We start from the raw sequence: 138557 nt of genomic DNA on the forward strand, positions 1-138557 counted from the left end.
AATGAAGTTATGCAATATCATTGTTTTTTCGTACAATGGTTTCCCTATGGAGACGGTAATGACAGTGTAGGCATACATCAAGAAATACTGCACAAAATTTCATGAATTTTTTCTTAGATGACAATCTCAGAACATAATGATGATACTGTGAGTGCCATGTAAATTATCTGCTCATTTGCATATTTAACGAACTTTTGTTATTAGTGACATAATTCTGAAATTCCTGCACCAAACTTGATGATACGTGCGATAAATACTGATCTGATATACATCTAATTATACTAAGAAGCATTGGGCTGTGTCAAGTTGTTAAATAGCTTATTTCCATATTTTATGAAGTAATATAATTAGTCATACAACTCTGATATAACTGCACCAAATTTGATGAATTCTGCTGCAGATACTGATCTGACTGATATCTAACTGTGGTGTCAAGTTAATTAAGAAGAGTGTTCTAAAAAGAGTCAGTCCAACTACAACCATAGAAGCAACACGTAGAGTGCGGGAACACACCAGGATCATGGCATAGATAAATTAATAAAGAAGGCAGTTCAACCAGTACTCCTTGTCTTCTAATCATCTTTATTTCAAAATACCGACGTTTCGGCAACACACAAGTGTAACGCCCCTCCCTGTAGAGATTTTATCTCGAAGCGTCCCTCACGTGGCCAAGGCGTGTGAAGGTCATTGACTCAGATCGTACGAGAAGCAGATAAGAGATAGTGTGATAGTTTAATTAATTATAATTAAACTATCACACTATCTCTTATCTGCTTCTCGTACGATCTGAGTCAACGACCTTCACACGCCTTGGCCACGTGAGGGACGCTTCGAGATAAAATCTCTACAGGGAGGGGCGTTACACAAGTTGCCTTCTTCAGGGCAAAAGCTGACAAATAAAAATGAGCACAAACAGAAGTAAATATCGGGCTGGTAAAAAGTAAACAGAGTAAAAACGAAATAAAATGAGATTTACAATACTTATGAAAACTGGAATTACAGTGAGTGAAAAAACCACAACTACAGTTGTAAGGAACGAAATTAAAAACCAGTAGTGATAAAAAACAGTGAAAAGCGCTATGACTAAAAATTAAAGATCAATAAGCCTTTTGAAACAAGAAGGGTGGTAGAAACAAAGGTGCAATGGAATGAAACTGACCTGGGTGCGGAGAGTGGAACTGTACCAGCTGAAGTGGAGGGTCGGAATGAGCAAGTTCATGGTGATGGGACTCCTAAGACGGAAAAAAAAGTCTGAACTAAGGGGTCCCCTAAGTGGTTGGAAAAGGGGAAGAGTTGAAACGCGGGAAAGTAGCTTTATCCTTGTCTTTGGTTAATGCCCTTGGGTGTAAGTGTGTCAATTTCTACAATGTATTTTTGTTCACGTAGTCTTCTTTTTCGGGTATTTGTGGTGTGTACTTTGTGTAAACCAGTAGCTTGGAAGTGTGATGGACTGTGGTCGAGTTGATTGAAATGTTCTGAGACTGGAGAGTTATACCTGGCTGGTGCGTTCGTTGTTGACTTTGTCAAAGTTAATCCGGTGATAATCTGGTGACAGCGTCCACAGATTAGTAATTTACCTTTGCTTGCTTTGGCGCATAGGCAATCAAACGCATCAGATAATAGACGCAGCACAGTGACAAAACTTCGCGTAAGATTGTCAAAGGACAAATACGTGACACAGCGAACGCGGACGGAGAAAAAAAACGTTACAAAACCAGTGCTAACATAAGACCAAGGCACCAAATGTTGGCAGTTTAAATGTTTATTGGCATTACATATCATAATCAAACGTATTAAAATAAATCAACTAGGCCTATATCAAGAAGAAACCTGTGCTGAGACCAAGACACCCCTAGGCCTAACCCTGCCCCTAACCCTGGGGACGGACATTTCTGCAACCCCCTATGCTGAGTCTGTAGAACGCATCGCGTCCTTTTTATTCCGGAGTAGAACCATTAACATAATATTATATAGGGCTCAGCCGTTGGTGTCGCGCCAGGGGTTAAGATTGGCAATGTTATTTGTATTGATTCATGATAAGCTGTAATTGTTACTTCATAAACGTTTATATGACAACTATGCCCAGTTTCCCTCTGATGAAAGCAGTTCACGTACTTACACGACGTCAAACCCTGCAGCAGGGTAGCTCTGCATGGCAGGGCTGTGTGTTACCGGCGTTACACGGCCTGTGGTGGGAGGCCGTGTAACGCCGGTAACACACAGCCCTGCCATGCAGAGCTAGCAGCAGGGCAGGTATAGATTTTCTGTAGCGTGTAAAATTTTGGACAAAAATTGGCAATTTTTACAATGATAACAGCCTATGGCGTTAAACAAGGGACGTATTATGCAATAATTATCATTGCAATGGTAACCGCACTGCCCACCTTCCACTTGCAAGCTGAAAACTATAGCGTTCCGTCTAAAAACTTGCAATTTTTGAATCTAATTATTGACACAGGGGGCGCTCTTCTATTATTCAATCCCAGCATTCTTTGCGTATGCCCCGGTTCATATGCACGACAGTTTTCTCCGTTTATCTATATCAACGATACTTTGTATCAGCGACAAGGTGTGTAATAACATTTACTGGCTAATAAAAGAGGTATATTTTATAAAAGGCATGTTATATCATAGTAATTTGTTTCGTATTTGTTTATTTACGAGTACTAAAAAAAAAACCATGGCGGCGCCCAGGAAAGAAGGGTACACTTCCGGTTACTCGCATCGCTTCAGAACGAGTGGGCATGCGCGAGCTTACATTCACAGCGAACATTTCGCGGGAAAAGTCATGCCTTCTTCGCTTTTTGTCTCCAAAATCTTTAGTTCTGCCTTAAAATAAATACATGGAAATATTCTAGAAAGTGTTTACATCACATGACGGGACGTTCCTATCTAAATAACAGTGCACTTTCAAGGCATATTCACCCCGGCAAATGGGCTTTTCAACGGGTATGGAGCTTCTAATTAAAGTTATTTGCCATCTCGTAAGCTGTTTGCAAAATGTGATTAGAGATAGCGATTAAAGCCAGTGTGCGGGGAAGAGATTTTGCCTTACACACTTCACTCATACAGATAATCGTTCGCCTTGAACTTCTTTGAACATTGTACCCTAATTTTCACAGATTAGGACCTATAAATATACTACAAGCCATATGTTAGTTCAAATTAATAAAAGTAGGAACAAATTCCGATGTCCTGAAATGATAATACTGTTGTCAAGGTTTACATGAGATTGAGTTTGTGCCGCTTCACTGTACAATACCTTGGCATAAAGTAGTACCGGCCAAGCTATTGGTATCTGAAGTTGTTGACTAAGTGTTATGTAATGTCTGATTATATCTGATATAACTACGTTAGATTGCATATTATCAGTGCAGAAAGAGCCCCAAAAAGTGTACTGTTTTTTAGATGCGAGCATCCCGTCATGAATATTAACACATGGTCCGTAGTTACTTGACCACACTGAAAATGCCACGCTTGGGTACACTACATTACGTCATTTGATCAATAAACATGACTGCCCTGAACTATAAATTTGCATATGAATGCTGAAAACGATGACCTTTCGTTACCCCCTACTGCAATTTTGTTCCGCTGAATGTTAGATAATAATATTTTGCCATTTTTGCCCGTTTTTAATGTATTTTGACATACTTTTTATGACAAAATATCCACACTTGTGACGGTTGTGAAAAGCGCTCTCAAACTGATAATTTTTCTCACTTTCGACAACTTTCTTTGCCCGCGAAATCAGTCGGCGACACAGTAGAGATCTGCTGGTAATTTCAAGATCTGCATAACAATAAAGAGGTTTCCCTGGGAATTCCTGCTTTGAGTACGTGCATCCAAGATTAACATTGAGGTCAACATCCTCGGAAAGACGCCTAATAAACTATATATGATAATCTGGTGTTTTTTAAAATGATCTGAACAAATTTGCATCCCATCGAAGTCTAGTCAGAAATTATGACGTCATTGTCAATACTTTGTTGTCTGCTCGCAGCACAACCGGCAACCTTGCATCACATCAACATGTCAACTCCCGTGTGTGCCCAAGCACCGCGAACAAGGTCTGTTTATGGCAACACCTGCAGTGGTAAATTGCTCAAAATCTCAAATGTTGTTATTGCAAGGAATGCACATTGCAAGTTTGGCGAATATCTATGTAAGAGGCATTACACTAGTTCCTCACGACGTCGCAATTGCTCAAACTTAAAATCAGGGCTTCACTCGTCGTCATTCGTTGAACTTCCACGTAAATATTACAGTGTTTTTGATAAAATTGGTGAAAACATTCCAAACTATAAACCCAGCTCATATATCTGTGCAAAGTGTTACAGAAGAATCAAGGAAATTACAGAAGATGAAAGTAATGACGAGAATCAGACCAAGGTGAGTGCAATCATTTTGGGAGTCCATTCATCTGACCCGGGCATCTGACATATGAATTAGTCAGCATATCAACCAATATGTTAATTTTCATGATAGTGGTAATTCTTTGTATTATTATTGATCTGAATTTTAGCCTCCAATTTTCTCTTTATTGCTAAAATGTGATATTCCTCCTTAAGGTAAATATATCAGCTGGTGAAAATAGTAGTTACATTGGTCAAAGTCTGGAAAGTAACTGTTGGAGCCATGTTACTTGCATCCCATGTTTTATTTACACTGGAGACTGATGTGGTTGAAGTCTCAACACCTTTGAAAATTATATACACTATGACGTCAAGTTGCATGTGTCAGTCAGAAAGTAGTGAGCAAGAATGAATCAAGATACTGCACTATTATATTGTCAATATTAGATTAAATTTATTGCACCAGTAAAGTGTGGTTGACAAGTTCATATCTTACAACAAACATACTATTATTCTGACCAGAATACTACAAAGTATGCCTTTATCTAATGAATTATACTGACTGGATGCCAGGAATTTAAAATGATAACATTATTTAAGTAAAGCGTAAAATTGTAAATGGAGAAAATATAACTGTTAATTGTCACTATTCCCATATACCGGTAAATTTTGTATGCCTATACATGTAAGTCAAAGTACATATTATGTAGTTGAACATTTCAAATTTTGCATCTGTTTCTCATGTGCTCGCAAAATAATCAAAGCTATTGTAGGCCATATCAGCAAAGATCTTGAAAAAATTGAAGTACACCAAGTGATGACAATTCACCTTCTAAAAAATATCACTAAATCAGTGGACAGGTCTCCTGTAACACATCTCTCTTAGCCTTAGATTCAAGTATCTCAGTCTTTGTTCAGAACCACAGTGAGAAATTAGTTTTGAATCTTTTATGAAAAAAATTGTTTCTTCATTGTAGATCCCTTTTGATCATGGAAACCTGCAGATATGAAAAAAAGGCAATCAATGTTACCTGTAAATTTGTTTGGCAGCATATATGTGAAACACAGTACATGTACCTGTAATATGAATATTTTGTCTCTATCTTACATTTTGTTTCTTATCTCTATACGCCAATTTCTTTAATATACATTTCAGGTACAAAGTGACAAAGATGATACGATAACTCATGTAAAATTACTTCATGACAAGGTTGAGGTATCTTTAGAATTTTGGGACAAAATCCAAAGTGTGATAAGGTGTTGTGCTGAAAAAGGTGAGTGTGTGTAACTTTTGTAACAGTTTCAAACAACTTAAGCAGGCAATTCCATCTACCAACACCTACCAGGGGATGTCAGTGGTCAAATATCTTCTCACCCACATAGCAATTACCACTTGTATGCAAGGTACTGATTGATTGATTGATTATTAAACTCTAAATTTGATAATATGAATTTGAGGGTATGCATGTCTTGAAGAAAATTTGCTCTAATCTCCCATGCAATTGTTTCTTGTCTGCATTTTGGAATTAGTATTGACAAACATTGACCATTTTCTTTTCAGAACTCCTGCCAACTTTCCCGGAACTCATGGCCAAATTTCAAGTTGAGCTTTACCGACACCAACAGATAAATACTAACATATGCTCACGTGTTTTACAACAGGTTCATTAATAGTATTATTATACATCTACCATCGAGAACAATAGAATTTAGCGTGCGCTAAAAAAGCCGTACGGAACTCGCGCCCGTTCCGTACGGCACGGTTTCAAGGCGCCCCATTCCCTGCGACTGTATCTGCGCGTTCACTGTAGAACGGTTTCAAGGGACCCCTTGGACGAGTGCCAGAACAAGCTCGCGCGCGCTCTGTACGTACGTATGTGTGTAGTGCACACACTCCCAAACTTGCAGAAGCGCGTCCGAGGTAGCGTTCCACACTGGCGCGATAAAATCGGAAGAAAAATTGTTGACCTTGCACGAAAACTGTCACTACTCCGACATTTTGATACCCCGATCAGTAATGTAAGATGTATAATAATAAGGTTATTACGAAAATACCGCAAAGGATGCACTCGGACATTGGCGCCGCGCATCGCCCTCCGCTTCGCGTCGGGCGATACGCTGCGCCAATGTCCTCGTGCATCCTTTGCGGTATTTTCGTAATAACCTCATATTACAAAGTTCATTAAATATGCAAATAAACCCTACATTAACTTGAAACTGTTCAACGATTCATAGCACAATTAAATATTTATCAAGTCAATATCTGTAGCACGTTTCACCAAATTTTAGTGCCGAAATTTCAGAGTTATAGACCTAATTACAAAGTTTATTAAATATGCAAATGAACCCTTTATTAAAGCCCCAGTATTTGTAACTTTTAACAATTTTTTTCATATTTTTGATTAATATGACATCCTCAGTATGTGAAAGTAGACCATAATTAATACTGAATCGCATGGTTTGCATGCCCAGCCCGCCTCACGATTAACAGTAAAAGGAGTGAAAAATGACTTCTTGTCCGGACCAGAAGTCAGCTTTGTCGACACACGAAACGAAACGTAATCACACCACTGCGCATGCTCAACCACATGTACGCAAGTTTTACTGTGGCGTCCGTAGAAACCATACGCTCTTCGAAAAGGTCTGGTCCATCGAAACTGGAGAATCAGCTAAAAACGCGCCACAGTTGGGTGAAATACCGGAAAGATATAAATATGTAAGTGTTTACAGATCGTTCCGACTATAATGAGCCGTGCAAACAAACTTCTTGAACAGCTAACGACGGAGGCAGTCGATTGTAAGCTGCATGCAAGGCACTGCACGTTGTGACCGATGGTACGGAGATCAAGCTTGCTGAATGAATTGAGAGAGAAAAACATATATGAATAAAAATTCAACACTTCACCATTGTAATCATTGAACTATTCGTTTCTTCCATTATGGAGTATAATGAAAATTTCGTTGAAAATAAATGACGGGACTATCATGATTCTGCTCCGTCTACTCAAACGAAGTTTTGTGTACGGCCAGGCTACGCTGCAGGCAACACAGTCTATCAACTTCGCATATCGTTGCCATACGGCGTAATTGAAAACGCTCAGAAAGGAAAAAATATATCTTGAATGCAGTACAAAAGTCATACTTATTAAACTTAAAAGTATTTCAAAATAATATCGAACGTAACGGGTATCTAATCCTCACAAGGACTACAGTAGTACAACAAGTATCGGCTAGCTGCGATGCGATGGAAGTCCAGAGAGATCCCGGCCTCACTGCAAAGTCGTCCCCTGCGCACCCGGCCCGACAGCAAACTAACCTCTTGGTTTGATTCTGTTGTTTATATTTTTGTATAAAATTCATGATACATATCTGACTTTCACAACTGTACAATTTGCTCAGGCTGTATCTACAGACGATCGGAGGGAGCTAAGGCTGGCCCCAAATTTGCATGGACAATGCCCGGGACAATTATAGACACAGCTCGATGAGAAAGTCATTCCTTTAACCTAAATGAAGTGATCAATACAAAACTTTTAAACATCACTGGTTCTGAAAATTTATGATCAACGGTACTGACCTACGGAATTTACACTACGACGTTGTTTTTTGTGTGTTTGGCCAGCTACTAGACCTGTAAGGCTGTACTACATGGAGGTAGTAGACTGTACAAGTGCAGCGGGGCCGGGCCGAGATTGGTGTGGGGCCTGCAGCAAGGTAAAATTGACAGCGTCCATTGCAGAATGAATGCCCGCGTGTTATCCTTTCTCGTTTGGGAGGAAATTTACCGCTGTATTATAAAAGCTCAGTAACTGATGCATCAAGAGCCAAGAGTTTGTAAATTTCTTAGCAGTAGCTCCATTGTTTTTTTCTCAATTTTCGCTGAGACACAGCAGTGCGTATACTGGTCCCGATCGTTCTGACTCAGGCGTTCACAGCTGTTTAGGGAGCCGTCATTATTTACGATCTGGGGGTTGGAGGAGTTCTTGACCGTGGACATCCGGGAACTTGCGGATTTTTACGTCATTTTTGCGTCACGCTGCAGTGAGAACAAAATATGAAGTGTGGATTTTTCAACATTTACAACAATATTCAAAGTTTCAACATTATGTCAATGATAAACACTAAGTTCTGTACTTTGTCACATAATTTCTGCATTGTTCACTGTCCTGTATAGTCAAATCCCATTTCACCTCACTCGCGTGCGTGAGGTGAAAGTGACGTCACTCCGCGGTCAAGAATTACATTAGAAACTCCGAAATTTTGAGTCGCACCCCAGCCAACCACGATGACTTTGAGTAACCCCCTCTCTAACAGAAAGTTTGGCTTACCTGAGCCCATGTAATAATATGTAGATATAAAAGCTCATCTAAAAAGCAGTCTCCGACCATATAGTATTGTTAAATTTGGATGGGTAGCATGTCATTATGGTATAGTTAAATGTCCAAATGGTTGTTGAACTCAAGTCAAATAAAATATACATTTTTATGATAATATAAAGGGTGAATTCAAAACAGTTCAGTTTTGTCCTAGATCCTGTGCACTTATAGTGATATCTGTCGAGAACATTTCTCCATGACCCAGCCTCTCCTTCCAACCCTGGTAACGACTGCAGAAAACTACTGTGTGACATCATCATCACCACTGTTGATCCTCATCTTTATTGTCGCTGGTGCCATTGCGTACATGAACAACGATATCATTCTCATCGTCACTATCTTCTCTTTCATAATAAGTATTGCTAGTAGTAGCACCTACTTGTAGTTTTTTGCCTTGCGTCATCTAGTTGATATTTATTTGTACTGTTAGAGTATTTATTTTCTTTTCATTTGATATGTATCAGAATAAAATATATATAATCAACTAATCATTATGTCATTGAGGACAGAGTAAGACAAAGAAAAAACATTTTGAGCACCCCCTTATAACTTTCAATTTTTGAATGACCCCAAGGTCGTAAATACTGACGGTTCCCTTACTTGCTGCCAAAGGCCATTACTTAGTCTCGCATGCCAGACCTCGAACCTGCATGCGACGCGAGCGGCGAAGCCGCGAGCAGCGAGTAACCGCAGGTTACGAGGTCTGGCAAGAACCAACTACTCAGGAATGTGATGACGTCAAAAGTGGGCTGTCTTAAGCTTTCCTATGCTAATAAGTATAACTTTGGACCACTGCGTACAGACGGCTGACTCGCAGCGTGCCATAAACGCATTTCACTGTACTTGTCCACCACGTTTCACATATCTGCGCAGAAAAAACACTCAAGCAAAAATCTACGGCGAGAATTTATTTGTAAGGCCATTTACCACCAGCTCATCGGCAGTTGAATGGGGCCAAAATCTGAGCTTCGTTTGAACGCAGAAAAATGAAAAAGCAAACTCCATAGATGATGTCGACGATCAACAAAATGCATTCGCAAGCATTGAAGCAAGGCCGGAGCAATCTTGTCGGCAAATTCACGGAAACGTCGTCTCCTTCCAGATAATCTGTCATGGCTACCTCCTGCTTCGGTTTCAGGCTGTCCATCACCACTTTCTTCAACGGCATAGATCATTTTGCAGATTGTTTTCATCATGGTTACTGGGGATAGCGTAACCGTGATTTCATGAAGTGAAGGCCGTACTGTTTGAGGTCACTTCGAATGAAACATTTCTGGATGAATGACACAATCATTCAGTCAAATTCAAAAGGCTATTTTTAGACGCTCCACCTACATCATGAATAAACAACAGATGTACTCTTTCATCCAGCCGATTTTCGAAGCATTCTATTGGACAGTATATATAGCACGTCGGTTCTAGCCAGACCTCGTAACCTGCGGTTACTCGCTGCTCGCGGCTTCGCCGCTCGCGCCGCACGCAGGTTTCGAGGTCTGGCATGCGAGACTAGCCATTACTGTATCTACATGTATTGCTGGCTACACGCTCATGACGCGCACGAGCGTTGCCAGTGACGCTCTAATACACTCCACATTCATCTGTGAAGTGGTTCTCACTTTTCGCAGGATAGCTTCACTGGTAGGGTTGATGATTAATATTTTGTTATAAAATAATCTGGAAAAATTATTTTTAGATTGCTATGGCACAACACTGGGCGATAAGTGTGCATAAGTAAGTCGGTAAGTATAAAAAAACATAGTACGGCGGAAGAATATTTCGAAATGTTGACGTTACATGTTTCGACCGGATGTTGGTATCAGACGACATTTGCGATGCTCGTTCGAGTCCTTGAGGAACGATATATGTTTTTGCTTTCATAATTCATGCAACAAATCTCAACGGTTCATCGGTAAGTTGCTGGTTAATACTGGTTTTATGTGCTTTTGTATAGATGTAATAATTTTTTTCAAATGCCCGTCACAACTTTTGATCTGTAGTTGGGATAATGTTGATCGCGCGCTCGTGCAGTTTGGTACATTGCTTGTCGGAGAGTTGTCCCGGGATGTCGTCTGGCACTGGCAGGAATATTGGAACATTCCTCTGACGTTGACCACGTCAAACTGAGTGTCGCTCGAAGCCAAATCCGTAACTCGTAGTTATTAATGTTGTCCCAAATTCGACGCTGAGTCATTGACCAAACCACGTTTGCCGGTGTTCGCAAGCTGGTTTCACTAAAGTATGAATAGTAACTGTTCAGCTGATGTGAATAGCAGACGACATGTATACACTACAGCTGTCACAGACCATGGCCTATACTCTAGACAGTAAAGCATACTGATATTTAGCAAGTGTCACTCACATGTATCCACTTAGGCTTTCGGTGAACAACAAGCAACCTTGTCGATTGCGTATCACCTCTTTCATGAAAACAGGGTTGTGGATGAAAGTAAGGGGCAGGGAAAGGGCGACGCACGCGCTGATCATACTTATGAGTAAAAGGGTGAGAGGAAAGCCAAGCTAAGATTTTCTATCCTGAAGCAGCATGCCTATCCGTAAACATGTACAGAACAAAGTATATTTATGATGTTCAGTATTTTACTTGTGTTTCACTGTCGCATCGTAATTATTGACATTTTGCCGACTATCAGACTGTTTTCAAAAAATTTAGACAGATGTTTGCATAGTTCTTGAGTGCAGGATGTGTTTTCAAATTTTCTCATTAGACTATTACTGTCAGCAATGTATCATATTTAGTGCTAGGTCAGAAAAGAAATCACCATGTCGGCAGGTGAGTTGCCAAACGACTCGGTGAAAGATGTGGTAAAGGCGAGGAGGGGCAGTGCTGTACATCCATCTGTACGAAGGCAGAAGAGGAGTGTTGTTGGCGTTCTCCAAGCTGAAACACTGAAGGAGAGACAGGTAATGTCACACCCACGACATCGTGCTTCATTTTGGCCAAAATAAATTACTTGTGACTGTGTACCTCTTAGGTCATTGTTTTTGGAAGTTTGTAGTTAGCTAGTTTTTTTTGTGTGTATGGCTTTTGAGGCTCAAGAAATGTTCAAAACTTGGCAAAATTTTCCTTATTTTGCAGAGACATAGGAATGTTCTGTTTTAATAGCTTGTGCAAGGTAAATTTGTCCTGGGCAATTGCATAGCAGCAGTTTATACCAGGAACATAAGATTTTGGCACTTTGAGTAAGCATACCCCTCACAATGCTGACAAACTTTTTTTTGGGGGGGGGTTGTAAAATAAGAAAATAAGTTTTTGTATATTTTGTTTTATCTGAACTGTTCAAATTTGTCTAAGTAATCAACAACTACACAGAGTCACTGATGAATTTTTTTCACAAAAGCGTTTTTTTAAGATTGCCAATATCGGTACCCACACCTAATTATTTTGTCAATGTGTTTGTCTCTGCTGTAAACTTGTATCCAGGCAAGGCTGAAAGAAGCCCGTGAACACAGAAGAATAAGACTTGGCAATGAACATAAATACATACTGAATATTGTTGCCGAACACATCCAAATGGATCCTTCAACCTTGGAAGAGTTCATACTCGATACACCTCAGGTAAAAACTACTATTGATTAAATGATAACATTTCAGTCTTGACCACCATGTCATCAAATTCTTTATATGTTTTGGGTGTCTTTGTATAATGCATGTTGTGCTTTGGACAAAGAGATCATTTAGGATCAACAAATAATGCACAGAAAGGCTCCTTTTCAAGAAAAATATATCATCTTATCTAAAATGTATTCCATTCACACACACCTGCAGTGTTTGATATGAAAAGTATTATCTGTTCCTGTTGATTAGTATCGATCATACTTTTTCCAAATAGCACTGATAGCAATTTCAGGTTTATATATAGCTGCATGTGCATGACATCAGACACTACTACTTGAAATTCAGAAAAGCTGTACTGTTGTTGCATACACCGCTGTTGTTTCAGCATGTAGTCTGAACCCTAAATCGGTGTGACTTCAGTTACCATTGTAACACTGGCAGGTTTTATTTTCACCATTCATGTGGAAATGCAGAAAAATATCTATTTTTGCATCTTAATTAGAAGACAAATGACGTTATTTGTGATCAGCATTATTGGTACAGCCTTCCAAGTTTGTTGCAGCAAATATAGAGGGAAACTGAGCATTCAGTGTATATTTTATTGAGAGGATTGAAGTCATTCTTATTTGCACTCACTCTTCCAGCAAATTGAATTATTTGACCAGTTCCTTGCCAAAGATTGTTCCAGAAAACTCATGTTCTTTGTTCAAGAAGGTGATCCACCGAGTCATGGTATGTGTAATGATTACTTTTATCAAGGTCAAAATATAAAAGGTCAATTTCCTTTTGAATTCATGTTTACAACAATCCTGACAAATTGACAGTTGTGTTAAGGGCGTTTGCCATGTCACTGAATGCTGGAATGATAAGAAGTACATCTAAAATGTTACATACTTAGATTTAGTTGTATTCAAATTCATCAAATGGTGGTTGGATTATATTCCATTAAGGTAATGTCTAAATATCGTATGATGCATTTTACTTTTTCCATTCGCTGAGCATTTATTATTTCCTGTAAATCTCACATGGATCTTGGCTGTCAAGATCTCTCTTATGATCATATACTCAGTGCACTGCCAGTTGGGTGAGGAGATGGTAGTAGTTTCAAATTCATAAAAACTATTATGCAAATATTAGACAGGAAGATCTCATGCTTGTAAGAGTCCTTTCCACTCATACCTCTTACTGGTGGTCAGCTATTAATTAGCTGTGGAGAGATCAAAGAACTGAAATTACACAGTTGTTGACAGTTGAAGAATACAATATTGGTTTAATAGTTAAATAAAGTCCCCATCCAGTATCTGCATAGCAAGTTTGGCAGTCCTGATGTTGTTATCAGTAACTGGCCCATGCAAGTCTCTTCTTGGTTGGCAACCAAATGTATAACATGCAAAACAGTGATATTCAAACTTAACCTTCATTGAGACATTTTTTTCTTACAGAAACTGGGCGCATAGTGAATATGGCAAAGGGGACCAAGATACAGACTGTATTTATTACCAACGGCTTGGAAGAAGGTCTCACTGGCAAATGTGTGTACTTCTTAAGACACAAAACCAGTGTGCAGTTGGTCATGAGAAATTTGCATGAGGTAATTCTATTTTACATAATTTGTCATAGGCCTTTCTTCAGATTTTCATTTTCAGGTGATTAACCCTCCTATTTAAGTTTTAAGCACCGCTTTTCCGCTTTTTTTGCATCAAAGCTCATCTTGCAGATGACGGAATTGGTGATCGTGAGAGTTGAGAATGTCACTGCTTTGCATGGTGTAAACTCAACCTTTTGTGGATTTTATGGTTGTTAAGAAAGAGAAAGGATAATTTATAAGGCTTGTCTATGAAAACGAACGTCATGATAAAGCTATGTTACATCCATTGTGTGGAAAGTCAACTAATATAATAAAATCTTTGCATATATATGAATTTGTGGTTGGTTAATTCATCCCGTCTAATGTACCGTATCTTGCACATAATAGTAAATTTCAGAGGCACACCTTCATAAAAGAAATGAGTATATTCTTTTCAAAAACTTTATGGTACAGTATATTGTCAGGTGACAGTAAGATTAATTTTTTATCCAGGAAATAACGTTTGGAATGATGGAAGTGTCTGCCAGAGGTAATGGTGGTGTGTTAGATGCTGTCCAACAGCTGCTGACCAGAGTCTACAAACCAGCTATTCACAAATGGAATGAATGGGGTGAACTTAAACATACTCCTCAAGGCAAGAAAATGCAGCTTTCTTTCTTAGACTCTTTTGATGGATTTCTTCAGTTCCTTGATGGTAAGTGAAAAGAAAAGGCTGTCTACTGTATGAAAGATGTTGATTGCAGTATGTGTACAATATTAAAGAGGCACTCCCACTTGGTAACATTTTTAAAACACATTTTTTTAATGCCAACGGTCGATATTTGACATGAAGACTGCGCGCGGATCGCGAGATATCGATAAAAACATGTCCTCAAAAAGTTAAAGTTTGAATTCCGGTGGCCCACCTAAATTCAGCTTCCGAACATCAAACGTTCGGCACTGGGGCCATTGTCAATTAAGTTATGGAGTACTAGTCTACGCTGACGCTGCTGTACGCCACAGCAGTACCACTCGCGTCGGTGAGCGGTCATGTCCCATGGGAGAAAGCCGAGTCCTACTGACTCGGCAAAAAAACGAAAAACAAAGTTTGCTGATTCCACCAGAATTCGCATAGGTGACTAGCACAGATAGGTGCGGTTGATACATAGTATGCATAGTGGCGGCCGCGGCGGCCGCTATGTATTGAACCACGCGTAACTGTGTAGCAGACGACAAAATGTAGTCATCAGAGGCAACTAATATTTTACACGTAAAAACTGATATCTATGTTGTATTGTTTAAAAATTTAATACAACTGATTGAGAATAATGAAAACGACAAAAACTAAGGACAAGTTTTAAAAAAAGAATTACCAGAGGTAAAGACATTGATAATGATGTATATAAAGTCATCGCAGAAGGAGGTAAATTAATTGTGTCATTCTAACGTTGTTGGACTCCTTAGAATATCGCCAATCAGCACAACAACACACTTTCGGGGGATTTCGGGTCATAACCAGAAACGATCGTAAAACTTCGGGATGTGAAAAATACGCTCGGGAAATGACATGTTTTTATCGATATCTCGCGATCCGCGTGGAGTCGCCACGTCAAATATCGACCGTTGGCATTAAAAAAATGTGTTTTAAAAATGTTACCAAGTGGGAGTGCCTCTTTAAGAATAAGTCCTATTTTATTTGAGGACACAAGTCTTGGAGTGTTTTTTGCTACAACTGGACAAATATGAGGTCACACACATTTTTCCTATCATTGGAAAGGTAATTACTGCAGCTGTGTAAAAGAAATACTTATGAGTAAAAACAAAGTTGTATGTGTCATTTGAACCTGTTTTTACCCACAGTTCCCTGAAAACAAGGTCACAATCACCACTGATTTAATTGATGGATTTGGTCCAAACCATTGTGGTGAAAGGGTTGAGAACATAATAATTTTACTGCCTGATGGAAACAATTTGCATGAAGTTTAAACGACAAGTTGCATGAACACTCAACAAGTAGAAAATACACCTCAGGGATAGATATTTAGACTCTCGATTATCACTTTAGTTTACCAATATACAGTGTACTTCTTTTTAAAGCTTGCGGAGTAAATGAGGTTTTCTTTGTTGTTTTTGTGGAAAATAAAACTATTTCCCACAGAGTTAACACTTGGATAGTGGTCATTTTGAAAATCAGATACTAGTAAAATTGGGGTAATCTCTCTCTCTAACCTTAAAATTCACATTGTGACACTTGAATCTTGTTCTTGATGGTAAGAAAAATTTTTTAAGTTTCCTTGAGCAGTGTATTGATCAAAAGTTTGAAACTGTTCAGTAATAGAGATACCTAGATCATTGTATTCGTCATATTTCTTAGGCAGTATATAGCTCAATTTTAATTGAATAATAATTCTCATTTTTATAGGATGCAAAATCCAATGCAAAGGTAAATTACTGCAATGGTCGTCATTTCTTGTTTCTCTCATCTCATCTGAACAGGTGCATTGGTAGGAGTGTCTGCTGTTGTCAAGCTGCCAGACACTGAGGGAGTAAATCTGGACCTTTACTCGAGTGCCTCTGAGTGCATCTCTGCAGCCAACAACCCAGAAACACTGACAGCTGTGGAAGAGTTGGTGCTCCTCTGGTGCAAACAGATTGAACAGGTATGTATGCTATTTACAATTTCAAATCTCTACTGAAGTGCGCTGTGTTTTGTGGCACCAAACAAAGATCAACAATTCAATTACATTGGAAAGGAAAATGATAGACAGAAAGTGGAAAGAATACTATAATCTAAGATGAAAGCAACAACAGTGTCAGCAAAAGCTATGGGATAAACTGGATAAATTAGTTCCAGAACTAGTAACATAGACTAGATAAATTAGTTTCAGAACTATTAATGACAAAGTGATGGAAGTTACAATAGTGTAAAGATGCGATCTGTATTATCAAAAGGGACATAATCTCTTTCTATAATCTTTTAAAGATGTTGTTTTAGTACCAGTTAGTGGTTGATTTGACCTCGAACTTGCGTGTGGATCTCACCAATTGATAAAAAAGTACTTTTCAGGGAAGTTTTAACTTTTGAACATTGAAGTTTTATCAGCGGTACTTGTGCAATCTGTGCTGTGGAGTGCAGGCACAATCTGAACAAAGTGAACATAGGACACAATTCAGCTGCAGTGTGCATGCCTTGCTTATGTTGACCCCCTAGAATAGTATCAATCAGTTTATTAAGACAGTACATTTTTAGAATGCATCTGTTGAAATTAGAAATGGTTGTGTGACGTCATTGTCGTAGGGTTATGCCGGGAATTATCCTTTCCTTAAGTTTTCCCAATTTAGCCATAACGTCATGGTCAAATATTGACTGTTGGCACAGGAAAAAGATGTGTAAAACTTGTCAGAAAAACAAAAAGACAATGCTACCTCAAAGTGTCAGGGGCTGTTAGAACTGACTATCTTATTTGATGAAGTGTTTTCATGTGATCAACATATACCATGGAGGCTGCAAAATTTTGCCAGTGTTTAAATGAATTGCACTAAACTTCAAATTAGGGATATTTTCCTTAGCATAAAAAGGAGTGTATATACACCATCATCAAAAGTTAAATATTCAGACTTTTTAGATAATATATATTATTTATGTTCTGTTTGCTACATTCAGGTGTTGGCAGAAAGTGACCAAATGCGTAAAGAAGCTGATGACACAGGGCCTCTGGCTGAATTGGAACATTGGCGATTCCTCAATGCCAAGTTTAACTCAATATTACAGCAAATCAAGGGCAAAAAATGCAAGACAGCCATCAGCATCTTACATGCAGCAAAGTCAAAAGTGTTGAAGGTGAGTTATGAACATGTTGTAATTGTCACATTTAAATCCTTAGCTTTTGTGTATCTTAAGTTATACTTGATGATAAGAAACAAACATGTATTTGGCTGCACTTACACATGTTTTTGATGGTTCTACTCTGGAACAAAAAGAATGCATGGTGTTCTAAAGACTCTGTCCAACATGTCACATGACTGCGGTACAAACAAACCCATGTGTACAAGCACTTATGCTAATACATGCATTTCTCTGTGTATATTTGCACGTACATGTAGGTTTGTACTGTGGTCCATTCGAATATCGGGTTTAACGTATTGATAAAAAAACAGTGTGATCCAAGATCAAGTCATTGTGTGAATGTAGAGTCCATATATTGCTTTTCAAAGAATATGAACTCAAGGTTTTAATGAAGATCACTTGTTAGGGAGAAGAATATAAATGCATACATATGATGCATATCTGATCAGCTGATCTTGTCTCCAGTGTAAACTCTCTCCTCCCTCTTCCTCATCAGTATTTAAACACATATTAGGAAAGTAGCTTATCATCAGCATGGTGTGTGAATCAAATAATTGCACAGTTGCCTTACTGTGTGATTTACCTCTTATCTCTTTTCAGATTTGGAAGGATCTTGATAGCCGCATCACTGATGCAGCAAATGAGGCCAGAGACAATGTTAAATATCTGTACACCCTAGAGAAGTTCTGTGAACCTCTGTATCATTATGATCTGGTAATTGTATTACCTTTAGTTATCTTTAAGGCAGCATACACCTCAAAAATGAAAGACAGACACTTTTGTTCAAACGTTCCTCTATAAACTTTCAATCATCCTCTTGCAAAATAAAAGAATAAGAATTAAGGGTCACTGCACAAAGTTTGGAATTAGAGAAACAAATTACCTAACATTTACTGACATTTGTAACACAAAATAGCTGCCATCACTCTATTGGGAAAAATGAAATTTTTGATTTGAAAAAAATACGATGATGAAAATTTTCTTCAAGAACTTTAAAATGAGCTCCATCAAGCATTATGCCATAAAAGTATTCAAAAAAATTTAAGATTCCTAATCTCTGTCCCTGAGATGCAGTTTACCTGAAGTGCCATTAGCTCTAACTTTTGATGTTGTTTTCATTAATTTCTGTTTGTAGACAATGTGATTTTTACTCTATTTTACCAAGTTGTTACAGTTCATACATTTGCTGTAAAGTGGAGATTAGGACATTTTACTGAGTGAACACACTCAGTGTGGTATTATGAATTCAGTATGATCTGAAATGTTAGTCAAAAGAATTGCTGGCTTTGTGGCAAACAATAATACATATGAATACATTGTGTCTGATACATTTTTGGACAAAAATATTCACCATTGAACAAATTAATATGATATCCATGCTTCTTTTGACATGTACCTGTAGGTTGCCATGAAAGACAGCATTCCCAGTCTGATCAATGCCATCAGGATGATTCACAGCATATCAAGATACTACAACACATCAGAGAGAATGACATCACTCTTTATCAAGGTCAGAAATAGAAATGAAATAACTTGCCTACTTAAGAAATGGCACAGCAATGCTACGGTAGTATTTAATTCAGAAATAAATGTATTTCCAAAGTTTGTTTGTTAAATGAAGCCAGGAGAATTATAATGAGATTTAGAGGTAGTGATGTTACTTTTTCACTTTTTCTTGTTCCTTGCCCTTCTCGTCAGCTGCTAGCCACCTCACTACATATGATCCACCACCATATAGGAGATTGTGTTCAAATCTCTTGCATTGACCAGAACAGCTGACCTATAGGACAGAGGTTTACAACAGCCTGTTGTAATGGATTGCAGCGTTGTATTGAAAAACACAACCTTATTGGCTCCTGAAAAGCAAAATATTTGAATGCAATCTTCTCTGTTAATGGGTCAGATGTAGTATGGTGACTAGCAGCTGACAAAAACAGCAAAGAACTAGTAGGAAGAAACACCATCTGTACATCTGATTTTAATCCGATTAGGTAACCTTGATCAGTGAGTAAAATTAAAGAAGTCTATTTACATGCATAAATACCTGCAATAAGTGAGAATAAACCGAACATATGATTATGCTCTTACTGTTCACTTGTCTTGTGTTGTAATTTGCATATAAATGTATTTTCACAGGTAACAAATCAAATGGTGACAGCCTGCAAAGCCTTCATCACTGATGATGGCATGTGTCGCATCTGGGACCAGCAGTGCCAGCCCTTGATTGAGAAATTGCGGGTGTGCATCAGTCTGAATGCAGACTATCAGGACAGCTTTCACAAAACCAAGAAGAAGATAGAGGAGATGCCTGGAGAGAGACCATTCGAATTCTCTGAAATGTACATCTTTGGCAAGTTTGATGCCTTCTGTAAGAGACTAGAAAAGGTGGGTTCAAGTGTACTCTAAGTCAACCACTTGTTTTAATGTACAGGAATATATTCATTTGGTTTAAAACACATTTCACTATGGACCTTTTCCCCGTTATCCCACAATTCATTGTTGCAGCCATTTAAGATTCTGTTATGTACATGAAAAAAATTTTATTTTGTAGTATACACAACATATTTGGTCCAATAACATGGTTCGCTGAGTTTGGTGCTTTACGTTTCGATCAGTTACAAACTTTTCAGGCAGGATGACATCAGTCATAAAGGCCATAAATTACTCACCCTGGCACAAAAAGCAGGCACAGCTGCTATATTTATTGTGCAATCAAGTTTACCCGTTTTGTGAAATTTTATTCGTTTGATGAATGTACTATGTTGAACTGAAGTCATTCATAGAATATAAGCTGATGCAATGTTGTAGCACAGAATTTATCAGGCTTGTTGTGTAAGCAGAGAGAAAGTCACCATATGGACAAGTTACAAATCATAATTTATTGGTATTGGAAATTAATCATTCATGCATTCATCTTGAAAAAAGAAATACACATTTTCCATTCATGTCATTTTTCACATATAGATCATAGCAATGCTAACTACCATCGAGACATTTACTGTGTTGAATGAGTCTCGCATAGAAGGTATTGACACCATGGCAACCAAGTTTCAGAATATCTATTCTGGAGTCAAGAAGAAGCCATACGATATTCTGGACCATCGCAAGACTGACTTTGACAATGACTATGAAGATTTCAAGAGACAGATCAGCGACCTTGAAGTGAGTCACTGTCAACATTTTCAGAATTTGTCATTCATTTAGAAATAGAAGTAAGGGACATCTTAGTAACCATACTTCTTTTATTACATTACTGTAATGATATATCAAAGGTCAGTAGCTTGTTACTTTTGATGAGTTTTTGTTATTTTTGTTTTGTAGGTCAATTGCACAATATGATGGTATACTAATTATTAAGCTTAATTGTCAACACTGCGTCCATATGTGTAAAACGAACTGTTATTTATTTGATTGTGTCCATTTATCTTCTAGTCTGCACCAGGAAATCACCTGTTGACAATAACAATGCTATCTTAAAATGTACTTCAGATTTGCCAAGATCTATAAATTATAATGCATTGTATCTTATTGTGGTATGCGTCTGCAAAGTTAAATATCTAAACTTCTTCATTGAAACTTTCGAAACTTTCAACCATTCTCTTGGTAAATCAAGAATAAAATCAGGTGTCACCTTGCAAAGTTTAGTACCGGAGAAATAAATTACTCAAGTGATTATATTTAAAATTCAAAATGGTTGCCACCTCTGTGTTAACTCCGTGAAGAAAAAATTAAAGTTTTGATTTTAGAGAAACTGAGTTGGTGAAAATTTCTCACTCAAAGAGCTTTAAAATGAACTTCACAAGTGGTAGACAAGAGAAGTATTGAACTAATTTAAGAATCTGAATAACTGTCTCTGAGCTAGGTGTTCTCTACCCAAGTTAACATGATTTTGGTGTAGAACAAGAAATATGGCTGACTTTAAAGAATAAATATTGTAAAAAAATCATCAAAAGTTACAGCTTCTGTCCCCATAAAGCTGTCTTCAGAAAATTGTGTGAGTGGTCAAGTACTTTCTCTTTACTAAATATTTATTAAGAAGTCGAGGACTATAGCTTCAGAAGATGACAGAAGGAACAAGAATGTTTGAATTTGGTGCATAGCCATGTTGGTGAACATCGTTTCTTATCAGTTTTTTTTTGTCAAAACAAAATATGGCCTTTGATGGATGCATGTATCTGGGAGAGCAATAATTGCCTCAGAGTAGTGTATGTTTATATGTAAGGTTTCCACTGAGACAAATTTTCTTGGAAACATCCTGTAATGTATGCGATAATGTCTTCATATGATTTTTTTCAGTACCACCTTCAGTGTTTCATGGACAATTGCTTTGAAAAGACCACATCTACTACCTTGGCCCTTGGTCTTCTAGCAAGGTGAGATATTCAATACAAGCTTATGTACTCATAACTCTTAGCGTGGCACAGTATAGTGTACTATATATGCAATTTTCTTGAAGGGACACCCCGCTAATAACATTTGTCAAAGGGATATTGTACATAATTTGACCTGTGAAGCAAACAGAATGCATGGATGGAAAGTAATGGTTCCACTCTGAAACAAATAGGAGGCAGTGTGTTCTAAAGACTCAAATGAGATCATGTGATTGCAGTACAAACAAACCCATGAGAGCAAAGGCAGAAGGAAATACACATTTCTGTGTGCATTTGTGCTTGTAGATTTGATTGTACCACGGTGGATTCAAATTCTGAGTTCAATCTATTAACTAATAATGTAAGTGGGCCTAATCCCAAAGATAGAAAATATGGTGTTTTTTGTATCAGACATGATAGCTTTTCTCTTCCAAAATATTAACCTGGATTTATGTTGACAAAAACTAAAATGCAGAAAAACATGTACTGTAGATGCTGTACTAGATCTGGCACTATTTGCATATCCATGAGAATGCCAGTATTTGTGTGCATTGTCATCTGCTGCTGCCTGATGTACATGTACATGCAAATTCATATGCATGTATGAGGGAAAGTAGTACTATAAAAGTGACAGCTGCTAGTGTGTGCTTTGTTGGACGTTCATTTACAAATACTTTCTAACTCTATGTCAATGTGGTCTGTTTGTATTATCTTTAGATTTGAGAGATTGGATATTCCTTCTTTGAATATTGATGGAAAGTATGCCATGATCCTCCAAAACTTTAATAATGAGTTAGAAATCATAAGGAGGGTAAGTACGATTCAGGTTAATTGTAGATGAATAACTTAGCAGAAAATTCTAGTCATAAACAAAGGCTGCTATCAAAAATTTAAGTTACTGTAGCATTTGAAACATTTCGATATCCTGTGTTAATAGGTTTACAAAATGTAACCATTCGTACATGTTGATACAGTTTAATGGAAATCAATCATTTTGAGTTGAAACTATTGAAGCTGGTTTCTTGCAGGCTATTACTTCCTTTGCAAATTCAGCAAAAAGCATAGCTATAGTTTAAATTTCAGTGTTACTAACACTTCTTATTCAAAGTTGATATCAGACCCAACGTCAGATAACAGCCTTTGATGAGGAAGTGCTGTTCAGTTTTCTACTCATGGCACTTACCCAAATGTGCATTACTGTTTCCTCTACAGCACATTTGCTCTGTATTCTTTGAAAGACTACCATGAAACTGTATTTGTGCATGGTACTCTTGAATTCTCTTGCCTCAAAGGTGTTGAAATAGTATATAGCCTTGTCATAGTATAGCATATTGAATGAATACTGGTAAATGATAAAATTTTATGTGATACTGCCTACAGCTTTATCAGAAAAACAAAGATGAACCACCAGTGCCGCGAGACATGCCACCTGTTGCAGGCAAGATATCATGGGCCAGACAACTCTACAGGAGAATACAGGAACCAATGGGGATTTTTTCTGTGAGTAATACCAAATTAAATAGATAAATTCAAAAAAATTATACTGTTTCCAATATTTGTACTTTTTAAAGTGTTCTGTAAAGGGCCAGTAAGTTCAACTTTTGATGGTATTTTTTAAAAATTAATGTGTGAACCGTAATTTATTGTTCAAATCCCCACAGCATGATGAGATAAACAGTATTTAGCTTTTCAACTCAGCCTGTCCATATGTATGCTTCATTATTGTTGACAAGTGAATTCTAGTCAACTTTAAGATTCAAATGTCAACAGTAACGAAGCATTTTACACATGTACACCCTATGTTATCAAACTTCTCTGTAGGCCCATAAAAATGTGCTGGCATCTCAAGAGGCGAGGAAAGTCATTCGGAATTACAACAAGATGGCAACGGTTCTGCTTGAGTTTGAGATGCTATACCACAGAGCCTGGGTCAAGCAAGTTAATGTAGTAAAAGCTGGTGAGTGCATACAATCAATATATATTAGCATTACTACAGTGGCTAACTTTCAAAATCTACTCAACTATTATTTTTCCATCGATAAAGCAATTGAGAGAAAGCTGCTGACTGAATTGTACCAAGTATGCAAGTGTTGAAAAGAAAGCATCATGCTGTGGATCTAAATTACAACTGGCCCAGTTTTATGCACTGTGTATTATATCAATAAGTAACTACATGCACCTCTCTTTGGTGAAAGAAGCAACAATTGAACTTCCGACCAAAATCTCTCTATTAATGTCTGCTTTAAGGTAGAGTGAACAGATATTTGGACTTTCAAATTTTCAGTTCTTTTTTCATGTAACCCTTGAGGGGAATCTTTTTTGCTCACGTGTTCACACACGTGAGCATATGGTTTAGCATTCTCGGTTTAGCCATGTCTGTCTGTGTGTGTGTCTGTGTGTGTGTGTGTGTGTCCGTGTGTCTGTATCCCCATTAGCTCAAAAACGGCTGAACGTATTTCAGTCAAATTTTGTAGACATCTTCAGAATTCAAATGGCTAGAACTGAAAAGATTTTGGTGGGCGTGGTTTGCATATTAATGAAGTTATCACAGTTTTAATTTTTGTGATACATGGTAGTCTATGGGAAGCATGATGACCATGGTTTCTCGACATCTCGACCCCTAACCAACTCGACCCCAGTCAACTCGACCCGCTACCAACCTAACCCTGGTTAGACCTTATAGCCTTGCTCCTTCATGCCCAATATCAAAGTCACAGGTCTTGCCAATTTTGAGAAGAAGATTTAAAGTATTATTTTTCTGATTTTTCTATGACCTTTGACCTCCCCTATACCTCTGCAGCTAAGCTATGGCAATGGCTTATTCTGGCCTATGTTAAAGTCCGAGACAGCCAGCGTCTATTGGACAATGGCCAGTAGGGGACCAAATTGCTCTCCACAATTTTGGGGATTCCACTTGACCTTTGACCTTGGCATCTTCCTGCAACTCATTTTTTATGTGCATTTTGTAATTCTGAGCTAGCCAATAGAGCTAGAGGTCGGATTTTTGGTATATAGGTATAACTTAGCAATACAATTCTTTTGACAAATGTCATGTGACCCCAATGACCTTTGACCTCAAATATACATATATGGCCATAACTAAGTAACCACAAGTGCTACACCCTTCATATTTGGTATGGTGGCAGACCTTATGACATCACATCCTGTACCTTATTAATTATGCACATATCTAATTCTGAGCCAGCCAATAGAGCTAGAGGTCTGATTTTTGGTATATAGGGATAACTTAGCAATACAATTTTTTTGACAAAATGTCATGTGACCCCGATGACCTTTGACCTCAAATATACATATATGGCCATAACTAAGTAAACCCAAGTGCTACACCCTTCATATTTGGTATGATGGGAGACCTTATGACACCACATCCTGTACCTAATTAATAATGTGCATATCTATTTCTGAGCCAGCCAATAGAGCTAGAGGTCTGATTTTTGGTATATAGGGATAACTTAGTAATACAATTTAACTTGATTTTAGTCATTGAAACTTGCTATATACATCAAAGATACTGTGATATAACATTATTGAAAGTCAAAAGACGTTTTTACTTCAGCCAATTCCTAATTTGCATATTAATGAATTTTCATACTTAGGGATATTCATCTGAATTGACTTGATCAAAATTGATGTAACTTGCTATGTACATTTCAGACACTGTAATACAATATTATTGAAAGTCATTAAGCATTTTCTCTTCAGCCAATTCCTAATTTGCATGTTTAATGAACTTTCCTAATTAGAGATATATATCTGAATTGACTTGACCAAAGTTGACAAAACTTGCTACATATATTGCAGATACCATGATACAACATTATTGACAATCATTAAGCATTTTTACTTAAGTCAATTCCTAATTTACATATTTAATGAACTTTGCTTATTAGGGATATATACTGGGATTTACTTGATCAAAGTTGGCAAAACATGACAACATTGATGATTATACCTGGTTAAAACAATATCGAAAGTCATTTCACATTTTCATGTCAGCTAATTTACAATTTGCATATCTAATGAGCTTTCACAGCTCAGCATATATGGCTTGAAGGACTTGGCCAACAGTAATTACACTTGCTATATAAAATGGTGATACAATGACAGCAGTCAAAGAACTTTAATATTTTTATTTCAGCTAATTACATATTTGTATACTTCATGACCTTTGAGAATTAATCGGCGGTGATTATTGTTCATTATGTTGATCATAATACTTTCAATGAAGTTGCAAACATGTGGCAAAGGTTCAAATTTGCACATAACTGTATGAAACACGTGAGCATTTTCAGTTCATATCTGGTTAAAGCTCTTGAAGTGGGAAAAATTTTCACTGTCTTGGTTTTTTGAAAATGGAAATACTCCCAATAGAGTTAACACAGGGGCATTGGCACATTTTGAATTTCAAACTTTGCACAGTGACCCCTGATTGTTATTCATGATTTGGTAAGAGAATGGTGAAAAGTTTGAGCAAAAGTTCAAGGTTTCACTTTTGAGGTGCATACTGCCTCAATACAACAGGCAATTCCATGGATGATTTCCATAGTTAAGTTAGAGTGCACATTGAATATTTCAGGTATGCAAGCACCATTGCTGATCCGTCATCCAGAGACTGGTGAACTGCTGGTCAACCTGGATCCAATGCTGTGCCAAGTCATCAGGGAGACAGAGTGTCTGTCAAAGCTTGGTTTAGAGGTGCCAGAAACTGCCAAGGTTCTCAGATTAGGTCAGGATAAACTGAAAGAGAACTATGGAAAACTAAAGGTATAATCATTTGTACTGAATGGAGCAGAGCTTTACGTACATGAATAAAACGTATGTGTGTGCGACCAGACAGCATACTATTGCATTCTATTAATTGTAGAATACAGAGATATGATGTACACAGAAATGTTTTATACATTAAAGGGACATTAGCTGTAACTGTTGACTAATTTTTCACTACTCTGTTTCAATGTACCGGTAGCAACTACAGAATTTTACTATAATCTGATCATCATGACCAATGCCCCGTGTCTTGCTTGCCAACACAGCCTGTATATGTGAAATGACCATTGTTATTGTTGATAAATGTATTCTCGTCCGGACCTGAATACAAAATGTAAACAATAACAATGCAGATAATACTCATATAGGGTATATTCATGAGCTTAATATTAAGAATTTCTCCACGGTTCAGGGATTCGAACCAGAAACTGCAGATGATACACAGAAACAAACAAAATAAAAAAATGACCAAAGTTACAGCTAATGGATCTTTAACTTCGTTCAATTTTTATTTGCTTGGTTGTCCTGCACACGAACTTGTAGCTGTTTTATACTCTTGTATATCACAGGCAATTTATTTATTAGTAATATGATATTAGAGATTCACATTCTTTTCACACCCACTATTTCAAGTTTGCACAGAAGTCAGTGCAAGTAGTTGTTAAAATTTCCTGAAGATAGGAGTGTAACACCATATTGCACCATAAATGATATGCTTTTCTGATCATTTCATGAATGGCATTAACTTACAGAAGACCATTCTTTGTTCCATACAAGAATAAAGTTTGAAACTTGAAGTTCTACTCACATCTTGATCTGGGATAATCACTTTGTAGCAGATGTGCTTTCCATTATTGATGGCTAGTTCCAGACATTTCAAATTGCAGACTTTCATTGAGGAAAGGGTACACGTATAAAGGTATCTACAATGTAGACACATCTTCTGTTGTTTTCAGTTGATGTTGGAAGACAATACCAAACTGCATGACAGCATTGCTCCAATTTTTCATCCTCTGATGGCTGCCAATATCAAGAAGGTTGACATGGCTCTCAATCCTGGTCTCACTTTCCTGAGCTGGACATCGCTGAACTTACACAGCTACTTTGCTAGCGTGCAGGCCTCCATGAGGGAACTGTCTCTGCTAAACAAGAGAGTGAGTGTTGCACACATTTCTGCATTTGTCTTGAAGGGAACGTTTATAATCTACAAGCTTGTGAATCTTTCCAACGCTGTCACATTAATCACCGTTTTATTTCATACATGTTATCTACCATACTGCCCTGGGCAAAGAGATTCAAATGTTCAGTCTAGACTTTAATTACCAGTTATATATCGTTCACTGGCTGGTTCATAAATCAATCATCTATAATAGTATGTTTCATATAGCTAATACCAATAAGGCTTTAATTCATTTCATCAGTCAGTTTTACCGTGCTTTACATCTTTGGCATATTTTTACAATTTCAAGGTTAATGACATAAAGGAATCGCGTATTGATTCTGTACTGCAAGAAATGAGTGACACTTTGCTGTGTATACTCCCTGAAGAGACCCCATGGACAGTAGATGAATGGGTCAGTAGCATGCAGGTGAGTTATATCCCGCATGAGATATTTGCTGTTGGTATCAGATACATGTAGACTTATATCCAGTATCAGATATTTTCTATTAGATATACCGGTAGTTATATCCAGTATCAGATATTTTCTATTAGATATACCGGTAGTTATATCCAGTATCAGATTTTTTCTATTAGATATACTGGTAGTTATATCCAGCATCAGATATTTGCTATTAGATAGTTATATCTGGCATCAGATGTTTGCTATTAGATAGACTTATATTCAGCATCAGATATTTGCTGTTAGTATCAGATAGACTTATATCCAGTATAAGATATTTTCTATCAGATATACCGGTAGTTATATCCAGTATCAGATATTTTCTATTAGATATACTAGTAGTTATATCCAGCATCAGATATTTGCTATTAGATAGTTATATCTGGCATCAGATGTTTGCTATTAGATAGACTTATATTCAGCATCAGATATTTGCTGTTAGTATCAGATAGACTTACATCCAGTATCAGATATTTTCTATTAGATATACCGGTAGTTATATCCAGCATCAGATATTTGCTATTAGATAATTATATCTGGCATCAGATGTTTGCCATTAGATAGACTTATATTCAGCATCAGATATTTGCTGTTAGACAGACTTCTATCCTGCGTCTGATATTTGCTATTAGATGGACCATTATGTTGGTGCTCACAGTAGATGACTTTTCTCGCTGTCACACAGATTTCAAAGAATTTGTATCAGATTTGCCTTGCAACTGAGATTTTACTGTTTGTGATTTATCAGAAATCAATGTGCAGACAGAAAGTAGTGAGCAAGTAAGGTTGGCATCAGATTCACAACAATATTAAGTGCATGGTGATCTGTATTGACGTTGGCTCCCTATAAGAATATTTTGTGAGAAAATGACCACAAATTTGGTACTTAGTAGATTACAAAACGGGAACTGCAAAACTATCAAACCATTTGAACCTTACACAATGAGACATTGGTAGATATCAGTAAGAAATAACATTGACGGCTGTTTACATATATATATAGTTATCTCAATTAGAATGTGAGATAATGATTTAAAACTGATTTCAATCAACATGTTGTATTTCCCACATATTCTGTATCATATAGAAACATACAGAAGATTGTGCCAAGAATTTGGATTCAATGAGCAAGAAAGTGGAAGAAGCTGTTGATGAATTGGTGAAGTTGTTCCTGTCCATCATACCTGAAAGACACCACACTCACCATCATGGTGCAAAACATGGCGACAGTGAAAGTGATGATGAAGGTAGATATGTGCCACTGTACATTTGTATTTCTTTTGTATTAAAAAGGGAAGGATCAAGCCAAGCCAGCCAAGGTTTCAACACTGGACCGTTCCAGTATACTTAAAGTCAACCACAAAAAAGTGGATGATAGCCGTAAACTTTGTAGTTTCATCTTGTAATCCAAGACAAAGTATAAAAAGAAATCTGAAAACCATGTTATGACATTGCTTTTAAAAGATACTGAGAATGAGAAATGAACCTGTCCGTTTATCAGCCGAATGTTGTCATACACTTTTTCAACACCTTCTCCAGCATAGGCTGTGTTTTTATCAAAATAAGATATTTCAAAAAAGTCGAAGCTGATGTTTGCATTTATCACTGAGTCTATACGTTTGTAAACCCAGATGACCATGAGCAGGAGCATTCAGATGAAGAGGATGGCTCTGATCTATCTATGAGTGCTGAGGAGGAACAACTCTTGCAGGAGGAATGCCATGAACTTGTCATGCACTTCAATCAAAAGAACCTGGAGGCAATTCTCAAAGCGACAAGGACAAGTTTGGACAATATTAAGAAAAGGGTTTTCTTCTCAGGGTAATGACATAAAATATTTACCAGTCCATTGAAAATGATGAATTTTGCCACTGTTCAGGAAATTTTCTTAGATCCCTTGAAATACGCAGGCATTGGGTGACCAAACTCTTTCACAACAGTATCTCACCATTGTATTTCAGATATGCCTGTGCAACTATGCAATTATTCATCGATTTTCATGAATCAATTACACAGAATGTGTCAGTACATGTTAATGTTTCTGACAAGGACGTGAATGATCACAGAGCAAATACCAAATGTCAAGGGAAGTAATTAGCCTAGCAAGGTCACAATTGCGTTCAATGTATTTCTCAAAGTCTGCAGCTGATTTTACAAACACTTCAATCGATAGGGCAATTATGCACTTTTCTATGGTATCTTATGAATACTGTCTGTGACTAAAATGAGTTGTGCAGCAAATTGTTTGTTGAAATGTACGGCTTACATCTAACCAACCAATTCTTTGTACGGCTTAATGACAGGCAAGTGATAGGTCCTCGTTCATCCACGGGATACGCTATGTCAAAGAGGAAGGTTGAAGTTGCTGCCATACCACTCTTTAAAACCGATATTACATTAGCCATCCCTAATGTGGTAAGTAAAGAAATGTCCCATTGCAGTCACTGTACTTGTACTTGAACCCCCCTGATATAGCAATGTGCTGATAGCACCACTCTACGAATGTACAGGAACACATATTATACTAAAAGTATGTAACAGGCCATGTTGGCCCAAAAGCAGTCCGTGAATTCCCTCAGACCGGTTTTCATATCCTTTTCAAGCGGAATAAATATAATTACAAGTAACAAATTTTACCTGATTGTCCTTTATTAATGGATTAATCATGCTCTAACCCAGTATCCAAACTTTAATATTTTCCATTTATATTTTGAAGTACTAGTACATGTGACTGAATATGTTAAGTTAAGGTAAAGGGCGACGAATTCGGACGCGCACACGCTTCAGAACGTTTAACTCCAGCCTGCCGCAAATGGGTTATTTTGTAGCGCATGTATTTAACATCACCTGTCATTGTTGAAATTGCGCTTTTACCTATTTTTTTTACCCAGTCTCTTAGAAATACATGTGACCTATAACCTTGTCATATTTTGACCCCCTAGGAAGATGGTTTTTATTCAATATGAGCGAAAAATTAATATTTCTCTCCCATTTACATGGCACATATTACCCATATACCTGGAGATTTTGTAAAAAGTAGCATGGTAACACCCTTTTATTAAAAGTGTAAACTAAATGGTATTATGTCTGGATTTTATTTGCCAAGTGTGGTCAGAATGACACCATTCAAAGCGACAGGAAGAAAGTTCGAAAATTATGTAGTGATACAATTTCGATATCGTCATTTTGTAATCGATACTTATGTTAAAATTTCTTTACAAACATCGTGAAAACTATACATTCTATAGATATAAATCTTAAGTCTTGGTATTTATTAAAATTAACTCATTTGCTAAGTACTTTATAATTATTTTCTTTAGTTTAAGTGAATTATATCATTTTTATTTATTGCTAACGATGCCATTTTAACGTCCGTTTCCATGGGAATGAGCATGGTGACCCCCATTTTTTATTCCATTTTTGCACTTGCACAACTTCCAAGAATATTTGTGCAAAGTTTCAAGAAAATGACACCACAACCTAATTTTGACGTAATTCGTAGTACTTCACCTTAAAAGTAATTTCACCCTGTAAGACTAGTGATGAAGCCAAATGGATCAGCCTATATAATAGTTTACTTCATAGATCATCAGTATCCTCACGAATGTGAATGCTGGAACTGTTTCAGATCAGGATACTTATTTTTTTGTTTCACTAATTCAGGTGATGCAGCCCAGCTTGGATGACATTCAGCATGCTTTGAACAAAGTGACGTCCTACGTGTTGGAAATCAGCCGTGGTGTCGCACAGTGGGGTCAAAAGAGATACCAGATGGTGGAGGTCCACTCCAAGATGTCTGTCACCCATCATGCCACCAGCAAAAAGAGAGACTCTTTGACAGAGGAGCCCAGTAAACTAAACCAAACCAAAGGCAAGTTGTGACAGAATATCCTGAACTTTAACCCTTCATCACTCTGTCTTTACCCAAACAAATTGTTTTTAACCCTTTTCATGTCACAGTCAATTTTTGTCACCTTTATAAAATATAACCCAGACAATTTTTTTAGGATCCAAACATTTTGTCTCAGATTATTCCAACAGTTTTGATCAAAAACTATAGCCTGTGAAAAATGCTGTCCATATAGTCAAAATTATCACAAAATTTACAGAAAAAATTGATAAACGCTGGTAAAATGTTGCACTGAAATTTCGGTGGGAAAATTATGATTGTGAAATTGAGGTGAACAGATAACACTTGAGCTTTAAGCTTGAGCCTTTCATGTTGAATTGACACAGTATAATTATGAGAACTTTGCTGTTAACTTTTCCAGCAATGCTTTTGATAGCTGCCTGTCGCATTTAGACATTTTATCTCTAAATGGAGAAAAGTTCAGAAAATTCTATTTCAGTAGGTAACAAGGGTTTCACCCTGTAGCTTTCTTTTAGGAAATGAGGCGATGCACACACATTACCGTTGCTTATAAGTTATACATATGTTTGCCAGCTAACCAGAGCTCGAACTAATGTTCACTGTAGGTCATATTGAGCAGCAGCTTTTTACACAATTTGACAATTTACCAATGGAGGTGTGCAGTCAGCCTTTGTCATTGTTGACAGTTTAGAATTATCAGCTTTAGTTTAGTTGAGAGAATCCTTTTTATTGAGAACATGTATATCAAACTGTGTTTCATGAATTTCCATTCAACATAATTGATCCTCTGTTAAACTCCCATCAAATTGATCAATGCACCAAATGTGAATAGTATACTTTTGAAACATGAAAACTGTTCCTACTAACTTTATTTTGTTCTGAGCTGGAATTTTTTACATCAGTGATATTTGATGGGCCCAAAACAGCTACTCCGGAAACTCAACTATGTTGAAACGATAAACATGCCAAGGAAGTTGAACTTGGAAATGCCAACTCAGTTTGGAAATATTGTTGACATGATGCATGTAGGTGAGAGGCTTGAAGCAATTCCACCACAGAAGCTGAAAAACTACTACAAGAGTATTGCTGACCACAAGGACATCAACAAACTGGTGATGATGCTGTCGTCGGCCATCAATTCTATTCGTCCCGATGTGGGCACTGCACTGCAACAATACAATACGTTCCAGTTCCTTTGGGAAGCAGAGGACAGAGCAAAGAAAGTCCAGGTGTGTGTGACATTTGGCTGTCTCTCTGCCACAGTAATTAGATATACAGATTTACAGCATACTGCAAAAAAAGAGTTTTTACACATTTGGAGCCATCATTTGTTGAAACAAATATTCATTTGTTGAAACATATATTGCAAAAAATATGCTAAACATTTTTTTTCGGATCGACCGTGTGCAAAGAAAATCCTATTCTGAATACTGTATGTACAGTTATTTGCTTTTAACAGATGTCGACTATATGTCTAAACGCTATACTCCCCTAGTCCCTGTGTAATTCAAAAGCTAAACACCAGATGCATAATGCACCAATACAAGGAAACCAAGACCGCACTTATGAATTGCTGCAAAAGTCTTATGTTGAATCAGTATTTTCACTTTGCATTGTATATCAGATTTTCCAGTGGAACATGTATAACAATGGTAAAAATTCAATGTCTGAAGTATGCAGTAACTATAATGAAAGCCAACTGAACATTGCATGTGCTGTTTGTATGATTGTGCTTATTGTAGTGAAAAACATTGTTTTTTTCAAAGACCAATATCCAATCCAACCAGTTCACTGTCAATATAATAATGATATTTTATCTCTGCCTAATTTCAGGATTTCTTAGAGACATCACCCATACTGTCCGACTGGAAAGCTGAGATCATGCGTTATCAGTCCCTTGAGCAGGAAATAGAGGAACTTGAACCATCTATACGAGTTGGAGCTGTAGAACTATTTGCTGGTATTTACATTACTTGCCAGTTTCTGTACTCGTCATTTATCCAAAAAAGTACAAGGTGTCTCAAAGACTAACAAATTACTTATGATGTGTCAAGTACACAAGGTATTAGCTAAAGTTCCACAGAGCAGCCTCTAGACAGATTGTTTCTTAGTTGTTAAGGATCGATTAGAGCAATAGAGAACTCACTGTCTTTTACAACATACTGGTTGTGATGTGGTTCAGAATTACGGTATTATGATGTTTACCACTGATGTTACCTTTTCAGAACCCATCAAGCTAGCCCTCACAGTTGAAGCCAAAGCCTGGAAGCTGTTGTTTGGTCGTAGTCTGAACGAAGAGTACAGACAGAAGATGAATGAAATCACTGAGTTTGTCTCCGATTACACCAAGAAACTTAGCAGACCTATAGGTGACCTGGATGACGTCAGAAATGCCATGAGTGCGTTAGAAGATATCAGAAATAATGATATCCGCATAGATATGACTCTTGGACCCATTGAGGTATGTGACATTTTTACATGAAATTTAGAGGTTTAAAATTGAAGCATAAAGTTTTCGTGCAAGAAAAGGGAAAATGCATATTTTATTTTTTTCTTTTCGTTATTTTCTAAAAGGTGTTAATTATAAACAAGTTTGTGAAACTCAAAGCTGTAAAAATCTCTGTGCCATACAAATCTGGAATTTAAGATATATTAAAATCATTTATATTATGGTTTACAATTTAATTTCAGTGTTTCTGAGTCAATTTTGTCTGCTCTTCTCTCTGAACATCATATTTTGTTTATCATACAACCACATTTTATAATACCTTCCAGGAGTCGTATGCAATGCTGGCAAAGTTTCAAGTCAGTGTGGCCAAGGAGGAAGCAGACAGAGTGGACACACTGCGATACTCATTTCAGAAACTCATCTCCAGTGCTGTAAGTCTAACCCTGGCTTGCAAAATTTCCATTGTGGGACCTTTCAGATGGTTTGGTATACATGCATTATCTATTCACATTTTAAGTGTGGAGGATTGGTTCAACCCGTTCACTTTTGCCACAACCTTTTCATGTTTAAAGTAGCAGTTTTCAATTCCTGGTCCTCACATTTTTAAAACTTTTCTACAACCACTATTTATATAATGTGAGGCCATTGTTCTTCTCTGAAAATTCTGTCCAGTTTAATAATCAATTTGTGGCAAGATACAGCTGATAAAACATGGCCCTTTAACGACCAGAATGATCCTGTGAAGAAAATGAAAGGAGCGGATTTATGAGAGTTTGAAAAAACTCTTTTCTTAATAATTCTTTCAATGTGAAAATTTCCAGCAATTGAAGGGTATTGATGGTTGTTTTCTCATGTGTCATCTGTCTAGGGAGTAGTCCAAAGTCAGCTGATTAAAATCCAGCCCAAATTCAAGACACAGTTGACAGATTCGGTGGAGGTCTTCCAGTCAGAAGTTGAGAAATTTACTCAGTCATATGATGAGGTAAAGTGGTACTTTCATATAAAGTTTCTTGTGTTGAAATGAACAGTGCACCACATGGTATCCTTTTGGATAAACTTGAAGAGAATTTAAATCATATCTCTTAATTTGTACTGAGTCTCTTTGAATCAAACAGTAGACTTTTGAAATGTATTTGTAGTATGACGGTAAGTCTTCAATGGTATGATTGTCAATATGAAAATTGTTCAATGGCAAACTTACAAGCAGCAAAATTTGGCAGATATTTTGCCAAATCCGCTTGTGTTTATCTGTTGTTTCCAGTTTTGTGGATCTGTTAAGTTTGATGTGTTAATTATAGTCTTCAAAAATTCAACCCCACATATGTTAGACTAGAGAAAATGGTAGTGTAGTCATTTACTGGGATCACAGATTTCAAAACAATTTGATAGTGATGTTGTGAATATTTTGATGATAAACTCACTACATGAACACCAAATTAAAATGCTGCAATCAGACTACTGCGGTGTTCTACTGGAATATTAAAGTGGACTGAGAAGAAGTCATGCCACAGTTGTACAAACAGCTGTACATGTGGATAAACAGATGCATAATAGTATGTGAAACAGGAAGTCGAGTATAGGCATATGCTTTTGTGTTGCACCGTCATTTTGAATTTTGTGTGTAAAACCATTTCTTATTACTGTTTTAGAGTGGTCCGATGGAGGATGGCATTGCACCGCAGGAGGCCAGCGATAGACTTCAAATCTACCAGGTATGTTGCAAAGTAATCAATGACTTAGAGGGCAAGTTCATCAATGCTGATTTTTACATAATATACGCTTTCGCCATTTATAACTTGTGCGATTTTTTCATAAACGGACAAAAATAGTGGGGGAATTGCACTTTAGGGCTTCATCAACTTTATGTATTTTGAATCATGGGAAAAAAGGGCCAAGCTTGGTGCTTTTATCACATGATATGGCAGGGACCATCTTCCCATGGGTATGGCATTATCATTCATGTTTACACCAGGCTGTGCGTATTTGCATAACTATTGTTTATGTTATGCATATGCACTCAGCCTGGTGTGAACGTGAGTGAGTGGACAATGCCATACCCATCAGAAGATGGTCGCATTTAGCAGGTAATGTTCAGCATTCCACCTGTCCAGCCATAAATTGACCAGCCCCTGACATGTTGGCATGTGGTTTGTTTCCTTCTCATTCATTGTTAAATTTCATATTTGACAGAGTCGATTTGATGAGTTATGGCGTAAGTTCAACACCTACTCAGCTGGTGAGGTACTCTTTGGTTTGCCGGTCACCGAATACCCATTCATCGCAAACTGCAAGAAGGAACTCAACCTGCTGCAGAAACTCTATGGGCTGTACAATGCAGTCATTGATGGAATCAATGGATATGCTGATATCCTCTGGAGTGATGTTGACATTGAGAAGATCAACAATGAGCTGCTGGACTTTCAAAACAGGTGTGGTGCTAATTTCTCATGAGTGAAAAACATTTGATCAACTTTAATTTGTGATGTTTCCTATTTTTCTGAATGGCATCCAGGGATGTAGAAAATTTTGCTTACATGTGGCAAAAATAAAAGTATAGGTAGTTACAAGTGGTGTGTGTGAGTGCACAACGTTTGTGCAAAATGTCTTGATATTTTACTAAAACTAAATTTTCGAAACAGGCAAATTTTAGCTAACAGTCAGTTGTTTTTGTTGGCTGCCAGCTATTTTCTACATCCCTGACATCTCATTGCAGTGTAAATAAAATTCACTTTGAAAGTTCATCATCCAGAAAATGACAAAGTTTTTCCTCTGTCTTAAGCCAATCACAGCGACTTACAATGATCATGTGTCTGTTTCTTTTTTCAAGATGTCGCAAACTTCCTAAAGCCATGAAAGAGTGGCAGGCTTTCTTAGATTTGAAGAAGAAGATAGACGACTTCAATGAGACATGTCCTCTTCTTGAACTGATGGCCAACCCAGCAATGAAAGACAGACACTGGGATAGAATTACACAGGTCACTGGCTACACCTTTGATATCCACTCTGAACAGTTTGCTCTCAAGGATATCACTGAAGCCCCTTTGCTTGATCACAAGGAAGACATTGAGGTGAGCGTAGAGCTTGTATCTACCGGTATGTGTACCGGTATGTCTATCTGTATTTGTCTCTCTATCATTCTAACTGAAGCCCATAATGTTAAAATACGAACATACATTCTGTACCAAATACCAAAAGGCTTTGGTCTTCAAGCTACAATGTTTGATTTTGTATGGTTCTGTGTCTATTATATCTAATGCCATTACAGTATATGAAGCATTCACCCCCACCCCAAGCCATGGTTTTGCCCTGATCCCATTGTTTCATAGGGCAAAGGTGAATCACGACAAGGTAATAGGGTGAAAGGGTTGAGGATATATTGCAAATAATTGTCCTAGAAACATCAATACATGCAGAGCATGTTGAGCAACCCTTGCATAATGTTGACAGGGATGAAGTTAATTTTTAGCTACTATAGACTATAGTCTATAGAAGCTATTGGGATGGGTATCCGTCCGGCGTCCGTCGTCAGTCTGTATGTATGTATGTATGTATGTATGTATGTATGTATGTATGTATGTATGTTGTCCGTTTGTGAGGCGTCCGTCCACTCAAATATCTTGAGAACCGCAGTACTTACTGATTCGATATTTGTTGTGTAGATGAAAAATATGATTTTGAGAAACTATTTTTTTTTAATTTTTTGATATTGTTGAAAATAGGCAAATTAATGCCAAAAAAGGTGTTTTTGGTAAAAAATCTTCTTCTTCATACCGCTGGTCAGACCACTTTGTTATTTGGTATACAGGTCCCTAGGGATAACCCAACTTAGATTTGTTCAAATTGTGATGAAATATGCAAATGTGTATTTTTAAGGAATTTTTTTGTCATTTTGGTCTAATTTGACGTACATTGTATGTAATTCTTGTACTGTATAAACCCTATCAATTCACCCAGAAAAAATAATTATATGATTTTAAATAATTGAATTAATTAGGAAATCATCAAAGCCAAAATAATTTTAGTGTGGAATTATCAGAAAGTACAACTTTTTTTGACAGTTCATAGTGAATTGAGGATTAAAACATGTAAAGGCAACTTTCCTGAATCCCAACTTTGATATATTTTGAACCACCATTTATGTTATCTAAAAGAAATTGCTCATAATAGTTTGTCATGATAAGGGTGGTCAAATAAATAGAGATAGAGAAAGTTCTAATTCCATTTATGGTTGACTTGGTAAGGATAAAATAAGATTACCTTTTGAGGAAAATATAGAGTGGTCAATTAAAAGAGTGGTCAAAGTAATAGGGTTTTTATGGTAAAGCTGGGCTGTAAGATTCCTCATGTGCTATTTATAGCAATTATGCAATCTGTGTAAACAGTACATTGAAAGTGTAACATGATTCCTTATAATGCTTTTGATGACCTTGGACTTCTTAAGTTTCAAACATTTGTCTCTTCAGTGTGCTTTCTCTGAGTACGTACAGTCTCAACTTATTCAACAGAACTTATGTGCTTGGTTAATAGGATGAAAATACTGATATCAAAAGGTAATCAGCTCAAGATTCTTTATAACCTGACAGATATACTGTTTTTTTATGACGTAAATCTTGATTTAAGCAAGTCTTGTTTACTTTAATTAGAATGTAATTAACTCTCGTTTATTTGCTATTATAGACTAATATAGTCTGATGAAATATGCAAATCTGTATTTTTACAGAATTTTTTTCCATTTTTGGTCAGGCCATCCTGAAATGAGCTATCACAGATATCCACCCTCTTCACCAATACATGTGTCACAAAAGGTTATTCTCTACATAATACAGCAGAGCTCTGTCAACTGTTGAGTCGCTTGTTTTTTCAAAACCGCTGGTCAGACAGCTTTAATATTTGGTTTACAGGTCCCTAGGATGACCTTAGTGAGATAATTTCATACAGTCAGGAAATACTTAATTTTGTATCCATGTCTATAGTAGCTTCAGGGACTTTGGCCCTATGTTTGTTTCTAGTGGTAAAAATAAAAGTACGGTATACCCTTAGGTGGTTATAGGTAGTGTGTGAGCATATGAAATTTTTTACAAATTGGTCTGCTTTTCTTCCAAACTATTCATTTTCACAGCAGGCAAATTTTTAACCTGACAGCGGGTTGTTTTTGCCGGCTGCCAGCTATTTCCTACATCCCCCTGGTTAATGAAATTTCACTAATGGGTAGCAAGTAATTAGACAATCCACAAATTCATGTTTTTTTTGCATATTTTGCAGGATATCTGCATATCTGCTGTGAAGGAAAAGGACATTGAAGCCAAGTTGGCACAGGTGGTAGCTGAATGGAATGCGCATGACCTCCACTTTGCCCAGTTCAAGAGCCGTGGTGAGCTATTGCTGAAAGGGGCTGAGACATCGGAAACGGTAGCTCTGATGGAAGACAGTTTAATGGTTCTTGGATCACTGCTGAGTAACAGGTCAGTTATTTTCAAGAGAATCTGAAATTTGACTCTTATTTTTGAAGACAGGGACTCTCCAGAGACAAACAGGGATTTAAACCTTAATTGTCATCCATGCATAATATTGCCTTCTTATATTAAACAAGTGCAGCAAGGATAGTAAGCAGATGCAGCTAATCATAATATCTATTAAGTAAACACCATAGCACAGAAACTGAACCTTTGAAATTGTGGAGATCAAGCATCCAAATCTTTTTCTTGAGAAACAAAAAAAGAATAATTTTTAACCTTTCATTACCGGTTACCGAAGGAGAAATACTCCATGAAAAGATTTCTTTGAAAGGCACTATCCAAAGTTCAATTAAATAATTTATATTTATTGAAGGATTTCAAGAAGTTAAATTCACACCATTTCATTGACTTCCTGTTTCACATACTAGGTACAATGCCCCCTTCAAGAAAGACATCCAGACCTGGGTACAAAAGCTATCCAACACGTCTGACATAATTGAGAACTGGCTTGTAGTTCAGAACCTTTGGGTGTACCTTGAAGCTGTCTTTGTAGGTGGAGATATTGCCAAGCAGCTACCAAAGGTAAGGACATTGCCAGAAAATTCATGTCTTGTCATGACCTGGCTTCCTTTAGTCTCCTCTACTTGTTCAAGTAATATCACAAGATCATAGAGCTCAGTTATTTCCTTAATTCTTATGAAATGTGTCTGCCTGTGTGATATTGAATGGAAAGTCTATGAAACTTGTGAACTTCAAAAACTAATGAACTTGGAATTTTTTTTATTTTGTTAATGGAATCCAGTGCTATTTAATCATGGTTGCAACCAAGTAATTTGAGGATTGCTTTAAATTACTCAAAGCTATATTTTGCAGTTGTGACAAATATTTTGTTTTCACTTGGGATTTCGGTCCAACCCTACTATTTACACAAGTGTTGTCAACTTTTGTTTTACATAGCTTTGTAAGTACAACAGTTGAATGACAATAATAATACAAAACAATATTTACACCTACAGGAAGCTAAGAGATTTTCCAACATTGACAAATCTTGGGTGAAGATAATGCAGCGTGCACATGAACAAACCAATGTGGTCCAGTGTTGTGTTGGTGATGAAACCATGGGACAGCTGCTGCCTCATCTCCTTGAGCAACTTGAACTGTGTCAGAAATCACTCACAGGGTAAGTTAACGTTATTCCTTTGTTTTCTGTTGCTGAATCATGCATTTGCCCTTCTTCAAAAGATCAGGGATGATTTGATTCTAGCTGAAGATTTTCAGTTTCTTAATTTCTTTTATCACTTGTTTATTTGTAATGAACCAGATAATGTCATCCATAATTCATGATTTAATTCTGTTTGTCCGACCTTAGTCAGAACACGAGTGTAAAACCTAACATTGTTCACCTGGAGCTGATTGTCTATTGAAATACGACCACTCACCAGAAGAAAATGCATGATCACTTGAGTGGTAACCCTTGCACTGAAAGTGCCACCTAACAAACTAGAGTAAATAGAATCAACCAATAAAATACTGGTCGGCAAAAAACTTAATGATATAAATTCCTTCATTTACTTATACAGTTACCTGGAAAAGAAGAGATTGGTCTTTCCAAGATTCTTCTTTGTTTCTGATCCTGCTCTGCTGGAAATTCTTGGTCAAGCGAGTGACTCCCATACCATTCAGGTAGTATTCTTGACATTCTAAAGCGAAAAAATTCGTCGGTATTGTAATGTAATTTCAAAAAGAAAGGAACAGTTTGTGAAATAATATAGACCTGTGAGTTGATTGAAATTATTGTATCAGGTAAATGAAAATGCTGAAGACATACATGTAGCATATTAAACTATTCACTCAAAGTGAATGATCACAAAAGACATTGTACAAGACTTTCATTGAAATTTTCTGTCAGGGTATTGCTGAAATTCCCAACATTCACAAAACTAAGCCTGTAAAAAACTTTATATACTCCGTAAGATTCAAAATGAGCTGCTATAAGTGGTACGTAGGCTAAAAGAGTATTGTAAAAGTTTGAGAGTTCGAATATCTGTCCCTGAGGTGATTTCTACCTCCATTTATTTAAAGGAGTGTTACTCTTAGTGACTTTGTTTTGACTGAGCTGCTGTAACACCCTTCACTTTCAGTCTCATTTACTGGGTGTGTTTGAGAATGTCAATGAAGTGGAGTTCCATGAGAAGGACTATGACAGGATTCTATCAGTCATATCAAGAGAAGGAGAAACCATACCAGTGAGTACACTTTCTGCTGTTATTTGGCGTTAGTTTGTTTCAAATTTGACTATTTCATTTGAAGTCCATATGAAAGATTGATTTGAGTGAGTGGCAGATACAAACAAGCTAAGAGCAAGGGATTAAGCTGATTCCAAAAAATTAAGTCTTACAAAAATGCAACCTCTACTGCATCTGAAGTAAAAATAATGAGACCACATCATTTACGGTTTGCTCACTGTACTCACTGAATAAATATTAGAGTGTGTGTCTGTGGGAGGGGGGGGGGAGGTGTCTGTCTGTCTGTGTATCTGTGACCAAGAAAACTTCTGGAAGTATAAACCTTAACAGTAACATACACTTTACAACAACCATTATTGTAAGTGTGTAATTGACATTCAAAAAAATCTTATTTGAACAAGTGACTGACAGTGGTTGGAATGATAGTTCATCAAATATTTAGCTATTCACCCCATTTCCCCTGTAAAAGGTCCACATTCACCATTGATAATGTATACGTTTTGGGCAAAACCATGGTAGTGAAAGTTTAAACCTGCTTTTGACCAGCAAGTACAGGACATAACCTCAAAGACGAAAGAGGATTGATAAATATTACAGGCCTCAGTGTTTTTACTGTTATCGTTGACTTATAAGAATATAGAGGTCCAAAGCATTCCATACACCATTGGTAGAAAAAAGATCTTGGTTTTTAATTGCACCAATCTTTGTACTTTGCAGTTGGAGAATGCTGTGATTGCAAAAGGCAATGTTGAAACCTGGCTGGGAGAATTGTTGAATGAGCAACAGAAGAGTTTACATGGTGTTATCAAACAAGCTTCTAGAGCCATCAATGATTCTTCATTTGAACTGCTTGGCTTCCTAAATTCATATCCTGCCCAGGTGAGTTTAAGGCACTTGTTTTGCTGCGTCAAAAAATTATGGCAAGAGCATTCAAAAGAATGTCCTGTCAAACAGATTAACAGAGTGCCTTGACTTAACCAGGTGCTTTACATTTGAATTGATTTTTTGGGTGGTATGAAAGGGGAGTGTCAAAATTTACTAGACGACAAGTCACATTATGTCTTACACTCAGTAAGAAATCAATGGGAAGTGAAATTAAAGTATTCCTGTATATAGTTTGTACCTTTCTTCTAGTTCAACATAATGAATAACAAGCATGTTATAAGAGTCACATCCAGCTATAGCTAAGCATCATAACATTGTCATTGATATGCTGTTACCGGGAATGTTATCCAATATATGTGCAGCACTGTATGCTGCAACTTTCAGTGTCTCTTCACTGTTTTGTTGTAAACAGGTTGGACTGCTTGGCATTCAAATGCTGTGGACCAGAGATGGTGAGGAGGCCCTGAGCAATGCCAGATATGACAAGAAGATCATGTCAGTGACAAATGCCAAGTTTTTAGACATTTTGATGAGACTGATTGAACAGACCACCCATGATCTGACCAAGTTTGAACGTGTCAAGTATGAGACCCTTGTGACCATTCATGTTCATCAGAGAGACATCTTTGATGATTTGGTGAGTAATGAAATGTTATACACACCATTCACAATGTGTGATGATCAACTTTCTAGGGATTAGTGTCACCTTGGGAGTATATCATACAACGATTGGAGGTTGTATTATATAATTTGTGGAGTACAAAGTTTGGTTTTCTTTCTATACGGAAACATCCGGTCTATAAATAGTTTCTAAAAACTAAATGACATAGTTTTGAGTGGTGTTACTCAAAAGTGAAAAAACTTAAACTTTTGCTTAATTTTTCCACAAGCAAACCTTGCTAAATACTGTAGAAGTTTGAGAGTCTGAATGTCTGTCCCTGAGGCACAATGCCCACCTTAAAATGAGATTTAGTGTATACTGAGGTGTCAAGTTGTAAACTTTGGCAAAATTCATGAATGTGCTGGACCTGGTGAAATGAATCAAGGCAGCAGTAAACGATTGTTTGATACCCTGCTTTTCAGCAATTTTATTTCAAGTATCAATAATACAATAGCAACCAAATTTACTTGAACTCAACTCCCTAAGAACGATGGTCTTCCACATTGAACACCTTCCTGGCAAATTTCAAACAACACAATCTTAGTTTAAAGGTTACAGACTGAATGATGAAATAAATAATAATTTTATCAAACTTCAATTTCTCTTTTCTAGGTTTGTATGCACACTATAATTTTGTCAACCTTTGATTTGTTTTCTAGGTTCGTATGCACATTAAGACTCCAAATGATTTTGAATGGCTGAAGCAAGCCAGGTTTTATTTCAAAGAAGACACTGACCACTGTATTGTGTCCATCACTGATGTAGACTTCATCTATCAGAATGAATTCCTTGGCTGTACTGATCGTCTGGTAATTACTCCATTAACTGACAGGTAAGCATCCTGTATTCTGATCATTATTTCAAGTTAACTAACTGTATTCATAACTCTTTAATTGACATTCACATACCCAACTCTTGAATTACTTTCACTTTTCATAAAGTATCCAGTTTTGGTAGAAATTACTGTCCATGTGCAGCATGTTCATTTTTAGCCGGATGCCGGCCAAATTGACCGGCTACTTTCGTATTTTGGCCGGCTACTTTTCAGCACTGTTTCGCTCTCTGGCCCGGAAATTCTGGTTTTGATAACAATAATTAGATTTTTTTGGTGGTCTTGCAAGCCGCAGATAATATTTCAGAAGTGCCGATGTGGCTATATGTAGTCTAGCAATTTACGCGGTGAACTTGTTGCTATCACTGTAGTACCGCGATCAGCGAACGTGTTGTACTGTACACCGTGACTGGGAATCGCTCTCGAGGTCAACCTCGCTCGCCTGATCACAGCCCGAATTATTCCGACGTTCACATCGGGTATAGCCGAAAATTGGACTAACATACAATATTACGTTATGCCCGCGAATAGCCAACCATTTCCGAATGAAGCTGACTTTTGTTTCGCTCGAACGCGGAAGAGAAAGTCGACGCTCGAGAGCTTTGGTTTTCTGCGTAAGAGTAGGGCCTAGTCTGATGGGTTTGGTAGGTTTTTGATCAAATCTACAGCGACCACAAGTTACTGAGTCTCATTTTTCATACTTTCGAAACGCCACGTCAATCTATCCATGGTCGATCACGATGTCAACTCAAGTCGATCGACATCGCGTTTTGTTGAGGGGCCGTGGTTGTGTGCATCGCGGAAGAGAAAGTCGACACTCGAAAACTTTGATTTTCTGACTTTGTCTGTTGGTTTTGGGAGGTTTAGATCAAATCTAAGTAAACAAAAAATTACTTGGTCTCACTTTTCGTACTTTTGAAATGCTACGTCGATCACAGTGTCAAATTTCAGGTCGACCGATATCGCGTTGTGTGTACTGTGTTACAATTGACTACCCGTGCTTTGTACACACACGGTGTAGTACAGGCTGGCGTTCAGTGTCGTTAGTTTGAGGTTTTATCAAACATGAACACTGAAATTTAGCTCTCTTTTTCAATTATATTCAACATCAGCAAAAAATCAATAATCAGCTCGCGGATTCGTTTTATTGTGAAATTAGTACAGTGAATTAAAATCACTGAAAATTGTGTTCCTATAATTCATTGAATTGAATAAACTCTTTGATTTTACTGTATCTTCAATCAAGTTTATTTAAATCAGTAAAACACTTTCTACAGCCAGGCTGGTCAGGATTCTAGCGGATCGTTATCTGGGTTGTGAAAACCCTAGGCCCCATTCTATGATGTATTTCAAAATGTTTGTTCAAGTCATGAGCTAAACATAATTCTACGTAACAGTCTGGTGAAATTTTGCTATTATCCATGTCAACTGAATGCAGTTGACAGGCCCGAGTGATATCAAATTAATTTTTCTGACTTTTTTAAACTTTATCCCTTGAAAACATGTTGTAATTGGCAATGATAATGATTATTCTGTATCCTGAAATGGTCTTTAATACTGTACAAGAATGCATAAAATTACTCAAAAATGTCTTCAAAATTTAAAAATTTCTTGCCCACACACAGGGTCGGGGACCCCGTCCCTGAAACCCTCTCCCCCTTTGTGTATGTTGAAATAGCCTTTCATACACTTGTATAAGAATGCATGAAATTGCTCAGAAATGTCTTCAAATTTAAAAATAATCCTTAACACTCTCATGCTGAAATGGTCTTTCCATACAGTACAATAATGCATGAAATTACTCCAAAATGCCTTCAAATTTTAAAAATTTCTTGCACACAGGAAACCCTCCCCCTGTGTGTGTGTTGGAATAGCCTTTTATACACTGTATAAGAATGCATGAAATTGCTCAGAACTGTCCCCCCCCCCCCCCCCAGGGATTCTGGTTGCACACAGAAGCTAACCGCCTACTTTTCTGAATTTTCCGCCTACTTCAAAAATTTTTGAGAACCCTGATGTGTGTTGCACAACGATGAAATTGGAACACACCTGTGTCTTCATGAAAGCTCTCTTCATTCATGGTGTGTGTGTGTGTTGAAGTAGAATATTAGTTGAGGTCATCTAGCCCTCACTGTGCTGCAGCCTATTTCAGAAAGTTAAGAAATTCTTTGGGTTAACGTAAAAATTTCCAGAAATTCTTTACTTCAGCTATTTGTCAGTGTTTGCAGTTTGTGAATATTTAGAGGAGAACAGGAGAAAAACTGCTTGTTTTTCCAATTTTGATTATTTCACAACAGATGTTACATCACCTTGGCACAAGCCCTTGGAATGAGTATGGGTGGTGCCCCAGCTGGACCAGCCGGTACTGGCAAGACAGAGACTACCAAAGACATGGGCAAGGCTTTAGGGAAATATGTGGTTGTCTTCAATTGCTCTGATCAGATGGATTTCCGTGGTCTTGGACGTATCTACAAAGGTAGGTGTACAACATTGATGGAAACACATATTTAACAAACTGGCGCTTTCTTTAATATTAGTCATTAAAAGTGTTTTCTGTTGGTTCATACAGTAAATCTTTCTTTGAGTTTATTGTTATGTGTTATAATACCTTGTCTGGATAAACATCAAAAGTTTGAGTTCTAATACTAAGTCTATTATCTGAAGGAGAAAAATTTGAAACTATTCTATTGATAAATTCACATAGAATTTTTCACTTTTATGTTATTTATTGTAATGCCAACTCTCTGTGGATCAGAACACATTTGAATATCTGATATTGCAAATAAAAAATGCCAGTGATTATTTGAATAATCCATTATATGACTGTCTTTTTTTCATAGGTCTTGCCCAATCCGGTAGCTGGGGCTGTTTTGATGAATTCAACCGTATTGAACTGCCTGTACTGTCAGTGGCTGCCCAGCAGATTGCCATTGTACTGACTGCTAAGAAAGAGAGAAAAACTGAGTTCATCTTCACTGATGGTGATGTTGTTGATCTCAATCCTGAGTTTGGTCTCTTCATCACAATGGTAGGTGGTTCCACTGATGTTTGAAATATTAACAGTATCATAAAAATTGTCACTTTCATGACTTCATTCCATCGTAATTCTGCATTACTTCTGCATGAATGTGTATGTTGTGGCAATTAAGATTCAACCACTTGTCTTTGCTCTTTACAAAAACAGCATAAAACGGAAAACTTTGGTAATAATCTTGATTTGTAACTGCAGTATGTGGTTTGTTTTGCTCTGTTGTAAGGGGTAATGAAGTTGAATATTGTTAACAGTTAAAAAAAGCATTTTTGCCTTTTCTTGTCGACAACAGAAAGTGAATGGTCTGTAAACAAAAGTCAAAAAGTCAAAAACAAAACAGCCAGTAATATCCTGTACATGACATTTGTAATATATATGGCTACTTTTAAAATATTCAAAAATATCTGCATAGCTATCACAATATATAGTCCACGAACTACTTTGAAGGTAGTGGTTTGTGGTAAAATTTATCAGGGTTCCCAAGTCATGTTACTGTGGTTTCTCAGTCTTGTCACTGGGGTTCCCAAGGTATATCAATGCAATCATATCAGAGGACATCAGAAATGGTACTAGAGTTCCCAAACTCACTAGCGATATGTATGTTCCTAAACCTTAGCAGATGCGTGGCTAAGGGATAGGTGTATAGGTCGGCTACAAACCCTCAGACTGGTAAAATGTTACATTGAAATCATGTGGTATTGTTTGTCTGAACAAAATGACTGCAGCGGAAACAGTAAATGATATAGTAATGATTCCAATGTCTAAATTATCAATGGAAAACTGTGCAGAATATGGTTCAGTAACAGTACTAGTTGTGTTTTTCACCATTCCTTGTTCATAGAATCCTGGCTATGCTGGGCGTCAGGAATTGCCAGAAAACTTAAAGATTCAGTTCCGTACTGTTGCTATGATGGTGCCAGACAGACAGATCATTATGAGAGTCAAGCTGGCTAGTTGTGGTTTCCAAGACAACGTCATCCTAGCTCAGAAATTCTACACCCTGTACAAACTTTGTGAGGAACAGTTGACCAAACAGGTAGGGATGTACAGTACATGAATGTGGAACATGACATGAATATATAGTTTGCATTCAAAGTTTTGACACCAGAACAATTTACTTCATGACTTTCCTCATCGCATGCAACTCAGAGTCAATTTAGAAATTCTGGAAATATCTTTACATGTAAGTCCTATACCTGTTAATGCAACATGTAACTTTTGTCAGTGAAAGATATTCTCTTTAGTCAGTAATCCCTTACGAAAAATGTTCTATAGAATTCAAAAGAGTTCTATGGAATCTTGTTTTTCCGTAGAGTTCTATAGAAAATTGGGGCCAAAAGTCTATAAACTTATATGAAACTTCTATTGATAGCTATAGAATATCTATAATCTATAGAACTCTGTAGAGGTCTATAGAGTCTTTCGTAAGGGATGAACAAGTTTACTCAGAGTATATACTGCTTCTGGTTTTGAAATACGATATCATAGTTGTCAATAAAATATATCTTTATACAGTGATATCACTCATTGTAGCTAACATGGTACAGAAACTCTTTCAACCTAGAAATTCTGTTAATTTCCTTGCACGTACATGTACATGTATTTGGTCACTGATGGAAGTGACTTTTAGGAATCTATTTTATTAACCCAGCAATTTGTACTTCTTTTCAGGTGCATTATGATTTTGGTCTGAGGAATATTCTCTCTGTGCTCCGTACTCTTGGAGCACAAAAACGTGCCAGACCTGAAGACACTGAAAGTACAATTGTGATGAGAGTATTACGTGATATGAACCTGTCCAAATTGGTAAGTTAGCTCCAGTAATTCAAGTACATGTAAGAGATGTGTTTCTCACACTTGATGATTGTCTTGAATCAGTCAGTGACAGGAACTGGTCATGTTGGCTTTGGAGCAATTGGAACTGAAAAATGATGGAAATATTTCACTTGAAGAGAGCTAGTCCTCATTTAACTTCTGGTGAGGCACATATGGTTTATTTGACTGGAGGTGTCGCCATTAGTGGAATGGTAGTCCAGAATATATTTTGGCATGTGCCTTATAAAACTGTCAAGCAAAGCTATCCATCATGGAGTATCGTGTCGTGTTTCTTCTTGGTAGGTCTTATGACGACGATTCAATTGCTAAATTCTCCCACTTCAAAATGTCTTAATTTGTTTACACAGAACTGTCCATTTGGTATTTGCTGCTTCAACAGTCAATAATACATTTGTGACTTATATTGTAGGTGGATGAAGATGAACCTCTGTTCCTCAGCTTGATCAGTGATTTGTTCCCAGGTATCACCCTTGATAGTGCTACCTATGATGAACTACAAACTGCAATCTCATACCAAGTGGAACAGGCAGGACTTGTCAACCACCCGGCATGGAATCTAAAACTTGTTCAGGTTGGCAGAATCATTATGTCTAAAGTGACTTAATGTGCTAGTGTGTGTGTGTGTGTGTGTGTGCGTGTGTAATGTGAGCATTGACTTTGGTTTGGAGATTAGATTTATCTATTTATTGATTGACTGATTTTATATTAGGACAATAAATAAGTTTTGGAATTACGGTGTTTTGCACTTCTTTCATTCAAGATAGGGCTTTGGAATCTTCATCACATCTTCAAAGGAATTTAAAATTACATAATGTTCAAGGAGCAATAGATAATTAAAAATGTGAATGACAAACGAGAGTCGTGCTGTAACAGCAGGGGTAACCGCTATTTTGATCATGGTTACGCTATGGAAACAGTGTTTATGAAAAAATACTCAGCTCCCATTCAGATTTTGTGTTTGATTGTTTATTATTCAACCTATTTCAGCAACAACTTTGCTTTGGATAATTTCGAGTGATAATTTCATTATCTGATTTATTAAATAGGTTGAATAACAAACAATCAAACGCAAAATCCGAATGGGAACTGAGTATTTTTCATAAATGCTCTTTCCATTGCGTATGCATTTTGACAGTATTTGTTAAGGAGAGGGAGATAGTATTATGTCAAGCCCAGCAACTTTTCTTTACTGGCACATGTTTTGATTGTTTATGTCTCCATGCCAATATAATGACTTTTCACATCATTTAGCTGTATGAAACCCAGCGTGTACGTCACGGTATGATGACACTGGGACCCAGTGGTGCTGGCAAGACTTGCTGCATACACGTGCTGATGAAAGCCATGGGTGACTGTGGAGATCCTCACAAAGAAATGAGAATGAACCCTAAGGCTATCAGTGCACCACAGATGTTTGGTAGGCTAGATGTGGCCACCAATGATTGGACTGATGGCATCTTCTCTACATTGTGGAGGAAGACACTCAAAGCAAAGAAAGGTGAGCTGCCTATATACTTTTTCAGTATATCGTTGAGACTAGAAAAAAATGATTTTTTTATTCACTATTGTTGATTTTCTTGTTTTGTTAACATTATGTGGTTATACTTTTGTAATGTTTGAGTACCTCTCCTACAGCTATTTGACTTTGGATGACTTCTGACCTCAACTAATCAGTACAGAGCACATAAAAGGAAAGTCTACACCATATAACTACACACCAGATGTTGAGTATTTTACTATGTTGAAACAATGTACAAAGTAGAAATGTATATGCATGTAACTTTGTTTCAAATTGGTATCTTTACCTCAAAACAAATATTTGTCAGTCCTTTGATAAAGACAAGTAAACATAATAAATTTCTATCAGGTGAACACACATGGCTGGTACTTGATGGCCCAGTGGATGCAATTTGGATTGAGAACTTGAACAGTGTTCTTGACGACAACAAGACTCTGACCCTGGCCAATGGTGATCGTATCCCCATGGCACCGAACTGTAAGATTGTCTTTGAAGTACACAACATTGACAATGCCTCTCCCGCTACTGTGTCTCGTAATGGTATGGTCTTTATGAGCTCATCAGTGCTGGACTGGAGACCCATACTAGGGGTGAGATAGTCATTCAGATCTTGTAACTGCCATTTATGCTCATGTTGGTCTCAGCTCATTTGATAAATACAGCTAAGTGGTAGTTGCTTGTCCGGCGTATCATATGTTGAAAAGAGTGAATTAATGAGACAAACAGTGTAGATGATGCTTGTCATGAATTCAGGGGCTTTTGATTATATTTTTGACTTTTTTATTTTTGATGTAGACCATAATTTCAACTTCTACATTGTACTCCCTACAGCATTTTGTATTCAGATTGTTAACTGAGCCTGTACATGTGTTGACTGCATTTGTTATTGTTGACAAGTGAATTCTGGTCTGGACTAGAATTAACCCTTAAAACGCCATGCCCGTATATATCCGTACACGCCCAACTCACGCTCAGCGCCATGCACGGATATATCCGTACACGGCCTGAGGTTCGCTCAGGCAAAGTTTGGAACTTGATTTCCCGCGTTTAACAGGTCACCTGACAAATAAATCCATTCCTTACCCTTTGAACCCACTTCAGGTCCATATAAGGACTAAAATAATGACATCATCAGTTGTAGCTACGGCAATTTCCAGTAATTTGAGCGACCTTTCGAGGAAATCGGGTCGACTATTTTTACCGTGAATATCTAATCAGATCTGGTCGCTGACTTCGCCGAAGTGAGAGACATTCTGAACGCTTTTTCCTGCTGTACATCCTAAAGACGATCGTTTTGTGACAAGTTATTGGCCATTTCTTTATAGAAATGACATATTTTCGTATTTTTTGAGGATAATCTCTGAGAAAATGAAGACTTTTTTTGATCGGCCGAACGTGATTTTGAAGTTGAACAGCGGCTTGAATGGCGTCACCACGGAGCATCGCATTGACCAGCCTCTCTGAAAGCTCAAGTTTGAGTATGTCAGTTCAGTTTTCTGGGCCGAAAACACTAATGATGAAGAAATTTGAAAGGATTTTCACGAAATCTTAATTTAATATGTGACTTTGGAGCGATCAGGTCTGTTTATGTCAAGTAAACTTTGGTATCGCGGCATTCTTCACCGTGTATCGAGACGGCCAAGATGGCCGCCGATCACGGGTTTGTGTGTACAAAACGTACAACACGGCACGTTCCGAACTGTTGATCTCGCGTCATATTCCTACGTCTATAACATATTCTTTTGTCGAAATATACCCGATATGTAATTATTTATATCATATCTATTGGTTTCTGTTCATTTACTGGCGAATTATGTTGCGTGCTCGTCAAAATACGTGATCAAACTTTCATATGTGTTCACATTGACTGTCATGATTTACGGAGACGTCGCGATCAAACGTCAGGGCCAGTACGGTTATCGAAAGCGTTCAGAGGCGAATGTCGTTCTTATTGTACCTCAAACTTATTTTATTTAGTTCTTGAATCAAATTTATTTTTTCAGAAGTTCAGGTAGTGCGTTTTTGTGGTGAAATTTTTCGTCGTTTGCCAATCACAGGGTAGCTAATAAAGTAGCTGAATACAGGCTCTGATTTGAATTGCCTTGTAAGATGGCAGCTTGTTCATGATATCAATCAAATTAGTTGTTTGTGTTTACTTGCAATGCCAAAATCTTTCAAACATATCCTCTCTAACTTTAATGGCAACATTCATTCCAAAACAACAACAATTGAATTATATCTGATAGCAATCAGAATCCAAATAAAAAAAATAAAAACAAAGATTTTTCCTGGTTACATGGTTTCACCGTTCGATGCAGAAAGAAATACACAAACAAACAAACAAACAAACAAATAAATAAATAAACGACAAATGAATATAAGATGTTTACGAAATTCAATCATGTTGCTGATTAAAATTGTGTCTTGAGCTATATTTCACTTGTGTTATATGCTTTTGTGTAGCTGTGTTGAAGGGTATGTGGTATTTGTATTATTGACAAATATCAACAAGTGTTTGTTTGTTTATTATTTACATTTGATAAGTTTCGCTGCTGAAAATTTTCACCAAAATATGTGTCTTTTCATGACATTTAAAATGTGTAAAAGTTTGCAGGTTTTTGGACTATAAGATCTGTTTTTAGAGTCTTTTATTCATTTTCAATACATTTTGAACCAAAAATGTGCATTTTAAGCCCATTTTCCCACCCCCCATTTGCTAAACCAAACATGGAAAGACTTCTCGAAGCTTCTCCATTTCCTGATCTTTGAAATTCATAGTGGTTTGGCTGGGCTTCCAATCACAGGAAACACACTGTACCTGTCTAAAAGAAGTGTAACATGTCAAGTTTATTGGTTCAAAAAGTTCTTGGCATGGGAGGCTATATTGCATGAAAGTCTATGGCGTCTTAAGGGTTAAGATGTGAACACAACAGTGCATTATTAATATATAGATGGCATTAGATGCTATATGTTGACCAGCTGAATAGTTGATGTTTCAACATGATTTTGGTAGTAGAACAAGTACTTGCAGTTTACCAAATAAAAAGAGAAGCACTTTGTATCACTGGAACACTCTCCATTATCTATGATAGATTATGAAAATATTGCAGCGATTCTAGAAGCTGTATTCTCAGAGAGGATTTGCTATCTACACTTGATGGGTTTAGTGCTAAACCTTATCTTTTAGTATAAAATTCCACTTTTCTTGGCTTCAAACTCTGTTTGAGAATGTTCCCTATAGCATCTCATCGCATATGGTGAAGATAAAGTGTAGATAATGTTACCATTGCAGGGTTGGCTTCTGAGTCGTGCAGCCCAGGAAGGCGATATCCTGCAGAGCTTATATGATAAAGTCTTTGAAGACTTGTACAACTTTATCATCGTATCACTCAGTGCCAAAATGGTGCTTCTACAATGTAACTACATCAGACAGGTAAACAGAAAAAGACTGTCCAATAATTTGCCTGCAACAAGGATCTTGTGGCAGATCCATGGAATTGTAAACATGCTCACGTGTGAAATGCTATGTAAGCTGTGACTGAATCAGAAGTACTGAGTGTACAGCACAGCACTAAAGACACATCAAAATCAGTGTAAGGTTGTTGAGCCCATACATACTGGGAAATTGATTGAAAGAGATAAAAGACTTGTCCTCCAGAGGGCGCTGCACTATATGGGTCAGGTTTAGTGAATGTTAATCCTGGAAATTGCACTTGGCATACTTATTGCATGAAGCTGATTTTGCATCCGTACTTTGTACACAGTCTCTTGACTTGCTGGAAGGGTTAATCCCTAGAAAGGAAGAATCTGGAACCTTACCAGCCAGTCATCTTGAAAAGTTGTTCATCTTTGCACTGATGTGGAGTCTGGGTGCAGTGCTAGAGTTGGATGACAGGGCCAAAATGGAGGAGTTCTTGATGGAACATGAGAGCTGTCTAGATCTGCCAAAGATACCTGCAGACAGTGGTTTCACCATATTTGAATTTGTTGTGACTGCAAACGGTACGTATATTCTTATATGTAGAAATAAGAAGGACACTATGGAAAATGCGTAAATTGTAGACTCATACAGTCTGGGAGAACATGTATACAGTAGTTTCCTACTAATATTCTCTAGAAACTCACTGACCATTTTATCGTTATTTTCAGAATTTTGATGCATAATTTCAGGAAGCAAACATTTTCTCTGTTCAAGCTTGATGTTGTCACTATACTTGCTAGTGGTTTAATTGCAGATTTATAAATTTATTGCATGCGGATTTGTAAATTTATAAATGTGGGTATTTTGCACCACAGGTGAATGGGAGCATTGGTCCAACAGAGTGCAGGAGTACATCTACCCACCCGATTCTGTTCCTGAATATTCCAGTATTTTGGTGCCGAATGTGGACAATGTCAGAACCAACTTCCTCATTGACACTATCGCAATGCAGAGCAAAGTATGTGCACTGTTTTCCCATTTTCCCCTCACCTACTCCAGTAATTATTGTTGGACATTGGAATATCCAGATTGTCCATAATACATTACATCTTACTGACAGATGGTGGGATATAGATCGGGACTGTATTCTGGAGATGTGAAAAGACATTGAAAACATAGATCTCTATAAAGCATAATGCCAATATTCCCCCATTGTTTCCAGTCAACTGCTCCAGCATAGCATGTAAAATTGAAGAATTTGAGCATCCACTGAATTCAGCACACTATCTGTGGTGAAATAACCAGGGATATGTGCTCAGTTTCAGAGGCACAGCTGTGATTGAGAGTTGATTAAGTTAATTTGCTATCAAGTTTCCAGTATTCACTAACATATCATACTCAGTGGATGCAATCAGGAGAAAAAAGACAGCTCTGGGTATTTATTTAGTTAGATGTACACATTTTTTAATTAATATAGGTATGTTCTTAATTATCTGTCTCATCATATTATCAAACCACATTGTACTAAATATTCTCCACAAACTCCTGGATCATTTCATCATGAATCTGATATATATCCTCTCATATTTCAACTATGTATCCTGTCCTATTTTTTGATTATTATTGAACAAAATTCTGCTAGTAGTCTTCATGAACACTTTATGTTTAGTTGTACAGTGAGGCTATCACTGCCAATGTACCGGTACAAGATGTACCGATATAGAGGGGAGAAATGATAAAGTGTGTAATTAATATATTCATGTACTTTCAAGGCTGTGTTGCTGATTGGAGAACAAGGTACGGCCAAGACTGTCATGATTAAAGGCTATATGCTGAAATATGATCCCGATGTCCACATGAGTAAGAGTTTCAACTTCTCTTCTGCAAGTACCCCAATGATGTTCCAGGTAAGAATAGCAAATTTCTATACAAAATCTACATGACTATTAGAGCAAACAGGGAACATGTACCTTGATTGCAGATAGCATGATGGTGATAGGTGTGGCTTTTAGAATGTGCCTCAGGGACAGATATCCAGACTCTCAAAGTTGTACAATTCTTTTCTCATCTACCATTTTTTGGGGCACTCCTGTTAAAGTTGTTGTTTCACTGTCTCAGTTACGCAAAAATCGAACGTTTTACTTATCCCATAAAGTTAATATAGGGATGTTAGACCCATGAAAGAAAAACAAATGTTAAAACACCATACTGTCCATTGATGGTAATTAGAAGACTTCCACTTTTCAGAAACAAGAATGATGCAGTTTAGTTGTGTGTCAGGTTGTAATAATCTCATTTATGTAAATTCATGCTGTATATCATTTAAAGAAAAAGTTTATATCATGATTTCTTTTGTCTTTTATCAGCGTACAATAGAAAGTTATGTAGACAAGCGAATGGGCAGTACCTATGGTCCTCCTGCTGGCAGGAAGATGTCTGTCTTTATTGATGATGTCAACATGCCTATTATCAATGAATGGGGTGATCAGGTAAAATACATGTATATACTCTGAATTGTTTGATGTAGTCATCTTGAAAGAGGGTGGAGGGGCCATTTTACCTGGTGGCTTTATTCCATTGTGTATTCTAGCATATATAAATTTCTTGCAATTCCCTTCATCAAAAGTTCCAACTGTCAAGTTCGGTTTTCCTTGCCTAATGTTGAAATTCCCATCGGAAGTTAGAGATCACTTTACAATAGAAACTGAAATGCAATGAAGAAACCAAAAGGAATGGTAAAAGGACAAAGTTGAAACTGACATAAGTGCCTTTGAACCTAACATTGTTTGGTAGTATTGTATATAAATTTATAACATACTTTTTCCAGACATACAAATAGTTGTAATGCAATAAAACACGATACAATACAATACAGTACAATACAATCATGATACAATGTCATACAATAAAATACCATACAATACAATTCAAGAGAATATAATACAATGCAATACAATACAAGACAGTACAACTCAATACAAGACAATGCAATAGAGCACAGCACAGCATATAGGACAACACAGTTCAGATCAGTGCAGTACTGTACTGTACAGTGCAGTGTAGTACAGTACAGTACAGTACAGTTCAGTACAATACATAAGACGCATCAATAATAGCAGAAGTGTTATCATTTTGCCACAGGTAACCAATGAAATAGTGAGACAGATGATGGAGATGAATGGTATGTACAGTGTGGACAAGCCAGGTGACTTCACCAACATTGTAGACATTCAGTTCCTGGCTGCCATGATACACCCTGGAGGAGGTAGAAATGATATACCAGAGAGACTGAAGAGACAGTTTAATGTCTTCAACTGTACCCTTCCTTCCAATGCTTCCATTGACAAAATATTTGGTAGGTCTTGGACATTTTCACATAGTAGTGTGATGTTTTCAGATGAATGCCTGTAACTTCATTCTGCACTTTATGTTATGAAGAAATCCTCTTTGAAACTTCAAGTATATCTTGATTTGACAAGTTTCAGCAAATGCTACATGACCAATTGTAGGGTCAGTCCAGTCCACCTACCAGGCACGAGTCATTTTACATGTAACTTCTCTGCCATTGACACAAACAATCATTTAAATTATTCTTTCTAAAAAACACTACAGAGACCGTAGAAAACTGTATATTTCTATGTAGATTGCTATTAAGTAGTAGCATCTGTATGTATGACTTCAAAAATGGAACAGTTCACTTTGGAGTGTCTTTGCCATTGTCAGTGTGACATGGCTCACTACAGTACCGGTACATCTGATATGTGATAATTTTACAGAGAGAACATTGAAGACAATGTATCTCATGAAAACAACTGTAGCTTTTGAATGCATTGTACCACTTGTTTTGATTTGTTTAATTAATTTCAGTGTTCAATATGGCTTCTTTTCACAGGCATTATTGGGTGTGGCTACTTCTGCCCTGAACGGTTTTCACCTGAAGTGGTAGAGTATGTCAAAACACTGGTACCAGCAACCAGGCGACTATGGCAGGCAACCAAGGTAAATATTCAACAACTCTTCAAGTGTATAGGTCTGAACGATACTTCTTGTCTTAGCTTGTTACAGCCACTGGATCAGAAAACAATCTACCAGAACAAAGGAAATTCAATATGGGTGAAGATAGATTATTACTGTTGAATACTGTTGAAGTGCATGACAGTGAAACTTTCTCTTACTCTGAGAGCTACAAGTGGTAAATTGGAAAAGTAGAAATTTGGTAGATTGGAAAAGTAGAAATTTTAGAGTTGTAACATCTGTCCTTGATGTGCATTCTACCTTTAAGTGAAAATGTCTCAACCACCTGTAGACTAGAATTTGCCAAGTAAGAGTTATACATGTAATGGGGAAAATTTCTTTGCAAATAACAACTACTAATTGCTTGCTTCAATCTGTACTTCAATCTTTAATCTGTAAGGTGAAAATGTTACCAACACCTGCCAAGTTTCACTACATCTTCAACTTGAGAGATTTGTCACGTATTTGGCAAGGTATGCTGACCATCAAAGGAGAAGAATGCGATAACAAGAAGACGCTTCTGTTGCTGTGGAAACATGAATGTACCAGAGTCATTGCTGACAGGTAAGCGTGACTCTGCACTCTCTGTCAGTGTATACCTGCACTATTAAAACACTTCAATTACATTGATTCCCGGTGGGTGTACTGCTGAGAATAAATTTTCAGAAAGTAGTCAAAAGCAGCTGGCAAAGTCGCATGAAATTAAATTTCCTTTTTTGCACTCATTCACACTCACAGCAGTTTTATGAGGACTTTGATATACTTTTACAATATCAGTGTGCATGGCAATATACTCTTTGAAGTTCACTGGCTTGTTTAGATATTTACAATCTTACTCTTGAAAATATGACAGTTCAATATAGACCTTACTATGAATGAGAAATGTTTACCTCCAAGATTGTAGCTGTGTGATATGAACAAATGTACTACTATTTGCCAGTTGAACAACATAGAGGTGAAAGAGATCTTACAGTCCTTTCAGTTGTGTAAACTTCAAAATGCAACACAGCTTTGATTTCTCTATCCACATACTTTTCAAAAGTCATACATGGTTGGTGCCGTTGTCATTAATATTTTATCTGAATTGAGAATGCAAAAATTAAACAATTTCATTCTGTGCTGCTATACCAAAACTTTTGAATCGCTAGTGAGGCATGTGCACATCAGAAATGGCATGTTGCTATTTCTGATGGGTGAGAGAGTGCCTGTGAATGTTACTACATCTGGAATGTAAAAGACGCAATGTGTTCTACAGACTCAGTACGCCCAAGAGATCAAGTGATGGCGGTGTACAAACAAACCAATGCGTGAAAAAACGTACGGTAATACACACATTTCTGTGGGAGTTTGTGCACATGCTTTTTTGTTTTTACAGTGGTCCATTCAAATTCTGGGTTTCACCTATTGTACAACCATAGGTTTACTAACGCTGAGGACAAAGAATGGTTTGAAAATGCTGTGACCAGGATTGCAAAGGAAGATATTGGAGAAGATGAAGGGGAAAGCATCAAGATCAGTGAACCATACTTTGTGGATTTCCTCAGAGATCCACCAGAACCTACAGGTGAAGAACCTGAAGACGCAGACCTGGAAGCTCCAAAGATATATGAAGAGGTAAAGACAGCAAGAATAATAAAACTGATCCTTGGAATTGCCGCTTCTACTCAAATTAGCTAATTTGGAAATTTTGTTTGAAATTGCAGCAAAGAGGCTAAAACAATAATTGGGTCAACATAAAATGAAAAAGTGAAAATGTTTGACTCCACCTCGAGGATATTAAAAAGACTGTACTACTGTAACAATTGTTTTGGTTTTATTAGGGAATCTTTGTTGTGCATATTTTTTCACAGTTTTTTGTTTTGTTGTGGGAGCAAGTTGAAATGCTCATTATTTGTTCTGTCAGCACTGCCTGTATATGTTATGTCTCTATTATTGTGGACAGTTTGTAAAATCTAGACTCTAAATGATCACTAACAATATAAATTATAAGTAGTGGAAGATCTTGCTGGTTTTTTAAAAAAAACTTGCTCACTGCCCCTGTAGCTTTGCCCAAGAAAGTCCAAAGAACAATGATTTTTGTTGTCTGGCCTAAGTGATTTTGACACAGTCATGCTCATTGGCGAATGTACAAATCCGAACAAATCCTAGTAAACGATGGCATGTACCGAAATATTTCTGAGCCAGATGAGCAGCTACACCCAACACAAAACTGATATATGAGAAGATTTTTAAATGTTCAGGCAAAGATAACTAGCCATTTTTTTCCTTCCCTCCCCCTCCCTTTCCCCCTTACAAATTTCTGTTTCTTTGTTGTAGGTGCCAAGCTATGAGTTTTTATCTGACAAGCTGCAGTTATACATGTCACAGTATAATGATACTGTTAGGGGTGCTCATATGGATCTTGTATTCTTCAAAGATGCAATGGTACATCTTGTCAAGGTAAACTTGTTTCTTCAGAATAAATTGAGTGATGCCTCCTGTTTAACTTTTTCGCCAAACTTTCCGTATGTAGACAGATTCACAGTCACCATATAAGGTAGAATGTATTTGTAGTGTGGGTTTTTTTGCATTTTTCTATTTTCCTTCAGGAAAGTTTGCACCAGAGTTAAAACTTTCTGTTTTGAGGTGCATGTTTACCATAGACCATTATCAGGTATGTAAGGGTCCCAAATTCGACAAAGTGAGCGTCGAACTGAGCGTGGAAAATGACAAAGTGAGCGTCGAACTGAGCGTTGGAAATGGCAAAGTGAGCGTCGAACTGAGCGTTGAAAACTGACAAAGTGAGTGTCATACAGCGTTTGATACAAAGTAAGCGTCAAACTGGGCGAAAAAAAGAAGAACCGAGTGCTAAAATGTAGCGAATATGCGAAATATAGCTCGCATGGGTGCTCAGTTAGCACGTACTGGATAGTACACGATTTGCCAGTTGGCTAATAAAAACGTGTTTACAATGATGCGCCCAATATTGGTGTCGTAATTACAGTTAATTACAGTTTACTCTTCGTAGTCAAAAAGAATAAGAGATAGGAGTCAAGGTCCTGCAGTCGACGGACCTCGATGGAGCAATGTCAATCACTATAGTGTGCATGTATGTGAGTTGACAAATGGCAGGCAGAGCGAGGTCAAATATACGTCATTCTCTATGGGTTGACCGAGACTGAAAAGTTTTCAGCCGATCATAAGCTTACGCCTGAAGCCGAAAAAATAACTGTAACTTTCACTTTTTTGGGTGAAAGATGTTCTTTCACATTGCTTTAATTCTGAAACATTTGTCATGATAAGATATTGTTCGGCAATCGTGATGTCAAATGGATAGAAAATCACGGTCATCACATGCACAGAATCCCATGTCCAAAAAACGATCATCGCATAGAGTGTCACGTTCAGCAAACAATTTCTAGACAATGTCTTTATTCAGGCAACGTCTAAATTGACCTTTCAACATCAAGAGTCTTTGGATAACAAGTCTGATTTATGTAGAATCATTATTGAACGTACGCGAACTGTATGTCAGTCAAGTTCAGCCACGCTGACAGGACTTCAAACAAATCAAGTTCATGGAATTTTCAGTGCTGCAGCGGGCTCAACCCTCTGAGCATAGGGAACCCAGAAGTCTGGTTGTTGTTGTTGTTGTTGTTTGTATTGTTGTTTATGTTTATTAGTCGTGTTGTTGTTGTTGACCAATAAAATTCAACGAACATAACTGTTGTGTTGTTGTTAATGTTTCAAGCGTAACGTAGATGTCATAAGAAACGCTACAAGGACACTTGGCCCGATACAACTGCCGGCCATCTGCTAACGCGTACACTCTCTTCATACACTTAAACAGTGTGTAATTCTAAAAAATGACAGGAAAATTCATGAAAATTGGTAAATGTCCCTCAAAAATTTGTTGGGAAAAATCGCCGTCATGGATATACAAAAAATGGTACCGGTGAGCGGCGTCGCTTGACAAAACGTCGGCATTTTATGGCGATCAGCGCAGAAATGATCTGAGAAATTTTACTGTGCAGCTACAATAGTCCACAGACACATTCATTCAAAATCATCAAATGCAGAGTGATTTTTATCTAGAGAAGCGTGGTCCGTAGCGGCACATATCCCGGGCCCCCGTCGCGACTATGGTAATATCGATGCGTGCAGAGCCGTAAACCACGTCGATATGTCGGTCAATTTATATTTTCCTTGATTATTTCATAGTGATCGCGCCAACTAGATTTGCAATATCTCTATCACTCTGTAAAAAACTACAATGCTATCAACACAAGACATAACATTGGTGTCGTGTGATAAACACATAAATATTTCTAGTTTATTCCTTGCTTACATTCATCGTTCTGTTTGCTCAAAGATCAAAGAATACCTACCATACTGTAATCTTGAATGCAGAGCTTCGGACTTCAAAACAATTATACCAGCAGCGTATTTTATTGACACGAACTTTATAGCAGAATGCGTTCTTTATTGAACGTGTTTATGAAGTGATGATAAACTTGATCGTAAACTTGCTCAAAGTCTGTAGGCGTATAAATATCAAAATGGCATAAATTTAAGGAATAAACTTCGCCTACCCGGTTGTTCGCATGTCGGGTTGGTGATAGGCTGTTACGTAGTTGTGGGGTGAACGATGTGGCTAAAACGTCGCAACCCATCGTAGTAATTAGCCAGTTCTAACTTGTAATTTCAGTGCCTTCTTTATTGAGTACAAGGGGCATTCATGCTGCTATCAAATATAGATAAAAATAGACACGACAAATTGTCCCCAGACGCGATGTCGATATTTGCTATCATGGAATGGCTCTACCGATGTATGACCAGAGTTTTACTTCCCGATCTCGCACAAATTGAACAAAATTTGGATGTCGTAATTAACTTGAACTTTACATCTGATAAATTGTCAACTATTTTTTTGACATCGATTACACCTAAGACATGTTAGGGGGTGTTCGTGAAATGCACCTTTTGTTCGGTATTTAGTTTGCAATATTTTACAGACGGAAGAGAACTGAACATACGCAACAGTGACAACGTACTAGTTTATTTGACCAAGACGTAGATGTACACGCTCTCTCTCTCTCTCTCTCTCCTCTCAAAAAAATACTGCAAACTGTAGCCGTTCATGCCATTTACCGCTGTGCCTGCGGTATTTCCGCGATCGTTAGGAGTAGAAGAGGTGTGAATGATTCACTTCCAGTCTGTGGTAAATGACTTTTCATGAATATTCAGTCTCTGAGCAGCGGTAATCCTGGCGGTAAGCGAGGCAGAGGTATAAAATGATAATTGTCATGGCTTGAAGCGAAATCTGTTCGGAAAGATTATCTACCTGAAACAGGGCAACAGTAACAGGGAATGTCAACTCATACCAAATCATCAGGCGGGATTGACGACTCATTGGGTAACGCCATAGTGAATGTAAACATCGACCTGGCGGGACGCGATCTCACAGCTGATGGCAAAATTAATTATACCACATCCTATCGTTGGAGGCGCCATCACGCTCAGTTTGACGCTCACTTTGACGCTCAGTTTAACATTTTCCACAAAGTGCTCGATCGCTCAGTTTGACGCTCAGTTTGACGCTCAGTTTGCCATTTTCCACAAAGTGCTCGATCGAGCACTTTGACGCTCACTTTGTCAATTTTGGGGGTCTTACATATTGGTACCTTGGCGTAATGTGGTTTGATGAAATGGTTAAGCTTGGTTTATATCAGTCAGTTCTTTTCTTGGATGACGTCTTGTTAACAGTAACAACTGCAACTCACATAAGATGCTTGAGGTGTAATTATGGTGATAAAAATGCAAAAAACTGTTGGTTTTCAAACTTATTAATGATCGATTGGAAGTAAGTGTGGTATTTCATCATGTACAGACTCACTTGACTTTGATCTCAGTTATATGCATGTGGTGCTTTTCTTTCAGATATCTCGTATCATCCGAACTCCACGTGGCAATTGTTTGTTGGTGGGAGTTGGTGGTTCTGGCAAACAATCTCTGACAAGACTTGCCTCTTTTGTTGCTGGGTATAAAATATTCCAAATAACACTCACTAGGTAAGTAATGTAATTTAACTGTGCATTTTGTAAGTTAGTTGTAATAAGCGTAGACAAATGAGTAATTTGTATATTGCCTCAGTGTACTTGTTTAACACAGGTTTTGTCTAGATGTTTAAAATATGAATAGTCTGGATGTGAAAAGAAGAAAAAAATTCCCTGTTAATATGGACACGTTTTTGCCTACTAGAAGAATATATGAACAATGTGAAGTGTGTATAGATTTGGAAGTGTTATTAGTTCCATCAAGATAGACCAGTAGTAAGGAAGACGTAATTACCATTGTAATGGCTAAACTTGTTCACCTTGATTCCTTCAAAAGGTGTGGAACTCTGATAAGATAATTGTATGGTTTTACCTGACTGACTGTGGTGGTCCACAAGGAGGCAATCCCAGTGCGTCTGTCACTGCAGTTGAATTTTGTTCCACAGTCAGAAAAGTATACATTCATGACCGTACGCTGGGTGTTTTACCTTGTGATTGTACTTTTTTCATACCCTGTGTATTTAAAGAGAGAAATCAGACCAATTAGATATTTAATCAGTGACTTATGCTATGCCTTGTAAGCATGTATTTTTGATTATAACACATGAAGTGTCATATTTACTTTCAGCAGCAGCAGCGGTATTGCAATACAGGTTTGCTAAAAGGCCCAGTGCTGTGTCGGTAAGTTGTGTGGATAACTAATTTATTTCCTTGCTAGATGAGATAGTCACTCAGTGCCAGTACAGGAAGGAGACGTCAGCAAGATATAATGTAGAAGTTGAATGTAGGAGGGAGACAGGCAGTGCAGACTTAGCAACTATTGTATAAACACTTTCACACTTTGTCAGTATTTGTTTTTTTATTTTCAACTGCAGCAGACTTCCTTCTCTGAAGCTTGCAATTAGACAGATGATGTTGCATTAGATAGAATATGGGGAATGATGAAAAGTTGTATGATTCTGAGAGAATGAAGAAACTATATAATCATGAAAGTAAAATATCTTCAGTTGGTTAGTTGTACAGTTGCGTTGCACCACCGTGAATGAGTCCAGCTGGCATAGATGAAAGGTAGCTAGCTGTATAGAAACCAGTCATTGGATCTGATATCCTGCACATGTCAGTCTAACCAGTCCATTTATTACACTCTTATTGTACCAAAATTTGATTAAAAGGTCAAATACTGTGATATCTGTCTTTTAGATTCTGTTTATTGCCATGGAACTGTTTTCCGAAAGTATTTGATTATGTATTTGATATGCTGGGGTTTGTATTTCGATACAAAACTTGACATAGAACTATGAGGTTATGATATCAGTCAGGCGATAAAGACTATGGATCTGTCATTGGTGCTGATAATTTATTCAGATCACGCACACTTACTATCATATGACACATCCAGTACAGAGGATAGCTAACTACTAATTAACATCCTATCAAGGTAATTACTGTCATCTTTACAGGATAGCTGTAGCCGCAGATAGAAGAATGATCTTATAAAAAACAAAAACTAACATCATGGTTCTTTTTTTCCTGATAAATACTTGTAGTGAGGACAAGAATCTTACAGTTTAAGTATGACCAATAGTTTTAGTACTGTTATCATCTTAGATACAGTGAAATCCTGCATCACACACAAACTTTCAGACCCATTTCCTAATTTCCACATTTTTTAATATTATGTACAGAAGAGCAGGCTACACTTTCAACTTGTAGAAGTTGTTTTGTACTTAGGAAAATTCAGTTGCAGCCATAGAGAAATTTTGCAGTGAGGACCAAGTCAACTTGTAGAGCTGATCCAGTAGTTTTTCACATTCTTAGTCAGATGAATAAGAACAAACTGTAACACACCTCATCCGCAGTCTGTATTCTAATTCGCCAGTTGATAGTCACGTGGGATGCATTCTTTTTGTGCTGATCCACGTAAACGACGTCATCAGGCATCATTTGTCCGAACTGTTGCCTGCCAGGCATCAGTTCCGAAAAATGATGCCCGCTGACGTCAAAACGACATTGACGCGTGTGCGGACCGTCGACCGGAATGTAACAAGATGTCGTCTGCGGCCGATCGAAACGATAGTCGAGATTTTTTTTGTTTATCCTACTTTCTGAAGAAGAATTGAATGCTTTGGTTTCCAACAAGGACTCGAAACGGACGAAAACTGAAGGTGCATTGAACGTTTTGCAGAAGTATTGCGATCCTGTTAGGAAAAACGTTTTCTTACTGAACCACTCCAACATATTACATCATAGGCCTACATGAGACAAGTTTTGTGTATAGTACGTTCTTATGCATGGCTACGGATGAGATGTGTTACAAAACACATATTGACTGGCCATGAGGACAACAGCATACGTCTTTAACCCCTCGGGCCTGTGAGTCACCCCCAAAAACAGACTGTTCCCTCGGCCTACGGCCTCGGGAAACAGTCTGTTTTTGGGGGTGACTCACAGTCCCTCGGGGTACAGACGTATGCTGTTGCCCTCATGGCCAGTCAATATGTGTATACTGTGCAATGCTGTTGCTTGTTCCACTTTGAACTCTATTTACTATCTGTGTCTTTTTGTTTGTCATTTTGTACAGATCATACAATGTTGGTAATCTGATGGACGACCTCAAGTATCTCTACCGTGTTGCTGGCGCTGAAGGCAACGGTATCACTTTCATCTTTACAGACAATGAAATCAAAGATGAAGCCTTCTTGGAATATCTCAACAATGTCCTGTCATCTGGAGAGGTATCTTATCTCACTTATCACTTCCCTTTATGAGAAAACACTTTGAACCGACTCTCATTCGGACAACTTGAATACGCTTCCCAGAAAAATGTCTTTTGAATATTAAGCTTCCCGAAAAATGTCTTTTTCAACTAATTCTGACAGTAACGAAGAAAATCTGATAATCAGAAAAAAGTAATGTAATTGATTTAAATTACAAATGAAAGAGTGAAATTATGTGTCTCTTGACAACATTCTGAATAGAATTTGTGAGCTTAGTACATGAAACTTTCTGTGATTTTGATTGAGAATTTCTGAGACTCCAGGTAGAGTGAGGATGCTATGATTGCTATCATTTCAAATTGCAAAAACAAAATTGTGGTCAATGATCATGTAAGAACAATTTTCCAGACTTTAGAAATCTGCAGTTGTAGCAGGAGGGTTTGTGAATTCTGAATTGTTTTTTCAATGGTTACTGAGGTGGTGAGCACAGTTTGGGATAGTTTGTTTTCTACACCTGAAGTGATGCACCACATTTGTGTGTACCGTATTTCATATTTTTCTTGCATGAAACATAGCACCAAATTTCCAATGTGGAACATTGGTACTATAGTAACTTAGAGTAGCTGTTCTAAGCTTAAAGAGAACATTTTTTTTGAATTACACATGTGGAGTGTCTTCATTATGGAACATATTATACACCATAAGCATTGACATAAATGATTTAAAACCCATAGGTATCTAACTTGTTTGCACGTGATGAGTTGGATGAAATCAGCCAAGAGTTGATACCAGTCATGAAGAAAGAATTCCCTAGAAGACCACCAACTCAAGATAATCTTTATGATTACTTCATATCCAGAGCTAGAAACAATCTTCACACTGTGCTCTGCTTTTCACCTGTAAGTATATTTTTGATTTTGTCAGCTTAATAATGCTTATGGGTGATACTTTTATTACATTTTAGATAGTCTGCGTCTTGGCATGTGTTTACTCCCGATAGTTTGCCATTGGTCAGTTCTTGCATTTTTCTTATAGTTCTTAAACCACGGGGTTGATTAAGGGGAATAGAACAGTAAACATAACATGGGACATACCACTTTACATGCCACATTGAAAACAGTGTTCTCTCCTTATTATGCCTTAGAGAGCATGTGATACACCAACATGTACTGGTAATATGGCAATGACCCATTTTCTGAGTCAACTTAAAGTTTGTGAGAGGCTATAAAATTTAAGGACTCACAGTGATGTCCAGGCGCATACAGACAAGTAGCTGTTTAAGCTTTAACGTTCATCTAAATGTTCAGTGCGATTCAAATTCACCTGTCCATTGTGCAGGGATAAACTATCTTTCTCTATCCTTCTCATCATCAATACTACCAGAGACAAGGGAACACAGCAGATAAATCATGTAACATTGCCCAACAGCCCTTCACAAAAACAGCTACTGTACAACTTACAAGTCATGAATGATAAATATTTCTGTGTACAACACTGCTAGGTCGGTGAAAAGTTCCGCAACCGTGCTCTAAAATTCCCTGGGTTGATCTCCGGCTGTACAATGGACTGGTTCACCAAGTGGCCAAAGGATGCCCTTATTGCTGTATCCAACCATTTCCTGTCCAAGTTCATGATTGCTTGTCCCCCAGAAACCAAGCAACAAGTGATACAGACCATGGGGGTATTCCACGACGGTGTTGCTGAAACCTGTGTCAACTACTTCCAGAGGTAAAACTATACTATGTTGAATAGATAATGGCCAAGATATTTCTTGCCAGGATTTGCAACATGCATTGCTAGATAAAATATATTCAACTCCTGTCACATTAGATACATGAATTCCATAACGTAAAGTATGTTACCGGAACTTCTCTTTTAGCCAAACTGTACTTCATATATGCACACTCATGATGTGAGAAAGTTGTAAGCACAGATTCAATTAATCAAAATGATTGTTACTTTTTTGTTTCACACATCAACAGAAAATTAATTATATAAATAAGTGCAACCAGGTAGAATTGTGTTTCCCTATAATTGCTGTGTGTCAAAAGTAGGGCTAGTTAGTTCCAATATGTGTTACTACAGTGAAGTTCACCAACAATTCATAAGTCAATAAATTTTGAAAGTATATCATTTAGAGAGTGTAAGAAAAAGACACTTTGATGCCAATTTTGCTTGAGTATTTATACTTCTGAATGGCAATACTGATAATGATGACTACAACCATGACCGCAACAAAGATAATGTGGATGTTATTTTTAACCCTTTGAGCTCCAAAGTCAATTTTTGTGGCCTTTACTAAAATGTACCATGATCAACTTTTATTCAGATTTTTGCTAAAATTTTGATGAAGAACTGAAGCCAATGAAATTTGATGTCCATTTAGTCCAAATTTCTCAAAAAACTTACTGAAAAATTCTTGAAAACTTAATAATTGAATACGGATATTTTGTAAGGCACCCTAGACATTAACAGAATGTTATTGCTGTAACTATTCAGGTATCGCCGACAAACACACGTTACTCCCAAGTCATACCTATCATTCATTGACGGCTACATGACCATCTACAAACAGCAGTTTGATACCATCAATGAGCTAGCCAGACGCATGAACACTGGTCTGGATAAACTGCTAGAAGCTAGTGAATCCGTGGCAGAACTCTCCGTTGAACTGGCTGTCAAGGAGAAAGAATTAGCAGTTGCATCTGACAAGGCAGACAAGGTTAGTCTTTGTTAGCACTTATCTAAAGTCAAGGATTTATGTGGATGAGATGTGTCATCCTCTCATCCTAAAATATTCCTAGCAACTATGTACAGCTGTATTACAAAATAGCCGTGAGATGCATGTAACTATCCTCTTTGGATGCAATTAGAATGTGACAAGTTTTGTCATTATCATTTCTTTTCAATTCAATTCAGATTGCCTCTAATGTGAGGTACAATTGTACTTTTATTACTTGCACTCATCATGTATATAACACGTGTTCCAGGTGTTGGCTGAGGTGACTGTGTCGGCTCAAGCAGCTGAAAAGGTGAAAAATGAAGTGCAGGTGGTCAAAGATAGAGCCCAAGCTATTGTGGATGAGATTAATGTGGACAAGGCATTCGCTGAAGAGAAACTTGAAGCAGCAAAACCCGCATTAGAAGAAGCTGAGTCTGCACTCCAGGTGAGCTTACTAGCAAGGCAGTTATATAGCTGATTAGACTGTCTGTTCTGAAATCCTTCTGTGTGTGCGTAGATGTTCAGACATTACTTGAAATGGATGTAAGAACTTGCTTATAATCTCACAAAAAGGTTACGTTCATGTTACTTTGAAATATTCTGTTTTAAAAGGCTGACCATAATCAGTGTTTACACAACCATAAGTCTTTGCAGATAGATAACGATCATTTTTTGAAAAACTAATCATCCTTTTAATCTCTTTTTGACAATTTTAATTTTGACATAGACTATAAAACCAGCTCACATTTCAACTGTAAGAAAATTGGCCAAGCCACCGCACCTTATCATGCGTATTATGGACTCAGTGCTGATCCTTTTCCAAAAGAGACTTGACCCTGTTGTCATGGACCCTGAGAAAAATTCCTTAAAGCCTTCATGGGGTGAATCACTGAAGGTGAGTAATTCAACATCAGATAGTAATTTAATCCTCATCATCAATTTTTTCCCCTCGCATTAATATTTCTTATATGTTGTATTAACATTGACTGCATATCAAATCATTTGTTTACAGCAATCACAGCCAAACATAGCAGACTTGCATTTTGTAAAAGTAGGTGTTCAAATCATTTGCTTGTTCATGACAAAGTAAGGCTCTTGGTCAGCCACAAAACTAAAAGTCCATGCAATTTTCATTTATCAAAGAAGTCCCCACACTGTGGCTTATATTATATGCACAGTCCACCGACTGGGTTTTTGACCTTTTATGGCCAGTATACGGTACTAGCAGAATTACAACACTAGGCACATCAGGCTCGAACTTAACGGTTGCCCGCTTGCCCGGGGCAAGTAAAACCTGACATCAGGCTGGTAAAAATAAATTACACTTGCCCGGTTGGGCAAGTGATAGACTTTGATCAAATTTACATGTTCTGGGAACAAAAAACTCAAGAAATTTTGTGGAACAATGTTCGCTGTTATCAAGTTTCAAGTAACTGAAGCAGGTATCACAACCGACAAGCCAGATGTCAACATGCAGCGAGTGATATTCAGCTGTTGTCTTTCCTCCCTCGGGAAATCTAATCTCATTAACGTAAAACTTGCACTTGTCCCTAGTGACTCCCAGGGGGTGTTGGTCAGTAATTTCAACAGCCACTTTGCACGTAGTGACCTGACTGAAACAACGCAGACTGTACGTCATAGCGAAGCAAACCACCACCCGTTTTCATGTAAATTTTTGAAATCTACGCCTGACAAAGTCACAGATTCCGGAACAGGATCTGTGTCAGGGGATACAGTACACGTTCAACCGGCTGGCCACTCAGAAATCGACGGTGATAAAGCTAATGGCGCGGTCGCAGCATCGAGTTCAGTGGAAGTTAGTTAGTGAAGAAGCAGAAGTGCGATATGTATATGAAAGGAAACGACAACGGAAGTTTCAAAACTCCAGGAAAAGAGATTTGCTGATGCGAATATCGATTAATGGGCCACCCCTTCAGCTGTATGACCCCAATCCTGCACTAGAATATTGGTGGACGAGTGGGCAGAGATCACGAAGACCAAAACTAATGGATCGTAACAATTAACACGATTATCAATACAGACAAAACAGAACCTGCATTGATGTGATGCTGTCAGCCACATTTTGAGATTGCTTGGTCTTCGTGATCTCTGCCCAAACAATGTAAACAGACGAAAAAAAATCGAGCAAGTAAGTTTGTTCATCGGGCAAGTAAAATTTCTGGAAACTTGCCCGCAGGGCAAGTAGGTAAAAAGTTAAGTTCGAGCCCTGGCACATGGACAAATATACTTGCAATAATGATCAGTTTGTAAGACCATCTATTGACAGTGAGTAGCTACTGGCTCATGGGCATCGTACTTGTCTATGTTCCATCTGAAAGTTATGAGGCAACATGTATTTCTCTGAGTCATAAGCAGTACGCCCACTAAGCCGATTTGATGCATCATGACGAAGGGTAAACCCGCCTGACGCACTGAAAGTACAAGTTATTTGACACATCACTGACACAGCTGTAAAACGCCTGCCAATGTAAAGAAATGCTCAGTGGATTCATAATTTACACAGATAACGTTTCCCTGTAGTTTTTGGTCGAAAAAAATATCTGAATTCGTCGTTTCTGTAAGTGTCCACAGTGTTACTGCGTGCCTATAATAACTTGTCTTGCCGTTCAATCGATGAGGAAGGATGGTGCCATTGTTTTCATTGTCTTCTCACTCATTATGAGGAATGGAGAAAGGCATACGACGATAGAGGGCGCTATACTTACAACTGCTGACTTGCTTAGTTTTCTGTCATTCATGCCAGTGATGCACAGCAAGTCAGGTTTTCTTCAATTTGACTCAATTTTGTTTTTTTCACTTCCCCCTAGAGAGCACACTAATCATAAGAATACTACTGACAAGAGTCTCTGTCTCCTATTTATTTGAAGTAAACAATTTATTTCATAACAGCTAATGAGCGCAGGTGGATTTCTCAACACTTTGTTGAGCTATCCAAAAGACAGCATCAACGAAGAGATGGTAGAGTTACTGGCACCCTATCTGGAAGCCGATGATTTCAACATGGAGTCTGCAAAGAAAGTGTGTGGCGATGTGGCAGGTCTGTGCAGCTGGGCCAAGGCCATGGCCTTCTTCTATGGTATCAACAAAGAAGTGCTCCCTCTTAAGGTAAGTTTGTGATTGTACACCTCGGTTACTAACTGTCAACAGTTCATCAAGTGGGATGTAAACCACCTCAGTCTGTCTATCATCACTTCTTCACAAAAATTAACCGTCAATATCTTTGTTCATCGCATACCTGATGAGCATGCCCTGAGTTTGTACTATGATGAGTTTTACCCGGATTTAAACAGTCCAAAGAATAAGATCGTCTGTACTTTCTTTGCAAGTGTTATTTTCAATTCGACATTGCCTTCTTAGTCATTCCAAAACTGGGCAGTGGCAACACTCATATACTGGTACATATAATGTACAAATGCTTACACAATACACAAAGCATTTACACATCATATTAAGATACACACTGCATTTAGAATAAAAGAACATTTGCATCAGTTTTACCTGTAAGTGGTTGACCGAAAAATGATGACCAGAGGGGTAAAACCAACTTTGGAGATAAAATGTGAACTTTACATGATAAAATTGAGCAATCTTTTCTGAGCACCTGTGTTGATTGTAAAAAATTGACAAATTTCGTATTAAAACTGTATAGCCACAGTGACTTGACTTGACATACATGTATATTTACAGTAATACCACAATGAATTCCAGATCATTTTCAGCTGATCTTCTGACACATTGAATACAACAAAACTATGCGAAGCTCTTGGTCAGTCATTAATGATCCCGTCTGCCATTGTTATTGCAGGCCAACCTTGCCATCCAGGAAGCTCGTTCTGCAGTGGCCAGTGCAGAGTTGAATCAGGCACAAGCACAGCTGGATGCCAAACAGAGAGAGTTGGATGAAGTACAGGCCAAATTTGATGCAGCTATGAAAGAAAAACAGGTAAAATATCGCTTTTCAAGTCCACTGCTAGCAAGGTCAACAGATTTAGCTCCAATGTTGTGAGCTCCGCTGGTGGACAGAATTTTACCCAAGGCTGTCGTTCACCCGATTTAAGCGATGTATTCATTGCTTCTGTAAAGTTTGTGTACCATGTGTGTGATAGCGAGTGTATGATCGTGAATGCTTTATGAACTCTATGTGTGGAGGGGTCGTAGTCAGAAAAAATGCAACAACTTGTCCCGGTAATTGAACCATGAACTCTTTTTTGAGAGTGGGGACTTGGCCGAGTGGTTCTGTCTGCTGCTTCTCTACTAGGTGACTGGATACCGTATGTTGTGAGTTGAAACCCGATTGAAAACACAGTGACTGTATTATCTGGTGTAATGGTGTGTACAATATTACTGTTGGCCTCATAACGGTTTCTTGTTGTAGAGACACATAGATGAATGCAGCGATGGAGATCAACTTTGTACTTTTAAACTATACTTTGTACTTTTAAAACTGAATCTCAATGTTCACCCAGGTTTGATGATGTTGTTGATACTCTTGTACACTAAAATTTGAAAGTGCTTGCCGTCACACATACAACACAGGGGATTGAAAAGCATTGTTTAATGATGACAGTCATTTGCATTGCTGTGTTTTTCTTGAATTGATGAATTTTGTTTTATTCCTCACCCCCAGGACCTGTTAAATGATGCGGAGACTTGCAGAAACAAAATGGTAGCAGCCTCTGCTCTGATCAATGGCTTAGGAGGGGAGAAGGTCAGATGGACACAGCAAAGTAAAGAATTCAAGGCACAGATTGATAGGTATAAGCACTCACTTCTTAAGGTAGTATGCACCTCGAAAGTGAAAGACTTAAACTTTTGCTCTAACTTTCCTCAAGGAATCTTTCGATCATTCTCTTTCAAAATCAAGAATAAAAATAGGGGGGTCACCGTGCAAATTTTGGTACTAGAGAAACAAATTACCCAAGATTTACCAATATTAGAAATTCAAAATGGCCGCCATCCCTGTGTTAACTCTATGGAGAAAAATAAAAATTTTCGAATTTCGAAAAACTAAGCCAGTGAAAAGTTTTCTTTCACCAAGAGCTTTAAAATGAACCCCCACAAGTGGTATATCAGAAGAGAGTTGTAAAAGTTTGAGAGTCCGAATATCTGTCCCCGAGGTGCGTTCTACCTTAAGCAAAGTCAGCAACCTGTGAGCCAGTAAAATGTTTTGAAATATCAAATCTACTTTAGCAATAACAGGTAGCATATGATCACTCATTGTCTAGATATTAGCATAGCTAAATGTTCATCTTATATGGGGACCACTGATTTTTGAATAATGATAATATGTGACATTTCTATCAATAATTTCCAGCTCAAGTGATAAATAGCTGTTTTAACTGTTTCTCTTTGGTAAAAAATACAGTACACCATAAACACTTGATTGTCATGTACTTCTAAATGGCTACAAGATTTTGCATGCCAACAATGAGAAATGAAAATATAAATGATTACAATATGAATATTTTGACACTTGAGTTGACCACAAAGTGTTTCATTATTTTTCAGACTTGTAGGTGATGTGCTGCTGGCCACTGGTTTTCTGTCCTACTCGGGACCTTTCAATCAAGTATTCAGGCAGCTGATGAGACAGGGATGGCAACTTGAGTTACAGAAGAGACGCATACCCTTCACAGATGGCCTTAACATCACTGCAATGCTTGTCGATGCACCAACGGTAAGTCCACATACTGTGTATTTTTGTGGAACTTTAAAACAGTATGTTTTGTCACTTAGCTAAGTGATTTTGGAATTATCAAGTACCGTATTGTTGCAATACTTGATGTCATGCAATGTTTCAGAGTCAGGGTTCAAATTATGAATTTGGATACAGCTCTAATGAGGGACTTGAAAGTAATATGTGTACAATATTTCTCATGATAGAAATTTGCTAGATAAGAGACGATTTGATAAAGTTTCTATGTCGTGGTTCTGACGAGGAGTTAGTCTTTGCCCTATTTGAATAGTAACACTTTCAAAATTGAAAATGCGAATATGTAGACTTAAAAGTAATGCCCTCAGTTACCTGACAAAATGCTAATCATTTCTTTCTTTGAATAACAGATTGGTGAGTGGAACTTACAAGGGTTGCCAAATGATGACTTATCCATACAGAATGGTATCATTGTCACCAAAGCCACCCGATATCCACTACTGATTGATCCACAGGGACAAGGCAAGGCATGGATCAAAAACAAAGAGAAAGAAAGTGGCCTCCAGGTCTGTACAAGTGTCAGGAGATTTAATTGTAACTTGTATATTATTATTAAAGTACACAGCACAGTTGTCCAAGACAGAAACCAGGTGTCTTTTTGAAAATTTGCCTGTTATTAATCTGTTTGGACTTTCATATGTCAAAGCAACCACTTAAGGTATAGACACACGTTTAATGCATTTTTACAGAGATTTTGGTTTTATTTCAAAATTGGAGTCCATACCATATGACCTTTACATGTGGAAAAATGTCGAGACCATATTGTATTAAGAAATGCTTAAAATACTAATAAAAATAGACTTTTTGCGAACTACGCATACTGTTAATTCGGTTGTCTTAACTGTGTACAGATTAGTTACGATAGCGGAAGCAAGGTCAAACAGATATGTTAATGTGTCGTAAAAGGAGAGTACAGTGAGATCATGGACCAGGCTACCAGAACAAAACTCAGATTGTGTGACTTAGGGTTGACTATATGCAACGTGGCAGAAGATGGGATGTCGGACACGCGTCTTTCTTCCGACGAGGAAGCTGGTTGATTATCAGATTCTCTCCTACCGAAGTAAGTTCTCCAACGTGAAAGTCAACGACAGAGTCTGTCTACCACAGTACGCTCATTCCGATGCGAAGGTTGGCGAAAAGTGAACAAATTTGTGAACGAAACTGGTGGATGTGTCAAGCGTTGCGTATGCATAAATTTTCATCTTCGAGGGGAAGTTCAACAGGCGAAAGGGCCAAATGACGAACTTGAATAGTCACTGCCATGGCTTCCGTGATGGCGCGGTATCGAAAGGCGGTCCACCGAGACTGGAAAACGTAAAATATCTCAATTCGCCTCCAACAGGCGTAAAAGATACTTCTAAACTGAAGAGAAATGGATTGATAGAGCTTGAAAACCGTTTACAGTTACGGTAACAAGCTTAGACTCTTATTTGAGAAAAAACAGATTAGCTATAGCAGTGTTTGTTATGTAAATAAATGCCCTCATTACTCGTACATCTCAACAGTTTGTGTCAGTTTCTCCCGATTTTCTTGCCATTTATGATCTTTCGAAGGGTATTTGATGTAAAATACAAAACATCTAGTCTCCTGCTTGATGCAAGTTCGTGAACATAAATAAAATTGCCCGGAAATTCATATCAACGATGATTTTTGTACGTATAGGAGTGTTTACACAAATCTTTGATTATCTCTCTTCCGATTTTGGCCTGACAAGCGTAACTTCAAAAGAAATTAGGTTGGAGTAGGGTGCACAGATCGGTCTGATTTTTACCAGGTCACAGTAGCAATACTATCTGTAAAACGGTGTCTCAGATTTTCGGTAAAATTATAGAACAAGAGAAATTCTTGCTGAAGTGAACGAAACCGGTAATTTATTCAAAAACCCGAGTTGTTACTTTCACACCTTATTGTGCTGAAACAAAAGGGAATAGAAAAAAATCTGGGACACCGTTTTTTCCCAGAGTACTCAATTGTTGATTTCTGTTAAAAGATCTCAAGTCGCCATAGTCCTAAACACCTAATTTTTTTTGGGTAAAAAAACTCAAAACGCATATTTTTGAGAGAAATGGTCACGGACACAGTGATTTCGGAAAATAAACATATTTTTCATAATGTTGAGATATAGGGCTAACAGAAAATATATAATGTGTGGGGTCCAAAAGTGAAATTTATTGAGAAAAGTGAGTTTAAAATAGTATCCTCTAACGTGTGTCTATACCTTAAGCGGAATGATACTTTCGATACAAAACCATCTATTGATGTACTGTACGTTACCCTTTCGGACAGTGGAAGGACAAGTCAGCACATTGGCCCATTATACTTCAATCTGTATATCTACTTCCAGCAAATTGCTGAAAAGTGCTATCGTAGTACAGTGGTGAAATCAGTCACGCTGTGGTGGGCAACATCTCTATAGGCATGGAAAGGTAGCAAATTGGTTATATTTCTATCTCCAAGTCATTTTGTCAGAGTTTCCCTTGTTTAACCATAATTAAAGGTGGACACAATCACAGTAGCCAAAGTCTCCCTAACCTCTAGAGAAACACTAGTTCCAGCCATGATTCACTTTTTTTGTCTGTCCAGCTTACTTCCTTAAATCATAAGTACTTCCGTACTCACCTTGAGGACAGCTTATCCCTGGGAAATCCCCTTCTCCTGGAAGACATCGGGGAGGAACTAGATCCGGCACTGGACAATGTGTTGGAGAAGAACTTTATCAAGTCTGGCTCAACATTCAAAGTAAGTTGTCTGCAAACAATTTCATTACTTTTACTATGGCACAGAATCCATGCAGATATCTCTTACATGTATATTTTCTTACCTAACCAATAGTTGTCTTGCTTGGTCAATAGATGATTTGAATAAATATTTAACCTGTTTAAAATTGCTGTCCCGTATTGAAGTACTATGTATAGCTAGACTGCCAGAAAATTGCATTGAGATTGTATATACCGGTATGTTCATATTATCATTAGTTATATTGACAACGGCAGTCAGGACTTAATGGCCTCTTTGTGAATGTACTGCCATGTTAACAAACTTTTGTTCTGAACAGAGCAGGTATAAGAATGTTTACAAGCTGCTTATCAACCAAAAGTTGAGAGAATGTTGCATGCCCTGTCACGTGATATTCTTGTACAGATACTAATATAGGATCATAGACAGTGTACTAATGGATAGTGTCATGCCAACTTGTTTACATTTCAGGTAAAAGTTGGTGACAAAGAAGTTGATGTGATGAGTGGGTTTAGACTGTACATGACAACTAAGCTGCCAAACCCTACCTACACTCCTGAGGTAAACTTGCTACACTATGATTTGTATTTGCCTTATTCAAAGACAGCAGAAATGCGATTCAGCCTTCAGTGACTATGCAAAATGAATACCATCAACAAAGGGGACACTTTGTGTAGATATAGGGCTATATAGGAAAGGATAATATTATATAGGGCTGAGCCCTTGGTGTCGCGCCAGGGTTAAGATTGGCAATGTTATTTGTATTGATTCATGATAAACTGTATTGTTACTTCATAACGTTTATATGACAACTATGCCCAGTTTCCCTCTGATGAAAGCAGTTCACGTACTTACACGACGTCAAACCCTGCAGCAGGGCAGGTATAGATTTTCTGTAGCGTGTAAAAATTTTTGGACAAAAATTGGCAATTTTTACAATGATAACAGCCTATGGCGTTAAACAAGGGACGTATTATGCAATAATTATCATTGCAATGGTAACTGCACTGCCCACCTTCCACTTGCAAGCTAAAAACTATAGCGTTCCGTCTAAAACTTGCAATTTTTGAATCTAATTATTGACACAGGGGGGCTCTTCTATAATTCAATCCCAGCATCTTTGCGTATGCCCCTTCATATGCAACGACAGCTTTCTTTTCTCCGTTTATCTATATCAACGATACTTTTTATCAGCGACAAGGTGTATAATAACATTTACTGGCTAATAAAAGAGGTATATTTTATAAAAGGCATGTTATATCATAGTAATTTGTTTCGTATTTGTTTATTTACGAGTACTCAAAAAAAAAACATGTCGGTGCCCATCATGAGAAAGAAGGGTACACTTCCGGTTACTCGCATAGTATATTATGAATAAGCGCATGCATAGTCAGTAAGCCGCTGGCGCGACTAATATTGAGTCTACAAGCATTTCTGAACAGTATCAGCTTGTGATGAGCTGAGCACAAAAGTGGTCAAAAGTTCAGATGTGTGGCCGGCATTAACTTACTTGCTAATTATAATGCGAAAATGACAAGAGTGAGAAGTAAGGTCACAAAAAAACATTGAAATATGGACAGTTTGGGTGGATCACTGGCCCAATTCACATCACTTATTATCCTTGATAATGATAGTGTTGTTGTCAGACTGTGGCACAATGGTTGACTTTGTCATTTTTGACACCTTTGTTTACAGGTGTCTGCTCGCACAGCCATCATTGATTTCACTGTCACCTTGAAAGGTCTGGAGGATCAATTGCTAGGAAGAGTAATTCTTACAGAAAAACAGGTGTGTGTACTTTCTGCCATTTTGATGGTGTATGGTCACATCCTGAACAGCGATGGCTGAAAGTTTGTACCTTGGAACCTGTGGCATGTATGCCATCAAAAAGCATTGGGAACTACTTTGAAGTTGTTGGTAATTCAGGCCATAATATGTTTTGGGAAACTTCATCAGAGTGTAGTTACTTGATTTTTGGCACTTTCCAAGAACTTTGAATGTGGTCATGCTGCAGGACAAGATCTTCAAATGGTGAAAGTAGTGTTTCATGATGATATCTGTCAATATTGTAGGAACTTGAGGCAGAGAGAGTTAAACTGATGGAAGACGTGACAGCGAACAAAAGAAAGATGCAAGAACTGGAAGACAATCTATTGTACCGTCTTACAAGTACACAGGTCAGCATGGAATATATGGTGTCAATGCCCTACTGTGTGTGTGGTGTAGAGACAGTCAGACAGACGGAGACCGACAGAACGATAGACAGACGGACACACAAACAGCAGCTTTGTAGAATACAAACATGATAATAGTGTAAATTCTTGATAACTGAATAATTCATAAAATGCTGCTGTTGATGTTGACCCTGTTGCTCTCCATCGGTCACTTTCTTATCCAACACCAATTTGCTTTGCACATATCGTACAATGATATGACCGTAGCGACAACTATCTCATCGTCCATTTCTAAGTTTGAAGGGAATAGTTTGATTGTGTGTTTTTTAAAGGAGGGCAGTTCAGATCTTCAAATCTACTTCACTGCAAGTGGCATGTACATAGTAAGAAGTCTGTATCATATGTCTGGAGAACAGCAATGAGTGTCAAATCATGTATTGAAGAATACCAGTGTCCTTGTCTATTGTTACAGTAACCTTTCCATCACATTAGTAAACCACAGTGAAAAGTTTGAATGCAGGATGAATTTTTCCTGTTGATATTCAACATTTGATGATTTTGTTTTCATTTTTGTGCGGATAAAAGGGTTCTTTAGTTGATGACGAATCCTTGATATCAGTGCTGGCTACCACCAAAGAAACTGCTGAAGAGGTCACAGAGAAGCTGGTTGTGGCTGCAGATACTGAAATCAAGATTAATGAAGCCAGAGAAGAATTCAGGCCAGGTGAGACATCGACAGCACAGCAAATTTTAAATTTAGGCAGAACATACCCCATAGGAGAGATCTTGGGACATCCAAACTTAGCAGCTCTATAGCTGTTGTGGATTCATTTGGGCACCTGTCAGAAAATATTGGTTTTTTGTGAAAATTAAACATTTAATTATTTCTGTAGTTTTCTATAATATGAGTATAGAGGCATGTTGTAAGGCCAAAGTAATTAAATTCTTTGTTTTGCGTCCACTCTAAATGGGAAAAGGTATGCATCTAAGCGGCTGAAAAACACACACAAAATTAACACAATGTAATTTGATTGCAGTAAATAAAAAATTGTAACAAAATTTTAGTTCAGAAAAGCTAAGCGGTCATGTCCTAAAATTTCCTATTCAAATACACTGTGTGTGTTTTTCATGAAAACCTTAAAAACCTAAGCAGGTGGGGACGCAAAACAAAGAATTTAATAACTTTGGCCTAATGCTTAAATGTTAGTAAATTTGAATTTATAGTAGTTTGTTACTTAAATCCAAATTTTTGTTTGTTATCCTTGAATTGTTACCGTGGATGAGAGATTAACTGTTTAAGGCTTTTTCCAACAAAGTTTGAGTGAATGTTTAAAACCGGGTAGCATGTACCGGTAGGTTAATTTACAAATCGTCATTTAAACTGCAATATATGGATATTATGTAAATAAACCTTGAATTTTGGCTTATTCTATGTACTTTTTGAGAAAGATCACAAACAACTGGAACTTGTGGAGATTTACAGTATGACTGAAAATAAATCTTTTTTTTTTGAAAAAAATGTACAACAAGATGACCAAACAGAGAATCTTCTGATTGTAGTTGTACACTGACTGATACAGAATCATCTTTTTTCCTACAGTTGCAACACGTGGTAGCATTCTATACTTTTTGATCACTGAAATGAGTATGGTGAATGTCATGTATCAAACGTCACTCAGACAGTTCCTGGGAGTCTTTGACTTGTCAATGGCCAAGTAAGTGTAACCTGTCAATTGGCTGCTTCAACCGTCCGCCACCAGTTTGGTTCAACCCCTGTCTTTGAAAAGGCTGGCTGTACTTTCATGCGTGGGAATGGGGAACATGTAGAGATGACTTCAAAGATAGTAAATGTATTAATTGGTGAACACCATCACACAGCTTCATGAAAGCCATTACACTCCAATCATTATTGCACAGCAAAGTCAGAGTATTCTGTCCATGCCGTAGAAGTTCTTTGTCCTCGTTATCTTATCCGACTCCCTTGTGCACAGCAGTGCAGTCATATCTTGGTACAACAGACACTACCACAACTGCATTTCGTATTCAGTATTTTTGCTACGGTTTTGGAATACAGCTACATGGTTTCAGAACTCTGATACAGTTTCTAATGTCCCCTACTCTGATTGCACTAAGTACGGGGAACCCCAGGAGAATTTACCCAAGAACCATCATTAAGGTAATATGCACCTCGGAAGTGAAAGACTTAAACTTTTGCTCAAATTTTCCTTAAGGAATCTTTCAACCATTTTCTTTCAAAATCAAGAATAAAAATCGGGGGTCACCGTGCAAATTTTGGTACTAGAGAACAAATAACCCAAGATTTACCGATATTAGAAATTCAAAATGGCCGCCATCCCTGTGTTAACTCTATGGAGAAAAATAAAATTTTCGAACTTCGAAAAACTAAGCCGGTGAAAAGTTTTCTTTCACCAAGAGCTTTAAAATGAACCCCCACATGTGGTATATCAGAAGAGAACTGTAAAAGTTTGAGAGTCCGAATGTCTGTCCCCGAGGTGCGTTCTACCTTAATATAATAGTAAAACACTGTTCATTGTATTGTATGTTACCCAACTACCCGTATAGCAAATCCACAGAGACACTGAGTACATTATGCATGTGATCTGCTCTCATCTATTTTATAAGTAACATGACTGCAAACTACCATTCAGATTCACTTTGCGATTGCTAAACTTTACAGAAGTGACCGTAGAGTGACAATTTTCAAGTCACAAATGAACATGACAGCTGCTGTAAATATTGATTTATTGTTATCATCAGCAATAATCATAAATATTATGTCTATAATTGGGATCAGCTGACTCACTGATCACAGCAAGAAACAGTACTCAGTCTTCTCAAGTTAATTTACAGCTGATACCTGTGCCTACTCTCACGTAAATAACTTTTCTGCCATCAGGTCAGAAAAATCCCCTATCCCTGCCAAACGCATGCAGAACATCATCAGTTTCCTGACCTATGAAGTGTTCAAGTATTCCTGCCGTGGTCTCTATGAAACACACAAGTTCCTCTTCACTCTACTCATGGCTTTGAAGATTGACTTGGAAGTTGGATTTGTCAAGCATGAAGAGTTCCAAATCTTAATCAAAGGTATGCACTTGTCATCTCTGCAAATTAAGATTTTGAACATTATTTTCTTTGAACACATAATACTCAGTCAGCAAATTATGTAATGAGCTGACTGTACTGCGTCAAAGTTAACCTTTACGGAACTCTTCGGAGAAATGTCATGTCTGAGGTGGACCACACGTGAGTATACACACATTGTACCTTTTCATTTTTTTCAGTCATGACATTGTCAAAATAAAAAATTTTAAATCTATGAAAGCTGTGACCTTTGTACGATAATAACCAACCAAGCAGTAATGTGTCAAAAAGTGTACAAAGTGGTGCGTTAGTTTGCCCCAGCTTTCACTGTATGTTTATGGCAATACACCAACTGTCATATTGTTTGAATGGAAAGATAGCACTGTAGACAAATTTTGTCATCACTCTCTAGCTTCTCCCAAGAGAAATATGAATCCTTTTGAACATTATGTATGTGTCCTATTGCCCTGCCTGTAATGGTAGGAATCCCATGGCTGTTTGGTATCAGGATGATTGCCCCATACACATGTAGTTACAATCTGGACATTTCAACCAACCAGTTGACTTAGAGATAAGATTTGTGTAAGTGTCAGGTGGGAAAATTTTCGGGAGGTTGGGAAGGGGGGGGGTGTTAACTATCTGTACAGTTTTTGGCCTGTGATGGTAATTCCTTGAAAATCCTGTGGAATGTATTTTGCAAGGAACGGAGCAATACTGCACATTTAGCTGAACGTAGCATGGCAATTTCTGCAGCATGAATTATCTCTCTTCTCTATGACCTTCAATCACAGGTGGTGCTGCATTGGATCTGAAGGGATGTCCGCCAAAGCCTTGTAAATGGATCATGGACATGGTGTGGTTGAACTTGGTACAGCTCAGTAAACTACCACAGTTTTCAGACGTTCTTGGCCAGGTTAGTCACAAAACATTTCTATCAAGTTTGTTTTTCATATTACCCGAGTATTTTCTTAGATAATGAATGCCATAAGCATGCATAGAATTTTTCTGTAATCTTGAGTAAACTTCATTTTGATTGAATTTCTGTATCTTTGGTCCTCTCATTCTGTTTAGCATCAAGTGTTCTATTGTTTTGTCATTTAATTTCACACCTTTTTAATAAATTGATTATTGTTTTTCTGTCAACTAGCAATGCATCATTTTTATGGTGACAAACATAAAAAGAGTAATCATGTATTATTAACTTGTAATGGGCCATGTATTTTTGATACATTAGAGACAATTTACAGAATAAGTTATACCATACCTTATATACATAATCAACGTGTGAAAATTTTGTTTCATGCAATCAGTGGTAAATAAAATGTTATGGTATAGGTTCATACATGCATTGTACACCCTTACAAAAAAGTCCTATTGGACTCCAATAGGAATCAGTCTGATAGGATTGTCCAATAGTATTTTGAGACAATATCCTATTAGACAGTCCAATAGTAGTCCAATAGGAATGCGACACCTGTCCTATGAGACAGTCCCATAGTAGTCCAATAGGAATGCGACACCTGTCCTATGAGACAGTCCCATAGTAGTCCAATAGGAATGTGACACCTGTCCTATGAGACAGTCCCATAGTAGTCCAATAGGAATGTGACACCTGTCCTACGAGACTGTCCCATAGTAGTCCAATAGGAACATTAGACATGTCCTATTAGACAGTCCTATGGTAGTCTAATAATAATATGTCCTATTAGACAGTCCTATGGTAATCCAATTTGAACATTATAACGTTTCCTTGAACTCAGCCTGTACATGTGTAGACATTGTTATTGTTGAGGAATGAATTCTGGTCTGGACTAGAATTAAAATGTAAACAATAACATTTGCATTTAACACTACAGACGCTAAGAAGACAAACTATATAGTGGGTGTTTCAATGTTCATTAGGGAGCAAAGAAGAACTTACAATGGATATACTTTTGAACAAAGAAACTTTATTTCTATAATCAGAAAAATATTATACAAAGCTGTGTGTAACAATTATCTAATTAAACTATTATGGCTGAGACTACAGAAGCATATCCACATAGAAATTAAGGTCTGCCTTCATGAAATTTTTGAGTTGCAGCTTTATATGGTTGGCTCTTGTTTTAGGTGATAAGTTAATTTGATGCTGCTATGTAATGTATCCAAAAGTTACACAAAACATTTAATTTTCAGTATCATAATTTTAATAATTCAAAAGCCAAATGAGCTCTATCAGCATAGAAAGAATTCAGGTTTCATGATGGCAATACATGAGTAGAAATCGTTGAGATATCAACTTCTTGTTTGTTATGTAACAGGGGGTCCAACCCCGTTGTTCCATTGCTCCTTTGTCTCACATAAATATCAATGCATTTTGACCATACGTATCCAATCACTAACTACATTACTACCTTGGCTTTAAACTTCACTCCTGTTTATATTCTTTGTGTGGACTGAAATGCCTAGTCAACAAGCTAGAAGTCACACAATGGGTATACACTGGATCATGAGCAGGCAAGTAGACAAAGGACTATTGTAAACCTGGCTATTTCCGTAACTATTCAGTCTTCAAAAGGAAAACACTGACATATAATAATCAGTCCTACCTAACTTTGCTGTACTACAGTGATATAAAAGCTGTAAAACACCCGGTTATGCTGCCACACAGTCCTTTTTCAGAGCTACAACTGACCCCTTTTGTCTGTTTTGCAGCGGCCATCTTGTTTTGATGATGCTAGCCCATAATGCACTGCAGCCACCCAATGCATTCTGGGCTTAGGTTTTCCAATAGGACAGTCTAATAGGACTTTAAAAAGGTGTACAAAATATGTGTTGATCAGACATTATAGCTAAGATAATGAGGTGATATTGATTCTCATTTATGAATTTGAAGTGCTGGTAGTTGTAATAGTCTTCAGTCTGTGGAAACTCAATGATATTGTAACTATGTGTTACTCATATGTATGCATGAGCCAGCATGTAAACTTGATTGCTGGGCCTATTTATTGATTTATTTTATTGATTTAAGTGTTTGTTTATTTATTTGTATATTTTTTTTCATTTAATTCTAGAAATAGCAAAATGCAATATTTTTACAAACCATGTTTCCTTCAGTACCAGTCCAAAGATTAATTGCAAATTAATTTGCAAAATATTTTGCTCTCTGAGAATGGTAAGAATAATTTTGTCAGAGCAATAGCAAAAGCTAATGATTCTGAGAGAATTGAATAAATCCTATTTGAATGTCATTTACAAAAGGATTGTCCTGTAGGACATTCAGGAATTGTTCCCATAGGACAAGAATGGTCCCACATAGTTCCTATTGGAATTTCATTTACAATGGGATTGTCCAATAGGACTTAAAATTATCATTCCTATAGGACCAGCCTGGTCCTACACCGTTCCTGTGGTACTCCTATTGGACCATGGTCAATCCCACTTGGGTCCTATAGGACTTTTTCGTAAGGGCAGAAATGAAAAGGAAATATCCGCAGAGTAAATGAAAATATTTGTATCAGCGGAATTAGACTTGAACTACAAGATCTTTAATTATCATTATGTAATTCAGATTCAACGTAATGAGAGGACTTGGAAAGCATGGTTTGACAAGGATGCCCCTGAAGAAGAAATAATACCAGATGGATATAATAGCTCATTGGATACATTCAGAAAACTTTTACTCATCAGGTGACAAATGAAAATTTCATTGTCAAGTATTTTGTATACATTTCAGTACAATGCACAGGGTCAAGTACACTCTTGGAAAGTACTTGATAGTCCTTGAATTTCAAAATCGCCTGGAAAAGTTCTGGAAAAATCCTAGAAAATGAAACCAAGTCTCGAAAAGTCCTGGAAAATTGATAGCCTGACTACAATTTTCAAAAGTAATATGATGATCAGTCAAGATATCTTGTCAAGATATCTTGATATGTAAAATGATATATGAAAATGATATGTTGTAAAACTGATTGCTTAAAAATGATATTTTGGATTGAAAAAAGTCCAGGAAAATTGCTGAAGAAGTCCTTCAAAGTACTTGAATTTGAAGCGACTTTGAGTGCATGGATCCCCGAGTATCAGTAGGAAGATTTTTATTCAGATATTGCAACAAACTGAGGACTTCACTGCAGCATCAGCGTTCTTAGAACAAGCCAGTTTTTGCACTTATCCAGAACATGATGTAGTTATGATGGCAAACTTAACCCTTTCACCCCCAGTTCCCTGTATACAGGTCCAACTTTACCATAGAAAACAATGGATTTGGGACAAACCATGGTGGTGAAAGGGTTAAATTAAGTAGCACAGCTCAATACCCTCTCAACACCCAGCGATGGAATCATTTTTTGTTGAACGTCAAACGCCACAAAACTGTACTCAGTGAGAATATCTCTGTTTGTGTCAGTGATTCGTTTACATGTAGCTAGTAACATGAAGGCTCTGATTCCAAATTGCTTTAACCCTATGAGCGCCAAAGTCAATTTTTGTCGCCTTCATAAAATATAGCCCAGTCAATTTTTCTCAGATTTTTGCCATAATTTTGATAAAAAGCTGTAGTCCATGAAATGTGATGTCCATTTGGGCCAAAATTATCGAAAAAATTACAGAAAAATTCATAAAAAATGGTAAAATGTTGCAATAAAATTTTGGTGAGAAAAATTTAAGGACTCAAAGGGTTAAAACTTCCAGCAGCCACTCATTATGTGTAAGTACTTTGTTTGACTTTGTTGTTGTCAATTTTGAATGACATTGTGAACACAGATCATGGTGTCCAGATCGTACCATGCCACAAGCCAGGAAGTACATTGCAGACTCTATGGGTGCTAGGTATGCAGACCCTGTCATCTTGGACTTGGAGAAGACATGGGAAGAAAGTGACATTAGAACTCCACTGATTTGTTTCCTGTCCATGGGTAGTGATCCAACAAACAATATTGAAGGTCTAGGCAAGAAATTAAGAGTCGGTATGTGTAAAAGTCAAGTATACATGATATTTGTATTAATTGTTAACATTTTCTCAATTCAGATGTGAAACTATTTCAAATGTATATTGTTAAAATCTTCAGGACAAGGAAACAAATACAGAAAGTGTTATGTAGCAATTGATGTATATGAAATATGACAGAATGTCAAGTTAGATTTATTTCGGATTGTTTTAATGAAATAAATTGAAATCTGCTATGTTGTCAGCTAATATTTCGGTCAAAAATATTTCCTCTCTGCAACTAACATCATGCAAGGCTACAAGTATGTGCTTTCCACTCGTAAAGTTGCATGTTTTTCATAATGTGGAGCTGAATACATAAAACGTCAATCACTTGATACTCTCAGTTCAAACTCAGCGGAATATAATGTAACTGAAAATACTTCAAATCCTTGCTGTTATTACAACAAATAGCTTCTCAAAAAATTTTTCTGTAGCTTGGCAGATGGATTTTTTTTGTGGCAACTTTTCCAACAAAAGAAAATTCCCCATGGATCAATCAACTTCACTTCTTGCAATTCTAATCAGTGATTTTCTTTTGTAATTGGAATCTTAAACCTATTCAGAATGTCGTGCCATTTCCATGGGACAGGGTCAAGAAGTCCATGCTAGAAGACTAGTACAGCAGTCTATGGCTGGAGTGAGTATAATACTTGGAGTGGTCAACAAATACTATCCAGAGAAATTTCTTTGTAAAAGAAATTCTTGTTGCCAGTTTTTGATTTATCATGGAGTTACCTGTTTCTTCTGACTATGTTATACAGCAAATTGTTGAAAAGGAGTTAATATTTAGCTTAGCATATGATCTAGGAGCTATCCTTACATTGAAGTTGAAGTTAAGTACCAGTATTTTGAGACATCATTTTGCATTTCTGTGTCTTACAAAATATTAAAATAATGTATTTTTGTTTTTCATCCACCAGGGTGGCTGGGTTCTGTTACAAAATTGCCATTTAGGTCTTGACTTCATGGATGAATTGCTGGAGACCGTTACAACACATGAACCGGTCCATGAGACTTTCCGTGTCTGGATCACAACAGAAGTGCATACACAGTTTCCAATCAGCTTGCTACAGGTAAGACACCTCTACAGGTGCAGACAATGTTTTTATCCTGGGTCCAGTCTCTATCAAGGTTGGCAACTGATTAGTTGCAATATATGATGAGTAAATATTGTAGGTATCAATGAATAAATGTTGGGTACTGCAAAGTTAGAGGCCTATTGAGGATTCTTGGTACAAGTTTAATTTAGAAAGCAACATTGCTTACTGCATGTGAATAACTGCAAAAACAAAATATTTTCATACCAGCTACAGTATAACTATTCAAGAGCTCCACCCATTGTTATTTTTAAGAGCTGTATTTGTATGATGTTATTCTGACAGAGCTTCCTTTTTTTAAAATCAATCCATAATTTTCTCAACAGATGAATTGGCAACAGTATACACTACTTTGAAAGTCTTTCAGGAGCTGCATAGTTTCATAGTATATTTTGAATTTGTGCTTGATTTGCATTTTAGTGTTTTCTTATAGGGTGTACGCTCGGCAGTTTTTTAAGGAAAAGCAAAGTGTGTACCATATAAAAGTCAGATATTGAGTTCTACCAAAAGAAAAGTGACTAATCACATATTTTCAATATCAAAATGAAATAAGATACAGTTGACACTTTATAGAAATGCCTTGACATGTTTTTCATTGACTTCAACAGTCATCCATCAAATTCACCAATGAACCTCCTCAAGGAGTGAAGGCTGGTTTGAAGAGAACCTTTGCTGGTATTACCCAGGATCAGCTAGATATCAACAATCTACCACAGTGGAAACCTATGCTGTATTCTGTGGCTTTCCTACACACTACTGTCCAGGTAAGCAGACTTTGTCTGTTTGTAATTCTGTCCAACCATTGTGATCTCACTTTAGTCCCTATTTACAGTGAAAGTGTGTTTTTGTGTGCTGTATGAAGATTTAAGCTATATTCACACTGCACGTTAAACAAAGCTTTGAGACAGAAAGCCATCACTTATTCAATTGTTGTTTTGTATACATGAAGCTAAAGACCCAAGTTTCTATTTGTTTTTCATTTGTCATTGAAAGTTGACATCACACCTTTAAATCAAAACATTTTCAGAAAAAAAATTGTAAGAGACTTGATGTAGCAGTGTAAAATGTCTTCACAAATGATTTGTCATTTGATTTCCAGGAAAGACGTAAGTTTGGTCCCCTTGGTTGGAATATCCCGTATGAATTCAACCAGGCTGATTTGACTGCCAGTGTTCAGTTCATACAGAACCATTTGGATGACATTGATCCCAAGAAGGTAAGTTTGACCCTTTCAGTAATTTTATCATTTATATACTAAGAGGTTATTATGAAAATACTGCAATGGATGCACTCGGACATCGGCACGCGGAGGGTGATACGCTGCACCGATGTCCGAGTGCATCCTTTGCGGTATTTTCATAATAACCTTATTATTATACATCTTACATTCCTGACTGGGGCATCAAATTTTGTCAGATTAGTGACCGTTTTCGTGCAATGTCAAGCATTTTTCTTCCGATTTATAGCCCAAGTGTGGAACGCTATCTTGGACACGCTTCTGCAACTTCTGGATAGTGTGTTCATTACACATGTATGTATAGAGCGCGTGAGAGACTCTTCCAGTGAGTCCCTTGAAACCATTCAACAGTGAACGAGCAGATACAGCTGCAGGGGATGGGGCACCTGGAAACCTTACGTGTTACGAAACGAATGTTCCGTACGGCTTTTTTAGCGTACTCAAAATTCTATTGTTGTCGATGGTAGTTGTATAATAATATTCTATATGTCCATCAATGTAATTCCCAGTTCCTCCAAAAATTGTTTGTCATGTTGTATTTAGTCCCCACGGACACCGTCCGGGGGGACTTATAGGTTTGGTCGTGTCCGTGCGTGTGTGCGTCCGTGCTTGTGTGCGTCCGTGCGTGCGTCCGTCCGTTCACGCAGATATCTCAGAGATGCAAGGAGCGATTTCATTCAAACTTGGTACAAGAATTACTTCATATGTCATACAGATGCACGTCAATTTGTTTTGTGATACGATCCAATATGGCCGCCAGGCAGCCATTTTATTACGATTTTTTCATGTACAGAGCCATAACTCAGACACGTTTCAACCGATTTTATTCAAAGTTGGTACAAGGACATTGACCAATGTCATAGATATGCACGTCAATTTGTTTTGTGATACGATCCAATATGGCCGCCAGGCGGCCATTTTCTAACGATTTTTTCATGTACAGAGCCATAACTCAGACATGTTTCAACCGATTTTATTCAAAGTTGGTACAAGGACATTGACCAATGTCATAGATATGCACGTCATTTTGTTTTGTGATACGATCCAATATGGCCGCCAGGCGGCCATTTTCTAACGATTTTTTAATGTACAGAGCCATAACTCGGACACGTTTCAACCGATTTCATTCAAAGTTAGTACAAGGACATTGACCAATGTCATAGATATGCATGTCAATTTGTTTTGTGATACGATCCAATATGGCCGCCAGGCAGCCATTTTCTAACGATTTTTTCATGTACAGAGCCATAAGTCAGGCATATCTCAACCGATTTTATTCAAAGTTGGTACAAGGACATTGACTTATGTCATACATATGTACGTCAATTTGTTTCATGATATGATCCAATATGGCTGCATGGCAGCCATATTGGTTACAATTTTTTCATGTCCTTAGCCAAAACTTGGGCACGTCTCAACTGATTTTATTCACCGATTTTATTTAAACTTAGTACAGGGACATCGACCTATGTCATACATATGCACATTGATTTGTTTTGTGATACAATCCAATATGGCCGCCGTGTGGCCATTTTTTCGGATTTTTTCATGTCCGGAACCATAACTCAGACATGTATCAAGCAAATTTATTCAAAGTTGGTACAAGGACATTGACTTATTTATACATATGTATGTCGATTGGTTTCACGAGATGGTCATGGCCACATGGTAGCAATTTTGTTATGGTTGTTTCATGTCGAGAGCCATAACTCTGGCAAGTCTCAACTGATCTTATTCAAAGTTGGTACATGTACATTGACTTATGTTGTACATATACTTGTTGATTTTTTAAACAGTAAGATCAAATATCGCTGCATGGCGGTGAATTTGTTACAATTTTCTTATGTACAGAGCCATAACTCAGACATATTGCCACCAGTATCATTCAAAGTTGGTACAAGGACATTGACCTATTTCATACATATGCTCCTCAATTTGTTTCACGTCATGTAGCAGTAACATGTCAATTATTGAAGTTTCGTAAATAGGCTGATATGTCAAGAAATACTGCATCAAATTCATGAAACTTTGTACAGATGTTAAGCTCACATTGCTTTAACATTGAAAAAGACATTATCAGTGTCATTTTAATTAATTTGTAATTGCATAAGTAATGAACTTTCCTAATTAGGGTGATATAGCCACAAATTAATACAACGTCAAATGTGATGAAACTTGATACAGATGTTGATCTCATAGTGTTGTAAATACTGCATCAAACTTTATGAAATATGGTACCAGTGATAATCTGTTCAGTGTTAGGATTGTATGCAAAAATGTTTTGCAACATCCTGTTGATTAATTCCTAGTTGACTCATTTATGAACTTTAGGATGGTGGCCTACTTTGGTTTTATGTTTTCATCACCATGGAACTCATTCTTGGCCATTGAGTGCCATCTGTATCAAATTTTTTTATCACAGACCTAATTAATGAAGAGGACTCTATCCTCTCTGAGAACATGTAATCAAAGTACCCATTAACAAGTGGGGACTGTGTCATCAACGATGACTTTTAATTCAGTGGTTAATTGTTTTGTATGATTACAGGGAGTTTCATGGAACACTGTAAGATACATGTTAGGTGAAGTACAGTATGGAGGCAGAGTAACTGACGACTATGACAAGAGATTACTCAACACATTTGCCAAGGTAACAGACATTTCAGTGTAGTTTTGTTCTCAAATTCATACATTTTCTTCTAAAACAAAAACATAGTCTGAATTTCCCTTCTTTTGTTTTTACATAATCTTAGTAAATTTATTATCAAGATTTTTTTTCCAAGAGGAAGACAGTTCACATAAAATAGCGTATTGCTATGTTTATTTATGGCTTTAACATTATTGTATCAGAAACTTGTATATGGGCTGGAGGCCTTAGAACGCCTGGTTATTCTAAATTCTATTATCTTCTCAAATCAATTCTGTTTGTTTTATCATCAATAGCATTTTCACACTTTCACATGCAAAGAAAGTCTTACAATTTTGCTTGTAGAGGCGCATTGCACCGCTTTTTTCTCCATGTGGTAGATTTGTATTTCTGCCATTGTATACCACACACTCCTTTCCAATCAGCACTGGTAGATGAGTTTGCAAAGGTATCTAAATAGTGAAAGATTTTGTCTTGGTCTACAGGTGTGGTTTGGTGAGAACATCTTCCCAGAGTCATTCTGTTTCTACACTGGATACAAAATACCACGATGTAAAACTGTGCAAGAATACATGGAATACATTGAAACCTTACCTCTGGTAGACACTCCTGAAGTATTTGGACTCCATACTAATGCCGATATTACGTATGTATAGTTAATTTACAAAAATTCTTTATTGACAGTATTACTTTTGACATACCGGTAATTCATTATTTATTACCACTGATGTAATTTTACATATGTCCAGCCAAAGTTGCATGTTTTGCTAGTATAATACGGTCTTTTCTGAATCACTGAATTTGTAAATATCATGAAGTTCATAAAAGTTTGTTAAACATCATGTACATTGCATATTGAGTAGTGTTTAGCCTTTGGTAATCCATACTGTTTCTAAGCTATGCAGACAAATTGCCATCTTAAACAAAACAGTACAACAAATAAGTCAATGATAATTTGAAGTACGCGTCTTGGTGAAATGTGATGTGCTTTTATTTTTCTTTTCAGTTTCAAAAGTAATTTTGTTTCAATATAAAACAATGTGTAATCGCTAATTTTTATGTAATTTCAGAAATTTGAAATTGCTTATTTGAACCATAAAGTTGACCAAAACCTACATTCCTTTTACCTGGCTCTCTTACAATGGTGGAATTAAATCATTTACTATTTTGAAGGTTTACTTTACATGGTGTTAAAAACTTTATATCACTACAGATACCAGAGTAACACTGCTAAGGAGATCATGGACACCATTGTGAACATTCAACCCAAGGAAAGTGGTGGCGGTGGTGGTGAAACTAGAGAAACTATCGTATACAGACAAGCCAATGATATGCTGGAAAAACTACCCCCCGATTATCTACCCCATGAGGTACAGTATGCCGTCTAACTGATCATACCTGTATTTTTAAAATAACGATACCCACATGCTTCAAATTGTGTTGATTTCATCACAAAGTAAAGAACATGTGTTCCATATAGATGCAATGCTAGTTGTTTTTGATTGAACAATGGAAAAATGTACTGATTGGTCCATAGGTCTCCAGAAATAACATCTTGTATCCTCCAAAGTCAGTAAGCTGAGCAGTCAGCTTTGGTGTTCACCAATTTTCAAAATGTGAGCAAAGCATCGGCATTGTTTGAATTTGAAACAAGCTTGATATTAACTGACTTTCAAAGATATCAGCACATCAAATATATTCCGTGTAAAGTTCAACAAATGAATATATACAGATACAGTGAATATACCCTGGAGAGACAGAATGGTAGTCTGGTCTGTGTTTCTTTCCTTGGTTGGTTGAGTTCATGGCAAACAATACTGCCATAATTTGATTGAATATGAAATTATACTTATATGTGCTTTGACATATATCATTTCAGGTGAAAGCTCGGCTACAGAAGATGGGAGCATTGAATTCTATGAATATCTTCCTACGTCAGGAGATAGATCGTATGCAGCGTGTCATCAGCCTTGTGAGACAAACTCTATCTGATCTCAAACTGGCCATAGAGGGCACTATCATCATGAGTGAGGTAGGATGGGTAATACATTCCTTCACAAAATCGCAGAGAGGTTTAAAATGGGTTCAGAGAACAAAATCTTGGTACTGTTGGATGATATAATTCAGTGAGAATATTTTTTAACCCATGTAAATCCATTTTCCCCTTCAGGAGTTCCACTATGCAACAGAAAATAAAAGGCCTTCACTACATATGGTTCTGAAAGATTTGATCAAGTGCTGTTTTTGTGAGAGAAATATTTTTTGATAGGTGAAGACAAAATTGTTCATTTGAGATTAAAAACCTAAAGCTGCCATCTATGATTGTAGGAGAAATAGACATTAGCTTTTCCTAATATGAGAAATACCAGAGTTAATTACTTTTCAATCCTATGATTTCAGAATTTACGAGATGCTTTAGACAACATGTATGATGCTAGAGTACCAGCACTGTGGAGGAAGGTATCTTGGGTTTCATCAACCCTTGGTTTCTGGTTTACTGAACTCATTGAACGGAACACACAGTTTTCAAGTTGGATATTTGAATCCAGACCAAACGCCTTCTGGATGACTGGATTTTTCAACCCTCAAGGTCAGTTTTACCATCCTGGCTTCACTGTATATTCCCCGTGAAACTACTGCTGTGATGCTAAAATACATAGTGTGTAATACCAGTACATTGATAGCCAAGATACAGCAATCTGATTGGTTAAGACTTTGAAATGAATGTTCGTGATATACCATGGTTGGAACATGTGCTAGCTCTGAGCCAAAGAAAAATCCCTTTTTTTTTGTTTACTCCAAAATTTCAATATAGTGTTCTGACAATTGACCATCTCAGCAATGGGTGGGTTTTGACCAGTTCACTCCATACTGGTATATGCACTCACAAATTGCTCATGCATATATGTCATAACTAGTCAACATCTCATGTTACACCTGTTGCCGGGGTGGTTTGTCGCTTAAATGCTATTTATCTACTTGTTTGTTTGTTTGTTTTGTTTATATTTATCAGTTTGTTGATTTAACTGATTCATTTAGTTTAAGCATTATAAACTTGACAGTCTCTGGTGGTGCATGTTATTTATTTGTTTGTTTATTTGTTTGTTTGTCAGTTCGTTCATTAATCTGATTCATTGAGTTTCTGCACTATAAACTTGAAAGTCTGCGTGCACTGAGATTAAAAACATTCAGCTTATCAAAATTATTAATGAGTGCTGATGAATGTGAATTTTATTACTAGGTTTTTTGACAGCTATGCGTCAAGAGGTGACCAGAGCTCACAAAGGCTGGGCCTTGGATTCTGTCACTTTACACAATGAAGTTATCAGACCTTTCAAAGAAGACATCACAGCACCACCTCCTGTAAGTCTATACAAGTGCACACCTTTATTTCCTTTTTTGTTTGATCAACTCGTGGGCTAATACCTCACCTCATCATAGCTTTCCATCAGTCTGGCTATATTTGTTGAAATATACATCATTTAATGAGTCATTCCATTGTGGAGAAATGTAAAACAGCTTGGAAAAAGTAATTAGCTGTGGAAGAGTTTCAGAGTATAATTGACATAGAGTTTCTGATATATGCAAATTATTGTACGTAGATCACAATGAAAATTGGCATTATGGAATGAGTGTGTCAACAGTGGACTTTACCATCCACTGGTGACTGCAATTTGCCTGAGAATATTCTGTGTATAATTTTCCCTAGAAATTTTGGAGACCTATTTGTTATCATTTGCAGAGTTAATATGAGTGCCAGACTGCTTGAAAAGTCAGTGTTTTGACATTGTCATCTATGCACTCTATTCTTCCCTATAGATGCAATGAACTTGATCATCAAGTATGAACCTGTTTTGTAAGCGTACTTATGCATATTTAACTTCTGTAGTACAATGATACTATATATGCATGTGTTTGTCACACAGGAGGGTGTGTATGTGCATGGTTTGTATCTGGATGGTGCTGGATGGGACAGACGTGGCTGTAAACTCATAGAATCCACCCCTAAGGTGCTCTTCACACTACTGCCAGTGGTACACGTCTTTGCCATCAACTCCACCGCACCCAAGGACCCACGTCTGTACCAGTGCCCCGTGTACAAGAAACCAGTGCGTACTGATCTCACCTACATCACACCATTGTGGCTGAAAACCGTCCAGAGCCCTGACCACTGGATTTTGAGAGGTGTTGCGTTACTGTGTGACACCAAATAAATGATGCATTTTAAAATTTTGTCCACCAGCACATCACTGAGTCTATCAATGACAGCTTGAAAAAAAATTTAATGTTTAACAATTTACACTGAAACATAAATCTGACATACTGTTCTGAGAAAAAACTTTAAAAGTTTCCTAAATTGAAATTGTAATTTATACATCCCAATGAACTAAAATATTTTATCAAATACAGTGTTTCATCAATTCACATTTTATTGTTGAATTTTTCCATCAAATTTAACAAAATTTCTATAAGTTGTTCTGTTGTATTGTGTTGGTTGGATTAGCCTGTAGATCTGTAATTTTAACATCAATAATACCGCTAATTATTTTTAGCTGAATAAAACATCGTTGATGCATCTAAGATTGATTGTCTCTTCCTTTTTTATGTATTTTTGAGAGATTGGCAAGTGATATTTCAATGCATATGGATTACAGAGTTGACTTTAAGAAAACCAACCTGAATAGTCTTTTTCAAAACTCTAAAAAAAGGTAATAATAGCTGCGGAAAAAACATCTAGTACAAGGCAAGACAAGTCAAGTATTAAACTGATGATGGATGCACAAGTATGTAATAAACACATGCCTTACTGTTATGTTTTTTTCTCAACTATCAAGTAACTGGACCAGTTACATTCATTCACATCAATGCACAAATACTACAAGATTGGCTGCTATTGCAAGTGATTTAGTGTCTAACATTACTGGTAAACCCATACTATTGAAACCATTGAGACAATGACAGACCTAGAGAGGGGTTCTCAGTTTGCCAAATACACAGACAGTAAGTTAAACACGGCTATATATGCCACGGATATATAACAAACTATAGAAATAACGGGCGACGCGCTGACCATTAACGTTTTATGTGGGCAAGGGCGAGAGGAAAGCCAAAAATTAACAAGCCTCGCCCGTTAATTTGGCTTTCCCGAGCCACGCGCCCACAAATTAAACGTTTAATGGTCAGAGCGGAGTCTGTTATTTCCATTATATTATCAGCAAACCCGAAAACCGTCAAAATTTCCGAAAATTTCAGGAGCAAACGACAACTGGCCCAGAAACTGAGCAGTACGCGATGCACTGTCACGTGTGCTGTAAAAAAATTGGCAAATCCGGAGATGTTTTCAGAAAAAAGTATCTCAACTTGACCTACAAGTGCTCCATTTTATTTTGTGATTGATTATGATTTACGTTTGAGCTGTAAGTTACGATACTTTGAGTTGTTAATCCTATTATTCATATTCACGGGCATGTCAGTCATGTGGTTCAGCTTGCCCGATCAAAATGCGACAGGCAGGGCATGGTAATATAATGTCATATATATCCTGGTGCTTTATTACAATATAAAGAAGAACAATGACAGAATATTATATCAAGTCGTTACAAAAGTTTGCTGTTTGCATATAAACAACTTACTGGTAAAACCCTACACTTTGCAGAGGAAGTTCAAAGCAATAGAAAGCTTTTGAGATAAGAAGACAATGGTCATGCAGTCATTGAAAAGTATCCATGAAATTAATAATCAGCATATCATAATAATGCACAAGTTCAATTACTATAAATCTTCTCTTCGCATGACCTTGACAAACCATGAAGGTAGAAAGAAAGACTTTCTACCTCCACGGACAAACCAACAAAGGTAAAGAGATGGCTACTAGTAGAGGGTACTTACCCTTTAAAGTTTCCTAACTAGTCCATGACCTTGACACATGTGTGGTCTTCAGGGAACAAAATCAGCTGATCACTTATTCTCTTGGAGCTCTGGATCACTAACTGGTTCATTCCAAATAAAATATCTCATCTGCCTGAATTGAAATTGAAATGTCTTTGTCGAAGATGTACAACCTCCTATCCCACTTGGAATACAGTTTTGAGTGCATCCAAGGGTACAGGTCAAAGGTCATTCCTGGCGCCCTCTGGAGCCTATTTCAGAAGTTTGTCTTCCCAATGGAGCACATCACATCAACTTTGTACCGTTTTCTTTTGGGTTTTGCCGCCATGGTTGTCATATACTTAAATGCACAGTTGATTACAAAATGTTACAGCTAATATTCAACACTTTGCCCATCACCTCTTAACTTGGAGACTGTTCAATCAATGTGACCCTACGAATAACTGCTTGTGTTTGCTTGGGTCACTTAATTTTGATCACACTGTCAATATCAACAATGATGACATGACAATTGCAATGACAATTGTTTTGATCAATGCAAAACCTGTATGTCCATAAACCCTTTCATGATTCTGAAAGATTCTTGTGCACTAACATAACACATAAGCCAAGGGCGATACATACAGGCCGTTCATTATATACTGGTGCACAAGGGTGACAGAGGCCAGTTCATAGATACTGGTGCACAAGAGTGACACAGGCCAGTTCATAGATACTGGTGCACAAGGGTGACACAGGCCAGTTATAGATACCGGTGCACAAGGGTGACAGGCCAGTTCATAGATACCAGTGCACAAGGGTGACACAGGCCAGTTCATAGTACTGGTGCACAAGGGTGATACAGGCCAGTTCATAGAGTACTGGTGCACAAGGGTGATACAGGCCAGTTCATAGATACTGGTGCACAAGGGTGACACAGGCCAGTTCATAGATACTGGTGCACAAGGGTGACACAGGCCAGTTCATAGATACCGGTGCACAAGGGTGACACAGGCCAGTTCATAGATACTGGTGCACAAGGGTGACACAGGCCAGTTCATAGATACTGGTGCACAAGGGTGACACAGGCCAGTTCATAGATACCGGTGCAAGGGTGACACAGGCCAGTTCATAGATACCGGTGCACAAGGGTGACACAGGCCAGTTCATAGATACTGGTGCACAAGGGTGACATAGGCCAGTTCATAGATACCGGTGCACAAGGGGATACAGGCCAGTCATAGATACGGGGCACAGAGGGTGACACAGGCCAGTTCATAGATAGTGGTGCACAAGGGTGACACAGGCCAGTTCATAGATACCGGTGCACAAACCTCAAAGGCGCAATATGAAAACAAAATTAGAATGACCAAGAAAAATGTGCTTGCTTTGAGGAAAGTATATCTGGAAAGTGGTCATGTCAAGGCTACACAAACTTCAGTTTTAAAAGTGGAAAATTTTCTACCATGTCAAAGTTATCAAGATTGACTTGTATTCAGAGGGCACGTGGATGCCTCAACCTGTGAAGTCTGTACGAGGCCATTAAAAATGAAAGCTGATGCATGGTTAACATAATTCCTTTGTTTTAGTTGGAGCCTGCCTCCAGTCAAAAGTAAAATTTTTATGCAAATTGAGAGCGATGTCAATTAATCATGTCATTTACTTACCAAGCACACACACTCCTACAAAAGTTGGATACTGTACAAGCTCACATAAGATATACCAAAACTACACATTAATGAAAGCCAACTTGCAATGATTTCATTTTTTCAAGGTGGTAGATCATATTCATATAATCCAAATATTTTGCTACTCAATTTTGTCACTCTCCAGCCCTAGACAGGTCTACATTTATCCCTGACCCAAATTTGGAAGACAATACAAAAAATTTATTCAATGTTATTTTGAAGCATGAAAAGCAACATTGGCGCTCTCCACAAAACAAGATTTAGTCTGTGAATCAGAAAGGACAAAATGAAAAGATCTACATTGGGTGAAATCTTGATGGCACATAAATTCATAGTATATGTGTTTCAGCCTTGGTCTGTTACTAGATATTACTTTTCCCTCTGCAGCTCACTATCAACGACCAAAAATCATACAGAGAAAAGGAATGTTTTACGAAATGGTAATCCTAGCGTGCAACAAGCCAAGAGACACTAACATTCAGCTGTTGATAGGGTACTCCATATGTGTACTTATTTTTTCCAAGCAAACATGAAAAAAAAGGATGTGGCTGGTCCAGATCGAAGCTAGCAAGGATTACAAACAAAACTTTCAGCTGTGAATGTGTAATTAACCGATCTCACAATATCCTGAGTTTTCCAAGTTTTCTTTGAATAAGACTCATTGGAGAGAGAAAAAGTGTATAATGCTGCCATATGAGTATCAAAACTGGTATGTAATTCAAATTTTTTTAACATTTTAGATTTCTCGTTATTTTCAAAAACTAATCATATGACAGAGAAAGCAAAGATTACGACGACAAAAATGTTTGCCATTGTGTGTTGTGCATTCAAGTAAATGGCATCATGCTTGTTTCTAGTATGATCATGATGTGTATATGCAGGAAATACTGTTTCTGTATTTTTCCATGGGGGCTCCCATTTCATGAGTGCGGCACCCATTTATTGAGCCTGTTGAAATGTGTAGGCATGGTCCAAATTGGTTAGCAGTGAGACTTCTATACATGTCCTTCAGTTAGCACATTTACACGAACCAACCTTGGTTTGAAATAAAATCATGAAAATAGTGCATAAAATTGGCAGCTATTTGGGCTTTAAAGGCAAGTTTTTGGTGTTTTTACATCATTTACCAAAAGTGAATGTGAGTGACAGAAAATAATTTCAGTTGTCTCACAAAGAGAGATGTTTTCCTTAATGATGCCTTCAGGAAATGGGGTAGATTACAACTTCATGGAAAGTGACATAAAAAGAGCCAAGCAAAACCAAGCATAATTTTTTAATATGTTAAAAATGTTAAGAGTCAAGATTGCGTAAATACAGTAGGTCTAGTTCCAGGAAAATATATTTTGTTTGTTTGGCCAAATGCCTCCTCATATCAGTATAATTATCATTCTACAGTGTGGGTACTGATAGAGACACAATTAACTTGAGGAATTGTGTTGCTTGTCGAAACTAGGTAATTTGTTTTTACTGTTTCAACAGTGCTTTCTTTTCCAGCATTAAGTGAGCCATCAATCAAGACTTACAAATCATGAAACTACAACAGCTTCAACAGCAAAGACAGTGAACTTGATTTTTAAAAGTGATTATTTATTTCATAATAAATCTTCAACTGTGGCACAATTTTATTAGAAAAATAAAACAGGTAATACATTCATGGTGATTTCACCAAATGGAAAATTTGTAAAATTTAATGAGAAAAAATAAAATGTGTAATTCATGGCTTGTACCTATGTTAGGAAATGACTAAATAACGGGATCAAAGATAAAAAATCTTAGAAAATTTCCATTAGTGGAATATTCCAGCTCAAAAGCAAGTACTGGAAATTTCGTATATTTCAATTCATTGTAAAAGCACCAATGATTGAAGGATTTGTAGTAAACAAAGATTTTCTGAGAAAAAATTATTCAGACTATATAATTTTCTGGAGTGCCCTGCATTGCGGGGAAAACGTTGCAAATATATCCTTGTATAATTGCATGTAAAATTACAGGTAACAGTATATGCAATTGGCATAAGCTGTTATTCTTGAGAGTTCATTTATAGCAATATGATGTCAGGCCATGAAAATGACTTTTTAAAGCCTGTAACTCAAGGGATACATTGTTATTGCGAATCATAAGGGTAAGATTCTTTGAATGTTTACCAATACAGACCTATACTGACAGTGAGCATGTACAGGTCGACATGACATGTTGATTTGATTCTATGCTATCAAGCAGAGGTCCAGTCATTAACTTAGATAACCATGATCACACTGAGAGTGAGTAAATAATCCCAATATGATACAAAATACATCAATGAAAAGGTCTGTAGACAGGCTTCTGTATAGTACATGTACTCATCATTGACAATGAAAAAATGAAATTATCCTGGTATGGCGCAAGCAACATTTCTCAGTCGGTAAGTACATACCCCTTGTTTATAGCTATTGCTTTGCTAATGTTTTGAAAGACAACATGCAATGATAATTCGGTTTGTTAATTTAGTGTTAAACATTTCATAGGATGCAAGTTTGGCACATTACATTTGAAAAACAAAAATTTCATGCATTGCTTATGAATATATTATTATACAAGAAAATTTGCTAAAGCTCAGATCTAAAACTAAAAGGCAGTGGCATTTTGCTGCTTATGCTAAAAGAAAGCCCTACAAAAAAATTAAAATTTCAAAAACTTTCAAAGTAACAAACAATTTTGATGTAAATTGGTAATTTAAAGAATATTTCTTTAATGTACTGGAAATATCGCAAAATTCTCATGCCGACAATTTAGAGTCCAGAGTACAATCTAGATGGCCCCTCTCCGGTATTCAACACCTCTCAACCTGAGTTTATCTCCTTGATATTAAAAACTTTAAAAATATTGATCTTGTGAACCTATCACATCTCAACTATGTCCACATATATAGCACCAAGTTACTCAACACGTTGAAATGTCTTCTTAAACTTGACATTCACAAAACTAGTCGAGTTCAGCTACTGAGTCTGAGTTCCTGAGATGATTGGAAAGTGGCCAGCCGTGGTGCAGGTCTTGGCAGTAGTTTCACACGGCTTGAAGCACTTGTGTGGTATATTTAATTCAACTTATGGCAGTTTACTGAGTATCTTGTCCACTTCCTCCACACAGGATTCCATCACATAATTCACCATCACTGCTGTCTCCAGTCTGGTTTGATCAAAAAAAGGAAAATAATTCAATGAGAAAATTCCTTTTGTGAAACACTTTCACTCGTATTATTTGTCTCCCCATAAGGTTGAAAAATTCTATAAAGCACGGATTGTCATAATCCTCTGATCTGTGCTGGATTACAGTTAACAAAAGTGGTCACCTTGGGGCAGCCCTGTAACATTGTACATGTTCTACAGAACCACCACCTCCCATATGTGGTCAGTTGCCACATGTAATTGCTGCAATGTGACACAAAGTCTGTATGTGTATAGATGTCTAACTCTGAATGATCTCTGTCAAACAATGCTCACACTGAGAGTAAGAATAAGACTAAATCGACAGACTTTACATCTGCATTAGCAACAGTTTCCGAAAAATTAAATCTATTTATCATGTTTTTCAACAGATAAATGACATGGAATTATATCACTGCAGTCACTGATTCCTGAATTCACCACTCAAAACACCACCACACTGACCCTCTATACAAATGCATCCACAAAAGAGGGGTCACTTTTTCAAGGTCACCTGTGTGACTACAATACACAGGTTTGACCGTACAATGAGGTTTATGTGTAAGGGCTTGGCAAACATCCGTGGAAACCTACCTTGATTTGATTTGGTGATATTTTTCCTTCTCAAAACGACTCTTCTTCAGAGCTTGCTTACACTGAGTTGCTAATGATTTGAAACACTGATCCTTCAGTCCATTGTGAGCTGGATTGTCCCAACTGTGTGACAAAAGAGAGAAAAACAATTAAATATGCTTCAATTAACATTTGAGTCCTGTAAATTTTACAACCAAAATTTTAGTGCATTATTCTACCAATTGTCATAAATTTTTCTGTAATTTTATGATAACTTTGGACCACAATGATTGACATCACCTTTCATAGGCTTTTGATCAAAGTTTTAGGAAAAAATCTGAATAGAAGAACTGTCTGGATCTGAAAAAAAGTTTGCTAGGTTATATTTTATACAGGAGTCAAAAATTGACTTTGGCAATCAAATGGTTAATGTGGTTGAGTTATTTTGATGAGTCTGAACCCATTAGAAAAAAAAGAAACAGATGATAAGAATTTCAGTATTGCCTTCAACAAGTCTCCAATGCTTACAAGACTTTTTTCTGTGGGACTGTAGAAAATGTGGATTACCAAAGCAACACATTCAACTATATATATTTTTAAAAAGTGCTAAGGTTGTGTGGTGATTAAAGAATTCTATAAAGTCAATCTTTTGGTTTTTTATCGATTTATAACAACCCAAAGTGTTGTATTAACAAAACTGGATTTCTATAATGGAAAATGGGTTTGGGTGAAAAGACTTTGAGTGACAAAAACTGTTGAAATGAACTTACTCAGGTAACTTCTCCACAAATTTCCATGCCATCAATGCATAATCTATCACTGTTTCCCAGAATTCTGACTTCATGAGGGTCTTGCCTTGATCAACACATTCTTTCTGTAAAAGAAAAACACAATGTATTTGATCAGTGCTAACGTTAGGTTCTGGCAATTATATACCTTGTCGCCACCTACAACAAAGGCTACATCAAATAATCAATGTTTTCAAATTGTGTATACCGAATGGTAAAGACTAGCAGGTTTTCTTAATATCATCATGCCTTAGAATTAGGTAAGACAGCCAACTACCAGTACTTGACCAGAAAAACATTACATCTGTTCAGACTGACCAGTCCTGAAAAGTGCTTCTTGGCATGAAGAGGGGTTAACCCTTCTGAGTGCTGTAATTTTTCCCTCCATAATTTTAGTGTAACATTTTACCAATTTTTATGAATTTTTTGATAATTTTGGACTACACTGAAATCACTTATCATGGTCTGCTTTCTGATTAAAATTTGTCTGAATCTGAAAAAAATTGGTGGGTTATTTTGTATAAAGGAGACAAAATGATGTTGGCATTCAAAGGGTTAATTTATTCCATAAATATCAACTGATATATAAACAACTTGCACAAATTCAGTTAATTTGTGCATGTAACACTGATAGACAAGCTTTGAGCACCGCAGTATCAACAGAATCAGGATTGGCAATGTGCAAGCAGCTCAGAGCACATCTCTGATTGGTAAATCGTCATTATTTATAGCAACTTAAGGAGTCTGAAACCAGAGCTATTCTTCACTAGCTTGGCTGTTTGGAAATAATTCATTAAGAAATGTGAGTTTCAGACAACCTGTTGGCTTCAAGATGCTGCACATTATAGCTCAATTAGAATTAATATACAGACATATTAGGGAGACTTAGGTAACTTTGAAGGGGAACAGCACTAAAGTGAATATTTCATCGAAACTACAAATTACCTTGAAGGCTGTAAGATGTACTTTCACTCGTCTATAGCAGAATGCATCTCTGGATGAACCCCAGCGTGTGTATGGAAATGCTTTGTAGATATTATGTTGAAGGCTATCTAAACGCTGTTCCATGGATGTCAGGTCTGGTGCTGGCATCAACTCACGAATTTCCTGAAATTTCAAGAAAAATAAAACATTACTATATATTTATGTACGGGCAGCCTTTCTGTTGTGACTTTGCTTATATTCAGTCGTTTCAATAAATTTTAAAAGTCAATAGAAAAACAAACGTCCAAAGTATGATTAAGAAAGTATGAAAGGCCCGCAAAATTAATTGCAAAAACTATTATGCCTTCCATTACATGCTTTGGGTAAATGCTTTCAAGCATAGGTAAACTACCAAGACATTGCAAGGTGTATCACTGCTCATGATTGTCTGTGTAATGTGAAGCCTTTGTTCAAATGCTGCATACATAACTACTAAGATGTTAATACAATGGTTGATTAGGGAGACAGTACCATGTCAATAAAGCCACAATGTTGGGACTTTATGATAATTCTAAAACTTTAAAACCACTACCGTTGAGTGCAATGTCTGAAACAAAAAACAAACAAACCCTCTAACTTTTCACAACTCAGCTACACACCATCACCAGTTACACCAAGTTAAACACCAGAAGGCTAGAAATCAAATACTGTCAGACTACACACCTGTTCTAACTCTGGATGAGAATCTTTCAGACTGACCATCATATCAACCAATTGTTGCCTTGTAAGACCACCAAGTTGTGTAGATAGTGCCACCTCCTTCTGTTTTCTCTGTACTCTCTGACGTTTCACTTTCGGTGTTTCCGTTTGCTGACTTCCCGACGCATCATCTGTGGTTACTGTGCTTGCAGCCCGACTCTTCCTCTGTTGTGGTTTTGGTGTCTTTGGAGGTGTTTCAAACGACCCAAGAACATCATCATCTTCATCTGTACAAGAAAAAGCAAAATGAGATTGGTAAAATGGAAAACAATTGTCATTGGAAGAATGCAAAAATGGTCAAACACTGCCTGGTGCTCGGATGCAATACATAACAGCAATTTCTATTTATCTTTTGAATTCAAAGGGAAAGTAACTAGTCTTTTTATGATATTTTTAATTTCTGTTTAGTAATTACTATCTCTTGCTGAAAGATATTAGCTTGTCAACATAGCACCTATATGCACTGTTATAGTCATTCACAATCATGGCTTTTGTGAATGACTTTGTATAAGGCTGCAGGATAGATGCTCTGTCTGATGACCTAATCTTAGCAAACACCAAAAAGCAAATGTTACCGGGGGTTTCAAAGTCATGCTACAAGGGTCCCCCTTGATATATCATTGCAATCAGATTAGGGGACAGCAGAAATGATGCTTGGGTGTCAGAATCATTTACCAGCTTTTCCAGAAACTTTACAAAAACACTGTTTTATTTTGTCACAAGTTCTTAAATTATACTTGAGTACACCCTACAAAAGCATGTTGCATTGTTCTATGTTTACTATCCTCATAATTAGAAGGGACCGTGAACTCCCCCTCCCTGATCTTGTCAATGAATAATCAATAACTATGGATTTTTTTAAGATGCTATATTTGCATGAAAAAGGGACTGTTTATTAAAGGGTTTCAGTTTGTGTAACATGCTACTGTAACGCAATGTTATTCCAGAGGACCAGTGTCACTGTCCCAAGTTCAAGGGCTGTGGCAAATTCTTTTCAGGTTCACTAGCCTCGGGGCGAGTCGCTCTAAAAGAGTTCTAGCCAACTATCAGAATCCACTGACTCCACATTCAACACAGTGGTAAATTCTGTACAAGTTATACTATGGATCAAACTAATAATAAACTATCACCAGAAAGTGTTGTATATAATGGAAGTATTTCTGATATGCCATGGATTACAATCTAGAAATAACAACGCATTAAACCAGAAAGTACATGATGCAGGTTTATTTTCTTCGCAGTGATTTTCCTAAATTCACTAGTTTGCTGGGTCAGTAGCAGTGCACCCTCTAAGCCTATTTGGCGTGCCATGACTCATTCTCTGTGACTCAAGACTATTTTCAGTTGAATAGGATTGTGACTCAAGAAAATTTCACAAATTTTTCCATAGACTCAAAAAGTTTCCTGAAATCTCTCGTTTGAGGGCACACAGGTCAGTAAGATGAAAAAGTGCTAGAATGGACAGAAAAACTGCAAGCTAATGAAGTCAGGCCAGAGGATCCCATTTTTATCACAGTGACTGTACCAAATTTTTAGCAGCATTTCACAGCAGTGTCAGCTGAAGGATAAATCATCACTTTACTGGGCAAATTGTAAATATGAAGCCAAAGAAAGTGATCATAGATGTGGCACAAAACTTATCAACACACCTTCATCAGAATCTTCTTGTAAAATGTTATTCTTGTGAAGTTGGTACTGGGCTTCCGTCAAGTTTAACCTCCTCTTCAAGTTTTCATAGTCCAGTAGTGAATTCTGGAGTACAGTAGAAGTGTGGACACTTGGCAGATGAACTGGAGATGGAGTCAGGAAAGAGTCTGGAACTGATAAAGAATGGAGAAAAGAAGAAAATCAAACTTTAACCTGTAATGCATACACAGTGTATATAGAAAACACTGTGGGTAGCTTACATCTGTAATCAAAAAAAAAAATTCCAACCATTAATGACGTTTCACAGACACATGATCACACTGTTGCGATGGGCATCTTCCAGAACATCATTTTTTTTTTTGTCCAAACAAGATGCTTCGCAAAACCCTGGTGAGTGAAATAGTTGCCGATTGTTGCGTAAGAGCTTCTGCGCTACCAAACGATTGAGAAGCGAAGCGTCAGATCCAAAATTGCTGAAGTGCTTTGCCTTGGAATAGTTAGTAATTCAATATCGAATTTAGATTACGTCCTAGTGTTAAGTATCATCATACTCAATTTTTTCTTTGAATTTCTTTTGTATTCCATTTGATTGTGCTAATTTTTGAAGATTGTTCAATGAGTCCGGCTCTGTCTACTAGGTTATAAATTTTCCTCGGGATCTGAACTTCAGCTTAATATCATTAATTCTACTTTGCATGTGGTCAATTAGGACACAAAATTCCAAGTGATATTCACTAAATACCTACGTCTTCAAGCACATATTCGTCTCCAAATCACTTTTTTGAAATTGTTGCCAGTTATTACTGAGCATGCTGAGTGTGCCTCGTACGTCTCTTGGGTTGGATAAAGGTCATGACCATGAACTATTTTTGTTAGAGTTTGAGTCTCAGATTGGCAATCAGTCATTGATGCTGCAGATTGAATATTCATTTTTTTTCTGCATGTTGTCATCACAGATAGGCCTACTTGGTAAAGTGTAAAATGTATGATAAAACCAAAATATAACTTCGCTGTAGGCTAATGTGGTTAGTTGATTAAAATTAGTTCAGTGTAGAAAAGAAGGTAGAATAAATTCGGATTGGTGAGTAAAAAAAACGATTCAGTACTTTCGATAGGATTTTCTGACTCGATGTGCGGCATTAGATATTCGTTGTCTGCTCGCAAAGTGATTCTTTTTCACCCTGGAGTGCGGCGACAAAACGTTATGGGACGCCACACTGTTTGATTGACAATCTTGTGAGACGAAAGTTGCAATTTGTGAACCACTCACAGACCTTGTTGTTGATGAACTTCCCCCCACGTGGTATAAAATTGACACAAAATTCGGAAAGGGCCAATCATGGCGCAAGTTTTAGAGAAGACAATCAACCCGAGGGATATGGGAGGGCTTTACTTTTAAAATATCATCCAATGATAGTTTGGACTTATTTTATAGACATCCTGAAGGAAAGTCATTCATTGATGCCAAGTCGCAACTTTGAACAAAGCGGGAGCCCGGGGATGTTTGAGTACGAACACCCGGCCTCGACAATATTTACCCAGAGACCGGTGTTGGCGTTGATAGATCATACCATGTAAAGCTTTCTTACTACTATCTCGCATTACTTTTTTGCGGATATTTTGAAAATCACACATTTCCAATCGCGTAAATAATAAGCTTATGCTCCATGCACTGAGAATAAACCAAGGGACGGACTACGTCGCATCGGAACATTTTCACGTCCTTTCGTGTAATGATCGACCTTCGCCACTTCATCCCGGTGTCAGCCCCGGCCGGACTGGATGTGTTTAATCACGGCAATTTGACAGCAATACTTGAAAAGAAATACACTACATCCCTACTCATTGTAAAACTTTATCTTTCTGACATTATTATCCAAACATCCTTTCACAAACTCCTCACTTTGCGCGATATGCACATAAATATACGTTTTACCAGGCCAGGAGATATACGGCGCGCCTTTCATCGGCTTGCAAAATACATAGGAGTTCGTTGACCTCATTGTACGTCTGGCCTGGGCGACCGACTGCGACTGGGCGACGCGCGCGAAATCGAAATATCGTTTAAAAATTGGAAGTTTAATTGAATAGTTCATGTTGTTTAAAGGTTATAATTTTTAAAAGTTCATGGCTCCTATCATATTCCTATCTATTGATCTAAATCTACGCCTCTTTTACGAGCGTATACCGTTTCGGTCACAGGTTCATGTTTGTCTGCACAGGCGAAACATCGTCGGGGGGTGCGACTTCGCGGCTTGTCCGGAGTGTTCGTTTGATGCAGCTAATTCACATTAAATTAAACCATTCACAATTTTAAAGACGGGACGAGTAAACAAAGGTATGGCTGGAGTAAATTAACATGTTTCGGGACATTATACGCATAAAGATACTTGAAATTAGCGGTTTTCGTTTGTGCTTAATTTGTTCCGTTAGAACATAGGGGTAAGCGACGGGGGTCACGTATATAGCGGTCGGGCGCACTTATAAACAAAAAGTCGGTCGCGAGCCCCCCACCGGAGACGGGATATTATAATTATTAATCGCAAACACGGAGATAATTTAAACAACAAATTGAACCAGGTGAATGTCAGAATAATCCGAAAGAAACATTCCAAAATGTACCTCATTAAATGCGATTGTGTTTGTTTATATTTGCCTTTATTATAATTTCTCGCGCGGGGCACCGTCAATTGTTAGGTAAGCGAGAGTACACGGGATTTTGCGAGAGATTTTGAAAAATCGCATTTTTTATCAAAATAATGAATTTTTATCAACATATTTCTGTACCACCGTGTTCCTGAATGAGAAGAGAACGTGTGGCTACAAAACAGGTTCTCTTTACGATCTGTGCTTGAAGACCGGGGTGAAAAAAAGATCCGGGCGTAAATAGGTCAACCTGAATTCTTTTTACTATATAGTAGTAATAATGATTACTCTCAACCCTACTACTACTCCCAGACTCCCATTTTTATCTTCATTAGTTTTTGTTGGAGTGCAACATCAATCTGATTAAAATCTGATGTAGATGTGTTGGCTTTTACACTATCATATTACACTTTTATTTTTTCCAGTCCTCCCCACAGAAAAAAAAGACCCTTATATGATGAAGTTCAAGACCAACCCTTCTCTACCCTGTCACCAGCTAGACAGTATCACTTCCCCAGCTGCCAAGTCAGTAAAAAGCATCATTGAGCCAAAACCATATGTATTTTCACTCGTTTTAGCATATACACTTTATAGTGACTAGCCAAAATGAAAAATAGCACAAAGAGCATGAATATTTTTTGTAGAAAATGTTTCACTAACATTGCCTTGTTTTAATAATTCATTTACCCATGGCGTAAGTGAGGGACTTCCTACTACCATGATTGAACCAAAAACAGCATGCTTGAAATTCTGTGAGGGCTGAAAATATAAGGCAATGGCTTTAATTGCTGACAGGTCAGTGGAGTTAGGGACTACTAGTACCTCCATGACACAATTGCACAATATAGAGGTAGCTACTTCAATTGTCTACAAATGTCTTGTTAATTAATCATGGTGACAAGTTCATCAGGGGTCCTGTTTTCACACCTCTGGACTTGTCTGATTGCTGACTGTTAGTGTACCATGGCTTGATAACCATTGAAATGTTTGTCTTTGAATTGATAAGCCATTGACCGGCCATAGTTTCTTGGCTAATTCAATACATAATCAAGAATGCCTTGATTGATTCACTTGAATATTTCCCATCCGACATGGTTATCACCTAAACCAGGAAGCAGAAAAACTCCAACGACTGAGACCATGGAGGTAAAAATATACATCCATGCTGAGACATTGGGAAACCACAAGTGGCAGTGGTACAGACGGTGGTGAATCTCAAGATGGCTATCTTCCTCGCTCGACCAGTCGCGACTATCAACACAAAAAAAACCCACTAGCAATCAAGCTTGGAAAGGCCATGGATTTTTCTTTTTTACATCCATGGACAGACAGCATCTCTCTAAATATCACCCTGTGAATCGAGGACAGTTTACTTTGATCACGAAAACCTTTTCACACATTTCAATTCACCCCTTCAGTTCCATGTAATTGCGAGGAAAATCAATAGGATGCAATTTCGCGCGAAATGCAAATGTTCTCTGAGAGCTGAGTCACTTCCCTCTATTTTTTACATCCATGCTTCCTGCAAAGAGAAGGGCTCATTTCTAGAAAAAAGGAAAATCACCAATTTCACATCTATCCCTAAAAACGAAATGCGGAATGGGTATATTTCAACAAAAAAGTTACATTATTTGACTAGTTGAAATTGTGCTAACTAAAAACAAACCACCCATGTACCCATGAACTAAGGTAAGTCTTGACGACCGACGCGGCAAGGTATAAATTTCAACATCAACATGGAATTTTAATGCGAACAAGTCGAAAAACCTGACTCGTACTTCAAGTGTAAAATTTTATCCAATAAAACCAATAACACTGTACTTACTTGTCATCACTGACTGCGACAAAGCTGGTCTTGACAGTGACATACTTATGTCACCCAACACTTGGCGCGCCATATTTTTGGGATCGGACTGGGAGTCGGACTTCAAGCCTGAGGTGTCAGGGAGAAATATCAGGTAGATACTGCTACCTGTGTATGTCGATCCTACTGAAAACGACTCGAAATGGTCCTAGGGTGTAGCTGAAGGTAAGTTTGAGATCTTAAAACTTTAGCTGCTGGGGAATTTTTCCTCGCAGTGAACTTTTTATCTTCGGTCGGTCTGGTACAAGCTACCACTGCAGTGGTCAACAATAGAAATGTGTACTGAATGGTCGATCTCAGCGCCAAATACAAATTGAGCTTGGCGCGAGAAGACTGTTTATCGTCTGTGATTGGTGGAAAAGGTAGATGATCTTATTTGCATATTCGATGAGGTCAAAGTTTTAAAATACTTTATTTAAAGATTTTGAGTTTTCTATTGTGTTTTAATGAGCAGATGATATTAAAAGAACATTTTATTTCAAATGATTCCAAAATTTTTCGAAGATTCACCAAAAAGTGACATTTTTACGATATTTTTTCTCAGGCGCTATCTATCTATGGCTTCCTCTGATTGGCTAAGGGTTTCGCAAGAGGTCACCGATTTCAAAAATGGCCGTAGCTTGATGCGGAGTTGTGTTTTCATGCTACATTTCGCGCATCCATGCAATTCTGTCGATGTTAATGTAATTTGTAAGCTACCTAAGGGTTATCGCAAAGTCTCCTAAGGTAAGCAGAATCAGGAATTCCGCCAACTGGTTCACTGGTTTCGTTCAAGACATGGTTAACTGTCCTGGCGGTTAGTTGTTCACCGCTCACACAGTACAGCTCACAGTGTACAGACTCCGAAGTTATGTACTGCTGTACTGACAGTAGCTCAAGAATTTCCCTGCGGTTGTGGCTCGGGCAACAAAACCCACAACTACAGCCCCAGGCAAAATCTTGAGTTATTTCACTGTAATCATGGAGGTAGTACCTGACTGAGGCAGAAGTCTAGGGGTTCAGACCGTACGCGTATACGACTGAAGGTTAGAGGTCACACCTTTGGGTGTGAACGACAAAGGTTTTCTTAGGGGGCTCTAAATAGTAAGTGAAGACATGAGTATAAACGATAGGTTACAAGTAGCTCTACATGCTGTGTGTTCCCGGCTTTATACGCCCTCCCACTGCAGCCTTATAACGCCGGGAACACACATCATTGTACGCTGAGCTGGGTTACATCCTTCCTTTTTAGCTCCATGGTTACAAGAAATTCTAATAAAATTTCTTTGTAGTCACTGATTGTCAGTTCATGTCCTATATAGGGAGTCTATGCACTCACTGGTAGTGTATCGAATTGTTTTCTGAAGGGGCCTAATTTATGTTGACTAACCAGCCTGTCACAATTAGATGTCAATTGGCTAATAACAAGCACTGACAAGTGCTACTGCTACAGATCCTGTCTAAATCTAGTCTCGGACCTGACACCATCTTTTGACCTTCAGAGTATGGACAAAGGCAGAAAGACAGGAGTGGAGGTCGTAGACTAGTGTGGATCTGGTGAGTAGTCTTGAGGCTATTTACAGTCTATTAGATCTTCATGAAAGTTTATCCATTGAATCAATGGATAGCTTTAATATATTGTTTGTTGAAGAATTTACCAAATGATGGCAAAGTGAATCAAAACAAACTCCCTCCTCTTTGCATGATTTGATCTCAAAAGCAACAGAAAGAGGACTGAGAATGGAGACTGACATTACTCAAACAGACTCTGCGCACAGACCAGTGCCAACATGGAGTTTTAAACACGTTAGAAGGAGACTACAGCCTGACAATGCATTCTTTGAAGATGGTGATGTGGCTTGCTGTATCTTACTCAAGCAGATTCCATTGGATGAGGATGAAGATGAGAACATGCATGATCGGTAGGCTACCATGATTTTATTTCACTCTCTGTCATTTGAAAAAAATATGAGCTAGAAAAATGTGTTTTTTAAATTTCTATCTGTGTCTATGGAGTAAAAGTAGTAATTTTGAAAAACGTTACTCTGCAGTGTCAATATTAGTCTCTAGAATTTACAGGGTTATCCATCAGAGAATTTTGAGGGATAGACCAACCCTGTATTAGTTGAGCTACCCATTTTATGTTAATATAACACAAGAGAATACATTTTCACTGCAAAAAATATGCAAATTTTGCACATTTGTCATGTTAATTAGCCCCATTAGTTTTTTTCCAATTTTTTGATAACATTGATGTGTAGGAAATCATGATCAATATCCTAAGTGTATTGAATAAGTTGTTATCAAGCAAGTTAGCATCCTAGACAAAAATTACTCAAGCATATACAATGCTGACTTGTAGCTTGTGACTTGCACAGCATTTCAATATGAAGCTTGAAAGGTTGTATAAAGGAATAAGTGACAGGAAAATATTGCTATTAGTTTTGAATGTTGATATTAATTGAACCAAGCCTCCTGTGCAAACACACAGAATTTGTTTTAATGACACCGAATATGACAGTTTTAAACTTTTAGTTCAATCAGCAAACTGTAATGATGAACATTGATGAAAACCATCTCCATTGCTTTGATTCCTAGCCATGCATTCAGTCACTGAAAAAATGATAGAGCTCACTATGCGGAATATACAGACAGAGTCAGGGTGGACCACATCCTTCGCAGCTCATTACACAAACCATGTAGACCCCTGAGAAAAACTTTCATCAGTGATCTATGCACAAACCACGGAGCTACCAAGTAGCTCCATGCACAAACCATCATGATTTCAATACCATTTAGCCTTTTAAACATTTTAAGATACAGGAAGTGAAACAGACTTAGTAACCTTCTGTATCAAAGGTGTTTGAGTTCACCCTTGTTTGGTAGCTTTACTAGGGTAATGCATGCCTTATTGTAATGTCTAATTAAAGTGAATATGAACACCTCAGTACTTAACACCTAGTTGTTGATAGGATCATGCAAGAGGGTTTTCAAACTAAGACCATAGATACTGTAGGGCAAGACACAGTGGTCAACTTTTCAACTGTCACCCCTGCACCATTTCCATCACCATCACTGCAAAAATTTACAACTTTGCCATAGAAAGCATTGACGCAGTAATACATGTCATTGCTGTATATGGTAAACCTGTACCACAACCTTCCACTATATGCCTTCCATTGAATATTTGGCTAACTGAAACTGCATCAGGCTGGGGGCTAGTGATTTTTGTTGTTACAAGCTGGTGGGCTAGTTGTTCTGAAAATTATTTGCATACCCCTGACTGTTAATTTATGCAGAATATTACTCTGCTCAGGACTGTGTATTCATATGTAACATTGTGATCTAATATAATGATTTAGTTTGAAATGTGTGACTAACAGAAGCCATACAGAAGCCATACAAGGAACAGACTTGTAAGTGACATACTTGATTTGGTACACACGTAATTTATATATTTCCATATCAACTTCACACTTATACTAATCTTAAATCTTGGAATCGATTGAGACAATTTGCTGTATATGGAATGTCATCGGCAATATCTGTAAAACTAATCAATTTCATGCAGTTTGTTTGTCATTTTCACACACGTTCATTTCTTTTCTACCACCAGTGTACCTGAATTCAAGTGCCATGAAGCTGGTTGCAAAGAGTTCTTCACTAGCGTGTCAGCCTATGAGATGCATTACAACTCAAAACATCGTCATGTGTGCAGCCATTGTAAACGTTTCTTCCCATCGGATCATCTGTTGGACATACACATCTTGGAGTGGCATGATACAATGTTTCAGATACTAGCACAGACAAAAAATATGGTGAGACTTCCCCATCAATTTTTCATACACAAATTAATGATTTTGTTGATGTATTATGATAGACATAGTGTTTTCTGTGGTGAATTTCTGACCTGCATACAGGGAAATGGGACAAAACGGTCAAAGATCAGTTATTGCTTGAGATCATGATATTTGCTTGAAAACCAACTCGAGCTTTTGACAGCATTTTTTCAGAAATTGTTGCTTGGGTCAGAAACATTCTTGTGGTCTTTTTCCTGTGGCAGCATTCTGAAATACAGTAACCTCAGCCTATCAATATTGACTGAATATATGTGTCCTGCATTGTCAGTGGAAATACTCAGACTAGAAAACGACTAATGTCAACAATAACAATGCATGTCACAAACTTACACAATGCATTTGCAAACCAAATACCCGGTATTTCATAGTACTACAGAAAGTCAACCATGAAACTGTGGGTGATGCATTTAACAAAAATACTTAAAATATTCAAAAGTTACAGTCACTGTAGCCTCAAGGAGTGGCCAACCAATTGCAGATCGGGGCTGAATATAAAAGTGCAAAAGATGCTTTGGATGAATGCCATGCTCTGTTATATGTTATAAACAAGCAGAATTGAAAATACAGTGAGATTGCATTAGGTACAGTATATTGTTATGTATAGATTTGAAGAAATACTTAACCACATTGTTCCTTGTTTTGCAGTACCGATGTTTGATACAGGCATGCAATGAAAGGTTTCCCACGGCAGCCAAGAGAAAACAGCACCTCGTGAAGCATCATAAATATCCTTCAAATTTTAGATTTGATAAACCAGTTAGAAAGTCCAAGAGGTAAGTTCAAAATGAATAAGAATGTAGTTTTGAATATCTCTGATATTCAAAAATGTTGTACGGTAATTTATATTTTTTTGTACAGGTTGCTATGCCCGCCATATAAATTTGAGTATCATTTAATTTGTTCACACTACAGAGTTTTGGTCACTTCTGATTTTACCCAGGTTAGTAACAAACGATGTGAATGTACTATGGCAGCCCTGGGCCAGCCTAATTTCTTTCAAGTCTGAGGGGCATGTACGACGTCACAGTTGACACAAATTTACGACATCAAAATGTGTGTGAACAGTTTACATGTATGTCGGCCGTGGCCCAGTTGATGCCCTACTACAGTGTTTCCGCTGCCGTTCGCCAATTAGGCAATTGGCGAATGGAATGTCCATTTGGCGAATTTTTTTGAAGGCCAGTTCGCCAGCCTGGCGAATCCAAATTCCTAATGCGGAAGTGTAGAGTCATTGCCACTGTTTTCCCTCTTGGCCTAAGGGGTTTAAAAATGGGTGGCATTGCGCACGCTCTGTTGACTTTTAAACAATAGTCTAGGGGGTTTAAGCTGAACGTAGCTAAAACGTTTTTAATGACCGGCCATGATTGATTTGAATAGCACGCATGGTGCATTGACGGCTCGCTTACATAATGAACTCTTACGGATAGAAAAGCAGCCGACACTGATCAAACTTCAATAGGGCCAGCTGAATGCAACCCGATAGCCAGAGACCCTGAATTGCTACCGGTAAACTCTCAGTCACTGGCGAGCTCCACTGCCTGTACAAGTGAGAGCGGCAAGAAACACTAGAAAACGTGACCAAGGGCAGTGTTGAGAAGAACGTAAATTACAGGAGGAATGGTTTGTCGAATTCCCTTGGTTGATTTTTGAGAAAGACAAACAAATGTTTTTCTGTAAAGTGTGCCAATCAGCAGGGCAGAACAATATTTTGACATCTGGTGGGTCATATGAAGTTTTTAAAAAGACAACTTCACCAAACATGAACGCACTGCAGGGCACAGACTGGCGAGTAAACTGTAAAGCCCCCAAGCAAAAAATGTCGACAGATTAATGAGGATTGCAATTGTAGGCCCTGATATACGGTAGAGCAATTTGACTTTCAAAACAGAGCTTTCACTGTTTGGTCAAATATGAAAGACAGAAGAATATTTTGTTCTGGTGTACTTTGTAAACTAAATGAACATGAATCATCAAGTATACCTTTCAGAGAAGGCTGAATGCTTTTAGAGAGATCATGGATTGTGAAAGTGAATCACTGGCTCTAGATCTGTCCAAGAAGAAGAAAGTATCTTGATCTGTCAGTGTGGGGACAGTGTTCAACTATGTGTTGATACAGTATCTTGACGAACGAGAAATAAAACGTTGTTCACATGACTGTGTTAAAAATATGTGTGTGTACAATGTGTATGTTGTTTTCTTTGAAATATACCACTGTGTTCTCCCAGAGCATTAAAAACATTAAAAACTCATTACCATAACAATTACATGTATTGTTATGCAAATTAGCCACTTTATGATTTTTCCCTGGGGAAAACTCAATTGGTCACGCTCATACTGAAACATTTTGGTTGCAAAATGGTGGCTAATCAGTTTTGATGCTAATTAGCCAGTATGGCTAACAGAAAAAATTAGCCAGAGGAAACACTGCTGATAGTTTGCCTAGTGCGTTAGAGGCAAGACTATATGCTATTGCATACCATATGCTATCTTGGGCTTTTTCAATCTTGGGCTATTAGTGCATGATACGGGGCAGATTAGTATTAATTTATGCAAATTATATTAATGAGCATTGTTTTGGTATTGAAACATAATGCTAATGACTTTATCAATGTGGCGTATTCATCTGCCTCGAATTGTGTACTTCTTGTGCTTCTTGGGCCAGGCCCAGAGGTGGCCCTGGACCCCAATGTGAAACTTGCAAGTGACCAATCAGCATTAAGGTAAAAGGATAAGCTTTTATATATTGTTAGTGCTTCCTAAAGCCTGGCTCAAAAGGCCCGGGAGCGGGATTAACTGAGGTGTTAAGTAGATTATGAGGCTTTTTCTGTCTTTTGTCTTCTTTTGAAATTGCAATCATTATATAAATATGTTGTTAGAGTTTTGGATTAAGTCAGCAATGGGGGTTTAACTGACCTAACTGCACCATTGATAATGTGGAATTCTACCAATCATGGATACTTCAGACATTTACAGTGACTTTTCTTGGGTTAGTTAATCATCAGAGTGAGTGACAGTGCTTATATCAATTGTATTCTGAGTTTTTTTCGTTCCATTTATTGCAGTGAAGTACACAGGACAAGAAGTTCTACTGCAAAGGACTGTGAAGCCATGGACACCAGTAACAAAGACATTGACACTCTATCACAGACCATGGAAACAGTACAAGTTACACCGGGAACTAGAGTTTACAGGTAATTTTCAACCAAGGTACACTGGTTCAATAAATGTCAATTTTCACGGAACATTTCTTGAAGATCCCTCAGTTGTTAGCTTGGATAACTTGTGACTTTGTCGATTTGATTCGTTCCTTGCCCAGTGGGGGCGCTTCTCTTGAATGCGTTGCCGTCCCAAAGGGACAGGTAAGCACTGTCATCTCCCAGTCAGTCCATCTCTAGCTCTGGACTGGTGACATCACTTTGGGACGGCAGTGCAGTGCAGCAAAGTGCCCCCACGTGGCAAGGAATGAGTCTGATGCATTTACAGTGATGTAATTGTGCATTAATTTGTCATACTAATTAATATTATCTCATTATATTTGAATCATCAAGTGGTCTGAGATCACTGTAATGAAATCCAGAGTGCAAGATGCAAACTCTCTCTATAAAAATTATAGATATAGCAATACATTCCCTTGTCTTCATTTCAGAGTTCCCAAGACGATATCATTTGGCAGAGGAGTTGCCAGGGGCTTTGAGAGATCACCAAGACATCAGGGACAATCAAAGAAACAGTCACGGAAGAAGAATAAACCAGCAAAGACCAAAGACTCCATTGCAGATGCTACAACTACAGATAAGATGGATATTTAAACTTTGATAGGCAAATATACTCTTCAGTTACTTAAATATGCATGATTTATGTGACTAATATGATCTTGTCTACCATATCATTTACATTTTTCATGTGGTCATGTGCGATGGCCTCAAGATGTGTATTTATTCGATATTTTTTGCATGTGAATTAAAATTTTTACTGAATGTTTAGTTCCAGAAAAATGTGAGTCGTAGTATTTTGTTCCAGTTCAACCTAATCACCAAACCATTACAGTTTGTCATACTGCTAAATCTCATGTTGATTATGAGGCAGAACTGTTAGGGAAAATTTAGACGAGATGTTTGACTGACTTGTCCTGTGAATTAACTTGCCACATTCATAGGAATGTAGAAAATTTTGCAGGTGGCACAAGTAAAAGTCTAGGCAGTTACCAAGTAGTGTGTCAGCACAATATGCTTGTGAAATATGCCCTAATTTTTGACTATACAAATAATTTTCACAACCATCAGATTACACAGGACAGCCAGTTATTTTTGTTGGTTGCTGGCTATTTTCCACATTCCTTACTCATGACATGTTAGTAGTGTATTCTGACTTTCCGTTGTGAAGTAGCAGTGTTTGTTTCTTGTACTGTATAAGCAGTAAAATCCTTCAAGAAATACAGAATTTGCAATTTCGTCAACAGTGTTCCTTCCCAAATCAACCCAAGGAAATATTTTCTGAGACTTTTTTCTTTTTGACCTCCTTGTTTCCTGCAAAATGATCTCAACCACACAGTCGGTGTCTTAGAGTTAGACCACACAAAATGTGCCGTGAGAGATAGCATCCTTAGAAATTAACTCACAAAAATAGAAACAGTTGCCCGTGAATGAACCAATGCAGTCAGTAGAAATGTTTCAAGTTCATTGCACAATGATTGATTGACGGCAACTTATCTTGAGGCAGTTTTTCAGCAAGCTTGTTAATCACCTTTAACAGTGATCTCTCACTGTGATTGGTAAGATTGTTAGGGCGCCCTCTACTGACGTATATGGAAGGGTCGCTTCGATTAAAACTACTGTGTCACAGACAAAGTTGTACCATTGAGGTAGCTACCTCCATGGTTGTACAGATAAGTACCTTACAGTGCCCCATGTTCTGCCCAGTTTCAAAAACAGGGGCAGACAATTTACATAACAATCATTTCTATCAGCATATGAATGTATTTGCAAAAAAAAAAATAGAGGTTGGCCCACCCCCCAGAATCTCCTTGTTGAGAATCATTATGCTGTAACGTTATGGTCTTTTATCCTGGTGGCTTTTCATTTCGTCTATCGTATGGAAATTGACTGAAAGGAAAATAATGGAACAGGTCCCATGAGTCAGTACTATACTAACATTACTATCTGTGTAGACTCTCTCACACACACTTGCATGACTTTTCATAAATGCCTAGTATTTATTCCTTACAATAGCAACTTTAGTGAAGGTCTCTTTTCTTGTTTGAAATCCAAAACTATCTGTGAAATTCTAGTTTCAAATTCCTGTTTGAAAGGCTCATAGTGTAATTTTGATATGTCAAAACTAAATATGAGTGTGCAGTCTATGGACGGTGCATGAACTGATCGCATTATCTGAGTACATGGAATTTGTGGTTCATTTAAAATATTCAAATAAATCAAATTTGATACCTGTGAAAGTTGAATTCATTTAGGGATAATTAATGGATCAGAAATTAACAATTTCAATTTCAAAAAGAAAATTCAGTGTACACATACACCTCTACTGCCGATCCCCTGACTGACTTCCTTTGTTTTTGTTTGTGTTCGGCATTTGTGAAATGTTAGCCAAACTAGACAAAACGACAAAAAACAGCACATGTCTGTTTAAAAAAACAGCAAGTAGTTTATTTCAATTCATAGAATGAAGTTTATATTGCTCTAACAAGCTCTCGATTCAAACCATGAAAATCACCATTATTGAAATGTTTCTATCAAAAATACTGCAATTAATAGCACACAGATTGGGATTGTACATTCTTGCTATAAATGAGTTACACAAATGGATGCTTAGTTTGTTCTCAGAGAAGTTTGTCAAAAGAGATTGGTCACATTCTATCAAGCAGTAATAAGGGGTCTATTGACACGGTTGAACAAAAAATCGATACTCTCTCATAAGAAAGAAAGGCAATGTCAAATATGTCCAACTGTATACATGTACTTGCTCAGCTGAACTGCTGGTAACCCTGCCACCCCCATTTTGCAATGAATTGGTCCTACCAAACTGGCGAAAACAGGAGTATATGACAGCTTGATTGTTAAAGGAGTGACGTGTGGTAATTTTCACCTCTGACAGTTCTATGAAAAAACTCTCCTACTTGTGAGAGCTGTTGATTTTTGCTCTAAATACAGCGCATGTCAAACACACACATAAAGGAAGGTGTTTACAAACTTGAGCGAAATCTTGAAGAAATACCAGTACTCTTATTTCTGTTTTCATATCTGATTTTGCTCACCTAAACTGTGCTTACATAACTTAAACTGCGAAATGCCACAAAGTTATTAATATCAAAAGTCAGTTTTTTCTGAGTTTTCACACTGAAAACAAAAACCTTTGAAACCTTAAGCCTTGTACATGATACAAACCTGATGTTGAAGTTGTTTTGAAATATTTAAAACAAAATAACAACACAACACAAAGAAGGATAACAGTTTGGACATTTCCAAATCTGTTAAACATTTTTCATGACAAATAAGGCCAAAGTAATTAAATTCTTTGTTTTGCGTCCACTCTAAATGGGAAAAGGTACGTGTCTAAGCGGCTGAAAAACACACACAAGAAAATTAACACAATGTAATTTGATTGCAGCAAATACAAAATTGTAACAAAATTTTAGTTCAGAACAGCTAAGCGGGTATGTCCTAAAATTTCCTATTCAAATACACTGTGTGTGTTTTTCATGAAAACCCTAAAAACCTAGGCGGGTAGGGACGCAAAACAAAGAATTTAATTACTTTGGCCTAATATAGTTACCGTTTGTAGAGCTGGCAGCTGTACTTGTGATAATTTTTTCACAAGTTCTTGTTCCTCTCCCTGTAGCATGTTGAAACATTATTTAGTTTGTCAACACAGTGTCTATACGTGTAAAATGTAATGTTTTTAATGTTGACAAGTGAATATTAGTCTGGACCAGAAGGGAATTATCGACAATATCAATGCAGTTTACTCATGTACAGGCTGAGTTGACAAGCTGAATACTGTGTATCTTGACGTGCTTTGGGGCGTAGACCAAGAAATTATAGTTTACATTAAAAACAAAAATAGTGAAAAAGATCAAAAAGTTACAGCTACCAGCCCTTTGAACCCCTCACACCCATTGTCCTTTGTATAGGTCAAATTATCTTATAAAAAGCGATGGCATTACACAAAAATCTATCAGTGAAATAGTTGAACACATCTTTCTAGTTATACAGAAATACATAACAGCTAGAAAAGAAAGTTTGAACTGAAATCCTGGTACTCAGAATAGCAGAATAGAAAAATATTTTGCAAACTCATCACTGAGGTGTGTATAGGTTTTTGAGAGCATACAACGTACTTCAATTGGAAACTCAATGGTCTTCAACACAGAAACATCTTTTGTGAATAGTGTAGTGTGTGTTTGGCTATAAAGAATTTTTTTTCAAAATGATAAAATAATAGTGCCGTTCGTGTATAGCTGTCTCAAACAGCTTGTCACACTAAGAACCCATTGAAACTAGCCTTAAATCTAAGGTAAAATACTGTTCAGAAAAAATTCATTTCACAAAAATGCCAGGCAGTAATGTATTTACCGTGCTTAACAAAGCCAGTGACAATATAACACCTTGCTTTCTATTTTTTCTACATTTTTGATTCTCTAATTTGGCTCTCCGTGAATGCAGAACAATGTATTGGTGCTGTGTCAATGCCAAATTTGCCTTCATATTCAGTACAATGACATGTTCCGTATAAATTCAAAATCATGGATTTGGAGAGCCATCCGTCTGCATGCGGAAGAATAGGTGTATTTGTGATATTCAAATTGGTACCTTTGAATCTTATGATGCTCTGTGCAAAAACTTCTTTTTTGTCCATTTGTAATCAGTCAGTATAAAATATTGATGAACAGTTGCTCATAGATCAGTAAGTTCACACCAATTTTACAATAATTTGTCAGGTTGCATATTTCTGAAAATTGCTGTTCATTGCAGGCCCTAAATTATCGAAAATGGATGTTGACAAAATGATTTTAATGAATCAGTGAAATCTGTGAATATTATTACAGTTTATTCCATCTTCAACTCCACTTCTTGACAGAAAAGAAAATATAATACCCCCTGTCAACTTGAAATATACTCGGCAACTGAACAGCTTTGTGTTATGAACTATAAACCTTTGTTTACTGTGTAGAGCGTTCAATTTACTACTTCTGTGTGCACCCATAGTTATTGTGGAATTCAGCGTACTGTCAAATCAATTACCTGGTTATTCTAACACAAAAAGAGAACCCACAAAAGCTTAAAATGCAATATGTGCAGAGAAATGTCATTTACACAGGGATGAATGCAAATATCAACTTTATAAATGAAAAACAAGCTGTTTATCCGAATATGTAGTTTAAAAATAGAAATATAAGTCTAACAACAAAGATGTGGTTATTCTATCTACTATAGTCTGAAATATGTGCAATTCATTTCAAATTTATATCATCAATAATGTTACTATTGGCATTGATAAAAGATCTCTAGTGTTACACATCCAACTTAAAATGTGTCTGAGAAAAAAAGCTATTTACTACCACTACAGTAACTATAACTATAATAACTATAATATTTCTGCTTCAAATAACGTAACTCAGTGAATCCTAACTTTCTGGTAATATGCCTGAATGACAACTATAGTACAGATCTGAAAAGGGTAAAGAGACAGTGGCTGTAGCCTGTATGTGCTACATGTATGTTTTGAACCACATCACCACTTATTATTGTCTGATATCTGTCCATCGTTTTGGCTACAAAATGCTGAATACAAAATACTGAACTGTAGGAGCAAGGCTGGAGCATACTGGGCCCCCGACGAACTAACTTAAGTTATATGATCCTGGGGAGTCCCATTTATTAAGGATCCCCTAAGTTAACCAACAGTTTTGATATGGATTCATCCAATGTACTTCTGATGTGCCTTCAACATGTCCTACTGCAAAAAGTACAATTTATATGTACGCGGTGCTAGCAGAAGCTACACAGGCAAGGTATCACACAGAATTATGCAGTACTCACAGTTCATGAACATTTGGTGTCACATAGAATTATACATCATACCCATGTCAACATTTAAAATTCACGTACATTTTTTCTTCTGTATATGAAAAGACATCCAAGTGACTCCTCAGAAAAAAAAGAAAATCCTCTTACATTTGAAGTCAGTATAATTATTACAATCTCTTCTTTCCCTTTGTTGAACGGTATGCCCTACATTCTAGGTTTTGATTACATAGAGAGGTAGTCTTCTGAACATTCTCTTTTGAAGGAAACGCCCTCAAAGTTGAGAATTCTAAATGTCATAAACTTTTAAAGTACTGTTTTGGAACAGGGATATATACAGATAGCAGAATTAATGCTGGAAAACAAATTTTATTACTTTCTATTGGTTACATGGTAAACAGTATATAAGAACAAATGTAGGTTTTTTTGGAAGAGTGTCAGTTAAAATATGCTAAAATTTTCTGCTGAAATATTTTTGATGTAGTTAGTGAAGTTAATATCCCTCTGAGATGCTTGCATAAATTATTCTTAGGAAAGAGAACTTGGAAATTACACCAATGAAACATTTATACTCTGTAAGATATCACTTAAGGTAGTATGTGCCTCGAAAGTGAAAGACTTTTGCTCAAACTTTCAACCATCCTCTTACCAAACCAAGAGTACAAATAAGGGGTCACTGTGCAAAGTTAGATGCCAGAGAAACAAATTACTGAACATTTACCGATATTTGAAATTCCGAATATGGCCAACATCCCTGTGTTTGACCCTATGGGGAAAATAAAAATTTCAAAAAAACTAGGACTGTAAAATTTTTCTCACTCCAACAGGTGTAAAATGAGCCCTCACAGGCAGCAACCAGAAAGTATTGTATAAGTGTGTGTCTGAATATCTGTCCCCAAGGCACATTCTACCTTAAGATCGCAGTTATATGAATCTATCAGTTAACACTGAGGTCAAGTTCATGTGAACGTTCATGGCTTTTCTACAAATTGCTTGAAGTACATGAAATCATGATTTGTTTAACTTGACCATGACATTCGTTTATAGGAAAGGACAGTAGAAAGACTCAGCTGATACAGAGGGTCTTTGTCAAAGACGGCAGCTGGTATACATTACTCAAGTTTCATAGTCAAGGTTAAAGACATGTTAGCTGTAACTTTTCATGTATTTTTCCACAGTAGTTTTTGTATTCTCCCAAATACAAATTATTGTTCTCTGTCTAGAATCATGTGTGGAAATGCCTAGTAGTCACAGCCTGTATGTCTGTAATGTCCAATGTTTTTGTTGACAGCTGCATTTTAGTTCAGACTCTGACTCAGTTATCAACAATGACATCACCTTTTACAACACACAGTAGGAAGATGAATATTAAAATATATTCCTTTTCTGGAACAAAACTAATGACCATATTATCAAAAGATTAAATGTAAAACTAACCTAACCACTGTCTCTGTTTAGGATTCATAAGCCATATCACAGCAAAAATGTTACTGGACTAGAGAGATACTCCCACTGCGACCAAAATGTGTAGCCACCCGTTCACAAAACATTGTTTGCTACAGTACCCCTATGATCATTATGGTTTAGCCCAAACCTATTGTTATCAACAGTCACTGTGGACCTCTTTACAGCACACAGGGCGATAAGAGGTTAATTTGGGGCATTTTTTTTGGATTTGACATTCCTGGAGTATTTGTCTTATCTTGGTAATCAACCTGCAACATAGGTCACCGGTCTTTTTTGTTTAATTTTGCATATCATTGAATCCTAATTACCACAACTGACATAATTATAGTCGTGGCTACATGATCAAATTGTTATATGGCGATCATCAAACTTCAAATACAACAAGACACTGATTAATTCATCGAATAATAAAAACAAAATAAATCATAAATAAGAAGTCCAATTACAAGGAAAGATTTGCTTGACATTGATAAATCACTGTAATAAAGTTTTTTCATGCATTGAGTATTTCAGATATATGGTTTGTGTGTTTGACTAGAGTTCAAATCACCAGCTTTTGCTAGTGAATATATTTGCATATACAGTATAGAAATGGACATGCTGTTTGATTTCGGAAAACAGCATCATACGTCAAAAAAAAAAAGAACTAGCTTTATATCTCAGTTTCTGAATCATGTCATACTGAGTTGAAAAAATAATGCTATGCAAATGAGAAGCAGTGCAAAAGCGCTCTTTGTTGATTCTGCTGTGTTAAGATATCCCGGATCTTCACCTCCGCTGCCCTTAGCCGTCGTGATATCTATCGTGGCGGCGTCGCCCGCCCCTTGCTGGTTGTAAGCCTTGAGTTCAAGCTTGTAGCTAGTGCTTGGTTTCAGGTCCTTGAGTGTGTACTGGGTGACAGCGCTTGAAATATCACCGATTATCTTAGCAGTACTAGTATCGCCGATAGTATTCTGTAAGGAGAAAGCAAGAAAGCAAAAGAGGTCAGGGTTTTCAGTCAACTGTAAAATAGCTGGAAGTAAGGCCAAATTTGATTGGAGGGTCAAAGTTGATACTGATGGCATTCAGCCAATCACTTGCTGTTTGGACAAAAAAGAATTTATGCAAGATTTGCAAATGAGATATCTGTCAGTTATCTGTACAGTTCAACATAAATGAGAAATTTTGATGTTTGCTGGAACAGCATGACCAACCACATAGAATCATGACCCTGATAAAAAAACTGTTACAAGTATCTTGTCCCTCATATAATACCCCCTTTCACTGCCATGGTTTGGCCAAAAACCCACCGTCATCAATGGTGATTGTGGACCCGTTTATTGTGTATTGGGGTGAAAAAGGTTCACCAGAATGAATAAAATCAACCCTCTCTGGACAACTAATCTGAAATCTCTTTTATATCACATGTGGTCATTTACATCAGTGGATCTGATCAAGCAAGACTAGCTTTTTATATAATGGTCATCAAACTGTTAGAGTGGCTGTAAATTTTGTTTCTTACATAGTTTGATAGTACAAGGGAGCTATATATTTATAGGAAATCCAAATTTTTCGCCCATCGAACAACCCATTCACATTGTCATAAGAGAAACAAAATGTAAAAGAGTGACAGTTGTCAGATAAACTTCAAATTATAGATGTTCAATGTCTTGACTTATTCACAGCCCGCACTTGCTTGCAAAATACACACTTTTTCTGGTGCCCTCTGGGACAGAACTTATGCCTATACCAGCTCATAGCTTAGCTTTGCTTTGCTCTGTTGTTAAGGGCACAAATGTTAAAAGCTGAAGTTTATAACTGACGCTCTTGTCAGTCTAGGATCTGATCATGCTATTTAATCCATAAATATATACACATTTAAGAAACTTTTTACAGTGCAAGCGCCTTAACTATATCGTTGTGCATTTTGCTTACCAAAAATATATCATTCAAACTTTTGAGAGGTGGTTTTGATTCCCATTTTTAGCACTATTGTCTTTGAAAATGTCACTTTTTCAATCCTTGATAACAGATTTGGTCAATTTTTAACAGTTTTTGTGTAGTCGCTCGCCACAGCTGTTTGAGACTTGCAACATGAAAATCATTTTGTCTTCAAAACATCTCATTGAGAAAAAAAAACCTGGAAAAGGGTAACTTACATCTGTGTATGTGAGTTCATAGTGACTGATCGGTGAACCACCGTCATCTTGGATCTCCCACATCAGTACATAGGAATCAGCTGACATGGAGTTTGCTTTGCTGACAATACTTGGAGCATCTGGCGCACCTACAATGGACATAAAAAGAATTCAGATTCCTTCACAAAATTATGGCAGTGTGGCCCCTGAACTTGGATTTTTATTTCATGATATTGTTCATTACAAGTATGATTATGATTACTCAATCATGTTAAATGTGGAATTAAGATTCCTTCACAAAATTACAGCACTGTTGCCCCAGAACCTGGATATTTATTTCATACTTTTCAGTACAAGTATTATAATGATGCACATACAATTAACATGAACGCAGAATTCAAATTCCTTCACAAGATTATAGCACTGTGGCCCCTGAATCTGGATTTTTATTTCATGGTATTGTTCTCCACAAGTTGTGTGATAATGGTACACATATGTTAATGTAGAATTTAGATTCCTTCTCAAAATTACAGCACAGTGGCCCCTAAACCTGGCTTTTATTTATATTTTACACATACATTTTATGATAATGGTATACTATGTTAATGACAGGGCTACATTGTTGGACTTTGTAATCATCATGGATATTCAATCCAGCGCATGCTCCATTGTACTGAAGGCTCTCTGAAGCATGTAGCTCTGTTATGCTGAACATCAAAGACATTGTTACATTATATTTCTGAATAGCCAATCAGCTGCACAATAGCCATAGTTTCTGACTCTCCAAATTACGGTGAATAATTATAATCTACCAACCAGGTACAACCTTCTGAGCCGCTGCACGTTGGTCGTCAAAATGCTGTAACAGTTGTGACTCTCAATACTTTTGATCTCGCACTTACTCTTCCACATGGCATTCTGATGACAGTTTAATTCAGACTAATACCAAGCCAGATATGCTCAATGAAACAACCTTACCAAAGAGATTGAGCAATCCTGCATAACACAATCTTTTTGTATGCACGTACATACACTGAAACACAGGTACTCATATACTGTAGATTTGTCTATCTCTCTGTGTATGCGTGTTTGACATGCACATGCATACATAAACACACATACAGACACCCAGAAAGACTTACACTGGCATACAAGTTTACATACACATCCCAGAATGCCTTGCTTAAAGCAACTGAGCGTTGCAAACATCATTACGATAGCGTATTAGCACGATACTCACTGTAATCGTCGGTTGCAAATAACACGGAGGGTGATAAAGGCGGTCCGTAGCCAACTTTGTTAGAGCATGCAGCAGTCACAGTGTATTCTGTACCTCCATTTAATCCATCAAAAGTCATGTCAGTTTCAACTGTAACAGGAACCAAAAAGCGTCATTTAAACCCTTATCCTGCCTAGTTCATAATTTATCATGAGGTTACATTTACTAAAACTCGTAAAAAACAGGATTCCCATGTTTCGCATTTTAACAAAATATTGAATATTTGAAGGCTGCTGAAAACATTGATGCTGTAAACATGATTTTTACAGACTAAAGCTTCTATAACATACCAAGCCAAATGGGTAAAAATACATACTGATTTTTGCTCAATACTGCTTTTTGCTTACATATATTTGGCAGATGGGGAAGTGATGCTTTCAGCAGGAAAAGAGTTAAACTTACAATGCATGAATTGTTTAAGTCAGTTTATAAAAAGTATTTTTTTTTTTTTTTTTTTTTTTAAATATTTTATCAAGTGAAATGTGTCTCTTGCACTGAACTATCACTATTTCTGTGAAGTGTTATCAGCGGCTTCCTCCTGCATGTCAGACTATATGTTGCTGATTTGTAGAAGTATTTTTTATGAAAATAATCTGTCTTGTAGGAAAGAAAAAGATAATAAAATCACCAAGAACAGAGAATAACTCTTCATAATTTTCAAAAAGTAAATGCCAATAGTGAAAGAAATAGATAGTATGTATATTTGGTCCTTCTTGTTTTATAAGAATTGAGACAAGTGAAGACAAACAAGTCATCGCTGATGACACAGTCCCCACTGGCACCATTAATTGACATGCACAAGCATACTACAATACAATGTCTGTGTGTCAAGTTTGAATGAATCTGTTCAGGGATACTTGAGTTATGGTCCAAAAGCATGAACAAAATCGCAACAAAGTGGCCGCCCGATGGTCATATTGGATGGTATTGCAAAATAAATTGAGCATGTATATGCCATAGTACTTTATCTGTGTACCAATATTGAAAGAAATCAGTTCAAGGATACTAAGTTGAGTTATGGGTCGAAAACATGAAAAATTCGCAATAAAATGGCTGCCCAGCAGCCATATTGGATTGTATCGCATAATAAATTGACGTGCATATATATGCCATAGTACATTATCTGTGTACCAACATTGAATGCAATTGGTTTAGGGATAGTTGAGTTATGGTTCAGAAACATGAAAAATTCTCAACAAAATGGCCACCCGGTGGCCATATTGGATCTTATCACGAAATAAATTGACATACACATGTATGGCACAGAACTTTATCCTTGCACACAGTTTGAAAAAAATCGGCTCAGGGGTGACAGAGAAAAAGCTCGTGACGGACAGACAGATGGACGTGACCCAATCTATAAGTCCCCACTGGATTGTGTCCGCGGGGACTAATAAATGACTGAAAATTTCTGTTCACTTGGGATACTGTACCATTGACTATATCCTAGATAAGCTAGCTGTCTCACCCTTTCACCACCATCGTTTGGACCAAACCCTTTGTTATCAGTGGTGATTGTGGACCTACTTACACAGAATCAGGGGGTGGATATGTTAGAGTAGACTTACGTTTTGTGCCATCGATGAACACTTCTCTCACTTGAGGGCCATTTGTACCCTCATTGAAAACCACCTTACATCTCTCAATTGGCCATCCACCCAGGCTGTCGGGCTCCTCCACCTCTAGCGTGACGCTGGTCTGTGTGGTGTCCCTCACATGTATTTGATCAGGTGCAGTTGGTGCGTCTATGAAGGGGCAAAAAATGACAGTATAAAAACAATGGAATTAAAGTGTAGCAGTCAAGGTCAAATATTTATAAGTAGACCACATGGTTTTATCGTTGCACCATTTTCTGACATTACTTTCCCACATTTCATTTTGGCAAGATGACTGCTAGTCTTGGTAAAGACTGCACATTAGAAGATAAGAATGAACTTACAAAGTTCATAAGAATGCAACATTCTTGTCTTTCTGAAAGACATGCAACACTTAATGATGATATGTGCTTTCTTCAGTGACATAACTGTTAGGCTGAGAGGCCTGATGCTCATGTGTCCTTTGAAGTTCACACCCGTGTAGATAGACTGAAAGATCCGTTGCTCGAGGACGCTCTGTACGCTCCCCCCCTCTGGGGAGCGCAGAGAGCGCCCTTGAGCGACGGAACTTTCAGTCTACCGTGTAGAATGGATATGTCATTAAAGGTACACTGTCACCTGTTCAAATTTTGCCACAGTTACCATGGAAAGAGAAAATCTAACCAATCACATATTTTAAGCGAGTGGCCGCATTTTAAAAACAGCGGCCTCACATGGGCATTTTGAATACCCCTTTTGAACGCCCCTTTTATTTTAGATTACAGGTGACTGTATACCTTTAACTAGCCCTAATCGATATCTGTAACAGGATATGTGATGTAGATGTCATTTCACTGCATGTAAGATTTCAGATTTTTCACAAGTAGGAAGGACTAAACTTGAGGTAGAGTGTTTCTTGGAATAGGTATTACGACTCTTTGCCTTTTACAATATTCTGTTAGCCTACCATTCATGGCATGCGTTTTTAAGGTAGGTAGTAAATAAAGTTTTTGACTTGCTTAGTTTTGTGAAAATAGGGGATTTTTCCCCTCGTACAGATGACACAGGGATGGCAGCCATTTTGAATTTTAAATATTTCATACTTACATGTCTCTTCTAATATGATTGTGTGCTCAATTTTACCTCGGTCATTTTCAGCTACACACTTGTAGTCACCAAAGTTGGTCTTTGCAGACGGCATTACCTGTGAATGCAGATTTTTCAGATGAAGCACAATACGTACTGACAAGACACCGAATCAGCCATGCGTGCCATACTGTATACTGTATTGACACAGTGGAAAAAGGAAATTGTCAGAAAGCATGGCAACTTTAATATTAAGTTGTCCAAAATTGAAAATGTTAAGTAATTACCTCTCCTATGTGTATGAAAAACTTCTCCCGTACATTTGTGCTGTGACAGATATGTTCCTCTTTGGTTATTTATTTATTTATTTGTTTATTTATTTATTTATTTACTTACTCCCTTAACAACTATCAAGTGCATAGTCTGCCTAATGTTGTTTCAGTTTCTGAAGTCACAGAGAACCAGAGTTGTAAAATTAGAACAGCGCCCTCTAGGATCAAAAGTTCATATCTTTTGGGAAAGAAAGTGTGTAGAAAGCAATGAAAAGGACCGTTATCTGATGAAAACTTACCGCGAGTGTGCTTTCATAGGTGTTCACTTCTAGCGTTGTTACCCGGCTGTTGTTTACCCTTTCAGAGGCAAACTCCCAATGCATTGTGGGTGCCGGGTTGCTCTTGGCTACACACTTCATTGGGGTTGGGTGTCCCAGCCACGACAGGACCACTGATGGTGTTTTGGCAGAGTCAATGTAGGGGGAGTCTGGAGAGGATATTAATAGTAATAGAAGTAAAGGCCCAGTAGGTCTAAAGTTTAATGACCCTTCTTTATTTCTAATTTTTGTATATCTGTTGCAATTTGTTGCTCTACTCTCCACAGCATGTTGAAACATCCGCAATTTCAGTAGTCAACATATCTTCTATCGGTGAAAAACACACTGCTATCAATTGCATTTGAATTCTCATCCAGACAAGAGTTCACTAAGCTCAATACTGCATATCTCACTATGCTTTGGGAGTAGAACAAAAAATTATGATGGATAATAAAAACAGAGTTACTTGCCCCTTAAAATACAAGACAATAGCATGACAACCTGGAGGCTTTGGTTAGCCCCAATAGAAAGGTATACAAATATATACCATCAGATTTTTTATGATAATTTTTCTCTCCAGTTTTAGCCTTCAGAAAAAGGAACTCTGGACTACATGTGGTGTAGATTTTCACCTGATATTCATAATTTACGAGAAATTCCCAGATAGACTCAAAGAGTCCATTAGGAAGTGTATTCTTATCAGTTTGGAAAAACACAGCAATGGTCAATTTACATGACAATACATAAATTGCATATTCATTTTGTTGCAAAAATAAATTTTTTTGTATGTTTATTAATATATAAATAGATTGCTCCAATAAAAGAGGGTAGACCAACCCTAAAAACCCCCTGTGGAGAATTCTGGGGTAAAAAGCTTATAAAAGTTTTAAACAAAAGTTATAAATATTTGTGGTCAATGTCAACTCCTGTCATAACAAGTTTGTATGTTTGTTTGTTCACTGCATAAATAATTTACTACATAAATTTACTGTTCTTTGAACCCATTATTATAGTCATACATTACTGATAATCAAAACTCTAAGAAATTGTCTCACGCACCCGACCAGTCAACTTTTCTGTTATTATAACTTGTTTTAACTCACGTTCAACATTAAGAAAGAAGTCTTTGGTGGTTCGTCCAGCAAAGCTTTCAGCCACACAAGTATAGGCACCAATATCGCCACCCCTGACATCATCAATGCTTATCACCAAATCATCGTCGTCAGAGCTTACTTCTATCCGTGGATCTGACGGCTGGAACAGTGTGAAAAGAAAAACATGTTATCCATGTGTGCATACACAAGATGTATTTCAATTCTTTGGTTTGTTTCTTATATTGCATAGCTAAGTCCAGAATGCAACAATGTTTATCTGCACAATAAGTAAATGCCTGCCGTGTTATTTTTTATACATTGCATTTTTTCAGCTTCCTGTTGCTACAAAATGTATGGCACAAATATTTGTTGACAGCAACAAGAATAAAAGGCGGTGCAGTTGTTTTTTTGCAGCCATTCAAGGTAAAGCATGGAGACATCACTGCCTCTAACCAAAATATCAAATAGGGCTACAATAGAAATAAAAGAGAGACTGCCCCTAGCAATTGAAACAGGATTTCTCCATTACAGTATGATATGTATAGGACTGTGTTCAACATTACAAACAAAATCTAGCAAACGTCTTCACAGAACGGATTCTTGTGGGATTCTGAGCCGTAGAAATTTGGGTATGACATTGTTAGTATTATTCAGGTTACCTATGGTTTTGTAGAATACACTATATCTGCATTTTGACTCAAATATGACTTCATTTCCTGTCACAGTCTAGCATAATTCTTCACTCCTTCACCTGTGTCAAGCATTTAATCTGGACATGAGATCAAATGTTACCGGGAGGGTCATGGTTCAAAGAAGTAAATATACATGCCACTTCTTGACAAAGACTGTACATTTCGCTCTTGTTTGCCACATAAAGTGTTTATACCTGCACGCCAAATTTCATGATCTGACCATTCCGTGTCCATGATAAAGTTGGTGGTGGGTTTCCCTTGGTGACAGTGCACTTGAATGACACCTCATCATCCTCATTAGCTGTCTTATTCTCAGCGGCGCCAATCTCTGGTACGGTGTAGACCAGCAGTGTCGCTGATGCATTGATGTTGGCTATGGGAGTGCTGGCCCGGCAGTTGTAGTCACCGCCGTCTACTGACTGTACATTATTGATGTTCAGTACCGATGAACCGTTACCTGCCATTGCTGGAAGGCGAATTCAAGACACAGATTTATTGAAATAACCCACATTACACTGCCTATTGCCTGTATTTTTTGAAAGCTAGATCTGCCACTAATGACATGTTAAATTGCGGGGAAAAAGCTATTCTTTGCTCTCTCTCTCTCTCTCTCTCTCTCTCTCTCTCTCTCTCTCTCTCTCTATATATATATATATATATATATATAATATATATATATATATATATATATATATATATATACACACACACATATATATATATATATATATATATATATATATATATATAATATATATATATATATCTATATATATAATATATATATAGTATGTGTGTGTGTTTGTGTGTGTGCGTATTGGAATTTTTATGAACACCAATTTAATTTTTCACCACAACCATAAAAATGTCTTACAGATAAATTGTACATCTCATTGAAATGATTCCATTGCTGTTACATGCAGATTTCTCCCCAGGCAGTGCTATGTACTACAATTTCAATGGTTATATGTTTGTCAGTAAAATGTGAGATTTAGCTCTCAAATACCATGACAGGGCATTATCACGTAAATGCAGAGTTAGACTTTGCTGCCAGCTGACTCAATGGGGGGAAACGAGACGCAGTGACTGAGTGACCATTGATGGATGCTGTGTAAGTGGTCTCAGATAATGGACGTGTTGTTCTATTGCACTGCGGCAGATGAGACCATCGATCTGAGCAAATAGATCGGAAATATCAGACACAGGTAAATCCAGACATTTCTAAATCTGATGTAAATTTATCCCCTCTGCTGAATATTTGGACAAGTTGTCACGCGACACTGGACTTCTGCCTGAGAAAATAGATGACTTGCCCACCATATCCATCTACTATTGTCCATCAACTTTGCACGGCCACCTTGCCTGGAACATTTTACCCATTTCCTGGAATGGCCATGGGACAAGTGTGACCTGATCTTTGATACACTTACTCAGATTTTTTGAATTTTTTTAAAACAATCAATTTGGCAACACTGATGCACATTTTCAGATTGGAGTCATACTTTTATCAATAAACATGATATTGACCTTACTCAGATTTGTTCACGTTGTCTGTATCTCTATTATTTTCATTTTTGTCATCTTTGAGAAAACACATAAAAGTTTTTTTTCTCATATTTAGGAATAAACATGATGTTGACCTTATTCAGATTTGTTCATGTTGCGTTTAATTCTCCATTATTTTCGTTTTTGTCAGCATAGAGCAAACATGGAAATATTTTTTTACTGCAAGTCTGTGTAACATTTAAAACATTTATGTCCTCCAACATAAACTTTGATTCAAGCCTGCTGTTTTGTGTGGCCAAAGTTGATCTCTCTCAATACATTCACCATTGAGACCAAAGGATTGATCACATTACTGGAGTAAAGAGGCATACAGTAGTTTTTTGTGTCTATCAGTTGGAAAAGTTTTTGCATGCTTTATTGTTTAAGCCGAAATTCAAAACTTTA

The 138557-nt window shown here is 37.3% G+C and overlaps 4 protein-coding genes and 1 long non-coding RNA gene across 8 annotated transcripts in view; 2 read left to right on the top strand and 3 right to left on the bottom strand.

Moving 5' to 3' along the window:
• Positions 1-11490: 11490 nt before the first annotated feature.
• LOC139125918 (dynein axonemal heavy chain 8-like) lies at positions 11491-98438 on the top strand. Its single transcript, XM_070692002.1, has 88 exons — positions 11491-11650; positions 12171-12305; positions 12950-13037; positions 13748-13896; positions 14386-14587; positions 16369-16532; positions 17537-17713; positions 18320-18433; positions 19122-19229; positions 19856-20104; positions 20684-20881; positions 22016-22092; positions 22807-22900; positions 23470-23589; positions 23911-24046; positions 26687-26874; positions 27834-28031; positions 28347-28466; positions 29587-29746; positions 30131-30320; positions 30803-30914; positions 32163-32349; positions 33415-33599; positions 34204-34330; positions 34596-34831; positions 35146-35250; positions 35688-35801; positions 36469-36531; positions 37010-37248; positions 37647-37887; positions 40082-40281; positions 40704-40857; positions 41292-41455; positions 41856-41958; positions 42417-42521; positions 43239-43400; positions 43819-44043; positions 44727-44899; positions 47197-47375; positions 47740-47927; positions 48772-48966; positions 49602-49736; positions 50176-50337; positions 51018-51264; positions 51634-51875; positions 54578-54718; positions 55050-55287; positions 55582-55724; positions 56479-56613; positions 57073-57195; positions 57848-58061; positions 58599-58705; positions 59121-59284; positions 60139-60334; positions 61037-61159; positions 64640-64770; positions 67337-67490; positions 68207-68371; positions 68974-69200; positions 69972-70194; positions 70463-70639; positions 70922-71089; positions 73105-73320; positions 74021-74158; positions 74843-74970; positions 75724-75892; positions 76279-76434; positions 78515-78670; positions 79139-79228; positions 80363-80455; positions 80740-80844; positions 81427-81565; positions 82442-82556; positions 83759-83949; positions 84738-84859; positions 87497-87615; positions 88687-88889; positions 89476-89549; positions 89833-89985; positions 90618-90773; positions 91109-91225; positions 93795-93896; positions 94379-94539; positions 95107-95263; positions 95773-95925; positions 96294-96483; positions 97135-97256; positions 97820-98438. The coding sequence occupies exons 1-88, from the start codon at positions 11510-11512 to the stop codon at positions 98105-98107; spliced, it is 13893 nt and encodes a 4630-aa protein (XP_070548103.1). The 5' UTR covers positions 11491-11509; the 3' UTR covers positions 98108-98438.
• LOC139125920 (uncharacterized) lies at positions 23911-99984 on the bottom strand. 2 transcript variants are annotated; one of them, XR_011550405.1, is made up of 6 exons: positions 99801-99984; positions 65129-65268; positions 57267-57410; positions 41860-41975; positions 27686-28016; positions 23911-26858 (listed from the first exon to the last, which is right to left on the bottom strand). It is a non-coding gene; the product is annotated as an uncharacterized lncRNA (long non-coding RNA). The 2 variants fall into 2 exon arrangements; XR_011550404.1 differs by having other exon boundaries at positions 27686-28019.
• Positions 99985-103015: 3031 nt separating this feature from the next.
• On the bottom strand, positions 103016-114148 carry LOC139126105 (uncharacterized). The gene is made up of 7 exons (XM_070692156.1): positions 113794-114148; positions 109325-109495; positions 107640-107902; positions 106938-107099; positions 105975-106078; positions 105226-105348; positions 103016-104614 (listed from the first exon to the last, which is right to left on the bottom strand). The coding sequence occupies exons 1-7, from the start codon at positions 113864-113866 to the stop codon at positions 104533-104535; spliced, it is 978 nt and encodes a 325-aa protein (XP_070548257.1). The 5' UTR covers positions 113867-114148; the 3' UTR covers positions 103016-104532.
• A 260-nt stretch (positions 114149-114408) lies between these two features.
• Positions 114409-121666, top strand: LOC139126106 (zinc finger protein 511-like). Of its 3 annotated transcripts, none has more exons than XM_070692157.1 (6): positions 114409-114558; positions 115538-115733; positions 117428-117629; positions 118317-118444; positions 120734-120862; positions 121318-121666. In XM_070692157.1, exons 2-6 carry the CDS (start codon positions 115552-115554, stop codon positions 121478-121480), a joined length of 804 nt encoding a protein of 267 aa, XP_070548258.1. In that variant the 5' UTR covers positions 114409-114558; positions 115538-115551; the 3' UTR covers positions 121481-121666. The 3 variants fall into 3 exon arrangements, with proteins under 3 accessions (XP_070548258.1, XP_070548259.1, XP_070548260.1); XM_070692158.1 differs by having other exon boundaries at positions 114414-114558; positions 115532-115733; XM_070692159.1 differs by lacking the exon at positions 114409-114558 and adding an exon at positions 115348-115368.
• Positions 121667-123305: 1639 nt separating this feature from the next.
• Positions 123306-138557, bottom strand: part of LOC139126103 (neural cell adhesion molecule 2-like) — a 52929-nt gene continuing 37677 nt past the window's right edge. Inside the window, exons 7-14 of the mRNA XM_070692154.1 lie at positions 136802-137073; positions 135925-136075; positions 134804-134991; positions 134254-134350; positions 133141-133317; positions 131534-131662; positions 130315-130442; positions 123306-129129 (exon numbers count right to left, since the gene is read on the bottom strand). Coding sequence (XP_070548255.1) covers positions 128848-129129; positions 130315-130442; positions 131534-131662; positions 133141-133317; positions 134254-134350; positions 134804-134991; positions 135925-136075; positions 136802-137073 — 1424 coding nt within the window. The 3' untranslated portion in view covers positions 123306-128847. The remainder of the gene's footprint in view (positions 129130-130314; positions 130443-131533; positions 131663-133140; positions 133318-134253; positions 134351-134803; positions 134992-135924; positions 136076-136801; positions 137074-138557) is intronic.

Source organism: Ptychodera flava, assembly GCF_041260155.1.
Source record: "Ptychodera flava strain L36383 chromosome 3 unlocalized genomic scaffold, AS_Pfla_20210202 Scaffold_26__1_contigs__length_13983176_pilon, whole genome shotgun sequence".
Classification (NCBI taxonomy): domain Eukaryota; kingdom Metazoa; phylum Hemichordata; class Enteropneusta; family Ptychoderidae; genus Ptychodera; species Ptychodera flava.

What these genes read in the sequence shown, in the direction of transcription:
- LOC139125918 (XM_070692002.1), top strand. Translation starts at nt 11,510, where the DNA reads ATGTCGGCAGGTGAGTTGCCAAACGACTCGGTGAAAGATGTGGTAAAG. An exon ending in CTCCAAAGATATATGAAGAG is followed by an intron (nt 60,335 to 61,036) that starts GTAAAGACAGCA and finishes TCTTTGTTGTAG; the next exon opens with GTGCCAAGCTATGAGTTTTT. An exon ending in CATCTGACAAGGCAGACAAG is followed by an intron (nt 70,195 to 70,462) that starts GTTAGTCTTTGT and finishes CACGTGTTCCAG; the next exon opens with GTGTTGGCTGAGGTGACTGT.
- LOC139126105 (XM_070692156.1), bottom strand. Translation starts at nt 113,866, where the DNA reads ATGGCGCGCCAAGTGTTGGGTGACATAAGTATGTCACTGTCAAGACCA. An exon ending in TACATCTTACAGCCTTCAAG is followed by an intron (nt 106,079 to 106,937) that starts GTAATTTGTAGT and finishes TTTCTTTTACAG; the next exon opens with AAAGAATGTGTTGATCAAGG. An exon ending in TTTGTGGAGAAGTTACCTGA is followed by an intron (nt 105,349 to 105,974) that starts GTAAGTTCATTT and finishes TTTGTCACACAG; the next exon opens with TTGGGACAATCCAGCTCACA.
- LOC139126106 (XM_070692157.1), top strand. Translation starts at nt 115,552, where the DNA reads ATGGAGACTGACATTACTCAAACAGACTCTGCGCACAGACCAGTGCCA. An exon ending in GATGAGAACATGCATGATCG is followed by an intron (nt 115,734 to 117,427) that starts GTAGGCTACCAT and finishes TTCTACCACCAG; the next exon opens with TGTACCTGAATTCAAGTGCC. An exon ending in CCGGGAACTAGAGTTTACAG is followed by an intron (nt 120,863 to 121,317) that starts GTAATTTTCAAC and finishes TCTTCATTTCAG; the next exon opens with AGTTCCCAAGACGATATCAT.